Below are 144179 nucleotides of genomic sequence, written 5' to 3' on the forward strand. Positions count from 1 at the left end.
ATGACCCTCATCGAGGAGTGGCCCCCACTCCTTCCAAAACAACTTTGAGCATATCAAATATGATCATGGAAAACCTATGATAATCCACGAAAACCATACTTTGCAAGGTGCCAAAGTAGTTAGTATCTCTCATTGGCAAAGACAATGGTGATGAAAGAGCACACTTACCTTGGGCTACATCCCTTAGAGAACTCCCACTCCTCTTTTGTGAGCACCTCACTTTCATATGGTACTTTTGTTAATGCTTCATGAAACCATATTAAAGACACAAATCATGCCAGTTTCTCTAGGCCCTCAAGGTATCCGACATGTCATTGATGCGTTTTATGTTGGAGTTCTGACCTTGCTGCCTCTTGTTCAATTCTGGCAACCTCGCATCTAGAAAGAACCTTCTTCATGGATGCATGATGCAAAATGTAAAATTATTTACATTTTTCCCCATGATTTCATCCATCCTCTTTTCTATACCATTTCTAATTGCCACATCCCCACATAGTTGATCATCTTCCTTAAGATTCCATGGCATAAGCCGCTTGGAAAATGTGTACAATACTCTAACGCTATTTTTGCAATACTTGCCTTGCATGATCACGAGACTTAGGCATTGAAATTCTAGTAGGCAATATGTGGCAACTCAATGTTTTGAAAACTCCAAAAGTATTAGAAAACATTACTATACATTATCTAGTATTCTTCCAAAGTAGCAAGGTAAATGTTTTGTGTACCTAAATAGCTCTGTTACACTTGCACCACTCCATTTATACTTTGCATGAATACTCAAGAGTGCAACAAGTGTCTTTAAAAGAGACACTCAATACCTATCATGTAATGGTATGGAGAACCTCTCTTTCAATAAGTTTGAAGATAAATCATCCATGGGTAACAATGCCTCGATGGACTACTTGGTTGCTCCTTGTATGGTACATCAACAAACTCTTCTCACTAGACTTAGTAGATCTATTGGTTGCAGTGTATTATCATCATCCTACATAAATTTATAAAGATAAACAATACATTGGAAGAATGAAATTATTATGCACATTGAAAGCAATGACTATCTTTGATGTTCATTGCATGCAAGACATAAACTTTACTCACTACTAGTGTGTAGTCTATGATTGCTTTATCAATAATTTCTAGTTGAAATCCTTGTAGCATCGCACATGCTCTATGGACAAATGATGCTTTTAATGAATCACTCACTTACATTGAGTGGATGGACATGGGACATGATATGTCTCTCATTCCCCAATATGTTAGTCTTCATTGCTACCTATTTTTGCTAAATTGCAGGTAAGGTCAAAAGTTTCATTACTCTTTCTCTCTCTCTCTCTCTCTCTCTCTCAAAATCATTTTTTAATAAAATGTAATTTTAAATCACTTTACTTTTTAAAATAAAGATAATAGTTTGAAATTGTTTATTTTTCTATCTCTTATACACACTTAAAATTTATAAATTAGCACAATTTTACACTTGTGAATTTTCGTCATAAATATATATATATATATATATATATATATATATATATATATATATCTCTCTCTCTCTCTCTCTCTCTCTCTCTCTCTCTCTCTCTCTCTCTCTCTCAATGTACAAAAATCAGTGTTTTTGTGGCCTAGTGTATCACTCATTAGAGATGCTTTTTATGGCATTGCCATAATCATAATTAATTAGCAACTCTAATATCGCTGTCAAATGAAAGTGGGGCTAGTTGACCATCAATATGCCCACGTGTTCACACACACAGAGGGAGGGAGAGAGAGGGAGGGGGAGAGAGAGAGAGAGAGAGAGAGAGAGAGAGAGAGAGAGAGAGAGAGAGAGAGAGAGAGAGAGAGAGAGAGAGAGGGGGAGGGAGGGGGAGGGAGGGAGGGAGAGAGAGAGAGAGAGAGAGAGAGAGAGAGAGAGAGAGAGAGAGAGAGAGAGAGAGAGAGAGAGAGAGAGAGAGAGAGAGAGGTTGTTCATGCTTTGAGTGGCTCTGTGCCTCCCATGATAGGAAAGGATGTTATTGAAGTCCTACTTGAAGTGGAATGAAAAGTAATTAATTCATACATCTCAAGTCATACAATGAAATGGAAATGGAAGTAATTTATATTTTCTTAATAGATGTACACCAAATGTTTTCTTCTTCTCTTTGCTAATAGGTTGGCAACCACTACTTGTTCAAAAAATTTAGGTTTATTCAAAAAAATGTGCAAAATTATTCGTGTCACATGCATATAACAAAATTTCCACAATAAAGGAAACAATACTATCTTTTACACTTAAAATTGTTTGCAATCCTTTGTCATATTCCAACACTTATACTTGACCCTTTTACAAAATGTTTATTGACATGTGGCAACCATGAAATCATTAACTTGATGCAATGGCATACATGTCCAAAACTTGCGATGAAGTTATTGCAACAGGTGGTGAATAGTGTGGATGGTGTCGTACCGCTACATGGACACTATGCGAAAAACCTTGGAGTGCATCATCATCCGACTTTCTTATTGATCTAAAGAGTCAATGCCATATTAGTCATTAGTATGGATGGTTCGAAAATGCAGGATCTTTGGATAATTTTAGCCTATTTTTTATATTTTGGATATTATTTATTGTAAATATCCAAAAAAGGTGTAGAAAACTTCTAGAATAGATTGACATGCAAAAACAAGTTGCTTTTTAGCTAGTTTTGGAAAAGCTCATAAAGAAAAAAGAACTTGCGAAATCGCACAACATGATATCGCAATTAATAGGCAGCAAACATCAAGAAGGAGTGATTTGGGAGAATTCTAAGCAGGTGTCCTGTGGTTTTACCCCCCGTTTAGAGCCAACAAAGCCATCAGATTTGCGATCGGAGCATTAGAGAAGAAGTTAATGTTTGGTGCACGTTGTTTGGTCTACTAGGAGCTCCAGGAGATCTAATGCTTGGAGATTGCTTCCAAGTAGTCCCACACAAGGATTTTGTTTATCTTCTCAAGTTCTATCAATACATAGGGCTTTGATTCATTGTGCTTTGTCTTTATCTTTGTGTACATCTTGTCTATTCTTTTTCTTCTATTCTATCTCCTATTCTCTACTTCCTTCTCTCTCTCATCCCCAAGTGGGATACGACCTTTCAACTAAAACCCCTCCGACAATGGGTGATGCAGATTGCTATAATCTCTTTATTCAAAGGTCTGGATATCACTTGGGAGCATCAATGTAGTCACCCCTTTGCAAACTTTGCCACGTACAACTACTAACATGTACTTGTAGTTTGTCTCCAAGAAAGTGAAATCTAAGTCTAAACATCTAGGTAAAAATCTAGTTGTAACTTGCTTCTCTATGAACCAACATACTTAGTCTAATAGAAGATTAGATGTGTAGATGCAAGACACTTCTAAGTGAGTTGGCATATGCAATCTAATAAAGCATTATCTCAAAACATATCAAATACACCTTTAATGGAAGGATTATCTTATATGCACACTTGGACATGATTTTATAATTATCAATTAGTGATGCATCAGTGCACTAATCCAAGATTGATAAGAAAATCCTCTAAACAAAGAATATCAACTATGGCTCCAAAGAAAGAGTGAGTACTATCAATGGGGAAGAAAATTCTATTTTCAAAGGTTGCCTAATTGGCACAAATACTTGTTGTACTAACCATACATTCATTAACATAAGTATGAACATAACATAGAACTATAGATGTGTCATGTCTATCTAAGGTTCAAGAAAACATACTTTTAAGGTCCTAGCAAACATTGTAAATTGCATATGTGTCATGTCTATCTAAGGTACATTCACATGTGTGCACATCTATGTACATGCACATTTGTATATGTGTCTCCAAGAAAGTAAAATCTTAGATGTTCAAGCTTAGATATCGCTTTCTTAGAGCTACCATGTGCTCGTAGTTTATCTAAGTGGATGCAATTGTAGTTGATAAGTATCAAAGCAGGTTTGTCATGCACATGTAGCCACAATTGCATCACCTTCCAACTCCACATTCATCACCTTGCAAGCCTATCATGTGCACTTTCGTATTTAGCACTCTGCGGCTTACCACATGCACCACCTAACATGTACATGAAGCAACTACATGCCTTGCTACTAGAGGAAGATGTAGGAGAAGCAATAGCCATGAGTTGGTAACAATGCATAGGCAATGTGGTACGGAGTTGAAGGTTAAAGTGAGCATCTCTCTCTCTCTCTCTCTCTCTCTCTCTATATATATATATATATATATATATCCATTGAAAGGTGAAGTGGAGGTGGAAGCACAAGTGAAAGCAAGAAGAAAGCGATAGCTATGGAGGTTCAAGCAAGAAGAGAGAGACTAGCTTGTGGGAATTTCAATAGTCGGCATGCGTAACTTGTTTTTCCTTATTCTATTGCCACTAGCAGAATAAAGAATATAGTGATAGTGATGGACACCTACCACTTGTAATGTACAAGTGTATAGATATAGTGTATAAGTAAATGTAGGTAGCTAGGCATCCTTTAACCCCCAACAACCTTCCACTTAAAGGTGAATGTGCCTAAGTGTGGATAAAACAAGAAAATAATGACAATGTACAAAGTGTATATAGGATTGCAACATGACAAGGGAGAGACATTATCTCATCCTATGCCCATTATCTTCCTAAGTAAGGCATAACATTCCATTGGGAGGCTATTAGTGAGTAGATTTATAGGATTCATATCTATAGAGATATTGACCAGCTCAATGGACTTGTCTTCTACCACCTGTCTAGTGAAGTGATAGCGCACCTCAATGTGCATTGTCTTCGCATGGAAGACTAGATTACAAGCCAACTGAATGGCACTCATTAAATTTGAATGTGGTGTGTAGGAGTCATAGTCATAGCAATATTTGCAACCACATGGCCTAACCATAGGGCCTCCTTGTAAGCCTTTGTGGCTACAATGTGTTTAGCCTCGGTAGCAAACAAGGCCATGCATTTTTGCACCTTGGCCATCCAAGAGATAGCACATCTAGCAAAGGTAAAGACATAACTAGAGGTGGACTTCCTACTATCTATACTTTGAGTTAGTGTAATCCACGACTCTTGTGTCTCGGCTACTATAACAAATGCACATATACGTAGTACCTAGGTATCTCATGATACCCTTCACGACATCCCAATGTCACTTACCAAGGGTGTAGGCGTAGACATATAACATGCCACAACTCCAACTGATATGCTATGTCAAGTCAAGTGACTATCATGGCATAAATCAAACTGCCCATTGCGGATGCATATGGGACCTTGGCCATCTTGATCTTATAATTAGCTGACTGGAGACAATTTTCCTAACCAACAACTAATAAGCTTACCATTATACATATGGAATCGCTTTAGTACTTTGTGAATGTGCTCCTTTTGGGACAAATAAAGAAGTTCCTTAAAGCAATTATGCATGCCACATATGTGTGAGGCCTGTCCCATGTCCTTCAGCACCAAGATAATAAGACTACCATGATGAGCCTTTTTCTATATAGACATGGATCTATATCACTGTAGGAATATCCTTGTGAATGCATGAAGCATCAAACTTATGGTACCATTCCCTAGGTGCTTTCTTAAGCCTACAAAGACTCTTCTTCAATTTGCACACCAGATAGTCCATACCTTTTTTCACAAAGACCTTAGGCTACTGCTTATAAATATCATTGTGGATGTCCCCATGAAAAAAGGCCATCTTAACATCCATCCAAGAATATTCCAGTCCAATTGAGCAACCAAGGCTAATATCAAGCATAGGGTAGTTATATTGACCACATGGACGAATATCTCATTAAATCAACTCCCCTTTCCCACTTAAAACTTTTAATAACTAATCTATCTTTATATATGGGCTTGGAGCAACTAAGGGTACTCTTCAACTTGTATACCCACTTGCATGCAATGCACACTTTCCATCAGGCAAGGAAACTAAGTCTCATGTACAATTTTTCTGTAGCAAATCAAACTCAAATTGTATGGCCCTCTCCCAATAATAATAATCATAGCATCTCAAGACTAGTTTGGGGCATGTACAGTCTATTCTCTCTATCCAACATCATGATCCTGCACAACAACCAAGGATCTTTGGCTACTACATCATTAGCAACAACATCACGCTGTCTCATAGGGACTGGCTATACATTGACAGGAGGCTCCTTCTTAAAGATCACCCTACATACCTCAATCCTATGCTTTTGTCTCATATGTATCGTTTTCTCATTAAGTATAACATCATACCTATAGATAACCTTTCAAGCCTATAGATCCCAAAGGCGATATCCCATCTCATGTACATCGCCATATCTAATAAAGATGCATTTGAGGGACTTAGGATCGAACTTATTGCGCTTGTCTTTGGGATATGGTAGATAGGCTCACATCTAAAGACTCACAAGTATGCATATGATGGAGATTTACCAAAACATACCTCCTCTACAACTCTATCTCCAAGAGCTATGCATGGGGATCTATTAATGAGATGTATAATAATAGTAACTACCGCAACCTATAAATGTTGCAGTAAGGCTATCTAACTAAGCATACTATAGATTCTTTCTTAAATAGTCCTATTTATGCACTCTACAAAACCATTATAGGGTGGAGTGTATGGGACAGTCTATCCACACTTAATACCCCTCTCATCACAAAGCTACTTGAAATCCTTAGTGGCATATTTACCCCCATTATCGAATCATAGGCATTTTAGTCTATATCTAGACTAGTTCCCAATTATAGCAAGAAAGCATTGAAGCATAGGCAAAATGTTTAGTTTGTGCTTAATAGGATAGGCTTAACCCTTATATGAATAATCATCTATGACTATAACAAAGTACTTTGCACCACCCAATGACTGACAAGGCATGGGGCCACAAACATTTGAATGCACAAAAGCCAAAGAATATAACAAAGTACTTTGTACCACCCATTGACTAACAAGGAATGGGGCCACAAACATCTGAATACACAAGAGCCAAAGGCTCACCCATGTGCATAGAGCCAGACTTTTTATGAGAGCTACATATCTGCTTGCCATAAAGATAATGATTGCATGAGTAATCAAGAAGCAAAAAATACTACAAAAAATGGGCAAGTACTTTCATTCCTTTCAAAGGCATGTGCCCAAGGCGACGATGCCATAAAGATATTAAAAGATTGATCACAACCAAACATAGTCAAGAAACGTAGAGACAAGCAAGGGATAGAGGTTGCCAACCTTGGCACCTCTAGCAACAAAAATAAGACTACCACAAGTGATCTTACATGCAAACAACATCATGAAGCACACAAGAAGCACCAGTACCAAATTACAGTCTAACATCACCTATGCTAATGATATACAATGCAATGCTATCTCCCAATCTAACAGTATAGTAGCTATGAAACCAATGATGATGTGAGGTAACATGGAAAGAAGCCTTTAAATCAAGAAGCCAACATTGAGAGTAAGAAGATGGAGCATTGGTCAACTGAGTAGCATCAAGTGATGAAGGAATAAGTATGTAATCACGAGCTTCTTCAACCAAGAGATGCAAGACTATGCTTGTCAAAAAGATCATGTCTTCTTCCATAAATCATATGCACCACCATTAGTCAAAATAACATTGAAATTTACCTGTTTAGACAAAGACAATATAATAGAGGACTTGCATAACTCATCGAGCTCATCCCAATCATCTCTATCCCAATTTTTTGGCTTTATGCCCTTGGCTTTCAATGGGCTAACCTACTTCTTTTGCACCAATACTTGCCATATTTGTGTCTTCTAATATTGAAAGTTGTTACCATCCAACTTCTCGATGTTGAAAATAGCACTTTCATTCGATGCATTGAAAGAATCTACCAGTATGTTTGTAGAAAATGACCATACATATGTAGGTAAATGACCAAAGGAGCGAGCTTCCAATGTTAGGAACATCCAAGTAGCAACCAGGATATATAAAATGCAACTAGTGACATAGCAACCAAGTACAAAGAAATGCCAAAACATATAGGGCATTAGATACATAAATGCATATAAAAATGCATATCAATCATGTATCCACCATTAACAACCAACTCACAATGATAAGTATAAGGTATCTAAGTACTCAGAAGGAAAATCAACCCATAAGAGTCAATAATTAGCAAAAACAATGTATGTGTAGATCAAGTGAGCATGTACATAAGCAAGAGACTCCCACTATCTCTAAAGAACAAAACTCTACAAAGAAAGTACAAGTGCCTCCCACTAGAAGCAAATCCAAAATGTAAAGTGAGCAAACAAAGCTCAAGACATAAGTGCCATAGTATCTAGGAAGCCCAAGTACATCATAAATACATTCGAGAGCATATACATCCAATATGTCTTCAGTTGACAAGTGAAGAATCATTAAAGCAAATGTTTAATGCCCAAATACACCCAATAAAGCTCAAATATGAAGCTCAAAACACATCATTAGCATATCTGGACAGAGACATTAATGCCAAGCATCCATATAAGCATGTAACATCCCTAATGTCTTGTAGGCATTCAAAGCATAAAGCTCCACTATTGCATGCCTGTTGTCCAAACTATATTACGGTAATAAATCTGCTAAAACACTCATCATAAAGAAAAACACAACAAATGGCATGACCATAATAACCATCAAAACTATAAATTATTAAGAAAATCACAAAAAAACATGTGTGCATAATGGCCACCACATAAAAGATACCCAACAGAACCAAATGAATGGTCATAAACTTCATATTTCTAAGAAATTGACTCGGATGACTTGAAATGGTGCCTAATTTGATCACAATCTACATCCTTTAGAAATATATATCATTAGTCCAACAACAAGATTTACAAAATTGTATCTCATAAATGCACTTATTCTATGAATTGCATTACCTAGCAAACATGACTAATTGTGATTTTTTAGATTTAAACCAACTAGTTATAAAATGGTTCAGTCATCCATACTAAGATGAGGTGTTGTAATGGTATGTGTGATTTGCTAGAAGTTGGCAACATTATATGATTGCAACCATGGCTTTGTGATGCATGTCCCTCATTAGGCTAATACTACCAATGGTGAAACGATGGCATAACAATGATAGAACAATGAGTAGAGTATGATAATGTTGAGTAGTAGATCTTCAGGTGCAAATGGTGGTTGCAACTAGGGCATTGGAGGTAGAAGAGGCATGTTGCCTTCAATGAACAAGAATGAGGGATCCATGTTTGATTGCTTGAGGCCTCAATTCACAAATTCCAAAAATGAAAAGTCACTAATTTGATTGAAATTTCTTTATTTAAGATGTCTAATGCTTTAAAAGTTGGCTTAATTTGTAGGCATATTCTAAAAATTGTCTAGGTTTGATTGAATGGTTTAATGCGTTGCATGTTCCAAACACAACTCTACGGTCCCTTCAAGGTTAAGATTGCTTGAAATTTTCTTTTGATTAAACTTTTTGGAATAGAATTCAATTTGTGAGGAATAATTTGAGGAATTTGTAGGTAGATTGGATGGCTTCTATTTGCTCTAGAAGCAACTTTGGTTCTTTTTATCTAAAACACGCATACACACAAATACACATGTACACACGCACATAAATGTTTTAAAACAAAAAGATTTGATATCTAGGGTAAAGGGACCAATAACGTGATAGACCCAAAAAAACAAAACTCACCCCACCCCAATCAAGTGACACATTTGCATATAAGATGTGCCTATTTCAACTTAAAGCTATGATGCAAATTTTTATATATTATACATAAGCTTAATAGGAGACATATGCCATTAAGAGACTATCATCCAATAAGGTGATAACATGAAGGTGACTCCACATTTATGCTCTCCTAAGACACTACGTGGTGTCTAGCCATGCATGCAGATAGTTTTGGGAAAACAATAATGAACTAATGAAATTAATCAAGATAATCAAAAGCCTCTATGTCACTACAAGTACGTGCTAAATGCTATTGATCAAACATGGCAGAGGTGGATTGATCCCTTAAAAATGATAAATGGATGCACTATCATTCAACAAAATCAAGCATCAATATGCCAACCTGCTATTTGCAAGTGTCTACCTATACTTTGTGGGGAACCCACCTCTAGAAGAAGAGTTAAGTCATCGTTGGTTTGATGGCACTTGTCAAGGAAAGGCTACCTTAATGAATAAAAATTCATAGGTAAGGGATTATTTTTATTCTTGATTGGCCCCAAAGCCGAAAGGGATTGGGTTCTTGCTTCTAGTGTTGCATTTCATGGTAACCTTGTGTATGCATTGCCATGGTGTTCTTTTTTCTCCTTGAATGGAGTCCTGCTAAAAGAGAGCCAAGTTTGGATCACTCTATTTGACTTGCCTCCTTGGATGGATGATGAGGTTGCTAGCATTGTAGCCATGCTTAGGAATGTCCTCTATGTGCCCTTCGTGTCACCTCCATGGGGGTTACTCAAGAACTAGTGTCAGGCTTGTATACTTTTGGACTAATGGAATGAACCCCCTAAGGCCTTGCACCACAACAACCCTAAGGGTTCTGAGCTCCTTTTCTCAGTACACTTCTTGCCATTCCCAAACTCTTACTACCATTGTTGTGGTAATGGCCACTTTGCCCATGCTTGTCCCAATCCCCCGATGACCGCCCCAATAAGAGGACAAACAAGAACAAATCAACACCCCAGAGTGCAATCTCTATGTAAGCACACCTTCTCCTAGGATCTCCCTCAAAGAGCTAGAAAGAACTCCTCTACTTGATAGAAATTACTTTGCCCCTATTGAAGGCTATGAACTACTAGATGAGCCAATTAAACTACTACGAAAGGGCCAAGCTATTGGCCAAGTTTAACTTCCTATCATGATGAAATGTAAGAGGAATGGTCTCTAACCTCAGAAAACAATTGTGCTATGGTTTAATTAACAAGTGCAAGTGCCATGTCATTGGTCTACAAGAGATGAAGCTTGATGGGGCTAATTGTGACAAGCTAGTCATTCTAGATTATGTATACCTCTATGATGTTGTCAATAGAGGTTGTGGAGGTACACTGCTACTAGTCAAAGAGTCACTTAAGCTAGCCTTTCTTTTTGAGAGTGGGTGATGGAAGCTGCATCTCTATGTCAATTCAACTAGGAGGTGAGGATATCACTGTTATTTCAATCTACTCTTCTAATGTTTCGGTGAGGAAAAAACAAAGGGAGGCCATGAGGATGCACTTAGGTGGTAGATTAGTCATGCTCATTGGTGAGACTGGAACATGACATGCTCTCTTGATGTCTATTCTCATGGAGGCTCATGCATGCTTACAGAGGAAAGACAAGCTTGGGATGACCTGGTCTAGTTGTGTGAGTTGAGGGATGTTGCCATCCTTGACTGTGATCACTTCTATAAGTTCTTTACGTGGCACAATAGACACAATGGTCCCACATTGTAGTTAGTAGGTTGGACATGTGCTACTTATCATGGGGTGTATGGTGGATAGGCGAATCAAGATGACTACCCTATGCATGGTACTAGCATTGTTGCTCAATTAGAACTGGACCTTTATTAGATGGTTGTTAAGACAACTTTCTTACATGGGGACTTGTATGAGGAGATTTATACGTAGCAGCTTAAGGGCTTTGAGGAAAAAGGCAAGGAACATCTAGTGTGCACATTGAGAAAGAGCCTTTATGGCCTTAAGCACGCACCTAGTGAATGGTACCACAATTTTGATGCTTTTATGCATTCACAGGGCTATACATGTAGTGACATGGATATGTGTTTATACATGAATAAGTCTTGTGATAGCATCCTTTTGATTTTGGTACTCTATGTGGATGACATGTTGATTGATGGGAGAGCTCCTAATGAGCTAGATGCTCTAAAAAATCAACTCAACAAGAGCTTTGAAATGAAAGACATGGGACAGGCCTCACATATTCTTGGGATACGCATTACCCATGACTGCTCTTAGGGGCTTCTTTACTTGTCACAAAAGAAGTATATCCAGAAAGTCCTTGAGTGGTTTCATAGGTAGGATGTTAAGCCTATTGGCTATCCTTTGCCTTCTCATGTAAAGATGAGCCATGCCAATCGTCCACTGTTTGATGAGTAGAAGATCGAGACGACCAAGATCCCTTATGCATCCATGGTGGGCAGTTTGATGTATGCCATGATAGCCACTCGTCTTGACATAGCTTTTGCAGTGGGAGCTGTGGCATACTATATGGCTACACCTAGCAGAGGCAGCATTGGGATGCCATCAAGGGTATCATGAGGTACCTAAATGGCATAATAGATATGTGCATATGTTATGGTGGTCAAGATACAAGAGTCATGTTGTACACCAACTCTGATTATACAGGACATACAAATAGTAGAAAATCCACCTTTGGCTATGTGTTTATATTTGTTGGGGGTATTGTTTCTTGGATGTCCAGGGTGCAAAAATGCATGGCACTCTCTACTATAGAGGCCGAGTATGTTGCAACCACCACTAAGGCTTGCAAGGAGGCTCCCTAGTTAGACCGTTTGCTAGTAGCAAACCTTGGTATAAGTGATGTGGTTTCTACACTGCATTTGAATTCTATGAGTGCTATCCAATTAGCCAAGAATCAGGTCTTCCATGCGAAGATGAAGCACATTGAGGTATGGTACCACTTTATCAGAGAGGTGGTTGAGGAAAAGTCTCTTGACCTTGTCAAGATCTCAACTGACCAAAATCCTGTAGATCTACTCGTGAAAAGTCTCTCAACAGGGATTTTTCATTTCTTAGGAAGTTGATGGGCGTTGGATGAGATGACCTCTATTCCTCATCTTGTTGTACTCTATGTACACATTGTACCTTGTCATTTTTTTTCTTATTCCCTCTTCACTCAAGGCACATTCACCTTTAAGTAGGAGACTGTTGGGGGTAAAGGTGCATGTGCCTAGCCGCTTGTGTATTACTACACTGACAATACTTGTACTTGCACATTGCAGGCGATGGCCGCCCATCATTGTCACTTCGTTCTTTCTTCTTTTAATGACATTTGAATAAAGGGAAGGCTAGTCACACATTGTGATTGTCAGAGTTCCCACAACTTGAGTCTCTCTCTCTTGCTCTGTTGCTCCATCTGCAATAGCTCACACCTCTCTTGCTTCCACTTGCTCATGCTTCTACTTGGGCTTCTCCCTTCAGCACTCTCATAACTAATTTGATTCTATGCAATATTGATAAGAAGATTCAATCTACTCCAATTAAAGGTCTTTCCCTACCAAACAATGATGCAATGTCCACATAGTTCTTTGCAGATGACAATGCTTCTTTGGTGGCTGTAGCAATAGACTTTGTTGATGAACTCTTCGAGATCTACAATAGGTTTTTGTGCTCTCTAATTCAATGATTAAAGCTTCTAAGGTGGAGCTTCTCTTCCTCTCATGGGGAGACCCAAAATAGTGGGTTATCATACTCAGGGAGATTATTAGATATCTAGGGATAAGGTCAGTAAACTAGTTTTTAACTTCTATCTCACTAGCTTGCAGAGCTATTATGACAAATTGCAAATTAACCTCTCACATTATATGCATTATTCTTATTTCCTTTCTCAAAGTAATCATGGCTTCAACTTCAGGAATTTCATTTGGTCTAATAGGGACACTAGATAGCCTACCCAGATAGGTTGGGATATCCTCATATCTCACAATAATGAGGGTGGAGCAAGCCTTGAGTCGCTGGAAGATAAAGCCAAAAGGCTGTCTTTTGGCCTTCTTTAAAAAAAACATTAGAATCAACCATAGACCATATTTCTCAAACACTGGTGGCTGAAAGGAAAGTGGAACCCAGGAGGAAGAAGCTTGGCGGTGAGAGCTATGGCGGATGGAGAGCAAGAGCCAAGAGAGAGAGAGAGAGAGAGACTCAAAAGTGGGAACTCCAACAACCACAATGTGTGGCCAGGCCTTCCTTTATTCAAACTGTCACTAAAAGAATAAAGAATAAGTGACTGTGACGACAGGCGCTCGCCACCTGTAGTGTGCAGTGGTGGGTACTGTCAGTGTAATAATACACGGGAGGCTAGGCAGAGGCGCCTTTACCCCCAACAACCTCCCACTTAAAGGCGAATCTACCCCAGTGAGAGAGAAAAAAGAAAAGACAGTACAACATGTACACATGTACAACAGGATGAGGAAAAAGACATCATCTCATCCGATGCCCATCAATCTCCCAAGGAAGGCAAAGCACTTGGTAGTGAGGCTCTTTGTGAGCAAGTCTGCAGGATTATGCTTAGTCGAAATCTTGACAAGGTCAACAGACCTATCCTCAACGACCTCGCGAATGCAGTGATAGCTCACCTCAATATGTTTCGTCTTCGCATGGAAGACTGGATTCTTGGCCAAATGAATGGCACTCATAGAATCCAAATACAGTGTAGGCATATCAGCTGTCATACCAAGGTCAGCAATCAAAGGGCCTAACCAGATAGTATGCTAACCAAATATGGCATGAAGAACAATTCATATATATGACAAACTAGTAACACTGCATGGTTAGCAATAACTACATCTCTGTAGAAAAAGCAATGCACATCACTACACCTTTTCAAGTACATCCTTATATTCAAATTTTGTGGTGATAATTCCATTCTTTTAACCCAACATGACTTTCATACCATGCAAAGATTTTACCCTTAAAAATTCAACATACAATTGACCATGTGTAAATACTGGCACTTTTAGATAAAGCCCAACAATGGATAGAGTCTTTCCCTACAACTTATTGATTGTCATAGTGAATGCCAATCAGATGGAAAACTGCATCATGTATATAGCACTAAAATACGCATCGCAGTCAGCATCATAGGATTTTGATAAAGTACTATCTTGATGTGATTGCATCTGTTCGTTGTACTTGATACATGCGACTTGCATATACTCTCATGAAGTGACAAGTGGATGTAGGACGACGCATGTCTTCGTGCAAACGTATTCAATGCCCAAGTCACCGCAAAACCACCAACCTCACAAAGAGCCGCGACAAAGCCACACTACCAAAAGCAAAAATCACCCTTGCAAGCGCCCACGTCGCACGGCCCAAAGCATGATCTTAACCACTTCCTCTTTTTGGCTTACACTCTACGCCGAGCACTCATGGCAGCTATTACCTCAATTGTACCAACATTGCACATTCCAAAGAGGGTTGCAAAATCTCAAGTGTATCTCCCCATCTCAACAACTGCTTCTCTAACAATGAGGCTAGGGCACAATCATCACTGTAATATCCATTTCTTGAGCCTTCGAAGATCGACATCTATTGTAAGCCTATATGGCTGCAATATACTCGGCCTCTGTAGTAGAAAGGGCCGTACACTTCTGCGCCCTGGATATCCAAGAGATAGCCCCTCCAGCATAAGTGAAAACATAGCCAAAAGTGGACTTCTTACTATCTGCATGTCCTGCATAATTAGAGCCAGTGTACCCCACGACTCCTATATGCTGGCTGCCATAACAAAGACGCATATCTGCTATGCCCTTCAGGTACCTCACGATACCCTTCACGACATCCCAATGTTTCTTGCCAGGTGTAGCCATATAATGTGCCACAACCCCAACTGCAAAAGCAATATCTTGATGGCTAGCTATCATGGCATACATAAGACTGCCCACGGCTGATGCATGGAAAATCTTGGCCATCTCGGCCCTTTGCTCATCTATCTGCGAATAATTGGCCTATGAAACCTTCACATGAGAAGGTAATGGATAGCCAATAGGCTTAACATCCTGTATGCGAAAGCACTCAAGGACTTTATGAATGTACTCCCTCTATGACATATAGAGTAGTCCCTGAGATCTATCGCGTGTAATGCGCATACCAAGTCTATGAGAGGCATGTCCCAGATCTTTCATCTCAAAGCTCTTCTTGAGCTGAGCTTTAAGAGCATCTAGCTCCTCGTGAGCTGTCCTTGCTAAAAGTATGTCATCCACATAGAGTACCAAAATCAGTAAAGAACCGTTACACACTTTCTTCGTGTACAAGCATGGATCCATAGCACTGCGGCTGTAGCCCTATGATTGCATGAATGCATCAAATTTATGGTACCATTCCCTAGGTGCCTGCTTCAAGCCATATAGACTCTTCTTTAGCTTGCACACTAGGTGTTCCTTGCCAAGGTTTGCAAATCCCTTAGGCTGCTCCATGTAAATCTCATCATGCAAGTCTCCATGTAAAAAAGTCGTCTTGACATCCATACATCTAGTACAAGTCCAGGTCAAGCTGTGCAACCAAGGCCAAGACTAGTTGTAGGGTGGTCATCTTAACCACATGAGAAAAGACTTAATCAAAGTCAACACCATGCTCCTGCTTAAAACCCTTAGCAACGAATCAAGCCTTGTATGCCGGCTTGGGGTGTCCAGGGGTACTTTTTAGCATGTACACCCACTTGCATGGCAAAGCCTTCTTACCCTAAGGCAAGGAAACCAAATCCCAAGTCTGATTCTTATGTAATGAGTCAAGCTCAGACTGCATAGCCCTCTCCCAAGAGTGACAATCACCTCTGTGCATAGCCTCATCATAAGGGAGAGACTCTCCTACATCTGTAACTAGTACATAATCCATAGAGGGCACAAAACGGTCAAGGGGTCATCTATCTCTAGTAGAATGCCTCAAGTCAGGCTTTGTTGCCTAACGGACATCCTGTCTAACATCAGCATGTCTAGCATCTAGGCCATGAGCATCAAGTGATGTTGCATGCTATCTAGTTGGCCTTGGAGCTGGCTGAACGGGAGCAGGTGGCTCCTCCTAAAAGATAACTCTGTGTACCTCAACCACTTTCTCAGGCTGCATATGCATTTTGTTCTCATGAAAGATGACATCATGGCTACGTATCACTTTTTGCACCTACAGATCCTATAGACGGTAATCCATCTCTCCTGCATCTCCGTAGCCAATGAAAATGCATTTGACACTTTTAGGATCCAGCTTATTGTGTTTGCCCTTGGGCACATGGCAGAATGCCTCACATCCAAAGACGCGCAAATGATCATAAGAGGGGGGCTTGCCTACCCATACCTCCTCTGCAACCTAAAAGTCAATGCCACTGCTAGGTGACCTGTTAATGAGATACACTGCAGTAGTAACTGCCTCAGCATCCAAAAGTGTTGCGGTAAGCCAACCTAGCTAAGCATGCTACGGACCCTTTCCTGAATGGTCCTATTCATGCGTTCAGCGATACCATTCTGGGGAGGGGTGTAAGGGGCGGTCAACTAACGCTTAATACCCCGCTCATCACAAAACTGCTCAAAAGCACATGATACATACTCACCCCCATTATCTTACCTTAGGCATTTTAGCCTTTTCCTAGACTAGTTCTCTGCCAATGCAAGCCAACGCTGAAATGTGTCTAAGATATCAGATTTTCTCTTTATGGGATAAGCCCAAACCTTACGTGAGTAATCATCTATGAAAGTAACAAAGTATTTTGCCCCACCGAGTGATGGACAGGGCATGTGTAATGAAAGAGACCTAGCTGTCCTAACTAAGGGAGGGAAGAGAGAGACGGACTGTAGGAGAAGAACATGGTATGGGAACATACCAGTCACATTAACGGTATATAAGGTGTAAGAGGGTATTTTGAGGCATCACAGAAATGATCAAGAATCTCCCTTTTCACCTTCACAAGCTTTCATGGCTTCTTCTTCCTCCCTTTCGTCTCTTTCTCTCTCTTCTCCATGTCTTTCTCTCTCCTCTTCCCAGACAGCATACTAGTAACTCTTGGACAGCCCTCTATTTTGCAACAGTTTTGGTCTTGACCTAATTGTAGCCCCACCTCACCCACATGGGCTGAAAGTACATCTCGTGGGCTCCATAACGACACCTCAATTGTCCCATTCGGAGTTTCTCATACAAAGTTATGGCTGATTCCCTACAACACACCCTTACGGGACATGACAACATCCCTTGTTTTTTAGGACAAAAACTTTATGAGACGGGATGGTTTGTAATGAGTGGGTTAGGACCAAAACTGGTGCAAAACAATTGGTTGTCAAGACGCAAACTACAGCCCAAAACAGGTGTCATGGTTAAGTTCCAGCCAATACAGCCTCCTTGAGGTGTGAAAATTCATCCAAGATAGATGCCGGGCGCCAAGAAGCTTCCTTTGTTAGTAGGCCTTGCCATTTGATCAGGTATTCATGGATGGAACATGTGCAGAGTTGCTTTTCACGCTGCCCAATGACGCTTCAGGAATATACTGGATAAGGCCCTCCTCATCTATGAGGGGTAGCTCCTCTACATGATCTTTGGGAGTGCCAATGAAAGGTTTCAATTGGCTCACATGGAAGACATTATGGATCTTAGTAGTGGGAGGGAGTTGGAGGCGGTAAGCCGATTCCCCGACCTTCTTAATGATTGTGTAGGGCCCATAGTAACGATGTGCCAAGAACCGTCCTTTAGTGTAGCATAACGAGACTTGGGGACCTTGAGGAGCACCAATTCACCCTCTTGAAAGTCAAGGGGTCTTCTTTTTGCATCAGCATGGAGCTTCATGTGCTCTTGAGCCCTTTTGAGGTTTGCCTTGCATTGTTGAAGTAAAGCTTGCATACGGTCCAACTCTTCTTTTCCAAGGGGGTTGAGCTTTTCATTGAAGATCACAGTAGAAAGGGGCACCTGATAACCATACAATGATTCGAAGGGAAAGACTCCAATGCTCAAATGAGTGGAATTGTTGTAAGAAAATTCAGCCAAGTGCAGCCATACATCCCAAGAATTATGCACATCATGACAAAAATGTCACAAATAAGTTTCAAGCCACTTGTTGACTCGCTCGGTTTGCCTATCCGTTTGGGGATGATAGGCTGTAGAGACAGAGCCAATTTAGTCCCATGGAGCTGAAAATTGTCTGCCAAAATTGACTCATAAATTTGGTGTCCCGGTCATATACTATGACGTGGGGTAAGCCATGCAACTTAAAAACATGCTCCATAAACTGAGTGGCAACTTGAGATGTTGTAAACTGAGATTTTGTAGGGATGAAATTAGCTACTTTAGTGAGTCGGTCAACTACTACATAGATGCTATCCCAACTCTTCTTGGTTGTAGGTAAACCAGTGATGAAATCCATGGTAATGTGGGTCCGTTTTCCTTTGGGGATAGGTAAGGGCTGCAACAATCCACCCGGTTTAAGAGTGTTATCTTTATTTTGCTGACAAGGCACACATCTAGACACAAAGTCTTTAACATCCTGCCATAGGCCTTTCCAATGGAAGCTTTTTGAAACGCGGTCATATGTTTTGAAGACACCTAAGTGGCCAGCAATCGGTGAAGAACGCATCTCTTCAAGGATCCTTTGGGTGAAAGGAGAGGCATGGGGAATCACAATACGTCCATGGATCCAAATGAGGCCGTTGTGGAGCTGATGTTGAGAGTTGTCATCCATGATACCTTGTTGTAATTTTTGAAAAAGAGGGCTGAATTCAGCATCAAGCAAGTATGCCTCTTGGAGCTCTTCAATCCAATCATGGTGGAGTTCAGTGATGGATGAAACCTTGCATGCCCACATGCGAGAGAGTGCATCAGCCACTACATTGTCCTTGCCACGGGTGTGGGTAATCTCAAAGTCATAGTTTTGTAGGGTAGCAACCTATCTACATTGTTTAGGAGTGAGGTTGGGCTGAGTCAAGAAGTATTTGAGCACACGGTGGTCACTTTTCACCTTAAATCTACTGCCATACAAGTAGTGGTGCCACTTTTTAATAGCATGAATGGCTGCCAACATCTCCTGATCATAAACATGCAACTCTCTCTCTTTATCGTCTAATTTCTGGCTCTCAAATGCTATTACCCTGTGTTCTTGCAGCAAGACTACACCAATACCTCGTCCACTAGCATCACACTGGATTGTAAAATCCTTTGAAAAGTCGGGGCATACGAGGATGGGGGTTGAAGTGAGCAAGTCTTTCAGCTACTGAAAACTGCAATAAGCCAAATCATCCCATAAGAAAGCCTCTTTTTTTAGCCTATCGGTTAATGGTGTTGCAATTGTGGCATAGTGGCGAATAAATCTCTGATAAAAAGAGAAGAGGCCAAGAAAACCACGCAAGGAGGTAGTGGTAGTGGGGATGGGCCAATCCCGGACACATTGCACTTTCTTAGGATTAGCTTGGATGCCTTTTTCACTAACAATGTGTCCCAAGTACTCAACTTCTGTTTGCATGAAGACACACTTGTTTTCCTTGGAAAATAATCTATGCTCTCTTAGTACATCAAAAATTTGTCTGACATGCTTCAAATACTCATGCAGTGACTTGCTGTAAATGAGTATATCATCAAAGAATACCAACACAAACTGGAAAAGCCATGGCTGCAATATTTTGTTCATTAAGCTCTGAAACATGGCGGGAGCATTAGTGAGTCCAAATGGCATGACAAAAAAATGGTACAAGCCACGATCAGTCCGAAAAGCTGTTTTAACTTCATCACCCACCCTCATTCTGATTTGGTGGTAACCGGATCACAAATCAATCTTGGTGAAGTAGCGTGCTCCCTTGAGTTCATCAAGCAAGTCATCAATTCGAGGGATGGGGTATCTATTTTTTATGATGATCTTATTGAGATCACGGTAGTCAATGCACAACCGGAAGGATCCATCCTTTTTCTTAACCAATAGAACCGGGGAGGCATAAGGGGAAGAGCTAGGCTCCATGAATCCCATTTCAGTGAGCTCCTTGACTTGCTTAGCTACTTTCTCTCTCTCACATTTAGAGAGCCGATATGGGGGTTTATTGATGGGCTTGGCATGGGGCTCCAAGTCAATCAGGTGATCCACCGATCTCTGAGGAGGGAGAGTGGTAGGGGGCTAAAGTAGGTCCTCATATTCAGCCAAAAGTGCTTTTAGTGCTGTATTTTGCTTCCCCAAAGTGTGCTGGTCATCATTATCCTTATGCAAATGCAAGACAAAGATCTGGGAGCATTTCTTGAATTCCTTTTTGAGTTGTCTTGCTGTTATAAGCTGAAAATCTGCAATTTCTTTGATTCCCTCCAAATGTACAAGCTGCCCATGCGTTACAAACTCCATATACACCTGAGAGAAGTCTGTAGAGATCTTTCCCAACTGCTAAAGCCAATCACATCCCAAAACATCCACGGGGCCCATATCAAGGGTAATTAAGTCCACCTTTGCTGTATAATTTTCCGCCAGCATAAGAGACACTTGTGTGCATACGTGGGAGCTCACTTCCTCATTTCCATTGGCCACTTGAACCCTAAGAGGTTGCTGTAATTCAGTAGAAGCACATGTCAAACGGCCAAGAGTCGATTTATTCACAAAACTGTGTGTGCTACCACTATCTATGAGAATGTATACACTCTTGCCATCAATGTTACCATGTACTCATAGGGTGTTCGGGCTCTTAGAGCCAGTCCATGCATCCATGGAGATCAAGCAAGCTGATATAGTGGTAAATGTGGGGTGCAAAGGGCCATTCCCAAGCATGTCATCGATGGGGCAGCCACCGGGGTCAAAAGGGAACCCATCCGGTGAGTCATAAAACTGATTGGTGTCAAGATCATCTTCATATTCAGCATTTTCAGTAAGTGTCATCATGGGAGAGTTGTCATGAAAGTCCTCTTCCAACTTGTCACTATCTTCTAACACATACATGCTATTAAACTTGACAATGGCGTTCTTAAAGGGGCATTTGGATGCATGATCAGTCGTGTACTTATCCCCACATTCAAAGCACAAGCCTTTAGCCTTGTGATCCTTGACAACTTTAGGAGGAATGAATTTTTGACTGTTAGGACTGAAGCCATTCCGTGTCTGATTTTCAGCATACTTTGGGTCACTTTTGGAGGGGGTGCTATCCCAAAACTGCCATATTTCCTTTCAGCATTAAAAGTGGGGTAAGTGGGAAATTTGGGGTTGCCATTCCCTGCATTGTTGCTGTGATAATTACTAGCATATGGGGGTTGTCTAATAGGATATATTTGTTGTCCTGCAGTGGGCTACATGCCCTCATTGCGACGATATTTTCGACCATATCGTTTAGCCAATTCTATGGCTGCAAACAAGGTGGATGGCTTTTGAGCCATCACATCAGCTGAAAGATGTGCATCTAGCCCATAAATGTATTTATGCAATTTGGCCTCATCACTGACTGCCTCAACATGCATGGATAGGTTCATAAACTGGTTGGTATACTCCCTCATGGTGAGATTTCACTGATCAAACTGATACCATTGCCTAGCCAAGTGTTCTTTTTCTATCGGGAAGACAAAAACTTGGATGTATACATCTTGAACTCTTTCCAATCACGAAACTGCTGATTTTCTCTTTGAAGAAATCTCCACTATGTGTGGGCAAAACCTTCCAAATGAAGGGAGACAAAAATAATATTCGCCTCATCGGTACAGGGGTAAATGAGAAAATAGGCTTCCAATTTAGAGGTCCATTCCTCTAATTCAGCTCTGGGGATGAGGACTGCCCATTAAATTTAGTAAATATAATCTTGTCACGCAACTCATTTGGGCCTTGCTATCCATGAATGCCATGTGCTACATGCTGCCCATACATGCCTTGCTGTCCAAACCTTGGCTGTCCAAAAATTCCATGGGGGCCATGCTGTCCATGCATTACATGAGGATCAAATTGCACATTAGGACCTTATTGTCCAAAATGGCCATGCTGCCCAAAACTGCCATGTGCATGTTGCCCATTGCCATATGCATGCTGCCCATTGCTATGTGCATGCTGCCCATTGCCATGTACATGTTGCCCATGTATCCCTTGCATTCCATGCTGCCCAAGATTTGCATTAGGCCCTTGCTGGCCATTCCCATGAGTGTGCATATAGCTTCCGCTACGAGGAAGTTGTGGTGCCAAGGATGGGCTTGAAGGATTCGTAATGGGCGAGGGAAGGAGGGGTTCATCATGTCGGGTGGAAGGCTCACATGTCTCATAAGTGCTATGGGGAACGCCATGGGTACCACCAAGACCTTGTGGGCTACGCCCGTTCTCCAAGGGGAGAGGGCGGTTAGCCTCACGAGGAGGGACATACTCCTTGGGTCGATCCGAGGGGGGTGCAATGGCAGGGATGAGGGCGCCCATGCGCTCTATGAGTAAGTCCATCTTGGCCATCATCTCGGAATGACGACGATCTTGGTGGGTTTCTATCTCCCTATGGCGTTGTTCCATCTCTCGATGTCGTTCAGCATGATGGGTCTCATGTTGGCATAGAGTTTGGTTGAGCATAGATAAGCGGTCTATCTCGAGGGCACCCTCTTCAAACATGTCTTCACGATCCTCTTGGGCTGAGCTAGGATCATTCATTGAGGCACAGGAGTCCCTTATTTTATGGTGGAAGTCCTCCTGGGCCTTTGCTCTACCCTTGTGGCCTGCCATCCCAAGTGTAGTCTACTAGACCCCTTGTTAAAGAAATGGCAATATCTTGAGCTAGGAAGCTCCGATCGCCAAAACTTTTGATTAAAACTAAAGATCTCGATCCCCTCTGCGAGGCTATGTAAAAATATCTATGATAGTAAATGATCAGGGCTTTGCTCTAATCACTTTTTGTGGACTAACTGTGTAGGACTGCTGCTTGTCCCACAGTACCTCTGAGGACAAAATTGAGCTTATCTCCCAAACTGTAGGGCGGAATGGAAAGATTTTTGGTTCAAATCGAAGGGGGGGATGCCCTCTTCGAATCAAGCTATAGGGCCTGTGCTCAATTACACAAGAAGGCTTTGCTATAATCGACTTTGGCAGGCTGACTATGTGGGACTGACTGTCTGCAATACCCTACAAAGATTTCCTCAAGGAGCATACCTTCCAATGGTGAGGTGCTTATTCCAAGACATCCAGGGCCTCAACGATGGTTCTCAATGCCACATAGAGCCATACATCCTTTGCATCCATAGTTCTATTACTGAGACCATTTCCATGACTGCATACACTGCCCTTCTTGCATGCATCCACCATACATTTCCAAGTGATACATGACATTACCAATGCATGTAGAGGGCTATAGACTCAAATGACTAGGGCTCGGGCTATTCCATCAAATGTACCTGCACCTGCAAGGATCTTTGGGCTCTGGATCACCGAGAGGTGGGCAAAGTTCCCCCCAGGCCGGGTTGTGCACCCCTTCAGGGTCTTTGATGGCAAGGGGGGGTCACCCCTCTTTTGTCTTGCCACCTTGCCTGGCATCGGGCTTTTCCTCACCCGGAATATACATGGCAGACGTTTATTATTAAGCAACCAACATGATATGCATTTACAAATTGAGGATTGGGCCTTTCATGATATGCATGATCAATAAGGAAATGGGATGGGGAAGGGGTTACCTCTGCAATTCAGTGAGTCAGCATGACTTACCCTTCTTACAAATTTTTTTTATCAATCGGAATCAAACAAGAGTACGGTTAAGGATTAGAGTAAAATCTTGATCAATGGGAAAGAAATTGAAAGATTATCCAGCTATGCATGCATTCCTAGGGTGTGGGCTGAGGGTGGGAATCCCATTGGCAATCTCAACCTAAGCATTTCTTCCATCTCTCTCATCAAGTGGCTGAGTTCAACAATTGGATGTAAAAGAGAGAGGAAGAACTGATTGACATACCTTGTTCAAGCCTGGGGAAGAGTTATTGGTAGCCTCCTTCAAGAGCTTTGTGGTTGCCCATCTTCTTACTGCCTGTGGTTGTATGGGGGCCTTCAATGTCATATATATTCACTTGTTGAAGCTTGTGGCTACTCCCAAGGCTCCTGAGGTGAGAAAATTGAAGGGAATTTAGTGTGGCATGAGCTGGGCTGAAGGTTTCATGGCTGCCATGGCTGCTGCCCATAGTAGAATTTAAGGTGTTGTCAAGAATTGATGGGGGGGTCAATACCCATGCTCAAGCTTGCCCAGGGGCATGCCAAAGCTGAGGGATGAAGCAAGGAGGGCTGGGACTGAGCTGTGGAGCAGGAGGAGTGAGCCAGGAAGCTCAGCGCAAAATGCGCTGCATTTTTTGGGCTGCTCCTTGGAGGCTCCAGACAATGCAAGCAGGGCTCAATGCTGCTCTAGATGCTGAGCAAGATGAGGGGGAAGCTCTAGGACAAGCCATTCCTGCTAAGGAAGAGGAGGGAGCAAGATCTCTGAGGTTCTTGAGGCTGAAGGTTCCATGGCAGCTTGAAGGAAGAAGAAGAGAGAAGGTCCTCTTGAAAAGTAACTGAGCTTTTGGTCTTCTCTAACTCTACTACACTCCTTTTTTCCCAAAACCCTCAAGAAACTTACATGAAAATTAGTGACGACCCATCAAATTTTTCTGCCCGCCTCCAGATGTGTCCATGGTTCTTGGGAAAGCTCCAAGAAAGGCTGCCATAGTCCTCAAGAGGGCTGACAGCCTACCTGAGTACTCCTGTGTACCTGTGAGAGAGATGTAACTGGGGTTTTCTAACTGTGGAAAAACTGTGAGAACCCTAAATCTATGGGAAAGGAAAAGGATCAAGGACAAAGCTCTGATACCACTTGTAATGAAAGAGACCTAGTTGTCCTAACTAAGGGAGGGAAGAGAGAGAGGGACTGCATGCGAAGGGGAAGAGGAGAGAGAAAGACAGGGAGAAGAGAGAGAAAGAGAGGAAAGGGAGGAAGAAGAAGAAGAGAAAGAAGAAGCCATGAAAGCTTGTGAAGGTGAAAAGGGAGATTCTTGATAATTTCTGTGATGCCTCAAAATACCCTCTTACACCTTATATACCATCAGTGTGACTGGTATGTTCCCATGCCATGTTCCCGTGATCCTTGCTCATTACAGCATAGGCCCACATACATCTAAGTACACAAGAGCCAAGGGCTCACCCATGCGTTTCTTACCAAACTTTTTATGCATATTTCTAGTTTGCTTGCCATACCAACAATGATCACAAGAATCAAAATGTGAAGAGTCAAGAGGCAGAAGATACTGCAAAGCACGGAGCATTTTCATTCCTTTAAGAGACATATACCCCAAACGAGTATGCCAAAGGGATACATGGGGAATAGAATCCACAGACAAAACATGATCCAATGTAGCTCTAGATACAAGTAAGGGATAGAGGCTGCCAGACTTGGCACCTCTTGCAAGCACAAGCCTGCCACGAGTAATCTTCCATGCAGAGTCTCCAAAAGACACAAAATACCCTACATCATCAAGCTGTCCAACTGACATAAGGCTGCGATTCAACCCATGTACATGGTGTATATCATGCAAAACAAAAGAACAGCCAGAAGGAAACTGCAACCTAACATCTCCAATGCCCACAATGTCAAGAGACCTATCATCACCAAGACGCACAGAACCAGACATGGTACGATAGGTATGAAACCAATCTCTACAGGGTGTCACATGAAAGGACGCACTCGAATCCAAGAGCCAACACTGCGCATACATAGAATGTATCTCAAAAGACTGTAAGGCATCACATGAAGAAGCTACAAGTATGTAATCATCATCTGAATCAGTGGCATGTATAATTAACCTATTCTATCTTCACACTGAACTTTGCAAGCACAATACTACGCTTAGAAGACTTTTCATGCACTTTTTCTTTTCCCTTTTCCTCACGCTTATCATCGCATATTTTATGATACTACAGCCTAATATGTCCTACTTTCCCACAATAATGACAAGTAAGATCGGACTTCCGTCCACGGGACTTACTGCAACCACGTGACTTGGACCTAGACTTCTGAGAGTCCCTGCCTTTATGATCATTATCATGCCTGCCATGTCTGCCACCTCTAACGGTCAATGCATGTGAAGAGCGGGAAGCATCATTGTTTCTCCTATTGATTTCCTCAGTCAATAAAGCACTCTCAACATCTTTAATTTTCAGCCCATCAAGCTTGTTCGTGCATATGGCAGTACGGAAGACATCCCATGATTCAGGCAAGGTGCCAAGCAGAAACAATGGGTGCAAGTTGTCTTTGAACTCAATACCGTGTGACAACAGATTCTTCATGATAGCATGAAACTGACTAAAATGAGATGATAGGGATGTCCCCTCCTTCATGAGAAGGTCCATTAACTACTTCAGCCAATACATCTATGACGCAGGACTCTGCTGTGCATAAAGCTCCCGAATCTTCTCCCATAAATCCCATGCACTCTAATTCTCATATTCAACAACATTATGATGGACCTCTTCTGAGAGTGACAAAATAATGGTAGACTTGTATAGCTCATCAACTTCCATTCAAACATCATCATCCATATCCTCGGGTTTAATGCCCTTGAAACGCAAGGATTTGATCTGCAACTTCTGCACCAAAACCTGCCATATTTGGGACTTCCAATACCCATAGTTGGTAGCATCCAACTTGTCAATGTTAAAGAGAGTTGTATCTTTCAAATGACCATACTGTCCCAGATCAAAGCAAAAAAGCAAAATTGCATATTGTTGTATTAGCAGAAAATGCACTAAAACCATGGCTAAAACTGGTTGAAAGAGTGGATATCACCAAGAGAACCACATATCCACCAAATATGACCAAGATAACATCAAATGGTAAGCATTACCCTCATAAAAGTGCTCAAAATCTGCAAATTTCAGCTTGCTATAATAAATAACAGCAGTATGTAAAACTATCCCAAAATGAAGCAATCACTGATACATATGTCACTGTAACTGCCAGGTAGCAAGATACATCCAACAGTGAGTGTCGAGGGGCAAGAAGGTACTAATAACTGTCAAACCAATCACCTGTCAGGCAAGAGACATCTCATAGGTCTAGAAGTCATGCATGTAAGGGGTCTCGGGGTAAGAGAAGAGACCAAGCACAAGCACAACTGATAGAGCAAGAAGCTTAATACATAACCATCCAAGATGCATACAAAATTGACAAACCTGTGAGACAGAGATAGATGCTGGTTCCAATAGGCGTATCAAATCAACCCACTACAGACTAATTGTAGACATAAAGCTCTCAAGAGAGCAAATACATGTAACTATTCCACAAGCTCAAGCTCAAGTACAAATAAGACTTTGTGTGTACATCCGAATATGCTAAAAGGCTCCCACTGGAAGTAAAGTTAGATGCAAAGAGAGCAAGCAACACTCTAATACATCAAATACATAGCATCAAACATGCCAAATCCCAGTAGGGTACATCCAGAGCATAAATCCCAAGCTATCTCAGACCTGTAAAGCATAAGTCTGAAAGCATTCAAAGAGCATGTAACTGACACTAAATGTAATGCCTGGTAGGTCCAAAATGCTCAAATACGTTTGAAGATGAAGCTCCAAGTAACTGTCAAGCATGGGCAAACCAAGTGGCATCCATAGCTGACTAAAGCATAAATACAAGAAGCCTAAATGTTAAGCAGTGACAATAGGCATAGACCGGCCCAAAGCATGCCAATTGAAGCCAAATGCCAGTGAAGAATGACCAAGTCAGAGCCTAATCCAAGCTCAAAAGCATTTTGGAACCAAGAATAAGCATTTGACAACTCCAAATACATCGATATGATAATTCAAACCTCCAGTAAGCACCCCGTATCCATGAACCAATGCATACACCAAGTAAATGAGCTTTAGCCCACTGTATTACAACAAGCAATTTACTGTTAAATGAAGCTCAAACGGTGCTCAAATCTACTCCAAATCAGTCCCAAAGCATAGACATAGCATCCCATAATAGTCGGGCATCACTGGGCATCAATAGGTATCAAACGGGCAATGCCAAGAAGCAACAGTAAATGTCAAGTGCTACCCTGTTTTGACAGTCCTGGGACTGTGTATACAGCAAGAGCTGAAGAGCGAAGTACTCGAATCGATCATTGGGAGCCAAGCACTAATGTTGGGGAGTCCAACAATGATTGGGAAGGTTGCCAAGAGTGCTGGGAAGCCAAGGAAGAGCAGGGAAATGCTAGGAGCAAGTAAGCCTAGACCCCTAAAAATGCGTCGAAATTTGCACTGGCTGTTCCTGGGGATTAGGGATCTTCAACAGTCCTTAGGGGCACCTGCCAATGTCAAGGGGGCTCCAATGCAGCCTGGGAAGAAGTCAATGAAGGTCCGGAAGCTGGGGGAGGAGGCGGGATATCAAAACATACCTGCAAATGAAGGTGCTATGGCTGCCATTGAAGCTCGGGTTGAAGCTCTTCAAATATGGGTCGAAGAGAATGCCGGGCAAGCTCCAATGCCTTTGCTCTAATACCAGTTGAAAGGGAAGTGGAACCCATGAGGAAGAAGCTTGGCGGTGAGAGCTGTGGCAGATGGAGAGCAAGAGCCAAGAGAGAGAGAGACTCAAAAGTGGGAATTCCAACAACCACAATATGTGGCCGTGCCTTTCTTTATTCAAACTGTCACTAAAAGAATAAAGAATAAGTGACTCTGATGGGCACTCGCCACCTGCAATGTGCAGTGGCGGGTACTGTTAGTGTAGTAATACACGGGCAGTTAGGCGGAGGCGCCTTTACCCCCAACACTGGCTACAGACTATGCCAATTTATGGCCATACTTGGCTCGATGTGGACTAGTATGATGTTATTGGTTGTGTGAAACTTTGCATTAAAATCCCCCAATTGGATGCTGCTTGAGGTCTAGCTAGATCACGGCAATGGATTCTCTCATAGGCAAGTTGTGCATCTCCTAATAGTAGGGATGGGGACTTCTCACTCAAGTGTAGCATATGGCTATGCCCACATGCATTTGATCTGGCTATGGCACTAGTACACTGATATCCAAAAGTGGCCAAGTCACTTCACCTTCTTGGCATTAAGGAACCTCAAAAGGAGTTATGTAATCCATGAAGGATGAATGGTCCATTGCAATTGCCTGCAAGCCTCTCCCTCTCATCAATGCATTAAAAAGCATTGGAGGTAAGATCTTAGTTGAATGCACCAACTCTAAGGACCTCAAGAGTCTCAATCCAATCATTTCAATGAACCTATGTGAGAAGTGGAAGAAGGATTGCCCAAGAGCAAGGTCATCTACTTGGAAAAGGAGATCGAAAAAATTTGGAGGTTGACGCTATCCCACAAGCTAAAATTCTTCCAATGGAGGCTTGCAATTAGGAAGCTCCCTCTAAGGGCCTCGGTGGCATCAAGAGAATGCCAATCTCACCTTTATGCCCATTTTGCAACAGAAGTGAAGAAATTGAAAGACATCTATTTTGGGACTACATTCATGTTGCCCCCTTATGGAGAGTGCTCAAGAGATGGCTTGACAAGGAAGACCAAAAAACCTCTTTTGGATTTAATAGAGTTTTTTTTGTGATAAGGGAACACTTGATGTGGCCAATTGGAAACTCATTAGCTTGGTTAGCAAGATGCTTCTCAAACTAATCTAGAATAAGAGGAACGAAGCTGTTTTCAAGAGAGGATCTTGTTAGTTTGGTTCTCGGATTTGTAATGCTATGAAGCATGAACTCTTAGCTATCGTTTATGGTGTTAAAGCTAAACACTGGTAGGTCTATTAGTTATTTTTGAAAAAAATGTTGAACATGGCTTAGTTGTGATACATCTATAAATGATGTAAATCTCCTTTGTATCACCTTAATCTAAATTATACTATTAAAAAACTAATTGACTCATGTAAAATTTTTTATATTTTGGATTTTGTAAAGCCTTAAAATAATATATCCTTGAGCCTTACTTTATTGACCACTCATTGTGTCACTCTTTTGTGAACCTTTCGTCTGCAATTAAATCTATTTGATAAAAATATCAAGATACCCCAAGTTCTTTTATTTGAGTACCATATAAAATATATAGTTCAACTATTAAAGGGTTTAAAAGTAACACTTAAAAAAAGATTTAGGGGGACTACTAGATGACTCTATCGGCCGCATTAGGTTATGCGCAATGCGTTTAGGGCAGAACCCGAAGATTGATAATTCTTTGGGGCCTCTCCATCGTAGCAGTAGAAAGAGACGGATCTTCTTCTTTTAAGGTTCTTTTGCGATCTTGCGGAGACCTTGGTTGGAGAGCAATGCAACGCGATCGGGCAGCAGAAATGATTCCTCAACCGGTCACCTACACAATGGAGCAGCTGGTTGCTTTGAACCCTTACAATCCCGATATACTTCCGGACCTGGAGAACTACGTGCACGAGCAGGTGCACTTCTCACCGCTTCTTCTTGTTTGAGAGAGAGAGAGAGAGAGAGAGAGAGAGAGAGAGAGAGAGAGAGAGAGAGAGAGATACCATCCGAGAATAGGTAGAGAAGGTGCTGAACACACTAGCCTGCTTAATCCATCAGCGATCATTGAAATATGCAGCTAATCCTCAACTTTTTAACTGAGAAGGATCTACTCTTTGTTCTATCGTGCATCAGAATATGCAATGTTGTCTCCGCGAAAGGTCTTAGAATGACGTGTAATCTATTCATTGTGTCACTTAGACGCATTTTTCTATGGTCAATTCTAACGTCTTAGTCCACAAGTCTGTTACAGTTCAATACAAGCACAAGAGACTAATATGATAAGTCAAACATGCATAATGCATAGGAGTTACTTCATATTCGGATCGTTTTTTTTTCAAAGGATCACTTTCCTTTGCTTCTAGTTGGACATTTAGAGGTGTTTCGGAGGTCTAATTGAATGGCTTCGTTTTCTATTGAAGAATGTGTGCAAGATTGTGAGCAATATTGGGTCAAAGATTTAGACACATTGTTGGAGGCAAGGTTAGAGTTTGTTTGAAGGAGCAAAGCTAGCTTGCCGTGAATACTCCCATCATGGGCTTGAAGGCACACCAACTCCATGATTTTAAAGTTGTTAGATAAGTGATTCACATAGAATGCCAATAGACTCTTGCATGATGTAGTGACTAGTCGCTCTTTGGCTTGAGAACATACAAGGGGTGACAACTCACTAGCTGAAAGGCAAATTCCATGTTCATAGTACCCTTAGCTATCTTGTTAGAGTCGAAGTTAGAGTTGGATGAGGATCAAAAGTCGGAGGCATGTTTGCCCTTTGCCTTCATCTCTTTTTCTTTTCTCTCACTTTTTTTTTGGAGGGGGTTTGCTAATTTCTACTATCGAAACAAGATTTTTTCCATCTCTCTACTTGCAAGTGTTATTAAATAGCCACTTCTTGTATAAGAAAATGGTCACCCTTGTAACTTTAAAGTGGACTCATACTCTAGCAACATGAATGTCATGTACCAGAAGTTGATTGGCTTAGCTAAGATACAAGCCTTCAAGGCATTTGTAGCACCATCATACTTGGGAGGAAGCTTGTAGAGAATAATCCCCCCCAACCAGACGAGCTTTACTTGGCATGTTTCAAAGATGATTTTGTAAAGTCATTGCTTGTAGTGAGAAGGCTTATATATAGATTTTCCCCACCTTGATGTGAAGCATTTGAAGTGGATTGAAGAGTGTGACAACCCACATGGTTGATGGAGAATTGTATATGAGTTGAATCTTGGCCCATACCTTGGGAGATATCCCACAAGAAGTAATAGCTAGTACAAGTTCTTGGCGATGTACCAAAGAAGCATTGCATTTGCATGAGCACTGTGTTGGTTTCAAAGTTGGACTTTCTTGTGAGAGTTACCTTCATAAGAGTCGGTTGGTGCAAGGATAACCACTCAGGTTAGGGAGTTGTATCAAAGATGACATAGCAGTCTACAGAGTCCAAACATTCTTTTGCACAAACCAAGCTTCCATCACAACACTCCAAGTATGATAGATAGGACTTTGGAGCTTATCCTCTTTGAAACTACACGAAGGTGCCATTGTGCAAAGTTCCTTCATCTCCGTGTATAAAGTTATACGGGTGTGAACACACTTTATTGTACCCTAACATATAAATACATTTTTTATTCTTTGTGTACCATCACAATTTGGTACACCTATCTATGCGTTCACTCCCTCTTACTCAAAACACTACTGCTTGCACTTCTAACTCGCACTTCCATTGCGCACTCTCCCCTTCAAATTAGTATCAAAGTTGTGGCTAAGGTATGCGTGCTTCCCGAGGTCCTTGTGGGTCAGTTTTAGCTCGCATATGCAAAGAGAACAGTAGGTCACTTTTGCAAGCAGGCAATAGTAGGCGGCAACCGACGACAAGTCACAAGTGGCAATTTTAGGTTAGCGTGGACCAGGTGATACTTCATGATAGATGGCAGCAATCATGTTATAGCTCATGACAGGTCATGTTGGTTGTTGTAGGTCACATTGGTGAGTCACAGACAACGCAAGCCAAATTCATCATTTTTTAAATATTTTAGCAAGTAGGCCCCTACTCATTGACAGGGTTCACGCATGTAAGCATAGTTCATAGATTTGTGCTTGAAAATTTGGGGCTTTTCTCGGATTTGGTGCTATTTATGTATAACAGTAACATTTGACTCAGAAATTGCAAAAATTGTGCACATTGGCTTTGAAATATTTGGGGGACTTTTCATGTATCATTGAAATGACGTTTTGCTCAGCCAAGCCGAATTTCCTAATATTGGTGCACATTTGGACCCTAGAAATTTAGGGCTTTTGCGAAATTTTGTGAAATTTTATTGAATTCGCCAGCTCTACACTCTCAAGAATATGTATTAATGCAATTGTGGCAGATTCGTTAGTGAAAATATGGGACGTTTGCTGGAATTTGTGAATTTTGCAAAATTGATGTGTGAAATGCACTTTGGGGACATTGCTGAAGCAATCTTGGTACTGTAAGCAGTGTGATTCGAGTTTATTTTCTCCCACTTGTGAGATTTTGAGAAATTGCAAAGAATTTTGGCAGTTTTTTGTGTATTAGAAGTGCTTTTGGGCACATATGTATGTAGTACACATGTTAGGGAGCTCCTATTGAGTTCATGTATTGCTGAATATTCATAGTATAGTAGTCTTAGTGATCATTTGCAGATTTTTGTAGATGTATTTTTGGTGATATTGCTGAAGCAAGAGTCACCTTGTAGTGATGTATGCATGGAATGTACGCTGAAATTTTAGTGATATTGATAAAAGTCATCCTTTCTACTGCTGTACATGTATTTGGATCAAATATTGCTCTTATTTCTTGAGATTTCGGGCTGAAATTAGCTGAATATTCAGCCTGTTATTTGTTGTCATAAAATACAGCATTGGTACTTGGCACTTTGCTGAAAAATGGCCACTAATGTTTCTAGCAGTAGTGACACTAAATCCCTCCTTGAAATCAAGAGGTTTGATGGTATCGGCTTTGATCTATGGAAGAACGGGATGCAAGGCATTTTGTTTCTCAAGGATCGTGATGATCCTCTTTTGGAAACTAAGCCTGTAGCCATGATAGATGAGGATTGGACTAGATTCAACAAGACGGCAATTGCATACAATAAAATGGTAGTATCTGATGACGTGCTTACAAACATTAAGCGTCTTGATTCAGCTTATGCAATATGGAAAAAGTTAATGGATACTCATGAGAATATAACTTTAGTAAATCAAGTGTATCTGATGTGCAGGCTTGTGAACATGGAGTTGGATGATCTAAGCCAACATTTGAGCATTTGAGTGCTTTCACAAGGATTTTGAGTCAATTGCAAGACTCTAGTTTGCAATCCTTCAATGATAAATGGAAGGCTATTTTCTTGTTGATGACTTTGCTTGATAGCTGGGAGTCTTTGGTTGTTTCACTTAGCAACAACCTTGCTTTAACTTTTGATAGTGTTATGGGCTTTATCCCCAATGAGGAGATTAGAAGAAAGTCTTGTGGAGAAAGTAGTGATTCAACATATTATCTTAGAGGCAGGTCAAAGAAGAGGGGTAATGTAGGCATAAAGGGTAGAAAAAGCCCGATTGCTAGTACTCCAAGAAAGAGCAAGAAAGAAAGAAACAACAAGGAAAGAAAAAGAAAGAAGGATGATAGCTCTCTCTCAAAAGAAGTCTCAAAGGCAAATGTTGCATCTAGTGTGGTCATTGAAGAGCTCTTTGACACTGGAGAGATACTTGCTGTAGCCTCATGCAATGATGTAGATATTATGGCAGTAATAGGTGATTTGTACATCACCACAAAGGAGATAATTGATGCTTTACTTTTAGCTCATGATGGGCTGTCCCAATCATGGATAGTGGACAGCGGTGCCTCTTTTCATGTTACTCCCTCTTTGGAGTCATTATCAGGATACATTGCAGGTTGTCTAGGCAAGGTGTACTTGGGCAACAACTATGTATGTGAGATAGGGTGTAGGTACCATTTACTTGGCCCTTAAAAACGGCCAAGAGTTGATTTTATGGATGTTAGATATATACCTGGCATAAAGAAAAGTCTATTGTTAGTTGGGCAGCTTGATGCAAGAGGATATTTTACTACCTTTGGTAATGGATCTTGGGAGGTCCACAATGGCTCTATACTGATTGTTAAAGGTAGCAAAAATGGGACTTTGTACTATTTGAATTATAAAGCATTACCTTGCAAGTTCTTGGGTGTGGCTGAAGTTCATTCATAGATGAAACTTTGGCACAAAAGACTTGGCCATATGAGCGAGAAAACCCTTCAGGTTCTCTCCTCTTTAGGGAGATTTGATGTAAAAGGCTTAGGTCTCGAATTTTGTAATGATTACATATATGGAAAACATGTGAAGTCTTCTTATTACTCTAGTGTTGTTAAGAAGTCGAATGCTCATGATTTAGTACACTTTAATGTGTGTATTGTGCCTGCTATTTCACATGGAGGTGCACGATACTTTGTTACTTTTATTGATGATTTTAGTAGAAAGTCATGGATGTATGTGTCAAAGAGCAAAAAGGAAGTGTTGGATGCTTTTAAAAGGTTTCATGATTTTGTTACCACACAGAAAGGGCTTAAGTTAAAAGCTATAAGAACATATAATGGGGGTGAGTATGTTTCTAATGAGTTAAAAAAGTTTTGTGAGATGCATGGCATTAAGAGGGAGTTAATAGTTGCTTATAATCTTGCACTAAATGGCATGACTGAAAGATATAATCGCACACTTTGTGAGAGAGTCAGATGCATGCTGTGACCTGTCCAGAGCTAATCTAAGGTAACAGTTCTAGGGAGAGGCTCTTGAAACTGTAGTTCATGTATGCAATTGCTCTCCCAATTGTGCGTTGGAAAATGACATTCTTGAAGAGGTTTGGTCTAGCAAACTTGCTTCATATGACCATTTGTGTGTCTTTGGTTGTGATGCCTTTGTGTATGTTCCTGTAGATCAGAGAACTAAACTAGACACGAAATCTATCAAGGGCATCTTCATGGGATATGGAGATGAGGGAGAGATGGGTTATAAAGTTTGGCTATTTGAGGGTAGGACGATAGTACGCAGCCGAGATGTAGTATTTAATGAGGCAAAGTTGTTGAAAAATGTTACACATGGTGACCGTGATAAGATGAAGGTCAAATTTCAAAATGAATAACTAGCCATTCAGTAACCATTAGCTGAAGATTTTGTCCCTTTGGATGATGAAAATGAGCAGTAGCCTATTGTGCTATAGCTAGAAGATAATGGACAGCAAGTTAATGCACGTGATGGAATAAGACAGCAAGAAAAACATGCTAAAAACAGGTTACAGCAGTAAGGAAATGTTGAAAATTAGCCACGTGGTGATGGTGTGAACATACTTGAGGATGTAGGCCCATTACTTGACAATATAGATCATTGGGTAAGAACATCTACATGTGTCAAAAGGCAACCACATAGGTTTCAGCCATCTTTGGATTGCATTTTGTTGACTAAGAGGGTGAGCCTTTGACATTTAGAGAGGCACAGTCATGTGAAAACAAGAGAGAGTGGAAGCTTGCTATATAGAAAGAGATGAAGTCTTTGTATGCAAATAACATATTGGAGCTTGTACCTTTGCCCAAGGATAGGAAAGCTATCCCTAATAAATGGGTTTACAAAGTAAACCTTTGCCCAAGGATAGGAAAGCTATCCCTAATAAATGGGTTTACAAAGTAAAATATATTGATGGAAAGCCCAAGTGCAAGGCATGTCTGGTTGGTAAGGGCTATACACATAAGGAAGGCATAGACTTCTAGGAGGTCTTTTAACCAGTGGTGAAGATAACTACGCTCCGTGTTTTGTTTGTTCCCACTGCATCCTTGGATTTAGAGTTGGATCAGAAGGATGTGAAGACTGCTTTTCTTCATGGTGTCTTGGATGAAGAGTTGTATATGAAACAACTAGATGGTTCTAGGTAAAGAGCATTTGGTTTGTAAGCTAAAATGCAGCTTATATGGGTTGAAACAAGCCCTTAGAGAGTGGTACAAAAAGTTTGATACCTTCATGCTTAGCCATGGATTTAAATACAGTCATGCAAATTACTGCTCATACACTAAAAAGGTTGATGATAGAAGCCTTATTGTGTTGGCCTTATATATGGATGACATGCTGATTGTAGGAAAGCATAAGAGTACTTTGAATACTCTTAAAAGGTAGCTGAGTTCAGCCTTCTCAATGAAAGATTTGGGGGCAGGTGAACACATTTGGGCATGCACACTAAAAGAGATAGAGAGCAGCATTTGTTTCTCTCATAAGACAAGTACATTAGCAAAGTACTTGATAGGTTTAATATGGTTGATGCTAAGTCTCTTGGTGTGCCTTTTTTGCCACATACAAAGCTTAGTAAAGCTGATTACCCAAAGGATAATGCAGTTGCTAGCCCTATGAAGGGCATACCTTATGCATTAGCTTGTGGATCTTTGATGTATGCCATGGTTGCAACTTGCCGTGACATTAATCATGTAGTGGGAGTTGCTTGTAGATTCATGTCTAACCTTGGCAAGTCACATTGGAAAGCGGTAAAATGTATCTTCAGATACTTAAAAGGTACACAAGAGAAGTCTATATGCTATGGAAAGGGTACACTGGAGCAAGGATTTTGTGATTCGGACATGGCAAGAGATCTTGACACTAGGAAATCTACGAGTGGGTATGTCTTTACTTTGGTTGGTGGGGCTATCTCTTGGTGTTCAAGGTTATAGAAAATTGTGGCATTGAGTACTACAGAGGCTGAATATATTTCAGCCATAGAAGCTTCTAAGGAAGCTATTTGGGTTGGCCGTTTGGTCAAGGATTTTGGTCTCTCTTCAGTACTCTAGTGCTTGGTTGTGATAGCCAAAGTGTCGTATGTCTGGCTAAGAATGCCATGTTCTATGCATATATCAAACACATAGATGTTCGGTATCGCTTCATTCGACAGGCCTTGGATGATGGTCTTGTCACATTGACTAAGGTTAAAACCTAAGGTAACCTTGTAGATGTTCTCATTAGGAGTCTTGCAAAGGCTTAGCATGAGCATTGCATCTGATTAGTGGGAGTTGGTTAGCTTAAAGGTATCACTTTGGGTCTTTAAGTGGGAGGTTGTTATGTAAAGTCCCTTCGTCTCCGTGTATAAAGTTATACGGTTGTGAACACACCATTATTGTACCCTAAGATATAAATACATTCTTTATTCTTTGTGTATCATCACAATTTGGTACACCTATCTATGCATTCACTCTCTCATACTCAAAACACTATTGCTTGCACTTTTGACTCACACTTCCATTGTGCACTCTCCCCTTCAGCCCTTAGGAAAATATTGAAGAAAGGAATGAGGGAATAGGGGAAAGGGGAGGTTTTGGAGCCATTGAGGTCAAGAACCCACAACAAAAGATTGAACAATCAACATTTCATAGTTCATGGAGGAAACATTGCACATATGAACCAATGAGAGCGAGTGGAACACTGAACGAGGCACATTGTATAAACTTTAAATTAACATTGAATAACCCTCTTTGAAGGTTTAAAATGCAGGTTGGGTGTAAAAGGTGACAACACGATGAGATACACAAAGGTAGCATACAACGACAGCTTAAGAATTGAGATAGCAATGGAAGAGTGTCCATGTAGCCAACAAAATACACGGTAGGACCTCAAAATAGGCCATCCTTAATAGAAACAAGCTGTAGGGGCAATGTAACATGACCAGTAGTCAACTAAATCACAGTATGCAAAAGTGGCACCATTTGAAATAGCCAAATGGAGGCACAAATCACCGAGGTTTAGCAAAGACTACAATGTACATCAATGTTACCATGTGAGAGTACACAATGGCATCCATCACAAAGTGCAATACGAAAGGGTACAGAGCTCAAGGTGACTAGCAATAGCGCTCCCAAGCTCTCTCCCAATCTGCATAGTGCTCCCAAACCCTCTCCCAATCTTGGGGAAGAGACAATGAATGAGGAGGGGAGACTATAGGCAATGTCAATAGCTAGTAGATAAAGCAATAAATGAGCAACTTGGACATCAAATTGGTCCAACCTAAATTAGGTCAGCTCAAAATACATGTGTCGATCAGCTGGCCAATCACCTAGCCACATAGCTTGCCTCTCATGCACACAACCTATTTGCCAGGATAGGCACTTGGCTGAAAAAAACAAAAACAAAAACAAAGAAATTGCTTACAGAAACAAGTGAGTTATGTGATAGTGAAGCACATGGAGTGAAGATGGAGGAGACCATTGTGGAAGCAATTGAAACCAAGGTGAAAGCTTGTTGTGGAAGCCATTTATTGGTTGCCATATTAGCAACTTAAAGATAGTGCATACGGGTTAGTAGAACTCAGAGAGGTGGTGTGGGCTGTTTGGTGCTGATATAGTCTTGAAGATGTTGCGAATAGAGTGTGAAAACACTAATATAGATCCATGAAGTGAGTTGTGCGGAATTGTGAGGTTGGGTTCCAATGAAAAAGGAAAAACGTTTGCTTGGGTGCAAGACCAATTCGGGAGCAGCATAGTCAGATTTGGTGGTGCAAAGACAAGTTTTTCACCTAGAGAATGCTACAAGGTGGGCGACACTAGCAATGTAAACAGTTTGGGCAGCTAATGAGGTGGCATCACCATTGAATGGCAGCAAATACTTGTGTTTTGGGCTGAAGCAGAAGTGCAGGAAGTTTGACCAGTAGTGAAAGCAAGGGAGAAGCATTAGATGTTACTGCTAGGTAGCAAAGCACCCTTTAGGACTGATGAAGTTGGTGTGGAGCCTACACGTTGTAGGTCGAAGAGGATGTTGGTGACAAAGCTTCAATAGTGTGGTAGAAAAGTGGCTATCCTGTGAGGCCTTGCTTCATACATTGTTTTGGGCATTTGCCCTGCTGTAAACTCTCAACCCTTTTTGGAGCTGTTCTAATGAGATGAAATTGGCTATAAATTTGCAAATAATACACAGTAATTTGGCCTAACTGAGCATTGCTTAGCATATGTAGACAAAGTCCAAAGGTTGCATAATGTAGTGGTTTAAAAAAGGGGTGAGATTGTAGGTATGTAGGCGTGTGTGCCAAGACAATGAGGCACTAGGCCAACATTCAAGGCGATGAGTTGATGTGTAGGTGGAGATGATAGCTATGCATAGTGAGGCACAAATGCCCTCATGTAGGTTATGATTATGGTTGCAATAAAAAGGGGTGGAGAGTATGTTTATCCTTTGCTATGCATCCAAGTATTTTTTCTATTTTTTCTTGCACTCTTCAAGTGGAGCTGAGGAACGTATGACAGGTGCTCAAATTTTTTACTGTATCTCTCACCTCCATTGCAAATACACTTTTTTACTTCTCGAAATTCTACTTCTCTTTTGTCTTCGCTCTCTCTCATTGCCATAGCTTTTTAAGTCTCATCTTTGCTTGAGATGGTGTCCGTAGCATGCAATTGACTAGTGGAGGATCTCCATATGACAACTTGTGATTTTGTACAAAGTCATTGATACATTCCGAAGCCTCTAACCATCCACATATTCGTTTGATGGTGTATTTTCCCCTTGCACCCTCTATTTAAGCTCAACTAGAAGAAAAGCAAAGGTAGCTTGAGAAGCTTCGCTCTCTTGATTTACCACTTGTGACCACAACCATGGGCATGTTGGCTCTTCAACTCCATCAAGATCCCTTCAAAAGCAAAAAAGGAGGAATGTGAAAGACCAACATTGACTCATGACTAGCCAAGTGGATGACTTCTTTTGACTTATATAAAATTAGTGGCAGACAATACATTTGACAAGTACAGATCATGTGGCAAGAGAAGGCCTATGCATGATGCGAATCAAGTTGCTATTCACTTCCTATGTCACAAGACTATGGCTTGTTAGTTGTTTTTTTGAGCATATTGTGTAACTTGATATGTTTGCCCAACCACTGTTTCAACAACCTGACCAAAAGTGTGCATGTCTACCAATTTTTAACATAACATGGTTACATGCCTTGTCTCAGTTAGATGTAACTAGTGAGACCTTAACAACTGTATCATTCATTGCATTGCCAGTCATCTCTAACTCGTAACATGTGTTGGTTGCCAACATGTGCACTAATGTGTCAATCATGCCTCAAACCCATGCACACATTTTGAGTTTCTTGTGCCACCAAATTGGCATTTGCCACATCATTTCAACCTAATTTTGTCATCCAGGAAAGTATGTTTGCTCTTTAGGAGAAGAGGGCTTGAGCCTTGCAGATAGTTCACATGGCTGCATCTCATGGACCTTTGGTTGAAAATATCGTGAAGGAAGAAGCAAAAAGAATTGCACCTGTGCCTGAGAAGTCATTTTTGCTCTGCACTGGGTATCATGTGTCTGGGAATTCTTTTCTCCTGCAACAAGCCAAGAAATGTCTTTAATAGTGCTAATAATAACAAATAAACTGCTAGTGACCAGAACTGCATAGTGGTGCTGCTACTGGAGCCTTGATCTGACTTCCTGTGCAGTGGTATCAGGAGTCTAATGTCATTGTTGATACACACTGCATTGTCTCTTCCTCTGACTTCTGAGAAGAACTACAAGGCAGGAGAAATTAACCATTTTGTTCCAGCCTCTCATTACTTTACTGGAGGATGAAGGAAGTTACATGTTGTGTTATTTGTTACTCAAAAGTTATGATGCAAATTTATGTCCATGGTAATGTTGCAAAATTTTAACCTAAAAACTCTTAGATGGCCTAATGGAGAAAAAGTCCATTACCATTTCTAAATGTGGAAGTGGCCTGAGTCTCGTCTATGTCTGGTAAATTTTGATGTCAAAAGCTTAAATGGACATTATTGTGATAGTCTCTGTCTCTGACAAGTTAGGTCTACTTGCATCTGTTCTTAATTGGTGTAAATCTTAGATGCATGTTCTTTCAGTGTCTATACTTGGTTATCACCGTGTCAAAATCTTCTAGCAGGTTATACACCAGACATACAGCTTGGATGCAAATTTATGCCTCCTTCGGTTGTACCAGGTGTGTTATCATTTACTTGCGGGTTGTTCATGAAATTATTTTGTGTCAGCTTCTGCTCTTCTATTAACATGTTCTCTTGTGATTTATCATAAGATTGGGTTCCTATGATTAGCTTGGTTTAATCCCGGCATCACAACTTGTTACTGTTGTAAATGTGGTAATAGACTTACTTTTATGCATGCACATTTTAGCTGACAAGGTTACCTTTTGTTAAAAATTGGCAGTTTGAGCCCTCTCGAATGAATATTTCAATAGTTGCGAAGATTCTTGTTAAGGTGAGCTACTCTAATGCTGAGCTTATGATGAATCTGTAAAAGATTTTCCCATTGACACTGGGGAGCCTTTATACCTATGTTTATGTTGTTCGACAAACTCTTTCCTTCAATTACTCTGCTTTATTGTTTTGATAACAGGCGTTGATGGCACTTCCAGCACCAGACTTTAATCTTTGCATGTTCTTGATCCCTGAGAAACTTGTATCCTTTTTGTATGCATTATGATAGTGTATGTAATAAGGCATGTTGATTAAAATGATGATACCAAATTTCTTAACTCAAGGTAGCAAATGGAGGGTCCATTTTTGACGCTTATCACCCTTGCCCATTTTCTGGAGGTATGCATTTTGGTTAATAAGTTTCTGCATTGATGCTATGTTCTTGAGACTCAGCTTGTCTTGTAACTCAGGATCAAATTTAGTTAAGGTTGGATGTATTGACCAGGCTTTGCACTTTTGGAAAAAATCAGTGTCAATACAGTGACAGAGAAAGGGAGGAGCGAGGGAGGAGCTTTGAACTATGCATGCACTTTTCAAAGAACAAATTGGCACAAAGGGAACGGTTTGAATTTGGGGTAAAATAGATATTACATGGGTGCGCTTTAGAGCCTTAAAATGAACAGTCTTCTACATACAAGTAAGAGAAATGGCACAAGTATATGTTTGAAACCAGTAACACAAGATACAAGGTCATTCCACCCTACAGCCGTTGAAAGTAATTTCTAGTGTAAAAACAATCTCACAATTTTATACAATACTTGAAGCCCACCAAAAAAAAAGACTCCCACCCACCCTTAGCTCCATGATAGTGAAGCCAAACGTGAATGTTGTTTTTTTACTCCAAGAGTTAATGATGTATTGTATTCCTTTCCTTTTTGAGCCTCTCTTTTACCGTGAGTACTGTAGTGCATGGATTGCCACTTAGGGACTTTAGTTGGACCAATCTTTGTGTAGGCTATGATCTTTTTGTAAAGGCTGTAGCCATTGAACCATCAAACAAGAAGTCTAATAGCGCCCTTAGCCTTTGTGTCAACAAGGTTGCTTGAACATCAACAAAAAGGTTGAGGGTGCCATGCCTTACGTTGTTTACACTTTCTCTAGCTTTCATGATCTTTGATGGAAATACACTCCAAGACTTTCACGGTGATAACTTGGCTACTTTCAATACAGTAGGTGAAAGTGGTTCAAGAATTAATCTCAGTTTGTGAGTAGCCCCTTTTTATTCGTTGGTCTAACATTGTAGAACTAATCTTGGATTGAAAATGAAAAACATACTACAAGTTTGATTGAGCCATGAAAATGTATCCAAAGTTGTGAGGAATTGCAATGGATTTGAAGGTACAAGATTCGTAGAGTTCAATTGACAATGGAGGTTCCCCTGTAACTAAAAGATCTATCAATCTGCCTACTCATAGACTCACCACACAATTGCTCGGTGTGTTTTGTGTATGAAACTATTCCTATGACTTGCAATTGCTTTTTCTCTTTAGAGATGAGGCGGCAGTCTTGGGTCCCAAGCACAAAGAGCTTAACCTTCAGATCCACTTATTTTACTTGAGACTTTGGGCTCCTATGCTCATAGTCCAAATGCCCCTTCAATTGTTTCATGAATGGACAACAGATTTGTCTCAAGAGTTCTAGGCAAATGGAGTGGAATTTCCACAAAATATAGCTCTCTCTAAGTTGCTTGAGAAACTCTTTAGTACTTGTTAGCAAACTCAAGAAAGAGTTAGAGAGTTGTAGTAGGCCAACACATATAAGAAATGCGAATTGTACGGATGGCAATTTACCAAATTGTGCTTTCTTGAATTCTGCAATGTATAGAAGTCATGTTGGGCATTCTAGTTGCATTGGTTACATGGGGTAGAAGTCAGTAATATTGATTGATGGTCACATTTGGCTTCTTGATTCTGGTTACAATACTTAAATGTTGAGAAAATCTCATGGAACTTTATCAACACAACTTGTGAATTACCAAATGGAAGTTTTGGAAAATGCAATTTGCATTGCATCTATTGACAGAACTTAGAGGAAAAGAATTATCTGAATTTTCAAATCTGCTTGCAGCCACAAGGCCTCTTATGACGCGATGATCAAAGTTTGCTTCTTGATACCTTTTGTAACATGTTGCCTACCTAGCAAGGGCCAACAATGTAGGCTATAACTCATCACTCTTAAATCATTGAAACGAGTTTTGTGAGCCATTTTATTGTGTATGTTTGGAACTTGTTAAACAAGAAAAATGTGGAGTAATGGAAGCAAGACTGCAACGAACACAAAGAACAAAAAAGAGGACAGCTAGGATATAAGAATTCAAAGAGAATAGGCTCAAGAAATGATATCCATGTACCAAGACTCAAGAATAGTACAATGGTACATGCAATGAGTCATCGGTAATTTGCACTCTTTCCAATTGGAAGTGGTCGTGTTGTAAGACAAGTATCTAAGTGGTAAACAAAGGAGGGAGATTGTCTATAAATAGGTAGAAAATGATGCCCATAAATGATCGATTGGCCAGCATAAAAGTGTCGGCAAAAAATAGATTGTCCAACAATAAAATGCCTCAAACATAAAAATTGAAATGCTTACACATAGACTTTGACACCTTACGAAATGTACTCTGCTAATACCCTCTTAAATCATGGGTGATCAATACAATAAAATATACAATGATAATGACTCATCATAGTACATACAACAATGACCATCGGATAGGACCATGGATACCCAAGCAATGGGTGATCAAGCCACCACCGAGTTTCCTTATAAAGACATTAATGTCAATGTTGATCATACCAATTCCTGACCACAAAAAGTACTTGAAACCAACCTTCTTTCTCAGCAAGGTTGTTAATGGCCCAATTTAAGGCTAATTATAGTAGGCATAAAATTTATATAAATTTAATTGCTAATGTCAGCACTTAATTGGACATTGGACAATTGATTGGCCCCAAAATTGGTGCCCCTTTGGTATCTCTTTACCTTCTATTGCCCCAAATTATTCTAGACCAAAATCTAACATTAGGCACCACCTTGTACTTGTCCTCTATAACTTATTACAACTTTTGCCTTTGACATTCATTGACACCTTAAGGTTCTTGGCCCCATCATTGTGACAATGTGACTAATTTGATTTTCACATCACACGTGTACATGTCATTAATGCCTAAGTCAAAATGCTAAGGATAATATTAAAATCTCACGTTTTTGTGATATTAGTCATAGTTGAAACTTGATGCTTGTTACTAATTAGCTTTGCATAGAGCACACAATGACCATGTATTCCTTGCCTTTGGACAAACTACCAAAGTGTCCCCCCATGTGAGCTCAAACTAGGAGCAAAGACTACTATCACAAAAACAACACATCATGAACCTAGAAGTCAATTTTGCTTTAGGAGTTTGAAGCTTGCCAAACTTTAGTAATGCATGTAGGAAGCCATTCTCCATGTGCATTGTAGTTGCATATGGATGAGGCTAAGATGCCCCACCACCACCCTCTCACACTCTTCTTTTGGTAGTTGAGAGTCATGAGGGATGTCAGCATACCAGGGTTAGGAGGAGGAAGAAAAAGCCTTCATGGTCTTCGCGTTCACTGTAGAAGAGGAGCCCTTCGTAGCCTTGGTCTTGGTCTTCACTGTGCCCAAGTCAGAGTTTGAATTTGAAAATGGTGAGGATGATGATGTGCGAGAAGAGTCTTGTTAGAAGTGGATGTAGTGTTGGAAGTGTGGAAAACTATCGTAATAGATTGCTGAACACAAGAGACAAAGGAAAGAGAAAGATTGAAAAAGAAAATAACACATCATAAGGAACTTAAAAGCAAGGAGATGTTGGTAAAATGGAATCCATATATCAAGATATGAGACAGTATAGAACCAATGTGAGTCACCGGTTGTGAAGGCATTGGTACTTGGTCCTCACTCTACTAGAACCTTTTAGATGATGAATGTGATGGATTGCGGAGGAGTATAGTATGGGGGAGTTTCGGAAGCAAGGGAAACATAAATGAAAAAAACTGGAGTTTTGGAGTTTGGACCAAATTTTAGAAATGAAGAAATTGCGTTTCGGATTGTACAATAAAATAAATACAGTATTATGTGGACATGCAAATATTTAAATGCCTACAACAACATGTATTTAAATTTCATACAAAACTTTGAGTCTTCATATCATATGATTGAAATCATGATTCATTACACATGTCCCGACTCATAAGTGAGGATTGATTAGTCAAGACTCAATGGTTAAAACTTAAGATAACTTAACACAATTAAGACTCAATTTTTAAAACTTAAGGCAACAAAATGAATTATAATTTATGACTCATGAATCATCTATGATATAAAGAGCAGTGAAGATTGACATCAAGAACAGTGGAGACTGACATCAAGAACAATGGAACAAGAATCAAAATGTATAATAAGTGAGATCAAGATATAATAATACATGTAACTATGCCATGTGAATAATCTATCAAAACTCCAAAGTCCAGTAAGCACTGAGCGATATAGTATATACTAGTCTCTAGACTCTAGTAACCACTGGGTAATAAGTATCAATATCAAAGAACAACTGGCAACTGTGGTTTGGACTGTGCAATGCTAAATTCACTCTTGTATATCACGAGTCATGACTCATCCGGACTTTGAGGATCTGTGTATCATCTCCTTGTCCGACTCTGAGGATCCTGATTGAGAAGTTGATGAAGTAGCCTTAGCTTCAGCCTCAGACTCTGCATGTGATGCACGACCATGTGTGGCTCTCGCTCTAACCCTCCTCTATGCACGAGTCTCATGCATTGGTGCTGATAGCTCCTCATAGAGCATGGAGTACATATTCCGCTCCTCCTATGGTATTTGTGGGATGTCACATATCTTCTCTATATCAATCTTGTCAACATTCACCTGTAAATGTGAACGAGACAAAGTTATATCATATGAGAGAAGATTCAACATGTTCAATGTTTATGCATATCTCAATTTACAATTCAACTTCAAAGCAATGTCAAATGTCAAGGTTAAAAAGTTAATTATATATAATTCTAGTCATCATCAATTTACCTGTGAAGGCTCAGGGGACAGAGTGGTCCTCTCAAGAAGCTAGAGATTGCAATGGCAAAACACATAATGCTTCAATTTGGTAGTTGTAAGCTTGTTTTTCTTTTTGGTGTGGAAGAGGATCTATATGCTCCAGTTTCTCTTAGTAGGCCTTGAACTACAATCTTGCGAGAGGACCCGAATGGCCATGCGTTTCCATTGAAATTTAAGAGATTGAGGTTAAGTAATTGTCAATTGCTAATATGCAAGCCACAAAATCAACATTTGAGTGGGCAATAGATTATAGAACCTGTTATCTAGGTTGCATAATGTGTTAGATAATTAAGATTCAAAATATAAAGGTCACCAATCACATACCAAAGTAGGAGAAAAATTGCTGTATTTCTCCCACCAAAGAGATAGATTGAAACTCTCTTTCTTAAAGCCTAGCTGTGGGTTGGCCGAAATGAAGAGAATGATTGCGGAATGCTAGCAAATCATCCTTCATTCTCCTCATCATATCTATATCATTCCTTGCGAGACGTCTCATGTACTCCATGAAGCTCTCTTCTAACTCCTCGTTAGTGTACTGCTCTTCATTGCGTCAAAGGAGATGTAAGATATGTGCGACAGTATGGATTGGTTTATAAAACCAATTCCATCGTGTATTCCACACTGCACGAATTTTATCAATCCTTTAGAGCAAAGAATGATGGATCATAGATAAAATAAGTTAAAAACTTAGAAGTTAGAATAATGATTAATCATCAAGGAGTTGTTAACACCAAATAATTACATATGTAAAAGTCAAATAAGAATTTACTTGTTTTGAGACAAAAAGCTATTGCGAAGCAAGGCCTTACCAATTTTATCCATATACTCATATAGAAGGCCCAAAGTACTCTATATCTGTCATAAGATCCGAGATACACGCTCAATCTTCTTATATATATAAAAGATATATGGTGAATATTATGCTAGTGTAGAGAGAGAACAGATGAGAGAAAATAAAGATGTAGAGAGAAACAGAGAGAGTGAGATAGAGAGATTAACAACACACTAGGGACTGGAAGATGGGTTAGTTCCCCCTCCCCCCCCTTTTCCCTTGTGGAGTTATATTATTGACAAGGAGCAAGCTCCTCCGATACACATAAACCAGTTCCTAACTTATAGATCTTGGGAACAAGATCATGGTTCCTTGCAAGGTATACAACTGGCTAACACTTGCACAACTTGGAAGTTGGTACCTTTTGATCCTTCTTCAGTCTTTCCTTCTCTCCTACACAATATGTGTAGGGCTCTCTTCTTGGTGCTTGATTTCAACAGAGCTTCCGTAATAGTTGCATCATGGCCATGCTAGATCATCATCAACACTTAAAGAAAAGTGAGTCATTAATTTATTGTCATAAATTTACTAAATAGAGAATGCGTAATAAGCAATTAATTTAGTAACAATATCAGTGATGCGCAATGCAGTGTAAATAAGAGTTAGGCTTTTCACCAATGCCTTTGCCTCAATCCACCAACTCTCATTTAAAATATTACGCCTAAAAGCAAGAGCCTTTGAAGACTCTCTCTCACTCCATGTGAGCCATTCCTGGCGTGCAATGGTGCGTATAAAATTTGGACGGACATGTATTAACCTCTCCAATACAATAAATATATAAGCAAATCTAGTGGTAGAGGGCTTCAATAGCTCAAGTGTGCTATTGGCTTGAAACATGCTTGTGACGGATGGCCTCTTTTTTACAAATCTTACCATGCTTGTTGTCGTCTTGAAAATGTCATCCACCCAAGATATTTATCCAACATCTTCAATAAGCAAGTCAAGGCAATGGGATACACATGCAGTCCATACTATGCTAGAAAACTCCTTCTTAAGCATACGTCCCATAAACACACAATTGCTTCCATTATTTGTTACCACTTGCACCACATTTTGGACTTCTATGTCCATGATGACCTGTCGCATGTGCTTCCAAATGAAAGCTTCTATGATGGTAAGATCCAACGCAGAGGCATCGATAGCCTTAATGAACATGGTGCCTTTACGTGAAGACACCAAAACATTGTAAATATTCCTTCGGTGCATATCTGACCATTTATCGCATAATGTTGTGCATCCATATTTCACAAAAGGAGAAATTAGTGCATGTGTGAACATGAGAATAGACATGCTCAAAGGCATATGGAGCTATTATGTAGAGTGGAACAGATGCTATGGTCTACTAATCAAACAAGAAGGTGGTGGATTCCACTACCCAAACGAAGGCTTTAATTGACAAATTAGTAGAATCCAATGCTTAAATAATGGTTCAATTCTCTCAATGGATGCAAATGCAAATGGGAAACAAGGAAGCTAAAGAGAAAACTCATTCGAATAGTGAACATTCAGTCCCACTTCAGCCACCTAACCAAAATGGCCAAGGTCATAATATCATTGGACTGAGGGGCATTCCCAATAGTCAATATGAGATAGGTGAGACTTCACAAAGGCATGATTACCGTTTAGGCAATTTGAATGGTGCTAATTTCCAAGCTTATGGATTGAATTCCCATCCTCCAAGAGGTTCTATATCATTGGGAAGGTTTCACAATAGTTCTCAGCCACCTATTGGAAGAGTATCATCTTATTTTGAAGGTTCAATGCCTAATAACCATGAGTAGTCTATTTCGGGACAACAACCCTTTCATGAAAGAGAGTTGAAGGATAAGATCATTTTGACAAACATAGTTCCAAATGGAGGATCCTTTCCCATGCATCGTATTGAACATCTCTTTCACTTGTATTTTCCTTGCACTGGTAGTAGTACCATAATATCTCATCAACATATTCCATGCATCTTACGGTGTCTTGCAATTCGTAATCTGCATTACCATGGGATTTGGAATACACAACAAGACCCAATGCATGACTCTACAAGCAAGGTTAAAATAGGGTGCAGGCCCGAACAGTTCAGCTTGAGAGATTGAATTGCAGAATTTTCTGTCCTAAACCTGTTACGACATACTATAGCTCATCTTGAAGAGGGCATTGTTGGCTCCAATTTGAATCAAAAAGTTTGGAAATTGGAGTTTTCAAGCTCAAGTTGTAGCTGATTTTTTGACAGGGGATATTGCATAATTGCACTACTATAGCAGGTCATAAGGGAAAGAGTAAGGCCTAGGATGAGTAAGGGCTCCAATTGAGCCTCTATGGACGCTTTCTTCTTTCAAAGCTCCCGTATGCGTAATGCATTCACGGATGGGTCTTTCCACTCACACCCTATGCAGCTCACTGCCTTGATTGTCTTTTCCATTGATGTGTAGTGGCCATATTGAAAGGGATAGCACACCGAATAAATAAGCGTGTGAGTTCCCTAGTTACCTTCACAATTGCTTGCCTATGAAGTTCTACATGGACACTTGCACCATGCAAGGAGTCCTTTTGTCCACCACCACTAGAGGATGGCAACGGGGTTCTTTTTGCACTTGGACCTGATACGGATATGGATGCACTTCTTTTTGATGGGCCATTGGCACCTCCAATTTGGCTAATGCCACTAGGCCCACTAGCGTCTCCTTGCTCCACTTGTGCTTCATTAGCCTAATGTGGTGTTGGATGAGAGGATTCATGCTTTTCTAGCTCAATACCCATACGGTTTCAGCGCCAAAGATGGAGACTTATAGTTATTTCTATTGGCATATTTGCGCAAGGCTTGATGTCTTTGTTGAGAATGTATGTCAAGTGGTCTTTCACATGCGTTACACTCTCCGATTTCTCCAATCCACAATAGTTGCACTACCACTTCTTTGATTTTCGGAAGTCATCGTATCCCTTGATTGGAGTTATGTGCCTTTAATATGGATCCGACGCCATGATATCGTAATTAGTCTTTAGATAATGGATTATGGGAAGAAGAGAAAGAAGAAGGAGAAGCAGAAGTAGGAGAAATAAGAAGGAAGGAGGAGGAAGAGAGAAGGAGAAGGAGAAGGAGAACTAGAAGGAAATGCCTTGCTGTTTAACATGAAAGGTTTGGATTCTAGGAAAATGCATTTTAGTTCTTGTGACCATATCCTAGGAAAATACATTTACAAGACTTTGGCTCAAGTTTGCTGCTTCTTCTTTATGAATGTGCACAAAAAGCCTTGCAGCCAAACACTTTCAGGTGAACATATGAAGGTGGCTTGTAGGCCTGTAGGGATCCCCCCCCCCCCCCCCTTTGGATTCTAGGAAAATGCATTTTAGTTCTTGTGACCATATCCTAGGAAAATGCATTTACAGGACTTTGGCTCAAGTTTGCTGCGTTCTTCTTTACGAATGTGCACAAAAGCCTTGCAGTCAAACACTTTCAGGTGAGTATATGAAGGTGGCCTGTAGGGATCTCCTCACACCCCCCCCCCCCCCCCCCCCCCTCAAGACTTGTTCGGTGATCGATTAATCAAGTGAAGAGTTGTCATAATAGCCTCTGCCCAAAAGCCAGTGCGTAATGCAGTATGAGACAGCGTACGGATTTTATCCTGTATGGTCCGATTTATACGCTCTGCAAATCCATTTTGGGGTGGATTATGAGGGACAGTGAGCTTCCTCTTTATCCCTTTGCTGTCACAAAATGCCTGAAAGGCCTTGGATACATATTCTCCACCATTGTTAGAGCGAAGACACTTAACTGTCTTATCAGTCTGATTTTCAACCAATGCCAATAATTTTTGAAACTTGTCAAAGCACTTCATCCTTGCTACGAATAGGGTAAACCCATACCTTCCGTATAGCATCATCGATAAAGGTGACAAAGTATTTCTTTCCTCCTAAAGATAACCCTCACATATGACATACATCGAAATGTACTAACTCTAGAGGAGAATATTTCAACGAAAGAGACTTCTTATGAGACGTTTGTGTATGTTTAACATAAATACAATGATCACAATGCTCAAAATCAGCATAACGAAGACAAGGCAAGTAACCCAAACAAGAAAACACTTTTATTCCAGTTTGACTCATGTGTCCCAACCGGCCATGCCACAAAGAAACACCTGGCTGCTCGGTCACGGCAACAACATGGTCATGTACACTAGATATATGGAGAGGATAGAAGGTATCACTTTTGTAACCTTTGGCAATCACTCTAGATCCCTTAAGTTTGCCAAAATCTTGCAAAAGCCCCAAAAGTTCTCAGGTGAATTGTGCACCAATGTCAACAAATTTAACTCTGCTAAGCAAAATTTCATTGATTTGAGAAAAGCCTCAAAATTCTAGGGACCAATATGTGCAATTTCTGCAAATTTCTGGTCAGATTGTCTTGTTATATATTACCAGAATTAGATTTGGAAAAACCCCCAAATTTTTGGGTATAAAAATGCACTGGTTTGAAGATTGTGCTCGTACACGCAAACCAAGGCTTAAAATAAGCCAACCAAAAAATAAAAAATTATTTGTTTGTTGTTGCCTCTCTGGTCAGGTTGAGCTGACACGTGATGTCGATGACTTTGGTTGGCCCCGCCTTGATTTTGTTTGACGTTGAAACGTCAAAATTGATCGCCCGTTGGCGCGCGTTAGTCTGGTCATGCTTGCTGGTACTTTGGTCGCACGCTCGCTGGTGCCCGCTGGTCCTCTTGTCACCCTCTCGCTTGCGCCCGCTGATGCTCTTCGCTTCTACTCAACTTGTGCTGCACATGTCATTTTTTCTTCAGGTCAACCTGTGTTGGTCATTTTTCCTTGAGCTTGACTTGTTTTGGTCGCTCTTTTTTGAGCTCGACTTGCTGCACAGTATCCTAATCTGCCACACGTGTTCTGTTCCGTGACCTGTGACACTCTTGGAAAGCGTAAATGCTGTAACCAAGAGCTCTGAGACTAGTTTGAAGTGTGCGATGTGTAATGGCAATGCAGCGATGAAAATGTCAGGTAGAGAGCAAAATGTGAGTAAGAGTAGAGAGCGAGAGTTAGAGAGAGATGCACATGTTCTTGGGTACAATTTTTGTGTGTACCTCTTTAGGTTTTAGATAGATATATATGAAAGTACAAATGTGCTAAGGGTGTGTTCACACCCGTGTACATATAAAAGGCACGATGGCCCTTTATTCCCAATGTAAATAATCTAGGAAATAGATTGGTTCCTAGCCAATTGAATCACATGCACAAACACACTCTCTTAGATCAAGGTTGATTTAATACAATACTATATACAATGATCATGTCCCGTCATAATGCATACAACAAGGACTACTAAAGTAGAACTATGGATAGCCAAGTAGTGGGTATGCAAGCCATGACCAAGGTGCCTTGGAGAGATGATGATGTCGTCGTTGATCGTATCGGCTTGTGAAAATAGACAAGCTTGTCAAAAAGTACTCCCAAGATATATCAACGATGTCTCGTAGTAGCATACAAGATATATCTCTTCTGCATACAAGATATATCTCTTCTTCTCTCCTACACAATATGTGTCGGGCTCTCTTCTTGGTGTTTGATTTCAGCAGAGCTTCCGCAGCACTTTGTCAGACTCGAATCGCCTTCTTTCGTCCTTGTGCAAGCATGCAAAGTGATACTTCCTTCCTCTCCTCCACACCCAAGGAGAGCCTTTTTTTTATAGGCTCCAAGAGCTTCTCTTCTTGGAGAGAGACTTAAGTGCCAAGATTGGAAAGGTTGATTTTCATGCAAGATGTGGCTGTTCCAGGACCTACTCTACAACACCTATTTTGGAATATCTCTCTGTGCTTTGCTTGGATGGAAAACACCCAACACAATAGTTGTAGATCTCGTTGTTTCTGATAGCCCATGCGGGCCGTTTTTAGAGTTCGGCTTTCTATCGCGAGATATTTTAAAAATGGATTCACCATGTTCATTTTAGGAAAAGTAGCTTTTTAAACTCTTTTTTTATTTTATGGTCCATGTAACCACCTTGAGCCATAGATAAGTAGAGTTCATTAGATTGCGTTGGGCCTCAACCTTAAGATTGACTTCCACATAAAAACTTGTGTCATCTTAGACCTTAGAAAGAGAAAATCACTTCTCTCTTCACTTCCAAAGGATCAGATCTCTCGTTTTTCTTAGTGAGAGAATTACCTTTCTCATCTTTCTCAGTGAAAGGATTATTTTTCTCCTTAATTCATTAAGAGATAAAAGACCTTAAACCTTGATTTGTAAGGGAGAGGATGATCCTAGATGAATGCAATGCTCATTACACACAAGTAAATGTTCATAGGCATCTTAGGATGCACACATAAATACATATACATAATGCTAATGCACATCCTCTTCTTAGAACTCAATCCATCTTCATTTATATACAACTTCTTGGTTCTTGTGTACACTCTTACACTTGGCAGACACTTCCTCATAACTTGTATTGCCTGTACAAGATAACCCCGTCACAATGCTCTGATCACCCCATTAAGTGATACACTAGGAATACTGGTCTCTAACTAGTCTCATGGCTATGCTAGATTATCGTCAACACTTAAAGAAAAATGAGTCATTAATTTATTGACATAAATTTACTAAATAGAGAATGCGTAATAAGCAATCAATTTAGTAACAATATCAATGATGTGCAATGCAGTGTAAATAAGAGTTAGACTTTTTATCAATGCCTTTGCCTCAATCCACCAACTCTCATTTAAAATATTGCGCCTAAAAGCAAGAGTCTCTTTGAAGACTCTCTCTCACTCCATGTGAGCCATTTCTAGCGTGCAATGGTGCGTATAAAATTTGGACGGACCTGTATTAACCTCTCCAATATAATAAACATATAAACAAATCTAGTGGTAGAGGGCTTCAATAGCTTAAGTGTGCTATTGGCTCGAAACATGCTTGTGATGGATGGCCTCTTTTTTACAAATCTTACCATGCTTCTTGTTGTCTTGAAAATGTCATCCACCCAAGATATTTGTCCAACATCTTCAATAAGCAAGTCAAGGCAATGGGATCCACACATGGAGTCCATACTATGCTAGAAAACTCCTCCTCAAGAATACGTCCCATAGACACACAATTGCTTCCATTATTTGTTACCACCTGCACCACATTTTGGACTTCTATGTCCATGATGACCTGTCGCATGTGCTTCCAAATGAAAGCTTCTATGATGGTAAGATCTGCGGCAGAGGCATCGATGGCCTTAATGAACATGGTGCCTTTACGTGAAGACACCAAAACATTGTAAATATTCCTTCGGTGTATATCTGACCATTTATCGCATAATGTTGTGCATCCATATTTCACAAAAGGAGAAATTAGTGCACTCAATAATACCATGTGTGAACATGAGAATAGACATGCTCAAAGGCATATGGAGCTATTATGTAGAGTGGAACAGATGCTATGGTCTACTAATCAAACAAAAAGGTGGTGGATTCCACTACCCAAATGAAGGCCTCAATTGACATGTCACCCCTCATCGTGAGTGGTTTTTTGACAATATAGGGGGCCGACATGGTGTTGTCCATCTCGAGGACAACTATGCATGTGACATTGCAGGTATTGACAGTGTGCAGTTGCAATTTCAGCATGGGTTTGTCTTCACACTTCAGCATGTGTGGCATGTAGCTCAGCTCAAGAAGAGCTTGATTAGCACAAGGCAGCTAGATGGCGATGGATTTCATACCATCTTTGGTGATGGAAAATGGAAGATATATAAGGAATATAGAGTGATTGCCAGAGGTTGTAAAAGTGATACCTTGTATCCTCTTTACCTAGTGCGCGTGACTATATTGTTGCCGTGGCCGCGCAACCAAGTGTTTCTTTGTGGTATGGTTGGTTGGGACACTTGAGTCAAACTGGAATGAAAGTGCTTTCTCGTTTGGGTTACTTGCCTTGTCTTGGTTATGCTGATTTTGAGCATTGTGATCATTGTGTTTATGTTAAACATGCACAGCATCTTATAAGAAGTCTCCTTCGTTGAAATCTTCTCCTCTAGAGTTAGTAAATTTCGATGTATGTCAGATGCGAGGGTTATCTTTAGGGGGAAAGAAATACTTTGTCACCTTTGTCGATGATGCTATACGGAAGGCATGGGTTTACCCTATTTGTAGCAAGGACGAAGTGCTTGACAAGTTTTAAAAATTATTGGCATTGGTTGAAAATCAGATTGATAAGATAGTTAAGTGTCTTCGCTTTGAAAATGGTGGGGAATATGTGTCCAAGACCTTTCAACCATTTTGTGATAGCAAAGGGATAAAGAGGGAGCTCACAGCCCCTCATAATCCAGCCCAAAATGGAGTTGCAGAGCGTATGAATGGGACCATACAAGATAAAATCCGTACTATGTTGTCTCATACTGCATTATCCCTTGGCTTTTGGGCAGAGGCTGTTATGACAGTTGTTCACTTGATTAATCAGTCACCAAACAGGTCTTTGGCGGCGGGGGCCGGGGGGGGGGGGGGGGGCAATCCCTCAGGAAGCGGGGTCGGGCAAGCCACCTTCATATGCTCACCTGAAAGTGTTTGGGTTTGAGGCTTTTGTGCAGATTCGTAAAGAAGAACGCAACAAACTTGAGCCAAAGTCTTATAAATGCATTTTCCTAGGATAAGGTGATGAGAACTAAAATGCATTTTGCTAGAATCCAAACCTTCAATGTTAAACAACATGGTATTAGAAAGTGATAGCTCAATGGTTGAGTATGCAAGCTCATTTAACTCATCCCAGTCTTCTTGTTCCACATCTGCGGACTTTACCCCTTTGGTCTTAATCGGCCTTGCCTGCTTCTTCTTCAACAGGATATTATAGCACTGTTTGTGCTAGACTACAAAGTTATGCGCTCCTTCAAGCTTCTTAATGTGCATGAGATGGCTGCTGTCATTGCTGCCAATCATGATTTTCAGCCCAAATGTGACCAAAAAATTCAGCAAATGCAGGCCCAAACTATCACACAAGTGACCAAGGTACAAACAAGTACCAACCATATCTGCAACTGCCACACAAGTGACCAAGGTACAAACAAGTATCAACCATATCTGCAAATACATTTTCAGAAGCACTAAACCTTGTGCTACAGCAGTCCACAAGTGATTACAGTTGTTCCAAGGACAAATACATCACATTACATGAGAAGTCCCAAATTTTAGCTGCAATTTCTACTGTACATGCACCCACGGGCACAAAATTTGACATGCATAGTTAAAAGTTCCAAAATTTTTACCCTGAAAGCATCAACCATACATCTGCGCTGTCTTTGACATGCATATAATAGGACAGTTTTGCAAAAATAGAGCAATTTCAGCAAAACCCCCAAAATTTTACTGACAAATCTGCATCGATTGCATTAATACATAAACCTAACACCATAAAACCAGCAAAATTGGCAAAGTTTACCAAAATCTTGCAAAAGCCCCAAAAGTTCTCAGGTCAATTGTGCACCAATGTTAACAAATTTGACTCTGCTAAGCAAAATTTCATTGATTTAAGAAAAGCCCCAAATTTTTAGAGACCAATGCGTGCAATTTTTGCAAATTTTTGGTCAGATTGTCTTGTTATATATTACAAGCATTAGATTTGGGAAAACCCCCAAATTTTCGGGTATAAGAATGCACTGGTCTGAAGATTGTGCTTATACACGCAAACTAGGGTTTAAAATAAGCCACTTTACAACCAAAAAATAAAAAATTATCTTTTTGTCGTCGCTCGTCTGGTCAAGTTGAGCTGACACATGATGTCGATGACTTTGGTTGGCCCCGTCTTGATTTCGTTTGACGTTGAAACGTCTAAACTGGTCGCCCGTATGCGTGCTTTAGTCTGGTCGTGCCTGCTGGTACTTTGGTCACACGCTCGCTAGCACCCGCTGGTCCTCTAGTTACCTGCTCGCTCTCGCTCGCTGATATTCTTCGCTTCTACTCGACTTGTGTTGCACATGTCATTTTTTCTTCAGGTCAACCTGTGTTGGTCATTTTTCCTTGAGCTCAACTTGTGTTGGTCGCTCTTTCTTGGGCTTGACTTGCTATACACTATCCTAATCTGCCACACGCGTTCTGTCTCGCGACCTGTGACACTCTTGGAAAGCGCAAATGTTGTAACCAAGAGCTTTGATACTAGTTTGAAGTGTGCGATGCGTAGTGGCAATGCAGCGATGAAAATGTCAGGCAGAGAGCAAAATGTGAGCAAGAGTAGAGAGTGAGAGTGAGAGAGAGATGCACGATGTTCTTGGGTACAATTTTTGTGTGTACCTCTTTAGGTTTTAGATAGATATATATGAAAGTACAAATGTGCTAAGGGTGTGTTCACATCTATGCACATATAAAAGGCACGATGGCCCTTTATTCCCAACATAAATAATCTAGGAAATAGATTGGTTCCCTAGCCAATTGAATCACATGCACAGACACTCTCTCTTAGATCAAGGTTGATTTAATACAATACTAATGTTTATGTCCCATCATAGTACATACAACAAGGACTACTAGAGTAAAACTATGGATACCCAGGTAGTGGGTGTGCAAGCCATGACCAAGGTACCTTGGAGAGACGATAATGTCGTCGTTGATCGTACTTGATAGATAACGGAGAGTCAGATCAGAAAAAACGATGAAAAAGCACGAGTGATTCTTCTCCTCCCAACCACGTCTAGATAAGTGCTGGCCCTCTCCACGGATTCCTTTTGCCAGCCGTTAACTTCCTGGAGTCCTACTATTCCTGGACTCTCTTACTCTCTAGGCTCCTCTTAATCCCGTTCGGGCGCCCAAGAGCCCGGACGGTCATTCTCGTGCATGTTCCCCTAGATTTACCTTAATGTGACATTAAATGTCACTTTTAATGTCACATTCCATATTTATGACCTTAATGTGACATTAAACATCACTTTTAATGTCACATTAATGTCACATTTCCTTCCCCTTAAGAATCGGTTTCGTCCTCGAAAACGATACTTGGAAGGTCTAACTGTAAATCGGGAAACCTTTTCTTTAAAGTACTTACTCGCTCCCATGTTGAGCTTTCTTCTGAACAATCTTTCCACTTAACCAAACATTCTTGATAAATAGTATTCCTCGTTCGTCTATTACGAACATTTAATATTTTTTCTGGTTCATGTGGATTAGATTGGTCATAGAATAACTCCTCAATATCGTCATTTAAGATTAGATTATCCAAATCACCCAGCTTCTTCCTTAATTTACTTACATGAAAAACTTGATGTATTTTACTACCAGCAGGTAGTTGGAGCTTGTAAGCCAATTCTCCCACCCTTTTAAGTATTATGAAAGGACCACAATACCTTGATGAAAGCTTTGGACATTGTCCCTTTTTCATAATTTTGGTTTGTTCAGGCACCTTAAGATAGACCAATTCTCCTTCTTTAAAGGAGATGTCTCTTCGGTGAGGATCTGCATATGCTCTAGCTCGATTTTGAGCTTTTTTAATATTTTCTTGAGTAAATTTTAACATATTATTCATATCCTCCAAAAAGTCTTTAGCTGCTTGAACCTTTTCCTTATGCAGTCCTACTGCAAAAGGAGCTCTGGGCTGAAACCCATACATTAACATAAATGGACTATATCCAGTGGAAGAGTGCTTGGCACTGTTATATGCAAACTCTGCTATCGGTAAATACTCTTCCCAATTAGTTTGCCTTTTACTTACATATGCCCTAAGCATATCTTCAATAATTTGGTTAACCCTTTCAGTTTGCCCATCTGTTTGCGGGTGATCCGCCGTACTCATGCTAAGTTTAGTATCCAATTTTCTAAATACCGCACGCCAAAAATGGCTATCAAGTTTTCTATCCCGATCAGAAACTATATTTGCCGGAAGGCCATACAATTGGTATATGTTCTCTACGAACAATCTAGCCAATTTTGGTGTTTTAACATCAGTTGAAGTTGGAATAAACCTAGCCATTTTGGTTAACCTATCCACAATCACCCACACAGAGTCATGCCCCCTCTGTGTTCTAGGTAAAGCAACAATAAAGTCCATGGAGATACTCTCCCATTTCCCCGAAGGAATTTCTAATGGATGGAGAAGTCCTCCCATTTTTAATCTTTTAGCTTTATTAACCTGACATTTATTACATTTGACCACATAGTCAAGCACGTCCTTATTCATTCCAGGCCAATAGAACTGCCTTTTAATAAGACTATAAGTCTTATTAACTCCTGGATGTCCCGCACTAGGGGTATCATGACACTCAAAGAGTATCTGGCGCCTTATTTCTATATCTTTCGGGACACATACCCTACCCTTGTAGAGTAAATAACCATTATCAATGGTAAAATTCTTCCACTTGAATCCAGTTTGAGCAACCCTTGATGCTCCATTTCCTTGTTGAACATCCTCAGACATTCCTTTCTCAGTAGAAGCACTTTCAGTTGGATCCCCATTTTTTATTGCTTCCCATATTTTGGAATATGCCGGATCAACTTGGCATTTCCCTTTTAAAGATTCAAGCAAGTTGGAAGTGAACCGAGTAAAACTCAATTCATTAATGATGGGCATTCTGCTGAGTGCATCAGCTACTATATTATACTTTCCTTTTCTATATCTTATCTCATAGTCGAACTCTTGGAGGAGTTCGGCCTATCTGGCTTTACGCCCGTGTAAATCTGGTTGATCATTAAGCCACTTAATCCTTCATGATCCGATAAAATCAAAAGTTTGGCACCATACAAATAGTGGCTCCATTTCTTCATTGTATGTACTATTGCATACAACTCCCTCTCATAAACAGAATAATTCAGTTTTGCACGATCTAATTTCTTGCTTTCAAAAGCAACTGGTCGACCTTCTTGTAATAAGACCGCGCCTATTGCCTTATCACTGGCATCAGCTTCAACCACAAATGGTTTATTGGGATCCACTATTAATAATACTGGAGCTGTAGCAATAGCTACCTTAAGTTTTTGAAAACTTTCATTTTGGTCTGTTCCCCAATTAAAACTTTTCCCTTTTCCTTTAAGTTGGTTTGTCATTGGAACAACTATTTTGGCATTATCTCGAATGAATCTACGATAAAATCCAGATAAACCTAGGAAGATCTGCAGCTCTTCCAGGTTCCTTGGAGGTGACCATTCAATAATTGCCCTTACTTTTTCTGGATCCATGTTGATTCCCTCTTTCGAGATAATATGCCCCAGATATTTGACCTCTTGTGCAAAGAATTCACATTTAGTTTTCTTCGCATAAAGGGAATGTGTTTTTAACAGTTGGAATACTAATTGTAAGTGTTCCAAATGTTCTTCTCTTGATTTACTAAAGATCAAGATATCATCCAAAAAGACTACTACAAAATGTTCTAGATAGGGCCGTAAAACACTATTCATTAGCTTCATAAAGGTAGCTGGTGCATTAGTGAGGCCAAAAGGCATCACCAAAAAATCATAATGCCCGTATCTAGTACGAAATGCCATCTTAGAAACATCTTGTGCCTTAATTCTTATTTGGTGATAACCTGATCTTAAATCTATCTTTGTGAAGAATTTTGCCCCTTGCAATTGATCAAAAAGATCTTCCATTCTAGGCATAGGAAATTTATTCTTTACCGTTATTTTATTAAGTGCTCTATAGTCAACACAAAGTCGCATAGAACCATCTTTTTTCTTGACCAATAAAATTGGTGAAGCCCAAGGTGAATTACTGGGTTGAATAAACCCTTTATCCAGGTAATCCTTAATTTGTCTTTCAACTTCTTGATGCTGTGTTTCACTTAACCTATACGGTGGTTTTGAAATTGGGTGTGTATCCTTATTTATATCAATTGGGTGATTTATATCACCCCTATCTGGTGGAAGGCCACTTGGTAAATCAGAAGGAAACACATCTTTAAAATCATCTAACAAACTATTCAATTCATTATTAACATTCAACTCACAAACATAAGAAAATTGTTGCTTTATATTACAGAAAGTAAAAGTATTCTGTACAGGAAGAGACCATAGCATATATACCTCACAAACTTCCTTCTTTATCAGCTTCTGAACTTCAGTAGAACACAACAAAGGATTATCAGATACTTCATGTTCACCTTGAATGACAAAAGTCTTACCATCCCTTTCAAATTCCAGTGTATTATGGTGATAGCTACGTTTTAAGGATGGTTCCAATCCCCATAGCCACTCCCTCCCTAGAGCAATATCAGCTCTTTCCATATTCATTATTTGGAAATCAAGCTTATCTTTATATCCTTGAATCTCAATTTTCAAATTGGATACCATTGTATTCCATATTTTATTGTCTTGACCTTGCATCATACGAACAACATATTGATGCTCACTGTTTTGTTGGGGAAGTTTCAATTTTTTGACGAGTGCATAATTTATAAAATTATGTATGGCAGAGTCATCAATCATGACTCTAACCCTTTTTCCAGCTATCAATCCATGTATTCTAAGTAAATCATGTGGCCCAAAAGTAGGTTGCCATATAGAAGTTGACATACAACACTTATGTTGTACATCCATGTGCAAGACCTCTAAAGATTTATACTTTTCATGGCCCTTTAATTCAAAGGTCTGCACTACATGGATTTGTTTTTCTTTTCCCTTGCCCTTGTCCTTATCCTTTCCTTTGTCTTTCCCCTTTTTCTTTTGAGGACAATTCCAAGCAGCATGGTTAGGGGATAGGCAATTGAAACACAATTTTTATTTTTTGGCCTTATCAAAGTCATCAGGACTTAACTTTGGCCTCATATATGGTTTCTTTTCAAAAGGTTGTTTTTTACCCTTGAAAAATGGCATTTTCCTTTTAAATTTGCCCACAAATTTTGAGGTTTCCAATTCCTTAGACTTGGGCTTCGTATCAGTGAGACTAGTGAGTGTACCTGGACGCGTACTATCTTCATAAATTAATGCAAATTTAATTGCCTCTTCCAGCGTCTTAGGTAAACTCTGTTTTACTTCCTTTTTACAGGCTTTATCCAGTCCCCTAATGAATCCTCTTGTTTTTTGGAATTCATCAATTCCTTCCAGTTTGAGGATTATCTCACGATATTCCTCCAGATATGTGAGTAGGGGTCGTCCCTTTTGTCTGACATAATCCCAATCTTCCCAATTTCTTTCCATTTCATTTTCAGGAAGAAATTCTTTCAAAAAGACAGATTCAAATTGAGCCCAAGTTTCAGGTATTTTATTCGCCTCCTTTAAAGTTCGCCACCACTTATATGCTTTGGGCCCCAAAGTTAAACTAGCCTCCAGTGCTTGGAGATGTGGTGGGGTATTTTTAAATTTATGTAAATCTTCCCATTTTTGGAGGAAATTTAATATTGTGTCTAAATTAAATATTGTGTCTTTATTCCTATCTTTTTCCTCCCCGTAAAATTGAGGTGGTTTCATATCCTTTAGAACTGGATTATCCCTCAATTTATGGTAAGTTTGGGGTTCCTTAGGATCTCGCATAGTCACATCTAAATCTTTCGATGAAGATGGGACATCTGAGATTTCTATCTTATTTTTATCTCTTTCCAACAATAAAGTTAACTGAGATTTTATTTCAGTAAGTGTTTGAGTTAAAAATTCCATTTGAACCCCCTGAGTTTGCACACGAGCAGTAAGATCATCGAATTGCTCTCGCGTAGCAAAAAATTCTTCCCATTGTTCTTCTTGTATTTCTGGTTCATGGGGATCTACCATAGGTTGATCCCCGGAACTAGAACTTTCCATTACCCTTTCTTTCCCTTTTTCTGCCATTAATACACTGGAATTGGAAAGCAAAAATAAGAAATTTGCATACAAGATAAAGTACTTCCCTGATTTTTAATGGCAGGCTGTGGTTGCTGGTTTGGAAAGAAATCCGAAGATTAAGGAATAAATTTTATCGCCTGAAGAAAGTCGATCGCGCAGGAAATGGAGCTTCTTTGCAGAATGACTAGTATTCAGCCCCCTTCTTTAATAATCACGCTAGTCATTAATGTCGCTTTCCTGAATTTGTCGCTTTCTTGAATTTGCTTCCTGCTGAACCTGTACTTATGATATAAATACAGTCGAGGCTGAAATTGCGTGTCTTGTTGGTGTGTTCATGGAGAAGCATTCACAGTCAGGCATGGGCAAGATTCGATGGCCCACGATCAGTTAAAAAAAAAAAAAAACGTAAAACAGAATGGCTGCCCCTTTCAATATGGTCCGTGGCCAGAATTACACGTCACATTAACTTTCATGACGTGTCACGTCACTTCTAACTAGTGACTTACAGGTCGTTACAGGTCTGTCGATTGTTGTCGACGTCTCGTATGACCAGCGACTCCAGCGACTTCTTTTCGTGACGTGTCACGTCACGTCTGACCAATGAATTCACGGTCCATCGAACTTTCAACTGAACAGATTGCGGGCAAATTCGTCACTGCCCTTCCGTTGAAGACCTCCAGGAATCCTCACGGCTCTGATACCAATGATAGATGACGGAGAGTCAGATCAGAAAAAACGATGAAAAAGCACGAGTGATTCTTCTCCTCCCAACCACGCCTAGATAAGTGCTGGCCCTCTCCACGGATTCCTTTTGCCAGCCGTCAACTTCCTGGAGTCCTACTATTCCTGGACTCTCTTACTCTCTAGGCTCCCCTTAACCCCGTTCGGGCGCCCAAGAGCCCGGACGGTCATTCTCGTGCATGTTCCCCTAGATTTACCTTAATGTGACATTAAATGTCACTTTTAATGTCACATTCCATATTTATGACCTTAATGTGACATTAAATATCACTTTTAATGTCACAGTACCGGCTCCTGAAAATAAATAAGCTTGTCAAAAGATATACCAACGATGTCTCATAGTAGCATACAAGATATATCAACAATGTCTCGTAGTAGTACACAAGACGAGCTTGCCAAAAATGCTCCCAAGATATATCAACAATGTCTCGTAGTAGCATACAAGATATATCAACAATGTCTCATAGTAGCTCCAAAGATATATCAACAATGTCTTGTAGTAGCATACAAGACGAGCTTGTTAAAAAATGCATTTGAACATATGTGACCATGGATTCCGTGCCTTTGGCCGGACGGCTAAAGTGTCCCCTCATGTGAGCTCAAACTAGGAGCAAAACTTGCTCTTTGTCAAAGGAATAGCTCATCATGAATTTGGATGTCAATCCCAGCTCCATGATTTGAACCTGCTAGACTTTGGTGGATGCGTTAGGGAAATTCCTCTTAGGAACCTGTGCACCTGTATACCTATATAGATGAGGTGCAGTTGCCCCATCTCATCACCCTCTCACACTCCCTCTTTAGCATGAGAGTGTTGTGAGGGATGACCACATAATCTGTACTAGCAACTTGGAAGGGAGGCCCCTATAGCCATCGCTAGGCCACATGGTTGGAGCCTAAACCTGGACTTGGAGATGAGGGAGACTCTCTAAGAGAGTCATTACCCTTTGTCACTGTCCGCACCTGTTGCTTTTGTAAAGCTGCTAATGTCATGCAGGCCTTCCAAAGGTGTTTTTTCTTGCCACAATAATACCACTGAGACGTCTTTTTCTTCTGCCATATGGCACCCCTCTTTGAAACTGGAACATTTTAAGCACCAAGAGATAGCTTCCTCATAGAAACCTGAAGTTGAACACAAGTCTCTGACATAACACTTGTAGATGAGTAAATTATGTTTGCATGTTGACCATCAAGAGAAGATGCTAGAGGAGCTATGATGAGGGAGATACTGAGATGTAGAAAAACAAGGGATCTTTAGAGAGAAAAGTATGCCAAAAATACAGTCACAAGGATTGTATGAGTTCAAAGCAGTAAATAAAGCATATAGAGAAAAAATCCACAGTAACTAGAGTATGGTGATGAGAACACAACAACTAGAGGCACATGAACCCTCTCTAAAGCTGAGTAGTGTATCACAAAAGGAATATACGGACCAAACACAGCCAAAAAACAGCACGAAACCTGTCTCCCAGCTCTGCACAAAAGCGAAAGAGCAAAACGCAGATGCTGATTAGTAAGACGTAGGCACCTGACACCAAAACGCTGATGTAGAAGGGTCAAAAACAGGTCCACAGCCCTGAAACAGCCCCAGAAAACAGTAAGTGCAAATGGTAGACTGCAAAACGTTGAGAAAATAGCAGAAGAACAAAGCCAAAAATTAGTAGAGGTAGGTCGTCTAGACTGTAAATCAGTCGCAGCCGTCAGAAACAGGTCCAATCAGCAGAAAAAAAGTCAAAACTCAGGCCTGAGACTGTCAAACAGCAGCATAATGATCCTGCAATGTGATACCATGTCGGAAGTGAATGTAGTGATGGAAGCGTGGAAAAGTGCTGTAATAGACTGGTGAACACAGGAGACAAAGGAAAGACAAACATTGCAAAAAACTGCACAAATAACTCAGAAGCAAAGAGATGCTTGGGAAATGTAATCCGTATACTAAGATATGAGATAGTACAAAGCCAATGCGAGTCATCAGTTGTGAAGGCACTGGCACTTGCTCCTCTCCCTCCACTAGGAACCTGTTAGATGATGAATATGATGATTGTGGAGCAGTGTTTGAAATAAAGAGGCAAAAGTAATGCTATAAATGGCAAAAGGTCAGCCAACATTTAATATTGGTCAGCCAGCATAAAATGCTAAAATAGCTATCATAAAATGCCTAAATAATCTAGGAAATAGACTGGTGCCCTAGCGAATCAAATCACATGCACAAACTCAACCATGAATTGACATATCCACTAACAAGTCCCACCCTTCCCATCTTTGGCAATTGTAGTTAGCTTTGCTGTGGAACCAGTGGCAAGCCCTAAAAACATAGCAGCAATACGGCCATTGATTTGACCTTGAACCAAGGAGCAACCCCTTTGAAAACCCGTCCAACATTGTCTTCTTGACTGTGCTTTGGGATACTTACAATGTAGGTACTTTTATGCGTTGAAACTATCTATAAACTTCATAGATGAATAGGAATATCAGCCTTTCATTGATTGAAATAGCCCAATGAGCATGGGTGAAGAAGAAACACAACCTCTACCATAAAATACAGTAGCACATGGTGGTTTTCAATACTTAATGGCTGTCTCACTGATTGTAATTGCTCCAGCCATTGGTACTTATTGCTGTCCATGCATTGTTCATAGCATTGCGTGGTGGATCGCTGCTTAGCTGTGCACGTGCACACTGATAATGAACAATGAACAACAAGAAAGAGATTGTTAGAATGTCACATCCACTATATGAGAATGATAGAATGAAATAACAACTGTAAGGTTAAAATAGTACCACACCTTAGAGGTTGTTTACTTAGGAAAAGAGCCCTCCTCCAGTAAGAAGATAAAAAGTGCATGTGTGGAAAAGGAGTGTTCACACCAAACACTTATCATGTTCCTCAGATTGTTTTGGTGTGAACACTCCCTTTGCACACAATCACTTTTTTTACCTTGTTAGGGAAGGGTTTCTTTCTCATGTGAACACTCTTTAGGGTGTGGTACTATAGTACCTTAGTGTTGTATTTTCATCCTATAATTCTCACATCAATGGATGTGACATTCTTGTATGGGAGTGAAGCAATAGTGATATTAGTGCCATCATTGCTATTTGAGTTCTCACCTTGACCTATTAATGTCTACCAAAGTAGATTGGCATGATGATGATGTGCTATGAATGTGATGGATCCAAGTTGATTACTCCTTTGATAAGGTAAATGCGGAGCATGTGTATAGTGCAAGGAGTTTTTATCGTTGGATGGGTGCTTGTGTACATAGTTCAAGGAGTTTTCATTGTTGGATGGGTTAATGGAAAGTGTTATACTCAAACAAAATGCTATGTACAATGTTGTGGTACTAATTCAGCAGTGCCCTCATAGGGGAATTGTGTACTTACCCAAGCACCCTTTTACAAGCATAATCATTGAGATGGAAATGGATTATGATACAAAAGCATGAATAAATCAATACATTAACCAAGTTCCTTTAATCACTAAGAGAATGCTACCACTCTCTCTCATTGTGGGGTGGGTGGAGGAACCTAGAATAGTGGGTTTGGAGAGATTCCTTTTTAGAGACACTCATAGATCTTTTTTTCCATTGTACCACCAGATTAGGGGGCAGGATCTACATTAGTAGGATTTGAATGGTGTTGACTACTATTCAACTTTCGATCGGATAGGGTATCTTGTCAACATTCGTTGTTGACTCACGAAGGAGGTTAGATGATACGATAGCTTTGGATTGAGGAATACCTCACTTCCTCTATGGTTGATAACACACAAGAGCTTAGGAATTGTGAGTTTGCTTGGCTATGGCAGGTTTCGAATAGTTTGTGCTAGATATGGAGAGCCAAAAGAGATGCAAAGGCAATGTTTATGGGTGGCCAAGGCTCAAGATGTATGAGGGCCCCCTTACAGTAATTTTTAGTTGTAGAAGAAAGACAACACAATGATATGGGGAATAGTAGCTTGGGTCAAAAATAGAGGTGAGGCCCTGCTTGTGATTATGAAGATGTTTAGGGGAGTGAATTTTGTTTCATTTTTGGTCGACTCTTGTATAGGATAGTCATGCCAGACTTTTCATAGAGTGAACCAAGGGACAGTTTCACAAGTAGGAACTAATAGCTAATATAATTGCTTGGTTCATTTGGACAGCTAGATATTACCCAAGCTTTAGATTTACATGATATATCATGTGTAGAGACTCTCTCCCTAATGTGGACAAAGATTCTCCACATTCTTTGTAGCAAATGAGCAAGGTGATTGGAAGAGTATGAGATGGTTTTGTAGGACATCAGATTTTAGCATTTTCTTTCATTTTGAGTCACATGGTTTGGCATTATGGACCTCTTGATTGGTTATTCATTTGGCCATGTACCAGACTTTCTTTTTGTTTTCGATTTGCTATTTATCGGAAGCACTCTACGAGGCTAATGTGTAGCTTGGGATACCTTGTTTTGAGGGGACTTTGAAATAGAATCCTCTGTTTGAGAATATTTTACTGTATGTGAAAAGTCATCATACTTACTATTATAGAAGTTCACATTTTGAAAAGGATTGAAAGCTATGTTTCAAAAAGATATGTATGATTCAAGGAATGATGCATGATTCCATCTAAGTAATGATGATAGACTCCTGTAATGCCTTGGAGTGAGGACTAGATTAGGTAGAAGAAATAGTTATGATTGATAAGATGGCATGATCTTGAAAAGTTTTTCCAATGTGAGTATGTAGGGTGAAAGTTCAGAGTGCATATGTTGTACAGCAAAAGAGCTATACATTGATGACATGCTTCACTACATTCTAGGAAGGCTCATTAAAATACCGTTATTTTAGGAGTCTTAGTATAAATTCATCCTAAAAAGTAGGGACTACTTTTGCATACCTTTTCGAGGTCTATAAAGTGTGAGGGGAAGAAATCTATTCCATTATTTGGGGGAGCACGTGCCCCTGTTCAATCATCACTTCAATAGAATAAGAGAAAATGTGTGATCTGAGGGGATAAAGTACTTAGCAATCTAATAATTTGTTTTCTGCTGTTTGTTGTATAAATTTATATGTGAAACATTTTTACATCTTTGGGTGTGCGAGTTTCAAACTTATCGGTGGATTTGTTACTTTGTTTAGTCTTCCTATAACGTATGTGAAGAGAAAATCCAGTAGCAATAGGCTCTGATCTATATATTAATTCTTGTTTTGCAGACAGCCAGGTTTAGAGAGTTCTGGGATGATGCTGCAAAAAATCGTGACCTGTTGGAAGCTGTTCCAGGTAACGCCAAGATATATATTTTTTGTTTTTTGGCCTTGTGGGGGGGGGGGGTGTGACCAATCTCTCCTTTGTGTTAATTTTTTCCTTGTTAGGAGTGTTGTAGGGACTGCTTTCAATCATTTTCCCTTGTTATTCAATGCCAGGATTTGAGCAAGCAATTCAAGGATATGCTCTTCATGTGCTCTCACTTACTTATCAAAGGTTGCCAAGGCCTGTACTTGCTGAGGTGATCTTTCTAATGCCTTAATACCCATCATTATTTGCGAAAACTATATTGTGAAGTGGTCGATGAGATGGTTATTTGTGATTCAACTGTCACTTGAAGTGCAAGTTTCTTGGACCATATGCCTTATTGCTGTTGTATGGAATCATGCATTAGTGGCCTAGAAGAGTAACCATTTAGCAGATTGCCTATTCTCTGTTCAGTCAAGCAGATTGCTCAGTATTCTTTTAACGGGTGTGAGGGGTCTACGTATCGTATCTCTCTTTGCAAATTCTATTTTCCCTGGTTATAACAACTTTGAATTCTCTATTAGTATAGTTACCTCGGCAATGCTTTTGTAGACTCTCTATCAAAATGTTGATTTATTAAAACCACGAAGAAAGCTGCAGCATCTTGAGAGCTTGTGTGTGTATGCTAGCATTGTGTCTTTCCTGTACCAGCTTCTCCCATTGTCCAGTTAACCCTTGAATTTGTCATATGGTCATCTTTCGGTTGGATGGGGCAATACCTTTCAAAAGAGGTTTTATTAATTTCTTAGTTTCCTTTACTCATATGGGTACACCAGAAATTCGTAACTTCTTAGGGTACCTATAATTTCTAGGAATTGGTAAGTTTCCAATTGCAGCAATGTGTGATGTGATGTGTAACTTAATCATCTTCAACTAACTGCCAGGGAACATGAATGGTTACAGGCTATCAATGTTGAAGGCTTGTCACTTGACAAATTCTTAGAGCAGCAAGTTGCTCATAATGGTTGGTTGGTTGAAAAAGGACGTACTGGTGGGCAGGTAGTCTTCACTCTGAGCATTTGTGCTTTTGAATGTGTCATCCCTAATCTTATGTGCTCAATTTGATTACTGGTAACACTTGGGTAGTTTGCTATATGGTGGTCTGTAAGCTTGCTTGTTTTCCTGAGTGTGTAGGATGGCATCATCCATATTACTGGTTACCATATGCATGCCTGTAAATTTACTGTCCTTGTATTCTCTTCCTTCGGAATCTAGATCCTTTATCCACTCAAGCTTTTCAGAACTTGGGAGTGGCAAATTGAACCGTTTTGTGTTGAATTGTGATCAAATTAATAGTAGGCATTAAAAGGTGCTTTAAAGTGGCCTCAATCAAGAGAGTGTGTAAAGCAGACTTTTGAAGAGGTTAGGAACATCCCCAAAGGAACCATGACCAACAATATCTGTATATGTGTTGGCTGTAATTTGAGGGAGGGAGCATGGGAGGGACTACTAAATAATGGAACTTGCAGATTATCACCCTACCTGCAAATGAGCATAACCACCCAGAGATGAAGAAGAACCTTGCGGATAGCATTCCTTTGGAGCATGTAGCAAGGCTTTTTCCAGTCTTGACATGATGCAGCCTTTTGTCGACAAGTTTTGTGCAATATTTTCTGTTTGGCATACTGAGCTCAATGCATCGCCCTACCTGTCAAATGAAGAAGTCTTCAGGTTGTGATATTCCTCTGGTGGTTGACGAACTTGGTTTCAGCAAAGCTATTTGTCTTCCTACCATACAAGCTGGCTTGCAGGTTACAACGAGTTGAGTTGGTTGATCACATATTATGGTGACCAAAAGTCTGATAAGAAAAATTTAAGCCAATCGCAGTTATGTGGCTTGCACATACTTGTGTGTGCATGTGTGGTCCTCAGTTTCAGTATTGACAATGTGTTGCTATCTTCAGTTCGCATGCACATTTTCATTGTTTGTCACAACAATCCATTCAAACCTCTGTAGGAGCAGACAAACTTCATTGAGACGCTGCTGACTCAAACATGCTTTGCGAATGTCTTTGTGTAGATTCAGTCATTGCTTACACTAGTGACTGCTTTTGAATGAGAGCTGTACGTTGTCAGGTGACACAATTCAGTACAAATGAAGCATTTGCCATTGAGAAGATAATTGCTTGATGAGAGTTGCAATTTGAGTCATGAATGGTCATCACCTCTTGCATGACTCAAACATGCTTTGTGTAGATTCAGTGACTGCTTTTGAACGAGAGCTGTACGTTGTTAGGTGAGGCAATTCAGTCAATGAAACCTTTGCCATTGAGAAAATTGCTTGATGAGAGTTGCAATTTGAGTCATGAATGGTCATCACCTCTTGCATGGCTAGAATTGTAAGGGTTTCCCCTCTCTTATTCTCCTTACAAATCTATGCTGCTGAGGGTTAAGATGGCATGTGTGCATCCTTCGTTATTAGTAGTCAAACAGCTCTCTTTCTTCATGGAAAGTGTAGGTCTCTTTTTATTTGTCTGCAGTTACAAAGTTTGAATGACTCCACAAACATGGAAGGAAAAATTATATTGCATGTGACTATTCCTGGTCTTTGGGCATCCTAATCATTGATTCTTACAAGTTTTGCACTTGGGAGGGAGGGGTGCTGTAACATGGATACTTTTGGTGGTGCATATGCCTGTCTTTCTAGTGTCAGAGGTGCCTTGGTTGTGTTATGCCAAGCTATGCTGCAGTTGACCGTGGCACCTAAACTAGTGCTGGGAAATATGTATACGTGATATTGCATGCTACAATCTTGTGACTTGCAGACCATTAGTAGCAGTACTCGAGTTGACTAAGCCTTCTGATTTGTTATAAGAAATGCTTTGATTGCTGACAATTGTATGTAAATCAGTGTGGAGAGGGTAATGCACAATTGCATACCAACATGTTACGGAAACAGTGTCTCCGTTGCAAATCCCACTGCTTATCCTATACATTAGCCACTCCTAAGGGAAATCTTTGCGATGGTAATTCTATTGGTATCTCACGTATGTGGTTCGGAAGGTGATAAATATTTTCACGGTGGGTGAGATTCTTGATTGTAAGAATCTTACTCTTGCATATCAACATGTCAAGGAAAGGAAGTTTATCCATTGCATATGTAATTCCTTCGACTTAGTAGCTAATTTGCACGGATTAAACTCTTTTGAGATTGCAAAATATAAATAAAGGTTACCTAGCTTGTATCATGTTCATTAGCGAAATGGACACGCACAATTGCTAACATATGCCTAGCATTCATCGTCCTTTGTATCCTCATGTATTTTGAGAACAAGTTAATAATTTCAATGTGGGTGTAATCTCGAAATTGCTTTTAACTTCTAAATTTGGGATGTCATTTGCTTAGTAGTTTGTGAAGTAAGAAGCCAAGATCTATAGTGGTAAGATCACATTCGCATGTACTAAGCCATAGGATGATTTTTTCACCCTTGAATAAAATGAAAGTGGATTACAATTTTTTTTAAAAAATTAACTCAATTAAACTAGGAATACCTTTATTAGTAAGGCTCATGGAGTTGGGGGAAAGAGATCCATCTCCTTGGCTATAGATGTGTAGCATTGATTTGGAATCCCACACACATGTAGAATATCCTTGCGTTTTCAAGTCTTTCATGTATTATTATTTTTTGCCCTCCCTCCATTTTCCTTGGGGTTTATTTGTAATGCAAGGCTAAATTGTTATTGAAGCTTTCTTGTCATCTTTCTTTGCGATGCAAGAGCACCGTAAGGATGAGGGTTTGTCTTGAGCTCTTACCATAATGTGGGATGCTCCCAAAGACTATATCATCTACATTGGCATCACTATCCAGATCACCTAGGGGTGAGAGTTTGTCTTGAGCTCTTACCTTAGTGTGCGGTGTACCCAAAGACTATAATATTTGTCTTGGCATCACTATTCAAGTTAAATTGAAAACCAAGCCCATGGGAAGAATACATACATAAGCAAGTGTGCAACTTGGAAGTAGAGTAGTTGTTTTGAATGACTCGTATGTTAGAGTGCTTGCAAAATTGGCATAGCTAGAGGGAGAGTTGGCAATATTGGTTGCTATAGTTAAATTGAAGATGAAGTCCAATCAAAGTGCAAGTTGAGGTACAAAAGAAAATCGAAATAGGAAAATTGTACTCTATGCACATTTAGAAGGCCTTGATGAATGGCATGCACAAACACACGAGGAACTAGATGAAGATCGCTAAGAATATTTATAGTCATGCTTCTTAGAGATCAAACCAAAGTCAATTTTGGAAGAAAGAGTTCAAATGGATAATACAATGGAAAAGCATTAAGCAAGAAAATATGGAAGATTATGTAGAAGTATTACAGAAGGAAACCAAAATGAAGATCACAAATGACTTGCATTAATACCATTCAAAGCATGACCAAATGAAAATGCCAAGTTGAAAGTAGTGAGAAGGAAGGGCTAATGGGGAGTTTATTGAGGTGGCAAAGCCATTATAGAGGAGTGTAGAAAGCCTAAGCACTGAGGTGCTTTAGAGAAGCACAATGAAGTGGAATCACCAAGATGAAAGGAAGTGAACAAGTAGATGCACAATGTATTGAGGTGTCAAAGTTGTCATATAGGAGTTAAAAATGTTAGAAAGATTAAGCATTTAGTTGCTTTTGGGTGAAATTTAATTGCGAATGTTTGTAGTTTCCTTAGTTGGTTTTCTTTTTATGTCAAAAGCACCTAGGTTTTCTTTTTGTGCTAATGGAAACCCAAAGTGGATTGTAAATGTAATCTATTTGAGCATCTAAAAGAATGTTAATAATTATACATGTACGTGCGTCTCTCAAAGTGCTAATTAGATTTTTGCAATAGTGTATGCTTAGAATTTCCAAAACTAAAATTGTGCTAGAAAAGTTATGTGGAGAGGTCTAACAATTATGCATGTTGAGGATGCTCATAAGGGTCTTGGCAATGAGAAAGCTAATGGAATTTTAAATCCATAATTCATGGACCTATATCCAAAATAAAGGAGCTTTTTGAGGAAAAAATTATACCTTTAGATTTCTTCATCTCTTTTATCTTATCAACCTTGAAAACTTGGCCTTCAAATATATTGGAGATAATTGTCTTTGGCTTATTTACACCTTATGAAACATTATTCTTTTGCTAGTTTGTGACTATAAATCCCCAATAAGAATCCCCCCTCCCCCCAACACACACACACACACACACACACACACACACAAAATACACATACACACATAAACACAAATAAACAAGTAGTAATTACATTATTGCAAAAGTAAATGCTTACCATTTCCAAAATTAGAGTCGTCTTAAAGAAGTGCCTTGGAGAGGCTCTAGCGATTATGCATGTTGAGGATGCTCACAAGGCATAGGCGATGACAAAGTCAATGGAATTTTAATCCGATGATCCATGGACCTATATAAATGAACTTTTTCTTAAAAACAAATTGTACATTTATGTTTCTTCCTCACACCTTGTGAAGTTTTATTCCTTTGTTAGCTTGTGATAATAAGTCCCTAATAAGAATGCACACAAAGTGAATATCATTATAAGGGGGAAGGAGGGGGTGTGTACGCATGCATGTGCACACATGCACATGCTTGAGGGGTGCTCCTTTCAATAATTTGATGTTGGTTGACAAATGTAAGTCATATTCGATTGACCTTAAAGTTCTAACATCTCACTTTGTAGCAAAGCCATACAAGTTGATGCTCTTAAAGTAGTGTGCACAATTCGTGTCTTCTAATTTTTAAAATAAACATTTAGAAAGTAAATGTAAATGAAAGACTTTAATCTTCTTAATATCCATGCAATTGATATTGGTGATCTAACATCTCCTTTTGTGGCAAAATTGTACAAATTGATATTTGTGAAGGCATATATACAAATTATGAATTCTATTTTCAAGAATGATGTTTTTGGAAGTATTAAGAGAGAGCTTTGTGCACATTTCGTGCCTAATGATCAGTCATAAATGCATCCAAGCACATGGTCAATGGTTTGCTAATGGGTGTTATTGCTTTTATAACCATGGGATTGATATTGAACAAGAAAAATGAAGATTAATGCTATAAAAAAATTGAATCAATAGTTTCTTTGTTGTCCTGGGCATAATTGGGCATTTGTTGCAAGCATATAATCTAACTCATAAGTTTAAAAGATAATGGCTCCAGACTTAGTGGCTTGTCCACATTGAGAAGACATGAGGTCATAAATACACATAAATTGAACTATGAAGACAAATGCAAAATTTGAAAGATGTGTAGTGAGTTTAATCACAAGGAAAGAAAAGTTTTTAACAAAAGGCAAGCCCATAAGAGTTATATAGCAAGTCTGTAGCATTTATTGGTGTTTATATAAGCAACGTAGTATTTATACAAGCAAGTCCTTGGCATTCATATAGGAAAGTCCATGAAGTTTGTCTAGACAAGTCCTTATAGTTTTTAATTTTTCTTAAATGTAACCCATTTCTAAGGTTTTTGTAGAGTGTCTGTTTTTGTCTTGTTCCTCCTATAAATCATGCATCTCTCTCTCTCTCTCTCTCTCTCTCTCTCTCTCTCTCTCTCTCTCTCTCTCTCCCCTCATCTTCTAATTCTTACTCTTAGTCACTTTTTGTGCCAACTATTAACCTTAAACTTTTAGATATCATTGGCATGTAATTCCCCATAATGTATTTTATCTTCATTGTCTTCCCTTTTCAATTAACAATATTGAAAGCAAACATATTTGTAGGGTTGTACTTAGAATCATATTTACTTTTTGATACAAAAACATAGAGATAGGGTTAGGTTATCTTTCTTAGAACCTTAGATAAACCTCTTTCCCCAACTTTTCCCAATGAAATTACTAACTTTAGTCTAACTTCCTAGGTAGCCTAAAATGTGAAGGCTTTGATACTTTTCTCACCCTATTGCTTATTCTTATTGAGAGTCTTCAAGCCTCCAAATATTTAGTATTCTCCACGATGCAACTTTTGACCATTACCCACGATGCAAAAGATAATGTCTTCTCCATTTGTTTCCCAAGGAGGTCTACAAACTTTAGATAATCCCCTATTGCTTTAACTTTCTAAAAAGATGTTATGCCTTTATCTAACTTGATCCTTTGGGGAAAATTTTCAAGATTCAATAAGGCTACAAATGATCCCTTGCATTCTAATTTCTCCAATTGCTTGAGTTATGCTAAAATCCAGCTTTGTGGTAGGTAAGGTACACAAGCATTTGGTCCCAAGTCTCCTCTTGCATCCAACATCTCTTTTACAATTTAGCTCTCAACTCAAAATGCTCATCCTTATGTTGAGCAACTGAAGGCCTCCCTTTCCTTATTCAAAGGCTTCATCAAGTAGGGACAAGATAATTACTTATGCACATAAGTATACTTATTAAAGAATTGTACTCCTTTTGTAAGCTTAAGTTTCAATTAATAAAAAGGAAGATGAAACAACTTGGTGAAGTATATAAAGTTTTCTTAATGTGCAATGGTCGAATTGAGTGCTCTAATAGCTAGGTTTTCTCATGATCCTTTCCAACATCCATTTTTTTCTATTCAATTCCCTCACATTAATGCCCTAAGGGAATACCTAGTATCTATAGAACTATGCTTTGTTAGTGACTTTCCCCTCCCATTGTAGCTTTGACAAGTTACCTTTTATAACATTGATCAATGAAGACTTTACTCTTGAATTCAATAGCTCCACTACAAAAATCCATAGATTTTTTTGTCAAATTTTAGCATAATAAGGTCTCTTGCAATCGCTACTTCATTGGTTGTTTGCCTTTGTATGGAACACCCTCTTACTCTGGGTGGCTACTATCCCTTCCATAATCCAGAATAGGGGATGGGTTGCCATGAAAAGAAATCAAAGGCTCATTGAACACCCTTGTCTAACCCCCACTTATCCTAATGGGGCTAGTCAATGAACCATTCTAAGAAATACAAGCTTGTGTTCATGTAGCTAGAAGATACCGGAGGTTACTATTTTCTCATGAATCCTATTTTTCGCATCATTTGCTTTAGATATTCTGATCGGGGGAAGATAAATTTTTTTACTAGTGGTATTGGTGAACTTCAAGGCTATTAAAACATTCATCACATTATGGAGAAGAGTCCCATCTCAAATGAATCCAATTCGATGCATGTTTATGAACCTTTAAATTGTTGGTGTCAATTGATTGTTATGGCCTTGATCACAAATTTATGAAGCGTTCCCATTAATGAGATGGGTTTCCAATGGTTGAGATTAAAACGTTGCTTTTTCTTAGGAATTAGACAAATAGTGCTCCTTGTCCAAGACGACAATGACATCTCTTTTTCCCAACACATGTTCACCATCAATACCACCTACTCTTGCCAATCAAACCAATATCTTCTAATCATTTCAATTGGGATAACATATTCAATGAGCTCCTCCAATGTGAAAGACATCATTAAAGTTACACTTTCTTACTCAAAAACATACTTTTGTACGAGGTTGAGTAGTTGACTTAATTCACGATAGTTTAGAGGTTTCTTGTCTTCAAATAAAGGCTCATAACATTTTCTACATTGAATAATGAGCATTTTTAATCCAAGCTCCATCTTTTTCCAATGCCACCAAAATTTCCTACTTTTTTTTTTGCATTCCAAGCTTTTGATGAACTTAGGTGAGATGTAAGGTAAGTCAACAACAATTCTCTTGTTGAAAAATAGACTAAGCTTTTCAAGCTCCCTAATCGGAGTGGCATTATTAATAATATGGGTCTCATGTAGAAATACAATTCCCGGTCTTGAACTTTCTTACCTTTGCTGCACTCTACTAGGGTCTTTAGAACTTCGTGAACCTAGACTATATCTTTTCTCTCCTTCTTGCACATCTAGGGTCCTTTCAAGATAATGTAGTGTTGTAGTGTGTGTATGAAACCTTGCCAAATATCTTTCACACCCCCACTTAAATCTTGATTAGAAGGTTTTACTATAGCTAGAGACTAATGTCCTTCATTGGTACAATACCATCTTATCCCATATTGCCAAAAATGAGTAGCTTGGGTAGCTTAGAGTGTCAAAGTAAGAGGTGAATCATTAGTCGACACATACTCCTTCGTATCCACCAATCCGGTTGTTGTTGCTCAACCATATGCCAAGTTTCAGGCTCTTCATCCTGCAAAGAGAGAAGCTAGAATAGAGGCATTCAATTGGTTAAGAACTATATTACAATCCAGTCCTAAGAGCCCTTTGTCAGAATGAACATTTATGATGACTAGCTTAATTTGACCTTGAATCATTCTTTTTTTGTTATTCAATGTTTTGCAACCTTCAAATCCTCTATCCCCACCTCCCAATGCTCCTCCTTTGCCATAATTAATTTGAGTAGCAAATTAGTCGTGATTCCTAGGGACGAATTGATTAGCTCCTTTCATATTTGTGGCCATTTGTATCTTGGCATCCATGCCATGATACTCCATGTCAAGATGATCAAGCAACACTTTGTTGAGTAAAGATATTAGCCTTCCTTTTGTTGCCTTTAGGAGTATTAAAAATTTTCCAAAAATTCTTGACTCAAGGGGTTCTAAACATAGCTTTTTGGTACAACTATCTTTTGCTTTGAAAGCATGTTTTCCCTTTTTTTCCATTGACCAAATGTTGTTTAGGTCATCTTTCTCATTCGCTCAAGAAACTATATCATTTCCTTTGGATCTTGTCTATCGATTGGTTTTAACTACATTCAACCAAGATAGTCCATTTGCATAATGTTTTGTATTGTCTTCATCATGTATTATAGCAGACATTCCTTGTAATAATACCTACACATGCCACAATTGAAGCATGCACCTTAGTTTAAGCTCACTGGCATATAAAACATCCATATCCAAGATTTTAGGTTTTACTTTCCTTGGTAACCTAGAGTCAAGAAAGTCCATTCTTGAATGGCTTTACCAAAGTGGAGGAAGTACAAGAGCTTTCCCAGCCCTTTTACGAAGTCAAGAAAGAGATTCTAGATAGATTGGAAGTTCATGAATGTCCACATAGCTTATGCATTCTCTTCTTCTAATACTATCTTTTCTAGTTTCAATGAGTTGCATGGCATGACATAGACCAAATCGAGACCCCAACAATTAATCACTTGTGCAAGGATCTTCTAAGCTACTTCCTTTTGATCAAAGACAACCTCACATAATCCTTCACCTCAATAATACATCTAGTTTGGCAAACTCTATTTGAGGATGGTACTAAACGAAGTGGCAATGCACCATCCCCTTTAGTGGCTTCCTTATAAAGAAGACCAGAATAGGCCTAGTGTTGAGACTGAGTATGTTGTTGCATACCTTATTAGTGTTGAGGAAACCATTTGGATAGTCCAACTTTATCTTCCATGTTCTTTTTTATGTATGCTGCCAAAAGTTTAGAAACTAGCTATGAGTCTATTTCAAGCCAGAGCTTATTGTCCTCTTCACTGTTATTGGAGATGCATTCTTAGTTTGAACCTTTGCCAATGGCATAATGGAATTTGTACTCTCAACACTATCAACCTCGTCTTCATTCATCTTCCTCTTGCACAAGTTCACCATGATATTTGTGCTTTATTCAACTACTCCACTCTCACCAATGCTCTTGCTTTCCATATCTACATCTATGTCTAGCAAGGGGCTGCTCAAAATTCTTGGAGCTAGGCCCCATTAGAGAACTATATGTAGGGGATAGCTTTCTCAACGTGGTGTGTATCTAGGATAATTGCTAATAAATGATCTCTTAGCAATGAAAATTTCGACTTAACCTAATCCTCCACCCTCCTCGCCTCACTACATATCGGGTTTCATACAGAGTTTTGATAGGGAAACCAATGAATTTCTTTCTTTTTTTTCGATTGCCATTTCTTGAAAGATTTGCAACAACTTCCACGACCCTTTTTTGCAAGATTGATAATAATCCATGTTGCAAGCAACACATATGAAATTGATGATGAGTGCATGTAAGAGACATCATTACTACTAGTAGTAGCAAATAGAGACACTGTTAGGGCAAAAACAATTGAGGTGGCTAGCAAAGCACAAGGGATGAGTTTGCCATTTTGGAACTTGATAGAGAGTGGCAACTACAATAGAAATCTTAGATAGATTTGCTGACGGATGAGTGGCCTCTTATCAGACAAGAGTAGCAAAGAGGAAGCCAAGATCTTGATCAAAAAATTCCTAGATGGGTTGGAAACCAAACATTAATCCAATTTCTTGCAACCAATACAAATTATGGCAAGATATAGAGGAAGGGGCGCTAAAGCAATATCTGCAAATTCAATCATGCAGTTCAAAGACTAGTTTGTTAGATCTATTCTCTATGGTCTTTGTGCATCTTGAGTGGATATGTAGCATCGTGACGATATCTTCAACCAATGATGATACACTACATTAGTGTGCATGCTACCAAGAAACAAAGTCATCTGTGCAATGCATGGAAAGCAAGCATAGCAACTCATTCCACACCATCAAAGTGTGCCAACATTATACTTCATGAGATATGTTGGTTATCCATTCCATGGGGCTAATATGGTTAGATGCTCTACTTTTACAAGGTTTAGATCATTACCAACCATTTCTTTGCAACAATGACTTTAAAGTTTAGTTCCATTATCAATTTAGCCTTAATTGTTGTCCAGTTGGATTTTTTCTAAAGTATTTAGCTCAATATTGCTAATTTTGTTGGAGAAGGATGGTCTCATCAGATAAGGAGATGCATTGCTAAATTCTTTATGATGCACTCAAACCATCCCTCTAGACTAAGAGTAGAATGACTAGTATGGGTATACCATCTAGCCACCATGAGAGAGCCGTATTGAGAAGAAGCTACATAGCATATCAAGAATGCAAGATTGATGGTGAATATAGTCCAATTGTGGCATATGATGCCCTTAGAGGGGAAAAAGGGTTGAGTGTTGCATCAAGGGAGGGTTAGTAGTCAACTCAATGCCTTGCTAGTTGCCTAAGATGAGGTGCTTATGGGTTTCCTAATAATTGAGGAGAAATTATTTTGCCCAACAAAATTAATTGTGTAATGAACCTTGTGTAACACATTAATTAAGGAAGAAGTTTGTATATATCAAAACCTTGTGGTCATATAAACTACTTAGATAACTAAGACTTGTTAGGTGAGTGGGTGGATGAAGGTCCTGACAAACCCATCCTATGGATAGGTGGATCTAATTAGTAGAGTGCCTATTCACATTAAGTTTGTAGAGCCTACATTAGGATTTAGAACCTGAGATAATCCCCTTTGAGGGAAATGATATATGAATATGCTACATCAGAGCAGTTGACCTTTCTCCCCCTCATTTCATAGTCTCTATGAACTAAGTGTGGGATTAATTTGTCAATTGAGGCAACAGATGGGTGGTCCTAAATGGTAACATGTGACTCTCTTGAACAAATACGATCAAGTTTGTGTGTACTAGTTTCCACAAAAAAAAAGAATTTTAATAGAATGAACATATTATGCATTCCCAATTCGTGATTAATTTGGTATTATGGATATACATAATCAATTTTAGGTTGGTAAAATGACAGTATATACAAATAAGTTGAGACTTACACTAAACAACAATGTGAGAATTTAGTGGATGGAACACCTTAAAGTTGTTTAGCTATTCATCTTTGGAGAATCCAGATTAAACCCTACCATCCACATAGGTAGACAACAAATTCGATAGAACTAGTACATTTATGAGGAAGTGGTTCAAGTCATTTTGGTTGAGTGCATCACTATTTTAAGCCATTCTTGTTGCCACAACTATTGTAAAGAAGGTTACCCATACCTTCCTTTTAAGTACAAAATGCTAGATATTTTTGCAAAGCCTCTAGTTCATAAAACTATTGATACATTCAATTTTCTTAGATAAGCCTTGTAAAAGAATGCACAAGAGCTAAAGGCTCACCCACATGCATAGAGATAGACTTCTTATGGGAGTTACGAGTCTGCCTACCATACAAAAAATGATCACATGAATCAAAACAATAATAATCCAAGGGTGGAAGAAATTGCAAACGGGTCAACACTTTCATTTGTTTCAAAGACATGCGCTCAAGATAACAATGCAATAAAAATACATATGGAGGATTAGTCAATGCTAAAACATGGTCAACAGAGCCAAAGACAAGCAAAGGGTACCAACCTTGGCACATCTAAAAAAGACTTTCGATCAAAGCCATGATATGGCGTACATCATGAAGCACAAAAGGAGCACCAATACCAAATTGGAATCTAATATCATCGATATGAATGATATCCAATGCATTGTCATCTTCCATTCTAATAAAACCTGTAATAGTACAGTAGCTATGAAACCAATGATGATGCAAGGTAATATGAAATGAAGCCCCCAAATCAAGAAACCAACACTAAGAGTAAGAAGGTGGAGCATTGGTCAATTGAGTAGCATCAAGTGATGAAGTTATAAGAATGTAATCATCGGAATTGTACTCCAAGGCATTTATTTTCGCTATCTTCACACACTCGATTAGATACAATCTCAATGGACTTTGCACTTTCTTGCACTTTCCCCTTGCCTTTCTCATTGCACGTACCATTGCATATTTTATGGCATTGTAACCTAATGTGATGCTACCACTCACACTAATGACATGTCAAAGAGGACTTACAATTACCGAACTTACTATGGGATTGCCCACGAGATTGAGACTTGCCTCTATTCGGCTGTGAGTCTCTACCATGATTATAATTACCATTTCCACCATTTTTACCTCTAGCCGTAGTACATGAGAAGTGCATGCTATATGAATATTCTTCCTATTTACTTCTTATGTAAGTAAAGTACTCTCTACATCACTACATTTAAAACCCTCTTCAGGGAGATTAGCACTCATAGTAGTACAAAATGTTTCCCATGACTTTGAAGTGTGACGAATAAGAACAAATACATTATCTTATCCTCAAATCTAATGCCCTGCAAGATAAGTTGGCTGAAAATAGAGTGGAACTCATTTAAATAAGTAGACATATGGGTGCTCTCCTGCATGTGAAGGTCCACAATATTATTCAAACAATATAACTAAGATGCAAAGCTCTACTTGTTATGAAGATCACATATCTTCTTCCATAAATGATATGCACCATCAATAGTCAAAATAATGTTGAAATACACCTACTAGCAAACATGAACTATCAAAACATATAGGGTGTTAAATACATAGATGCACACAACCAATACATATCAAGCATCCACCACTAACAACCCACTAACAATAATGGGGACAAGGTATTGAAGTGCTCAAAAGAAAATCAGCCTACAAGAGTCAATATCTACAAAAACAATGTATGCATAGATCAACTGAGCATGTACATAAGCAAGAGACTCCCACTGTCTCTAAAGAACCAAGCTATGCAAAGAAAGTACAAGTTACTATCATTGCAAGTGAATCCAAAATGTAGCTACTAGTATATTTTTACTTGTTGTTATCAATCATATTATAACTTGTAGCTAACAAGTATAGCTGCATGTTATAGTGACAGGTACCAATTACTTATATTAGATAGCTATCAATTTTACTATAACAGGTAGCTATCAATTGTATTGAGAGCTACTAGTATACTTGTACTTGTTGTTATCGCTTGTATTATAATTGGCAGCTACTAGTATAACCACCAATATAAGTGCCATCTACTACCAATTACTACCAAGTAGCTACCAATTATTTGACAGTTATCAATATACTTATTGTACTTATGGCTATTAATTTTACTATGGTTGGGTTACCAAATAGCTGCCAATTAAGCTAACAAACGTCCAATATACTTGTACTTGTAGCTATAAATCATATTATAACTAGTAGCTTCTAGATAGTTACTAGTTGAATTAAAAGCTCCCAATACACTTGTACTTATAGCTATCAATCGTACTAACAATGATAGCTACCATGTAGCTACTAGTTGTACTAATAGCTAAAAGTACACATATGCTTGTAGCTATCAATTATAATGTTAGCTCTAATTATACTAGCACCCACCACATATTGTACATTTGTGATAGCAATCCATTTTGGAAATAGTACCACTATGGCCATACATGCATTACTAGTACCAATGCACTCTAATAGTACCAGTTAGTTACCATATAATAACTAGTTACCAAATCTACCTGCTATAATGAAAATAATGTCAAGACTATCTTAGATGAATCTTACCAGTCAATATCATTTCTACAACAATAAGCCAAGGCAACAATACAAATTTTAATATGTACATCTCTTAATACACTCATCTAATGATGCAAAACTATCAAACAACATCAACGACTTAATGTGATGAGAGGTGCCTTAGTTGCATATGGGTCCCATGCACTTGCTCATGATCCAAACAAGATGATCAAAACAATGCAGGTGATGTGCATGCTTTAACAGTAGCATGAACATACCTAGGGTCTCATAATCAAGCATTGCCGGCCCATAGGTGGCCCATAGGTAGCACAAGTCATTGGTAAAGTCTCCATCTCTAGTCGAGAACTTTAGAAGTCAAACTTTCAACAACACATATCATTTTCTACCTTGCATATGTTTAACAAGTTCCACCTAGGAACCTTTGATATTTGCATATGTTTAACAAGTTCCACCTAGGAACCTTTGATATTTGCATGTAACTATTTCCTATTAAACTCTCATTAAATAACAATCAAATCATCAGCACAACCTGTATATTGAAATTTAGCTTGAACAATTTCAATGTTGTGCTAAAAGTATAGTCACTTTACTCCTCGGTTCTTGGAACTTTGTAGTATTAGAGGACCTTTCCATTTTGAGTTGTCATTAATGATTTTTGGCATCTTGGAGCTATCTTGTCAAACTTCCAATTATGCCCATGGAAGGCATATTATGATGAACTTTAGCTTTTTGCCCATCTAGCCACTTTATGACCCTCATAAGTTCTAGCAAAGCCATCTAATGATTGCTTTCCACCACCTCCAAAAGACTGTCCGATGAGCAAGTGGGGGTGGACCAAAATGCATTCATACCAATGGACTCAAAATAGGATCCTTGCTTCTATCAAATTATTTGACTTCTAACATCATCAACCATTAAGGACTATGAGGTGCAATAGTTTAATGGAATGTTATCCATCTCTGTTTTTTTTAAAGGAGCTCCTCTGACTTCATGTTGGCTACAATGCTCTCTATTGATTTATGCCTAGTTATCTAGGATGTAAGATGCTCACAAAGGAATTATCTACCAAAGGCCTTTGTTTCCTTTAAGTCATAATTCCCAAGAGGCTCCTACATGGACAATGTGTAGAATTTTGGCCATAATTCCTTATTTACTAAACTAACATTGCACTTTGCTACCTTTACTAGGTATCTCAATAAAGGTGGTCATCTAATCATCACTAAAATCATCCTTATTAAGTGACTTGGGATCTCTACTAGTGTTGTTGAGTTGTAGACCTCATGGGCTTGCTCGTTTGTCATGGAAAAAACACTCCTTCTCTCAAAGGCTACATGTGGAGGTTTCCATCTACATATCCTCTTCATGGAAGTTGGCGTGGTCTCTTGAGATTGCAGGACTAATACAAAAGGAATCAAATCTTTGAAATGTGACTAGCTTACAAACCAAACCCTATAGCTTCCAAGGGTATGTCTACCAACTTGCCCTTGCCTTTTTTTGAGACTAAACTCTATTTCCATGTCTAGCTTTATCACCTACCCAATGTGTTTTTGATAGAATCATATTGCTTGAAGGTCTTTTTCTCTTTCTAATCTCCATGATGATGGGAGAAAAATGCTAGTAATCTAACAATGCAAAACTAAAAGAAACAAGGACATATTCCCCTATGGCATGCAATAATGTAATAAAAAAATAGAATTTAAAATTAATAGATCAAGAATTTTACATGCAAAATATTTATTTCCCACCACTTGGAACATCAATTAGATTTGATACCTTCCACCCAAAAACTTGGTAACTAGTGTGACACATTATCATGAATATACCCTTAAATATTACTAAGGGGCAAAGAAGACCATGGTGATCCATGATTTGGTATTCAAGGGGTGGCCATCTATAGTGTAAGTAAAGAAAATCCCTTTCAATTTATCATGCAATCAACTACGAACCCATCCCAAGAGCTATCTCTACTTTAAAGGAGGAGAAACCATTGTCTTTCTCCCATTCATAGTTTGTTGCCCATTTTTGAATACTAATTTTTTTTCTTTCCTCTTAGCTACTTCCCTTCTTTAATCTCTGTTTGCATCTTGGTAGGAAAATCTTGAAGGCATGTCCTCCTCCTTCAAACACTCTACGTGTATTTTGTTAGTCCTTCAACTTCATTCTGCTATTGTTGAGTCCCATCCTTTTATGATTTTAAGCATCTCACAATGGAGAAAGTAGCTCTATTATCACAATAATACAATGTATTTTTCTCTAGGGGAAAAGGAAATTGGATCAATGTGCACTTAGATAATAAAGAAACAAAGAAAGGCAATTACGCAACATGACCTTGAATAGCTAATATTATGTTAGAGAGATAAATAAAGCTAGCTAGTTTGGAAGCACTTCTAGATTCAACATCGAAAGTGGCCATTCAAGCTCATTATGATTGCATAATGAGAAATGACACATGGGAGCTCATGGATCAACCGAGGAGAAAGTTTAGTGGTATCACATCGGGGTAAAAGGTAAAGTACAAGGTTGATGGGACCTTAGAGACGTACAATGTCACATTCGTTGCCAAAAGGATTTCAATTGGTTGAAAGGTTTTATTTTTGTGAGTCCTTTGCTTTGATAGGAGGAATGACTACTATTCGTATAATACTAGTAGCAATTACTCAAAATAAGTTGTTGCCTACTAAATGAAGCATCGAGTCAATGTTCTTTAGAACCATGGATACTATCAAGGATCCCATATTCTATTGTGCTAGTCCTAGACTAGCACAACATCATTACAATGTATATTGGGGATCCTTGATCTGGTCCTTGACCAAAATACATGATAAGGAGTCAGCAATACTATTAGGAATCCCATATCATATTATGCTAGTGTGAGACTAGCAGATCATGATATGGAGCCCCCTTCATTGTGTTAGACTTGATGAACACAACATGATTAGGTCATCATCAGTATAGAAAATGGCCCAATGTTGCATTGTATGGGCCCTTTAAAAAAAAGGAACGGGTAAGTTAAAATAACACTCGCATGAAGGCAACACGACATGTAAGAGCACATCCAAAACTCTTCCAAGAATCTCTTACCCCATTCTGTTGGCTTCATATAAAGGACATCTAAGAGGCTCATCATTTTGTAATCAATTAGCTTGGATGATAAAATCCATAGAAATTCAGGGAAAGCTCAAAGGTGAATGCATTTTGTTGACATTGTGAGATGAAATCTTCCACTTTTAGCATGTAGCTATAAAGAACCCTTGTTAACTCTTGGAAGACCAAGAAGGAAAATCCAAAAAATTAGAAGCAGAAGATAGTTCCAAGGCAAGAGGAAGATGAGAGACAAAGGTGCACTAAGGAAAATTTGAAGACACAAAGTGCAGGAAAAAATTCTAAATATAAAAGGGAGGTGCATAAGAATAAGCGCACCTTAATATTTTTGCAAAAAGAGCACCATGCACATTGTACTTTATTTTGTAAAAGAGCATCGAGCTCTCTCCTGTGCAAGTTGTAAAAAATAAGAGGCGCTAAGGCCATTCTAATAGAAAAGGAGGAGGAAAAAGAGTGGAGGAATGGACAAAGACCGGACCAAAAAGGGGATGGCCACCCAAGGAGGAGGCAGGGTATGTATAAAAGTCAAAAGTGAATAAAGAAGCTCATTCATGGTATGTGGCCAAACTTGCTCTTTTCTTGTTTCTTGCTTCTTGCTTTATTCTTGTGTATGAGAGAGAGAGAGAGAGAGAGAGAGAGAGAGAGAGAGAGAGAGAGAGAGAGAGAGAGAGAGAGAGAGAGAGAGAGAGAGAGAGAGAGAGAGAGAGAGAGAGAGAGAGAGAGAGAGAGAGAGAGAGAGAGAGAGGAAAGTGTGTGTGTGTGTGTGTGTGTGTGAGCGGGGGACTGTGGAGAAGCTCTTCTTCTCCTCTCTTCATCTTCTCCTTTTTCTCTTCTATTTTCTCGTGTGTGTGGCTATGGAGCTTGAAGCTTGGAGCTTGGAGATGGAGTTTGCTTGAAAGTGCATCTTCGATCGTGGAGCTATCAATGGATTTGTGGGAGGAGGCAACTTGATTGGATTCAAAGATAAGCTCTCGACTTGAAAAACTTGATTGGGAAGAGTGCACACGGCTATGTAAGAGGTAGCCATAGCTCTCGACTTGAAACACTTGAAGCAATAAGTAGTTCGTGGGTCTTGGCGGTGTGCTTGTGAGAGTGCCGACATTTTGGTTCCATTGTTGTTGAGACAAATTGATTCAAGCTTGAGTACTTGTGCACTCTAAATTGAGCCACGGAGTAGTAGTTCGTCTTTGAAACAATGCTTGGTTTAGGTAGGAAGCGAGGGAGTCATAGAGTGTTCAATTTCCTTTCCTTGATAGTTGAGGTGTTGGAAGATTTAGGAACATTAGTTAAATTAGTGGTGTGTGGTTTTACATTAGAAGGATGCATTAAGGTTTGGGAAATAAGGAGAAAATATAACTCTATGTAATAACAAGGAAACATGGGAATAGAGAAAGAAATAAAAAATGATTTTGAATACATGCGAAGGAAAATAGATAGTAAGGGAAGAAGGAGAGAAACAAAAGGTGAGAAAGGGGAAAGAGAGAGCTCATTTGGACACTGGGAGATTGGGAGAGAGAGCTATTGATAGAAGAGAGAGAGCCACATGTTAAGAGGATAGCATCAGCAACAATCCGTGGTGTCATCGCATTCATGTGTTTTAGGTATGCTATGAGTCTTTCTTAATGATTATTGAATGAAGCAAGAACCCTAGGTGCAACAATAAGTGGTGCATGTAATTGTTTCAATTAATTTTTTGTCATTTGGTGTGTTTTGTCCACCAATTGGATGGTGTCCCCAGGACTTGAATGATCGAATCCTCCCCAGCACTTAGAAATTTGAGTAACTTAAGTCCACTCAGACACTCATGACCTTGGAGGATGGTAGACTCAGATACTCAGATGGGCACCCTTGTCCAAGTTTGAGTTTGACCACTTGGATAGTCATGGAGCCCACTCGGATGATCGAGTCTGGGACTTCAACGGGTTCTCCAGAACATAAATTTTGACAATTTTGGCCACTCTAGGACCTAGTAAGGCCAACATCTAGTTGCCCAACAATCCAGCTTGGAACTCAGATGTGCAGATGAGACCATTGAGCTGATTGTCACCAGAACTTTAACCTAATAGTCCAAGAGTGTCTGACATTACCGACCACCGATCGCTTACCCCCTGGTAGAGACTCAATTTGAGTGCTTGGGCTTATCACGCATCATACCACCTATCAAAACCCATAAGGGACCCAAAATCTATTGTTTAGAGTAATCACGATTCATGCAAAAGAGCTACAACTATATGAAAGTGATTGGTAAAAGTCTGGATGTGATTGATTTCATCAAAGGTTGCACCCTGCATCATAGACACTTGAGTGCATATAAAAATTGGAAAGCTTGATTTCACACAACTCACATTGAGTCGCACCACTCAAGCATGTAAGTGTGTGGACACTTGTAGATTGATTGGATTAACAAGGAACACACTAAAGGGGATTAAGCTAAGAAAATAAACCCACCATTAGAAGTGCAACCCCAAAAATCAAACGAGTGGTCCAAGATACCAAAGACAAAGGGAAGACAAAACCATTAGACCGTTGAGGGAAGGAAGGACTACCCAAGATTAGAGACACATCTTTAGCTGGCCTAGTCAACCTCATAGAAATAGTAGTGGGTCAAGAGATAACCACCATGACAAGTACTTGTTTGAATGAGAATGACCTTGAACTTGACCTTGACCTTAACATAGTAAGGTACATGGGTGACATTCGATGACTTATCACATAGTATGACCAATAGAAAAGGATAATACATCATGGAGGACCTGCAACCTTGATATCATAGCCAATCTTGGGGAGGAGAAGAGGCTAGGAAGGATCACACTATAGTACATATAGCGAGCTATAACCAGGAACAATGGTCTCAAAGGTCATGCTAGGAGAGAGAGCTCAATGAGGGTGACAGGATCCTAGCCATCTCAGGTAGAAACAAAGCCAGAGGAAATGCCAATAGGGAGAGAACCTTAGAAGTAGATCTTATAGTGAGCAAGCTACTCACAAAGCGATTTCTAGACAACACCAGCGTTGAGCAATGTGGAGCAACCTTGGCAGCATCATTGCTAGCTGGATTGGGAGTCACCCCAAATACTAAGAGCCAAACAAAGATACCCATAGTTGTCAAGAAACTCAACAAATATGGAGTAGGAAATGTTTGTGAGGCTAACAATCTCATGGACCTTGCTCACAATAGGCACATGCATTCAATCATCATTGCTTAGGAGACAAGGGATTCTCGAAGGCAGGATACTTCGAAAACCTCATTGTTAAGTTGATGAACGTCAACCAAAAAGATAAAAAGGACATACAAGACTATGCCACTCACCTAAGGAGTCTTTACAAGAGGATACCTACAACTGAGTGACCCAGTGAGAGAGCAGTCTCCACAGTATTCATCAACAAGATCCGCAACTAAGAACTCTATAATGGCTTAGCTAGCAACTCAAACTTGCAAATGGATGTGCTGACAAGAGCCTTTGAGGAGGCTATAGGAGTGGATGAATTTCTCAGAGAAAGAAGCTCTAGGGCTATATAGCAAGAGAACAATACGTTTAGAAATGCCGAGAGAACTGCAACACTTAGCGAATGATCAGCCCCTAGCGAGCAAGATAAAGGAAAGAATGTTGACTAGACCCAAGTGATAACTCATCTAAAGTCAGAGTTGATTAGACTATAGGCTCATTGCGAAGGTTAGTGCAACCTCACATGCAATGTGTGCATTGTGGAGCGAACCACCTGCCATGTAACTTTCCCGAATCTAGGTCATCTCGGCCTTGTGCCAATTGTGCTAGATTTGGGCATGATGCTATGGGCACTGCTGATTGCCAAGATGGTTGCCATACTGGAAACCCTATGCTCAACCATACTATCTAGGAGTTAGGCAATCTAACTTTGAAATAGGAGCCCCTTTGGTTCTATCCGCACCTAACATTTTGAAGCCAACCACTCCAAGGATCCAACATGAATCCTTAGACCACCAAGACCTATAGTGACTCATCCACCAATTCATGCTCCAATTCACTTTGTAGAGGAACCACTAGAGAAAGACTCTTACGTGAACCCCTATGTCTCTTATGATGAGGAGGGTAATCCCATATTGATGGACTTTAGGCATGTGCTGGTCATGGCTTTAGGCACAGGGAGAAATAGAGGCTTAGGAAGGAGGTTAGAACCATGAGTCCATAGCATGATGGACATGTAGCCATCCAGGGCATATCTCATCCCACTACCCTAAAAAGAAGCAAGCAAATAGAGAGAAGTCCGACTTGAGGTGTCTTGAATGCAGATTCACATACCTATTTTTTGATTGCCCTAGGAAAAAACCCTCTACTATTTTGGAAATTGTGTCATTTGTGTTGCTCGGACTCTTTTGTGTGGAGTCACCTAACAACAATGACACACCCATCCCCATAAATGTCACGACACGAGCTCAAATGAGGCAGGCTGGTATTTCATTACCTAGATCTAGCAACCTAGACGAAGCCTCTATAGGAAAGAAGAGACGACGAAGGAGAATAAAGAGGATTGATGCAAAAATAACACTAAAAAAAAAGAGCACAACCACCTTAACAAAGTGAAAGAAGGTTGCTGATGCAAAAGTAGAAACATTTGCTCCTAAGATGAGGGAGAAGGGAAGTGCTAAGGTTAGAGAGTACGTTGACCCCAACCAGAAACTAAAGACTGTGGATAAGGTCAAAGAGTGGATAAAATAAGCACAAGCTCACTTGCAAGATGCCAAGCCTATCATAGAGGATGAGATGAATGAACTCGCAACCATGAGCCCACCAATCTCTCCCATGTACTTGAGAGCAAGAGAGGCAACGTCACCACATGCACAACCACATAGGCAGAACATGCATGCCATGAATAGATGAATTGTCCAAGAGCATTGGCAAGAAGCCCTTGAAGTTGAGGAGGAAAAGATGGCTGGAAATTTTCTCATCACACTTATATAAACTCTTATAACATTGACACTGGGAGAATTGCTTAGGCAAATCCCTAGACTGTGGCAAGTATTGAAGTAATGGGTATAATGAATCGATAGACATGAATTGCAAGACTTGCCTAACCATGATGTTGTGATGCACATACCAAGCCTAATGTTGAATCCAATGTTTAAGTCCCCACAAGTGAATGCCTTTTGGGAAGGTGCTGAGATGCACACAGTCTTACATGTCATTGGCCTAGGAGATACAATACAAAAGGGGATATTAGACACATAAGTAGGAGTTAGTTTACTTAGCCATACAGTCTTGCAAGCTTGGGAAAACCCATCGGTAGAAACTACATGGTTCAATGTCACTCTAATGAATGGGATGAAGGTTAGACTCTTCGAAAACTGAAGGATTGGCCTTTAAATATAGCAAAAATTCAATTCTTCATGAACTTCATAGTCATGAAGAGAGTCGATTATGATAACTTGCTGGACAGACCTTGGATGAGGAATGCTCGGGTGTGATAGAGAAGTGGGGTAATGGCTAGATATTCTTAGGCAATAGATCAAAAGCACTCCGAGTGACACTTGGAAAATGGCACCAATGGACCTAGATGCCATCTCTGTAATGTTGAAGGGCGACTCAAAGGCTAGAAGCAATTTTGGACCTCTAACTAACCGCATTCCTTGTCTTGAGGATGAGTACGACTAGATGCATGTGTTGGCAACCATTGATCTATCATTCTCAGATGATGAGGATGAATACAAGTAAGCTATAGACTTAGCTAGCAAATCCAACAAAGCCACAACTTCTAACCTACCCACAGTGCCCCTATGCATGATGGTCAAGAGTTCTATCAACTAACTTACACCAATCACCTATCATGTCCCAACTAATAAATTGGAACTCCATAGAATCCTTGAGTACTTGTCAAATGAGCTAGCTAGAAACCCAGTTGCAAACCTAAAGCCCCTCAAGGATCTCGTGGAGAATAAAGAGTAGCAATGGACTAAGGTGCATGACTTAAACCTTTTATAAAACTGGGCTCTCATTACAAGTGAGAAAAAACTTGAGGACAAGAACCCTAAAAATAATACACAGTTTGAGTATGAGGATTCCAATGATGAGAATGAAGACTACTATTCCATCAGTGAGGAAAGTGAAAAGGAAGTGGAGACCACAGAATATGACATGGATGGAAGAGTGATTGAGAAATACAAAGTAGACTCTAAATCCCAAGAGGTCAATGCTTTTAAAGTGAATGAAGGAGTTATCAAGGTAGATTGTGATCAAACTTGGCCAGAATACCTAGAGATAGTAGATTATGAGTAAGCACGATTAGTCTAGCTTGGCACCACATTACTATTTAGAGTGGAGACAACCTTAGAGTTATGACCATCAGGGGAGACAGCCACTTCTAGTGAGGATTGTGAGTACAACTTCGAATCAGAGGTAAGATCTAATAGCGATCTTGAAATGCCTTGACCACCTAGGACCAAATGCACCAACAAGGGGGACCTCCTAGTCCACCTAAGGCACAAGAGGCTAAAGGAAGAGAAAAGGACACAACTGAAGTCTTTAGAAGCTGACCGATAAAATAAACCCTAGGATTTTTCCACTTCACGAAGTTTAAGAAGGGTGATCAAATAGTGGTGTTAGTAGGAGCCAAGTAGAAAGGGAAGGTGAGTGAACCCATTGAAGAACCAGCCAAAGTTAAGGAAGTTAACTTGGCAGGGAAGGGGACAAGCCTTGATTGTGTACATAGCAGACGACCTAACTAAGGAGGAAGAGACTAATCTCATAAATATCTTAAGGGAGTTCTCTGACATGTTCGCATGTGAGCTGAAAGGGATAGATCTAAGTATCATGACTCATAATATTCCCATGACCCCCGATGTAGTACTAGTTAAGCAACAGCCATACACAATGAATCCTAAGCATGCACATGTAGTGAAGAAAGATATTGATACGCTACTGAATGTAGGATTCATTTACGAGATAGAGCACATAGATTGGGTATCATCCATAGTGATAGTCATGAAAAAGAATGGAAACATTCGAGTGTGCGTGAACTATAAAAAGATCAATGCAGCTACAAAGAGAGACAACTATCCATTACCATACATTGAGCACATGCTAGAGAGAGTGGCAAGAAAGAAGTCTATAGTTTCCTGGATGGCTTCTCAGGCTATAACCAAGTGTAGGTCCATCCAGATGATGGACACAAGATGTTATTTGCCACTGATACCCTTGCTACACAATCATGTCATTTGGACTGATCAATACCCTTGCTACCTTCTAATGCCTCATATGTGTGTCATCTTGAAGGACATGCTTAGAAAATGATTGGATTTATTCATAGATGACGTGTATCCACACCAATTGGGAAGAGCACTTAGAAAAGCTACGAATAGTCTTTGAACGGTGTAGGAAATTGGATATCTCACTGAATCCCTTAAAGTGCTGGTTTCGGGTGAAGCATGATTGTATTTTAGGGCACTTTGTGTCGAAGATTGGGATAGACACAGACTCCCCGAAAGTTAGGTTGATTGTAGACCTTCCCCCTACAACAAACTTCAAGGAAGTTCAATGTTTCTTAGGCCACATAGGGTACTATCGATGGTTTGTGCTAAACTATGCATATATTGCTAGACCTTTGTACAAGCTATTGATAGTATTTGAGTGGACTAAAGAATTCTAGCAAGCCTATGAAAGGCTTAAAAACGATCTAATTTCAACTCCTATCTTAAGAGCCCCAAATTGATCCATTACCTTCCCTGTGTACATTGATGTATCAAAGTTTGCCGTGGGGGTAGTGTTGTGCCTACTTGGTGAGCATAACCTTGATTATCCATTTAGCTTTGCTAGCAGACAACTCATTGGTATGGAAATGAACTATTCCACAACATAGAGGGAAGGGTTAGTCATGGTGTTTGTTGTAAAGAAGTTTAGACATTATTCTTTTAGCGATACCCTTTACCTTCTTCGTGGATCATCCAAGCATTGCTTTATCTTGAGAACAAACCCTATGCAACAGGATGCATTGCTTGATGGTTACTTCTGCTTTTGGAATTTGACTTCTCTATGGTAGTATGCAAAGGCAAACGACACTATATGGTAGATCAGATGTCCCGCATATCCACAGGTGAAGTGGTTGGACAGGGCATCATCGATGATCTATTTGATGCACATCTTTTTAGAATGTCCAGTGAATGAGACTTGTCTAGAGCATGCCTCAGACTGTATTGGGTGAATGATATAGTCCACATTCTAACAAATGGATTGCCTAAATGGCCTATAGAAAAAGCTAGGTTAAAGAGACTAATTTTGAAGATCCAACCTTATTAGTTGATTGCTAGTCAATTAGACATGATAGACTTTTAAGGATATGCGTCTACAAATACGAAATGCACGATGTGCTCATGAAAGCACATGGTAGGATTGCTAGAGGATATTTTAGTGGAGACATCACAGCATGCAAGGTGCTCCAGTCTCAATTGTGGTGGCCTACACTATTTCATGATGAAGCTAAGTTTGTGAAGCACTGTGATGAGTGCCAGTGGACCAAAGTCTCCATTCATAAGGACAAAATGGAGTTGACCCTAGTGATCGCATGGCAACCATTTGAGAAATGGGAAATTGAATTCATTGGTCCAATCAGCCCTACGCCACAATACTCACAAGCCAAGTACATCATTGTTGCCCATAAACTATCTCACCAAGTGGGCAGAAGCTCAAGCAACTCACAAAAATGACATTAGGACCACAACTCACTTGTTATCCACCTTCTTGATAATTCACAGAAAATCCTCATCGTATTATCCTCAATCTGATGGTCAAGTTGAATCCATGAACAAGATATCAGTGAATGCCCCAACAAAGGTAGTGTTTGCTTCACACAATGATTGGGACAACAAGCTCATGGTGGCAGCTTTATGGACATATAGGATGGCCTACAAAATGGCCATAGGACAGACCCTGTTCAAATTGACCCACGGAACCGAAGCAATCTTACTAGTGGAATTCTTTGTTTCAAGCTTGAGAATAGTAGTCCAAGAGAGATGGGAGAGCAAAGAAGCATGGAAAAATCATTGGTGGAGCTAGAACATTTATCCGAGGCTCATCTCAATGCAACCCATGTCCTAATCTGTGAGAAGGTGTGGTTTGATAAGCATGCCAAACAATGAGACTTTGAGCAAGGAGACCTTATTCTTGCTATAGTTTGTTAAGAGATACAAGCAAAATTGGGACCTTTAAAGGTTTGCTACATCAATAGAACATGCAATGTAGAACTTAAAACCTTAGAGGGGGAGGACATAGACTTTTTTAATGGAAGTTACATAAAAAATTATTACCCTCTGTCACATCCACTCCATGAACCTCCAATGATAGAACCACCAATGAATGTGAGAGTTGCAACTATCATTGAAATAGAGGATGAGGATGAGAAATTAGTAGCACCACCCTACCTAGGTATAACACTGACCACTCAAAAGGCATACATATTTGAAGTGCTAATTGACGAGGGAGCTGACTATAACATCTTAATAACATATGATCACTGGACCACTATGGGTCAACACTAATTGCAATCAACTGATGCAAAACTCAATCCATTTTGGGGGGCAATCCTATCCACTCTTGGGGAAGTGCAAACTAATGGTTTCTATCGAGACTAAGAGCCTACACATCATCTTTTATGTGCTACCTAACAAACAAAGTGTTGGCAAGGAATCATTGTTGGGTCTCGTGTTCAAAAAACAAGTTCATTGTAATGTTGACTATGACTCGTAGCACATCCACGTTACTATAGGAAATGTTAAAATAGTAATGGCCTTGAATAAGGACACTGCAACCATCCAAAAGCATGTAGTGCCAATGGTATTTAACCCTAGTGTCAACTCTATTAAGGAGGGGGATAGTGCACCACAATGTCCACCCATTGTGATGTCCTATCAGCATCTAGAAACCACACCCAAAGCTATGGATCAAATAATCAAGTGGATCCCCAAGCGTAAACCACAACCTCACAAAAGCTAATCATTAGGAACTCATAGTTTTCATGCCTCCCACTCTAGACCTAAATAGAGGAGTTGGCACCCCTATGGTACATATGTGACTAGGTTGTGCTGGGTCCCAAAAGCCATATTGCATGCCCAAGGTTACTACGAAGATAATACCTTAGTATGGCTACCCAAACTCACAAGTGGTATGTATGCTTCTCAATCCCAGGCTCCAAAAAGCAATGCCTCAAAATGTAAATCAAAATAGGGTAAGAGAAAAGCCAAGAGGAAGGGTGCTCAATCCATGAGTGTTCCAATGATCTATCGACCAAAATCTCAACCAATCATCAATGAGAAATGGATCATCAATGAGCTCCCACCTAATAACTCTAATTTAATCACCATTACAAATTTTGATGACAAAGCATTAATCAAAATTCAAACCTAATCAACTTCTCTAACCATGTTCACCAAATCGATGAGAATTCCAAAGTAGAAACACCATGTACAAACCTGTCCGGTCCAATTAAACCAAAGCCATCAGTAGGCCTTAAGTTGTTGTAGCAATGGTGATCCATTTTTGAATTGGCTTTCAACATGGCCATGGACACTGGAGATGACTTAGTAATGAGCATCCGACAATTGGACTCAACTTTCACATTGTTTGCTAGAAGTTACGACCACTTGGACCTAGGCCTACTTGACAAACACATAGCAAATGAGGTAAGTTCCTTGTCGTGTTTTTGGGAAGAATACAAATTCATCTTCACAAAGGTATCGACCATTGCAAAAGAGTTGATTGCCAATGAAATTTCAAGAGAACAGGTCTTAAGACAATGCTTAAAAACATCCTTCAAGAAGAGCAAAATTCCCATGCCACCATAGGAACTTGTTGAGCGCCAACAATTAGTTGAATCAAAGTCCAATTTCTCATGCAAGTGGTATACTCTGCACATTCAATGGGAACAAGAGGGTTATCAAATCATGACCAATGCAAAGCAATGATGTGCCATCAAGACTTTTGAGTATGACCAAACATTTGTGGCCCCAACTTCATTTAGGGTATTAGCAATGACAAGAAATCGAGAATTAGAAGATGATATCATGCTACATTTATACTTGGATAGGATCCTAACATAGGAGGAACTTCACATATTGCAAGCCGAATTAACTCAGGTGACCGCTTGACCAACATATTGACTTATATCACATAGGTGGTCATTCATCCATAGGATATGGATGGTCATGCAATATTAGAGTATAGCCCAACCTTTTACGACTCGGTTTTGAAATAGTGAAGCAACCAAGGATGCACCGAAGGCCCTTACACCTTTACTTCCACAATCCGAGGAAGGATTTTCATAATTTTCAAGGGGGAGGGGGTAAATCACTTGGCTAATATTCTGGAGTCCCCCATTAGACTACAAGCGAAGATGGTCCCTTCTTGAGTCAAAGATGTAATGCCCTTATGAATAGAACATGAGTGCCCTTACTTGAAAGCCTTGCAGCAAATGCACTAGATGAGGTAAATTGAAATGCTTACATCCCGAAAAAATTCAAGAATTGGCAAAGATGCTAGCAATAGCTCCAAGGGCAACATGAGGAGGGTCTATGGCTACAACATTGGAGCCAGAGAGGAAAAAACTAGCATCCAAGGCATTGATCATAGGGTTCAGAGGGGTGCTTGTTGACATCCATAATACAAGAAGCTATGGGGGAGATAAAAAGAGAATAAGTGGTGGAGGAGGCCCCTAAATGATCACTGATCCAAGAAGAGCATCACTCTTCCACTCTAGTGAGCCCTCTCACTTCATTCTCAACAAGGAATTTAGGAAAAAAAGAATTCAATATAGGATGAGGCAAAACAAACTGCTAAGAAGAGAGAAGCCAAACGCCCAACTCAACAACAAGAAAATTCAAGTAAGAGGACGATTAGTTAACACAGGAGTATGGTTCTAGGCCATCAAGCCAAGGAGAAAGAAGAAGAATCATGTTGAAAATCCTAAGCAGAAAGATTGGAGCCATAGCAGATTGTGACATAGACCTAGAAGCCACCCAAGCAAAATCAAGGAGGCTGGAAGAAGAATGTAGAAAGAAATGGGAGGAAAAAGATGAGCAATTGCGAAGAGTGGAAGAGGAGTCAAACAGATTTGAAGGAGAACATGAAAAGAAACAGGAGGAAGAGGAAGAGAGACTAAGATGAGAGGAGGATAAGCAGATAACTCTTGCCATTAGAACATCAATAGAGCAATCCTGTCGATCTCAGATACTAGACATGATGAGCCTCACATGTGAGGATGTGCCTAGCACAAGTGCTGCTAGTGCAGAGGAGGCTAAGCAAAGACTGGTGGTGGAAGAGAAGGGAAAGGCCCCCATGCATGCAATCACACTAGTCATCGCCCCGATAATCATCCCAATGCAAGGAACCATAGAAGAGGCAGTCAATGAGAGTAATGTCATGGCTTGGGTGTAGTATCTCATAAGCAAAGTGCAAGAGCTTGCACCTGCACCAAGCGAAGGATCTCCACTTGTAGGAACCGAAAGGCTAGAAGCTAGCTGATACGGAATCATGACAAGGGTGAAGGTACCCCACCTTGAAGTATCTACTACTTCGATGCCCTCAGCAATGCACAACATAGAAAAGTATGACGAGCTGGTGAAAGAACTTTAGAGTCAACATGACAAGATGAATGAAGAAAAAAAGTCCACACTTGGTGAGATAGATGAATAAAGGAATGCCTTTGCAACCTACCAGCGAGATTAGAAAAAATGAGACAGATGACCAAAACAATTAGAGAGGTGATGGCATCAAAAGAGGCCTTTAAGGAAGGCAAGGCAAAGAAAGTCTAAAAGACTTGTATGATGAAGAAAGGGAGAGCCGCATTGCTTGAGAGACATAATGCACTCTCATATCTTAGGATAGAAGATGCTTTGAGGAAGAGGTCAATAACTTGAAGCAACAAAGAGAACAACTATCCAATGAACTATAAGAACCAAAGGCACAAGGTGAGCAAGAAGCAAGGAGAAAGATGGCAGAGTTGCATAATTGACTTCATGCAACTCTCCATGAGCAAGCCATCCTAAGGGAATAGGTAGAACGCTAGAACCGAGAAAAAAAAACAAACGAGTGCATTACGGCAAGAGCAAGAGCAAGTAATCGCTATCCTCACACAGTACCAGAACCAAGGATTGGAGCAAATGAAAGGAAAGGTGGAAGAATGAGCAACTAAAAATGATGACAAGATTAAAGAATTAGCTTACCGCCTGGCACATTGAGAGAGAGAATGCATTATTGTGGAAAGCAAAGCTAAAGTTGCGGAGACAGGGATGCTTGAGCAGCAAAAAGCCTTGTTGAATATTTTACTGAATGCCACCCAAACAAGAGAGAGAGGGAGACGATTGATGAACTCAAAAGGAAATTAGAGTTGGCAATAAAATCATTTAAACATGGACTCCATGCTAAGGTGCCCAAATCTAGCACCAGCTTAGGTGTGGAGGAACAAAGAGCTCATTTGATCACGGTTGGATTATCCATGCAAGAACTTGAATTGCTAGGGTTTGGAAAGTAAGAGGAGCAGCAAGCACAACCTCCCCTTGTTGAGGTGCCAAGAAAGCCAATACATGAAGAGGGGATGGACTCTGAGTAAGACCATGATGAAGAAGAGCAACTGCATGAACCAAGCTCCCCACCGCAAACACAAGTACAAATAGAAGAGCAAGGTGAGGAAACCATACCCACTGAGAGAATGGTGGAAATGAGGCACAAGTAGAGAGAAGAGGTAAAGCTAGCACAATGAAAACTCCAAGCCAAGCCACACAAGTTCCTAATGTGGCCATTCCTTAAGGAGAGGAGTGCTATCCTGTGAACTGGAACCAGGAACTTGTAGTATGGGAGTAGTGGGAGAATCACAGTCGACCCTTTTGAATTCACATTTACCTTTTCTCGAACATTGGATAGAGTATTATCTCCAAGGGTAGTGAAGGAAGTAATAAAGCTCTTGGCAAGGCTGGGGAAGCAATGGTTGGAGGAGAGAATTAGGACATCCCACAAAGTGGCAACGGGAACCTATAGACTATTGGGAAGACAAGGTGATGGAGGTGCCCAAGAAAGTGGAGGGGTGTGAAGCACAACCAATTGGAAGCAGAAGACAGTCCTAAGGCAAGAGGAAGACAAGAAACAAAGGCGCACAAAGGAAAACTTGAAAACACAAAGCCCACTAAAAAATTCTAAATGTAAAAGGGCGATACACAAGAATAAGCACTCCTTAATATTTTTGCAAAAAGAGTGCCAAGTGCATTGCAATTTATTTTGTAAAAGAGCACTAAGCTCTCTCCTTTGCAAGTTATAAAGAATAAGAGACATGGGTTAAGGCCATGCTAATAGCAAAGGAGAAGGAAAAAGAGTAGAGGAATAGACAAAGGCTAGACCAAAAAGGGGACGCCTGCCCAAGGATGAGGCAGGGCATGTATAAAAGTCAAAAAGTAAATAAAGAAGCTCATTCTTCTGGTGAATGGCCAAACTTCCTTTCTTCTTGTTTCTTGTTTCTTGCTTTATTCTTATGTATGAGAGAGGGTGAGAGGGAGTGTGTGTGTGTGTGACCATGGAGAAGCTCTTCTTCTCCTCTCTTCATCTTCTTCTTCTTCTCTTCTCTTTTCTCACGTGTGTGGCTATGGAGCTTGAAGCTTGGAGCTTGGAGATGGAGCTTGCTTGAAAGTGCATCTTGGATCGTGGAGCTACCGGTGGATTTGTGGGAGGAGGCAACTTGGTAAAATTCAAAGGTAAGCTCACTACACTTGTGTGTGTGAGAGTACGCACGGTTATCATAGCTCTCGGGTTGAAACACTTGATTTAATAAGCAGTTAGTGGATCTTGGTGGTATGCTCGCAAGAATGTTGCGACAGCCCTTAAATATGTTGATATTAGCAACACTGCATCACCTCGTTTACACCATATTCATTCACACATGTGATCTTTACTTTAGACATGTCTATCATATGTGCATACCAAGCTTATGAATTCATTTTTTAATGCCACACACACACACACACACACACACACACACACACACACACACACACACACACACACACACACACACACACACACGTGCTCTCTCTCTCTCTCTCTCTCTCTCTCTCTCTCCACCTTTGTGTTTCCTCAATTGCATCAAGTGCTTGATGGTGTTTGTGTGCTTGATCTTATGGGGAGAGCATAGAAGAATGTAACTCCTTTGTCATTAGAGATCAACAAATCTAGCATTGAAACAAGAGTAGTGACTTGGTTATCTTTGATAAAAATCAAAAGGTTTGTCTCAAACATATTCATTTGGACAACATATGAGAATGAGAACTTTCCTATAATTAACTATTTCAATAATTGACTATCTTTCTCCCCCATAAATAGATATATAGGCTCCACAATCATGGTTGGTGACTAGAATATACAATCATTGTTGCTAATAAGGACAAGTCTAATGCCTCTAAAACTCTTTTTCTTATGAGTATCAATTGTGGGAGAGATGTTACACCACATGATTTGATTGAGGTTTGCTGCTTTAAATAGCTTGAAAGGTCTTGAAAGATTCACTCGGCAAAACAAGCATTCAAACTCTTCTTGGTGGGCTGCTCAACTAGATAGTGTTCATGCATCTAATGGAGAATGGTAGACTGACCTTCAAATAGATGTTGGAGCACTCAAAAACAATAACATTTGAGAATTTTTGGAAGTTCTGTGGAAGCTAATGTTGAGATGTATTGGGATAAGAAGATTAAAAAAGTAATAAGGATGCAAGGAATTACGATCTCCATTAAAGAAGATCTGCAATCACTTTCGAGATATGGCTCTCGGGATGATCTGTTTTGTGATGCTTGGCAATCTATGGCCAAATTTTTCTCTCTTTCCATGTACACCACACTACCAACTATAATCACATAAGCTTCATGATGGATAGCTCAGTATGATGACATCGAGATTAATCGTAACAAACCTTCCACTCTGAACTTTGTGCCAGATACATCATAGATTGCTTGGAAATCTCCAGCACAAAACAAGTGAAAAAACGCATGAACGGCTGTTACAAGAAGATTCACATGAATTAAGGTTGAATGATACTAAATGCACAATCAATCTATCCGAGAATTAAGAGAGTGTGATATCAGAACACGATGATGCGGACTAATTGAGAGATGAAAGCATATAGACCCACTGCTCACTAGGCAAGCTTGACAACACGCACAACAACCTGGTACGCATGCAGAACTCAACAATGCAACACCTATCTCAACATTCATTACTACATACTTACAAACATTTACAATAATATTGCATGTTTCAAATTGTCTAACATGAAGAGGGAGGCTCATCAAGCCACGTCTTGGATTGGTTGATGTGCTACATGGTTTTTCTTGAATTGTATAGTACATGTTGCTTCTTGTTTGATATGAATTTTCAAGAACCTTCCTAGCTTTAGCCATCTAGTATCATACATGTTGAGATTGCTTGGTACTATTTTTTGAGGGAGAATCTTACTTTGTCATGCCAAGAGGAACAATCTATATGTTTGCCCTTATAGGGAGAAGTGGATATCAAATATCTCAAGAGTGTAGCCCATGGTTGATGGGAACCCAAGTCTCTAAACCACTTTAAACTAAATTGCAAAGCTCTTTCAAAAATGTTAGTTAATCTAAGACCACCATCTTACATCTTAGTTGTTATTTGATTCCAATTGATACCCTACAAAATATGATCATTCCATAGAAAATCCCTAAAAAGGTTTTCAACAATAGTCCACGATGCCTTCTTTTAACATTTTGGAAAAAGAAACGACAGAAGCAATAAAGACAGACTATCATGCACTACGACACATGCTTGGCACTGACTACCTTGCCACTTCATAAGTTTAGCTATGAAATTTTCCAAAAGCTAAACAAACCTTTGTTTTATTGTAAAGCCCCAAATCGATCTTATCACTATTCCTAGACCCACATCCTTCAAATGAAACTTCACAAAATATTTGGTTCCTTGAAATGTAGGTGGAGTGTTTATATTTTATTTATACTTGCATGCAAACCAAATATTATTGAGAACTTGTCATAAAGCACCTAAAGTACTAAGCGTTTTGAGTTTCCAAAAACACAAGCATGCATGTCTACTACCTTACCTTTTCCTCATCATGGACAACACCTTATACTCTCCTTCATCTTCAATAAGATCAAATCACTCAAACCTTGGAAAATTAATAATAGCGAAGTTTTAAGGATATATGAATAGAAAGTGTCTAGTAAGTCCACATTGAAGTCTTAAATAACGACCTTGCTATCAAGCCTTATCTTCTACATCTTCAAAGATGGAATGCTACTATTGTTGCCCTAGCAATCAAGCCTACTACCCCGTCACATCCTTCCGATTCTCTAAATTAAAAGCTCTCTATTAGGTTCAACAAGAACAATCTTAAAACTTGGAAGGGTAAGTGGGACCTAGATCATTTGGATTGGCTAGATGATGCAAATAGCTATACCTAGATTCTATTGATATATGGTGATGAATATGAGGTTCTTGGCCAAACTACATTTAGTGATTATGAAGGTTGATCCACCCCTTATAGGAGTACATCAAGATCCATACTCACCTTTATAAAATGTAATGCAATACCTATAATCGAAGAAGGCAATTGCATTTACTCATGCCACATACTTTGTCAAACTAAACACTCTTGCATTGCTCAAGACAAGTTTATGCATGCTAGCAAAATGCAACACAATTGGTTTGAGAATTTGGAAGCATACTCCTTTTACCAAGTTAGGCATGTTGGTGTGGAGTGCTTCTATACAAAATATCTAACTCAAGATCTTTAACTTGGAAGGATATTGCAAAAAATTGCCCACTCTATGTAGAACTCGGGATGGATATGTTTATTGCCTCTTCTACCAATGTGTCAAGATGTAGGAGTTGTGTGTCAAGGTGGTCTAAAGTGTAATCCTTTTCGTTTGATGAAATAAACATCAATACTTCAATTAAGCTGTGGAATTATCAAATCATATCCAAAAGGGTAGAGGGTAGCTCGCAACACCTTTTTGGTACATCCTAGAAAGTATGATACAAATGCACTTGTGGAAGGAGGAGTAAAGCCATTTTTTGGCTCTCTTCCATGAATCATGTGCAAATCCTTTTGATCAATTATAGTCGAAAGGTTAAGTACTGGAACCTTTGGGCCATGATGCTTTGCATATAGTTTCTAGAGGTTCTCTCACTTTGCTTGGAAACTCTTCATGAGTTGCCAACTATTTTGAGGGATGCATATATCTACTTCAAATTTTTCTTCTTCTATGAACAATCACTTGTGTAGAGAGATGTAGACAACAATAGATCATAGAGAGGCATAATATTAAAGAAACTGTAAAGATAACAATGCAAAGCATCATAATTACCTCTATATCTACTACATGCATGGAATTTTGGAAAACACCAAGACAAATGCAATGGCCTAGTCTATAAATGACATTTTAGACTGCCCTTCACATTTAGATAATGTCCATCATCCAAAAGAGCAAACAAGAAGCAGCACTGCACACACACCTTTTAGCCAACAATGCATAATCAAAGCTGGATGAATGCAATGGACTAGCCTTTGGCAGGCCAAAAAGGGAAAAGAGCACTCTAAAATCATGCTTTGAAATGAGAGTATAGGCTACCCTTAACACACAATTCACAAACAACTGTCACCACAGCCACACACGAGAAGCAGAGTTGTCACAGTTCCATGCAATCCCCAACAACACTGCTCCCATACATCTTTTTGGAATCAGCAGCAACAATGCTCTGAAATTACTATCACTCACTTGCAACCAAAACAGTGAAGAAAACATCAAGATCTTTCATTCAACTCAGCCACCTGGAATTGCCAAACACAAGAGACACTGGCTGCTTGGAGTTTAAGTGCTGACAAACAGCAAATATCTTCAAAATGCCTTGAATCAAAAAACCTAGAAGACTAAAGTACAAAGTCAGCTTGAAGAGCAACCTCTGATCAAATCAGCCGGCAACTCAAACTTTTGGAGAGGTTGATTGTTGATAATACGTCTTGTTTTGACTTTGTGTGCAGCCCAGTGAGCATACCATCCACTCCAAACCTGCAGTAAAACATGAACTCTTGACAGGGCAGGAGAATGCAAGCTGCTGAGAAGCCCGATAAATTTCCTGCCTCGTAGCAAATACATTACCAGCTACAACTTGCAGTTAATTATTATGTTAACAAACCTTAAGACCACAATTTCACCAAGATGATGTCAAAGCACGCTGCCTGGTCTCCCCAAACCACATTGAAATGTTCATTCAAAGATGCGGTGAGAAGATCAAGTCCCTTGTATAATACTACGGCAGAAGATGCATGTAGGCAATATGACTCAAGGTCGTGAAATTGAACATGATGTTAGAGTTCCTACTCGGCACGAATCAATGTTCATTCAGAATACTCTTTATGGAGGGAGATTGAGGAACCACAGATGCAGCTGCACAACCAGACTTTCTCAAATGACTCGTGGATTCAGAACTGCAACATTATAATGGAAGTCCCCAAATGCATTGCAAGCTTGACAAAGCAAAATTTCTAAGAATTACAGTCACCCTTATATGATGTCAAACCAGCCTGCAATCAACATTCATTAACAAGTCCTCGTGTGATAAACAGATGACCATTAACTTCAGCTGCTAGAATGTACAATTAGTAGGAAAGCACTCAAGTGCTATATCTTTTGAATCACATTAACCCCACCCATAACAGAGATTCATAGAAGGTTTTGTGCTCAACATGATCTAATCTATAATTAGAAGGGCAGCCAGGAAGAAGGGCCCATGACAAGTCGTTTATATCATATGCCAACATGTAGGGACTGCCTTTCAAGAGTAAGTATAAATGACTGCTCCCATTACTACCAAGTGCAAAATCAGTGCCATCAGAGCCTTTGATAACTTGCTCAAGCAGGTGAATTGGTGTTTTTGTAATAAACTCCCATTTATCAGAATCAGGTTGCATGACCCAAATGCCAACACAGCTGTGCAGCACAATGGGAAGCAGCCCAAATTTACAGTTAAGTGTCTTTTCTCCCAAACACCTGGCAGCAAGAAACAATCTGTCATTGCAGCATGCTATTAGAGGTAGGTGCTGCCATGACTTGACTAGGTCATAATCATCAGTGACAAAAGAATCCAGAAGCCTAAGCTCCCTCAAACTAGTAAAATTGTCATCAATATTGTAGAGCAGAATATTCCTTCCTGTAGTATCGACACAAAGTAGAGTATTGGGTGGCTTGAGGATAGTGTGAGATGTTGCAAACAGATGATTGACGTGCACAACACTCTGTGCCTTCCAAAATCCGACAGAAGAATCATACTGGAATGGTAAATATGCATCACTGGCATCCTCATCCCAGAATCCGAACAATGTTAATACTTTATAGGAATGCGAAACAATATCAGCAGTCAACATCAGAAGTTGTGGTCCATGGGCCATGATGTGCAGAGGTATTGCAGGCAAATGTTTCCAGTGTTGTGTGATAGGATTGCCCACAGCAATGGAAGGAGGACAGCCATCCTTGGTCACAAAGCAAAACAAACCATTGGATGCGGCAACAAGACGCCCAGAGCAGGGTGTTGGTATGATAGACCAACGGCCCAGCTGAGAATGATAAGCTGCAAGACTGGAGCCTGAATGCCCCATGATAAGCCTGGGATGGTAGCAATCCGGGTTGGCAAGAGACCAATCTAGCCATGATGGTGACAAGATGGCATCTCTCCAAGCCCTACACACACAACGTGCTCGGACCTGGTCCAGAAGTGGCAACCATGCAGAGACAATATTGCAAATTGTGAGGGCATGAGGCAAAAATTCATGTTCTGGCATCTGATACACCATGGTGGTTTTTTTCTTATTGCAGTTGATGCACACATTTTCCTGACGATCAGGCCAACTAGCATCAATGCTCCTCTTGGCTTCCTCGATGTGTATCTTTCGCCTTTTTCTTGATCTACATTGATCTGCTTCACGCTGGCACTGAAGATCATCTTCACACTGGCAATATCCTGAAGCAGCTTCAAAGGCCTCATCACTGCCAGATCGCCGCACTGCGACTCCATTTAGAGGTTTGGCTTCAGGTCCTGCTTCCTCCTCCTCCTCCTCCTCCTCCTCCTCCTCCTCCTCCGAGTCGGGTTTGTTGATTCTTTCAGGTTGTTGTTGACCTGACGTACTTAAGGAGGAGGACGAATTAGAGGGGGATGGGAACCGAGAAGTAGTACCGGGTTGTGGTTGTTGTGAGTCGCCGTCGATTGATAGTAGGTAGCGCTGGCGTCGATGAAGGACGAGAGGTGAAGAAGCCAAGGAAGAGATGCGCTGGCCGATGTTCTGATCAAGGAAGCCGAAGAAGCTCGCTTCTGCTGAGGTTCCTCCATCCATGTTTTACCTACTATTGAGATGGATCCGGCCCCGGGTTTCGCTCTCTCTCGTTCAGCAGACTGCATAACAAGAGTGCACGTGCTTACAACATTTGGTTTGCTGTGCTACTGAGAGTGATGCCTGCCACACGCAGACCAACAGGACATCGGCCTAGTCTTGCTGGTCAAAGTCTTCATGTGTGGCAGCAGTTTCGACAAGCGAGGAAAGACTTTCCTCTTTGGCACATGCACCATCAAATCAGCTTTGGCTTTGGAGTACCCTAAGAGCGTAGGTAATCTCTCTCTCTCTCTCTCTCTCTCTCTCTCACGTGCAAATGTATGCAGGCCACACTTGTACAATAGGGGCTTGAAGTTCCCTGGTGTATCTTTTGTCAGGGCCCTACTCCCTTTCGGCATATTCATCTTTCTTTGCAACTTGTGACCATATCTGCCCTGTGTTGTGATTGGCAGACCCTGTCGCCATACATCTCTCTTGCTCACACTCGTTTTTATAGTTGCAAGTTGCATTTGGAACAAAAAAATCTCGTTGTGTGTCCTCATTATTCAAGTCACGGTACTCTGTGTGTGTGTGTGTGTAGTGGGCCACACCAACAAACACATGGACATTCAAGACATGAGAAATGTGAACACTCTTTGAAAGGGGTAGTTGGCTTCCAATGGAGCCCCCATTGAGATGAAGATATTTCAATATGGATAGGCAACTTCTAAAATGATCATTGTCATTCCTCACATTGTTTGGAAGGGATGCAAGCTGCCCGCACTTTTGGCACTTGCAGTGATCATAGGTACATGCTTTTATGGACATGGAAAGGGGCCACTTCAACGTTGTGAGAGACTTCATGCATCAAAGTAGATCCAAGGAAGGATTCCCATCTTTCGTGTGACTCATTACATTCCTCTTTAGAGTTATCTTGATGCTTCTATGCTTGAACAACAATGTGAAATGGTTACCAGGATTTAAAGTGTAGCTGTTGTTGTGGCATGACCTTTTTGCTTTGTGCACAGAAAGATGTACTGCACAATTTTTAAAATTTGAAAGTCAGGGCAGCATGTTTGCAATGCATGAGCGTTGATGTCTCCTTGGGCAGTATTTTGGGAGAAATGTTGGTGGCTCTGTTTTGCAGAAGGACTAAACTGCTAGATTGGTTGTTGTATGTAGCATGCCATCTTGAAGTGCATTGTTTGCAGGTTATGCTGAACACAGGATATATGCGATAGTGTTGAATTGCAAAAAACAAATGCTCATTGCATTAGACAATTGTGTTTGATAAGATGATTTTTCCTTAGGCTTACATTGATAGACATTTATGTGAAATGATTCGGTCATGGAAGAACAAATTGTATAGGATTGACTATCACTTTAAGGTGCACTATCTTGGATTGCATTGTGTACAATATGTACAATCTAGGTTTGAAGAGATAGCGCTGAGCTGTTTCAAATATATGCAACCTTGTATGACAAATATATGGTCTTAATGGATTAATAACCAGACAATGAAAACAGAACGATGAACATTTGCATGAACAAACACATGAAACATTATTCCATTAGAGAATTTGATGGAGCAAAGTTTCATTTTCAAAGCTTCATCTTAATCTTCATTTGGACAATAACATGTGTGTGACCAACAATTTGCATTGACCTTCACTGATGCTTGTTGCTATTCAACAGATCATGTCTTTCTTCATGCCGTCAGTTGTTGGATGTCGCTTTCCTTCCATTCCTCCGACTCCTTCAATATATCAAAGAAGTATGTGGTTGCAACCACAAGTGGACTTGAATGTCTAGCTGGATGCGAATGAAGTGGAGAGCAAGCATGCTTGAAATGGACAAGAATGTGGCCTAGTTATCAACAAATTGGTGGTTGGGAGCGACATATTCCAAGTGGGAAAAGTAGTCGCTTCTCCATGACTACAACGGAGCGGAAGCAAGTAAAATGTAGGTCTCTCACTTTTGAACGTGAGGTCTATGATGTGCTACATCAGCATTTTGGGAGAGAGCGTTGTGTGAATCCTATGGTAGAGGTGGTTGACTCATGCGACCCAACCCCTTCATGTACTTAAGCATCTAAATTTTAGATTGTGCCTTCCTATGTGCATATGGCATTTTGTTTTTTTGCTTTTGCAATATGCATATCTTTCCAATAAGCTACTATTTGTTTTCATAGTAGGCACCCAAGCTAGTGGGGGGGGGGGGGGGTCCTCTTGGCACCCTTCAATCCAAATACATCAAGGGAGACTCTTGTGACATCCTCAATAGGTGTTCCAAGGAAGACCAAGAAAAAGGTGTATGAGGTAGATGTGGGCCTAAAACTAGCCAGTGTTGATCTTCTTAAAGGAATGGAGCTAGCAAAAGGTGGATATGCCCAACATCATTGTGAGAACACTCTATTATAGCGAGAGTTACAACGAGAGTCGGTCTGCGCAACATTACAAGCTGCAGATACCACTGCTTCATCAATAAAGGATGTGGCAAGTGCCACTAACTAGCTTGTAGATAGATTTTAAGGAAATAGATTTGCATTAGTCAATTTTTGTTTCTTTGTTAAGACAACTCTTCATGTTATGTATCCATCTCTATTCTTGCTATGCATTAGATATTGTTATTGGAAACAATGGACCGCTACTTGCTATAATTGATGCTAGAAATAGGAACATAGAAGAGGATCATGTTTCTTGAATTTGAGAAACATCTTGTGTGCAAGTTTCTTAAATCTATGAGCGGAAGAATCACAATAATTGAATATTATTTTGTCCAGCTCATTACAATCATTCCCATTGATTATTGTTAGCATATTGCGAGGTTACATGTTAAGAACAATAGATTGCAAGTTTTATATGTTTGTCCTAGGTTATTGTCCATGTTGTGGTTGCGAAGATCTCTGATTTCCTAGTTCTTGGACAGCTGTGTCTAACGTTTGAGGTACAATGCAAAATGCTACTATGATGCCTACATGCATACCTACGGTACTCCTCACAAGTGCCATCATGTTGTGGCAAACAATATTTATAATTTTGTATTTCGGCCAAGGTTTCATGTTCTTGCCAAAACTATCTAAATGTTTCCAGCTTCAATCCTAAATCTGTGCTTGGTAGAAACATGATTAATTGATTGTGTCTTTTGAGCTCTATTTTGTGAACATGACATTTTGATAGACATAGTGTCTATGTCACTTTGAGAGGAGCATATACTGGCAAGTGCAATGAGGTAATGTTGTAACAACCATGTTGCTAACAATTGTCCTTTTCCTATTTCATTAGTGTGCTTGATTGCAACACATGTGGACTATATTCATATTCATTGTCATGAAAGCCTTATTGAAGCCAATTTTTGTAATTTGCAGGGATTCTTCTGCAAGACTGTGTATATGAAGGGATGACCAGTGTGGTGGTTCCTTGGATAAGTACTAAGGAAAATTTGCACTAGATGGGTTGTTGGATTAGATGTTAGTGTTCCCTTGTAGCATTATCTTTTCCATTGTCAGTGTGATGAAATCAAGATAAAGGTTCATTTCATTGCTTGTTAGATCATATGTATGTTTGGTGGTGTGCAAAACTTGCAACATATGCTTACCACAGTGAAGAAGACCAAAATTGCTCATGTCTCTAGGATCAATGTTTGAATTTGCGTGGATTCTAGATTGCAACTACCTTTGTTTGTATAGCAGTTTTGGTATATATTCGCAATATCAGATTTTGGAGGCTTGTTGGAATCGAAGTATGTTTGTTGGATTGCATTTATAGTGCAGGGTGATGTTTCTCAGCTTCCATCACACTTGTAAAATGATGGTTTATTCCTATATGGGTGAGAGCAGCCTCTATATTCATGCACGTGGAGTGCAGGGTGTAGTGTCTCAGCTTCCCTCACACTTGTAAAAATGATGGTTTATTGCTGCATGGGTGAGAGTAGCCTCTATATTCGTTGGTAGTAGCACAATTATATTCCATAATGAGCATGCAATGGCAGTGGTGTTTACTAGAACAAGCATGCATATGCAAAGATGCACTGCAGAATGTCAAATACAGGTACAATGCACAATGCACCAACATATTCCATCAAACAAAAAAGACCGGCCATGACAATGGAATATATCCTGTTGTTGGTGAAGGAAGATTATATGCATATACACTAGAAAGTCCCGTGTATGGTCTTCCATCATAGATGAACATTTGAGGTTGATAGCTTCGATTTCGATAGCTTCGATTTCCGGTTCTTGACGGTTGATGGTGCAATGCAAAATGCCAAGACTTTATGATTGAGAACAACAGCCTCTGTATTTATTGGCAACAACAAGGAAATATATGAAATTGAAGATGCAGTGGCAATATTTTTTTATGGAAATGAACACGCAGTGGCAATAGCATTTAGTGGAACAAACATGCATATGCCTAAATATGATGTAGTGTTCTAGCACATTTTTGGATTATAGTTGTAGTGTATAATGGACCATCATATCCCATGAAAGAAATAAGGGCTAACATGAGAATGGTTTCCATCTTGTTGCAAAAAGATGATTATATGCATTTGGACAACATGATGTCAGATGTTTGGACTTCAAGCAAACATGCTTTTTTCCCTTTTGCTTGACATTAATTAAACTAACCCATAAATTTCAATGTATGCCTATGATGTTGATAAACTTTTATTCATTCAATATAGCTTACTTTTGTTATGATGTACTGAGGTATTTGCAGTGACTTATATTGGGACAACTTGAGATTGTCTATGAGCAGCTAGTTGATTGCTAAAGTACACTATAAGTGCAGGCAATAGAAGATTGTCATTGTTGCAAGTATCTTTTCCAAGGAGACCTATTGGTTTTTCAAGTAGCCATATCTAGAAACCTTGGGAAACTAGGAAGTAGGAAAAGGGTCAAATAAAATCATATAATCTAGGATAGTTAACTAGAGTGTATAACTATGACATTGATGAACTTGTTTTCATTCAAAACAGCTACTACCAATAATGGTAACCGTTGCATTGTATTGGTAGTAATTTATGATGATATAGCTTGACATAGATTATGAATAGTTGGCTTGTTGCTATAGTCTACTATAATTGCAAGCAGATGTCCACAATTTTTGTTGTATGTAGACTTGTTGTATGATATGATGACATGTTGGGAGACCTCAAAGAAACTATGAAACTACAAAAAGAGTCAAGTAATATGATATCATATAAGATGGTAAACCCTTATTCCTGACATGTTATCGGCCAATGCAGAAATCAGAATGTGTGTCACTCTTGGTATTCAAGTAGTCAATCATGGTGGGCATCATGGTGATGTTCCTAGTGGCATTCGACTTTTGCATGTTCTTCTTCATATGCACACAAGATCAAGGCAAGGTAGAGAGTTTGTGGCTTGATCGAAGTGTGAAGATTGTTTGAGGTAGACTGAGATGGAGCAAAGCGTTATCCTCGATAAGATAGTTAGGACACTTCATGGAATCAAAGTCTTGGACAAAGCTCAAGTTCATGGAGCCAACTTGCAATCTTGTAGTATAATATTAGAGGATCTATACGAAATCACCAAGTATGAATGGAAAATGGAGATATAGACACCATTCCCAAAGGTTGCAGATCTTATGAAGGATGATGAAGAGTTATGATACTAGAAACAAAGCAGCTTTGTGACTGCTGGAGGATATTGAGGCTCAAACACAACACATGATGAACTCTAACTAGTAGTAGCATGGCAGGAGACAATTTTCATACCAATTTTCTCAAGTGTCACATCTTAACTAAACATTTGAAATAATAGGGCTTTACAAGAGCTGTCGGAAATAGTTAGTAATATGAGATTAACTTACACTAAGATCTTAAGTAGCTAAACTAGCATACTCACAAGGATAGCCAGCTAGACACCTAAAAAGGTTAGAAACATAGGTAGTAGGTAGAAAAGTGGCCAAAATGGGCAAGATAGCCTACTTGGAGGCCAACAAGGCATGTACATAGTAGGCAGTTGACAAAAATCGAGGGCCCTTGCCAAGCTTTTCCTGTATGTGTTAAAAGTGCATTGAATCTTGGTCTAGCATAAACAAAAGAGTCAAAGAATTGTATATGTGACAAAGAGCTGGAAACAAGAGAGTACACTTTACTAATATCCCTCCTTTGTAGCTCATGCTTTACTTTATCCTTCGTTCATTAGCCAACTAAATGGAATTACAAGTAACACTTTCCTATCATAAACCAAAAAAAGCTTTTCATATGGCAATGCAGTAGTTGAGAATATGCCCAAATATCAAATGCTTTGGGCAAGTCACATATCTGGCATGCAAAATAGTTTGACCTACCTTACCACTTAGCCATGCCCCACACATACATTTAGAATCTTGCAAATCCTGGTCTACGTCCACTTGGTAAGCTATACTGATACATATTGCCCATCCTCATAAATAACATTTCTTCACAGTTGCTAGGCATAGGAAAGTGTTCATCATCACAAACACACATTGTCATTTGGAATTAGTATAAGCCCATGCATTTTAATTAATGAAATGTAGTTTAGCATATAGTTTAACTGACCATATGTACTGCAACCATGCTAAGTGACTGACTATGTAGCTCCACCTCACAAGCTCTCTATATCATCATGAAACTCTAGTCGACTTACTCTTTTCACTGACCAATTCGACAGGGACCAAGATTAGCAACCTGCTACATTCGAGTCCAAATCACATGCTTTGTTTGATCAACCTACTTTGATTGACAATATTAGTGCACAACTAGTATTTGTTTCTTTTCCACTCGTCTTGGATTTTTTAGTCAATGCCATATATTGCTACTTTCCAACATAGAATAGTCAGCACAAAACCAACACATGCACAAGACCTTCAACCTCTCCGATGTTGTCATTGAGTTGGGTCGCTATGCTACGTTGTCATCGATACATAAACTGCTATGCTGGTAATAAGCTTGCCTTCATTCAATGCATATAGGTTCAATTGTTGTGGCTGTACCATTGTCTGTTTTTACTCATACTTGGTAGCACTAAATTGATAGAAATGCTATAATATTGATAAACCATGATGTATTCAACTATGTATAATCAATAGTGGTACATGTGTTATTGTTGTTGTGAATCATTTTAATAGGTTGGAGGTTGCATAGATATATACATGTTGCATATTGAAGGTGCATGCTATTTATTGCATATTTCAACACATATAGTATACCATGTTGACTTGTTGTACAAGCGGGGGTTCTAGAGATATTATGCAACTAATTTAGGCCACCTTTGTTGGTGGGAAGTATATACCCAAGTTTAATGGATATGCATGACTTACATTGGTGTATTTAGTACACACAAATATGTTGGGCTTACAAACTTGCAAGTTTTATCAATCCAATGGTCATCTTCAAACTCCATTGCTTGGGCATTGCAATCTTCCTGGTCATTGACATCAAATTAACTACTCATGACAAGTATGCCATTTCCAATTATGACATATCAAGTGATGCATGTACTATTGTGTATGACTATGATAATAATCATAATTGTCTCCATTTAAGACAACTGGCTTCAGTTAGAGTAATTGTGGTAGGATATGCCCTGAACCAAAAATAAGTTCTGTTACACATTGATTATGAGCACTTGTTTTTAGGGCAATAGTAAAATGTTATTGTTGCCTGTAGTACACTATTACTATAGCAGTTATGAGCAAGTAACTATGTCTTTGAAAAATATTGATAGATAAACGATTGGTTGTGAAAGTGCTTGTCTACATTCAATAAAATTATGTTCAATTACAAATAGGGCAGATGTGCTCAAGCCCTTGAAGTGGCCAATAATTGGACCCCTCTATATAGTGGTCTTCATGTATGTAGATTGTGATTGCAAAAGTGTATGAGCTAGTGACCAAGGAGAGAACCAAAAAAGTACAATTTTCACACAAGATTTGGGAGTTGTTGATTCAATATGTGGAATAGTTAAGAACTTGCCAAAAGCATGATGCCAATCTCAAAACTTAATCATGACAAGGTGAAAGAAACTTGATACAAAATGCAAATGTCTATGTGATCAAGCATAATATAGATGGTGAATAGTTAGATAGTCCGTAAGAGCTTTGCATATTCGTAAAGCTTCAAGTCGTTGTTGTGGAAAAAGATACAAATCGGCATACTCATGCAGGTCCACAAAAGGATTGTCAACAAGTAGATCATTTAGATTAATACCTCCTCTTTCCTCCTCCTCCTCCTCCTCCTCCTCCTCCTCCTCCTCCTCCTCCTCCTCATCATCATCATCATCATTTTCTAGCAATATACTATGGAGAATGCAACAAGTGTGAATTAACTTTGGCAAAAAATCAATATCAACATTATTGATTTTTTAACCTAGGTACAACCACTTCTTTTTAAATCTACCAAAAACTCTCTGTGCAACTATGCATGTGGAGGATAATCTGAAATTGTAATCATTTCTTTCTAGAAATGTAACCCCGTTTCTTCAAAATAGAATCATAAGCCGTGGGAGAAAAGTGAAGCCTCCATCTCCAACCATGAACTCTCTCATTGAAGTTCACCAAAATGAAAAGGAGGACTTGTCAATCTGCCTTGCCCTTGGCACAGTTGGAAGAACCTTGAGTTGCAAAGCACTCTCACATTGTTTGCAACACATGGCAATCCAATATTCACATTCATGAAGCGCATGTTTGCATCTACAATACCTTGCATGATCATATTGCATTGGCCATATCGATCATACCAATTGGCATTGCTCTCATCCAGGAGGCATTTCAATTTTAAAGTGAGTGCATTCAATCACACCACAACAATTTGGGAATCCTTGCAGAGCACAAAAAATTTTCTTCATCCCATTCAATTCCCCTTCTATGATAGGTCAATGAAGGAAATGGGAAGCATTCTTGCAATTGGAGATCACAAAATCTTGCACTATTTTGCTCACTGTGGAGCGACCACAACCAAAGTGCTCTGAAACATCTAGTAGCCGCATCCTAGAGGCTAGAATTAATATTGCAATTGTGTCTTTTCTTTCAATAGAAAATTCATGCCCTAGGACCCTTCGAAGTGAGAGTGGGATGTCTCCTTGTTGTGAGTCATTATGAACCAAATCCATCACTTGTTGGAAAAGCTATATGGGCAATTTAAAAAGGTGACAAAAACTTTCATTGGAAATATGAGCATAATGAACATAATGGTTCCCCCAAATTATTGATGACCAAGGCCATACATATGACATGATTGGCTCTATTGGAGAGTAGCTACGAAGTAGTGACCAATGATGTGTAGTGCCAGCTCCAGCCCATAAGAGCAGTTGGAAGGACATGAGAAGCTTTGTTTCATCTTCATCCTCCTCTATGCTTTGCAGAATAGTGCAAGCACATAACTCTTGGATTTTAGTAGCAACTGCAAGTAGGGCAATCAAAGATTGCAACAGGAGGGAGAAGAGTAGACTCTTAATGAGTGATGCACACAGGAGGAGTATCCTCATTGTCCATGAGTATGTGGGTTTGGTAGATTGATATCTTGTATTTGATTGTATGGTAGCTAATGTGAGATGCTTAAAAACATAAAAGGATGGGACTCAACAACAACAGAATGAAGTTGAAGGACTGTCAAAATACAAGTAGAGTGTTTGAAGGAGAAGGAGATGCCTTCAAGAATTTCCCCCCAAGATGCCAACAGAGATTGAAGAAGGGAAGTAGCTAAGAGGAAATGAAACAAATTAGTATTCAAAAATGGGCAACAAACTATGCATGGGACAGAATAGAGAATGCGATGTTTTACGTTGGTGATTTTCTTGGTATTTTTGGGTAATAAATACCATTGCGTGCACATGAGCTTCTTTATCGGCAGTAGTGTGTGCCTTTGCAAAGTCATAGAGTGTGTGACGTCCTAGAAAAAAAGGTATTGCTAGTCAAAGTTACCCTCATGTGGCTTCACTCTGATAGTCACAAGTTGTGACAACATAGCATTCGTGAGACTTCATTTCAACTAGGCGGTGGTGCTTAGGGGGAGTTTAGGCATGTCCAGATGTGCACTTCGTGTAGGAGCGTATTAGACGTGGCAAAAGGAGAGTGCCTTTATGGAAAGTGAACAAACATAGAATTTTTTTGCCATTCATAGGGCCGGACATTGATTAGAGCACATGAAATGTGTGTTTAGAGGGCTTGAACACCCCCCATGTGTACAATAACCATTTCACCTTTTTAACTAGCCTACACTTATTAGTTGGCATATAGATGTGCAGACTAAACATTCAATGTTGTTCTATCATGTGTGAATATGTAAGGAGCAGACATTTGATGTTGTCTCGTCATGTGCGAATAATACATAAGGAACAAACATGGATTTTTCACAATTTGTTCGTCTGCCTCCCTATGAAAACCCACCCTCAGTATGAGTCATAGAGCACTTTATAGCTAAGGTACGCTTCATATGGCAAGAGCAACCAAGAGCATTGTTTAAAGACGTATGCGTTTCACACATGGGCTTCTTATTCTATCCATTTTATTACAAAGATAAGTGACACTTTGCACAACATTATTAAATGAGACACATTTCACACTCTAAGTTGTGCTTTGTGCAACAAATACATAGGCTCCCTATTTTATTTTTTGCTACATGACATCATGCTTTACACGTCATAGTATTCAACACCTCAACTAGCACCTCACACTGATGGTCTCTACATGTGTGTGTGTGTGTGTTTTTCTTTTTCTTTTTCTATAAGGAATTCACAAGCAAGCTTATGAAAGAAGTGTTTCTTCCAAAAAATCTCAAATTCATTGTATTGTAGTAAACATAAAGTTGCATCAAACCAAATAGCAATGAATATCACAAATTTTCCAACAAGTAGAGAGAACATAAACAAAGAAGTAAGCTCCAAAGGAAGAGATGCCATCTATTACCTAGTAAAATCGAATAGATTGATTATTAGTAAGGACTAGATAACCAAGCCTACATTGTAGGTGTCAATGGTAGCATCCAATTGCCATCCCGGTCGTCACCCATTAAAATAAGATTTCCTTGTTCATGTCCATGATACTACTTAGTGGTAATGTCCACACAACTTGTAGAATGCAAAGAGGAAGAGCAGTCTTGAATGAGTGGAAGGTTTTAAGGCCAACCTTAGGTTTTAGAGGCCCAAAACTGAGTTGCATAGCTTTACGAGTTTAGGGTTAAGCCTTGATTAAGTGTATGGGAGGAGGGAAAAGGGAAAGCCCTAGGGTTTTGTTGGGGAGACCATAGGGTTTGGTAGCAGAAACCTACATTAGAGTAGGTTATTTTAGAGCTAAGGAGAAGGTTACCTTAAAGTAAAGACTAGGTAGGATTCTAGATAAATTTAACAAGAAGGGCTTGTAGGGATGTGAAGGTAAGTATAGGAGAGAGTGAAGCAAAGTGAAGATCAGAGGATTGGTAAGGTGAGACCTACATCATTGTAGGTTAATTCGTGGTAGGAGAAAATACAAGTTTTAAGATAGATAGGGGCCATATCATGCCCTATGCATTGTAAAAAAAGTTTAAAAAGCTTAATGCAGACAACGTTTTGGGTTGGCTCTTATTACGAGTTTAGAAAGCCATCTGATTATAACTACATAAGTAGGATGATCACAAAGTTATAAGAAATGATAAAAGTTAAAAGCCAAGTTGTGAGATGGGCCATTAGCCCTTACATAGATGGGGAATTTATGATCTATCATGGTTGATCATCTTTACCCAAGAAGGGGTGGGCAAGGGGTACTAAATACAAACTCCAAAAGTAGTAAAAATGAACTTGTTTTTTATCACAAATACACTCAAATAGAAGACATCATTAAAAAAAATAAATAAAGGTAAGAGTTCACATAAGAAAATAGTAGGGTTCTTAAATCTACATCTGCAAAACAAAGCATGTTGTTTACCACATGAGCTAGTTATAATAAAATGTGCATCCGTTGGTACCCAAATGTATGAAAACTTAGCATGTTATTCATGGAAGGGCCCCCAAATTTAAAGTGTGTGTGAAAAGAGAAAATTAACTAGCAAAAGTAGAAATTGATGCCAAGAGGCATATTCTATGGTGGATTCTGTGATTATATTTATTTGCCAGGGCTCGTACACAAGGTGAATTCCTTGTTCGAGAAGTTGACGGGGACACCTATCCTTTTCGGGCATTAGATTAATTGAATGTGCACGTGAATAATTCCACAGTGGGTGATTCCGTAAAATACTTATTAAATTAATAGACGTTTACGAGTTTAGAGTGCACACTTGAATTAAATTAAGGTTAGGACAGAGTTCCAGCCTATTTAATTATTTTATAGCTGAAGACGACTAGGTATTCACTTTTGTTGGGTTTTATTTTATTATTTTCTAAAAATTGTGAATGCTTCAGTTGATGTATAGAGCAGGCGGCAATGGCGTTGGGTAGCACCGGGCGATGACGTGAATCCAAATGCTTAGAAGAATTACCATTTTTGATGGGCATGCGTCTTATCACTAAAGGCGTGGTGCCAATATTTATTTAAGTGCTCTTATTTATTAAAGTGCTTGACATGATATTTATTATATTGTATGCGCATAGGCACTTAATTAAATATTTTATTATTTGACATTTGTATTTGGGCACATCTCGATTTTTGGACGCCCAAACGCCTTACTTTATATTTAGTCACAAGCAAATGAAAAGCAAAAGCATGCTATTTGTAAAGTGGGCTATTTTCGAGCTAAAAGATAAATAAATATATAAATACATGCCTTGTGAAGCGCTCACACAAGGCATGGGAGGAGATTGCAGCCAATTTGTCTTTTTGGTCTCATGTCGTACAAATTCCCTTTTGCTTTTATGAAGGTTTGTAGAGTTCTTTGTTCTTGGGGACCTTCTGGCATTCTCTATGTACACATACATCATCCGATCTGTGCACCAGTGGTATCAGAGCAAAGCTGAGATCAAGAGCTTCCAATCGCTTACCATCTTGTGCGAAGGCAAAGCTCCTGGAACGAACAGGCTCTATAGGCTGTCTCGCAATGAACTGATTACATAGGCGTGATCCTAGCAATGAAGAGCCCCCTGCTTTACCCTTTGATCATGAAGGACCTCTCCTAGGAGGCAGAGGACCACATGAAATTCTTTAACACACAAGGAGTTTTATGAAGTTTGAGGTTAGAAGCTTAAAGGGAGCTTAAGCTCACCACAATTTCACGATTTGTGTCGGAAGCATGCACTCACGGCCGTTGATTCCATCAAGAATGTGTCGCCCTCCTACGTCGAATTCTTAAAATCATTAAGCTTTTTAAAAAACGATCTCTAAAAATGGACCACGTGGGTTATTGGAAACAACGAGGTCTACAAGTTTTGTGTGGGACGTTTTTTCATCCGAATAACGCACAGAAAGTATCTCAAAATTAGTGCTCCAAAGTAGGTCCTAGAACAACCACATCTTGCATGAAGATCAACTCAAGTCTCTCTCCAAGAAGAGAAGCTCTTGAAAGCCTATAAAAGAGGAGGCTCTCCTTGGGTGTGGGGGAGGTAAAGGAAGCATCACTTTGCATGCATCCAAGAGGACAAGAGAAGGTGCAAGTGCTGCGGAAGCTCTGTTGAAATCAAGTTCCAAGAGGAGAAGAGAAGGTGCAAGTGCTGCGGAAGCTCTGCTGAAATCAAGTGCCAAGAGGAGAGCCCTACACATATTGTGTAGGAGAGAAGGAGACTCAAGAAGGATCAAAACGTGCCAACTTCTAAGTTGTGCAAGTGTTAGACAGTTATATACCGTGCAAGGAACCGTGATCTTGTTTCCAAGATCTACAAGTAAGAATTGGCTTATGTGTAATGGAGGAGCTTGCTCCTTGTCAATAATATAACTCCACAAGGGGGGGGACTAGCCCATCTTCCAGTCGCTAGTGTGTTGCCAATTTCTCTACCTCTCTCTCTCTCTCTCTCTCTCTCTCTACATCTTTCTTTTCTCTTATCCATTCTCCCTTTGTGCCAACATAATATATGGCATATATATTTTAAGTATATAAGAAAGTCAAGCGTGTATCTCGGATCTTATAACATCGTGCAACAAAGAGATCGTGAATCCATTCCACAATACACTGAGCGTTTTTGGAGTGCCTTACTTCAACTTCGAACGCTTGAAGATGTTCTTGAGGTGACCCACAAGCACAAGTATATGTCCGATTTGCTTGGTCACTTCTATGCGGAAGTGAATATATTTAAGCCAAAGACTTTGGAGGATGCGATTTCTCTAGCGCATGATGCGAAGGATTAAATTCGTGGATGAGAAAAACGACCGCAACAATTTTCGATTAATGGTAACTTTGGTACAAAGAAATTCAATTCTAACTTCCGAAGATTCAATCAAAATCTCTTTGCTCCTTCTTCTTTTCGTAAACCCTTGACTTGACCTTCTACTTTACCATCAAATACAAATTTAAACCCTAAGCCTTCCCTCCAGCCAAATCCCAATATATCCAAATTTCCAACCATTACCAACAATGTCTCCAAAGTAAAGCCTATGGTTTGCTACAAGTGTCATCAACCTGGACACTTAGCAACAAACTCTCAGTCCAAGATGCAAGCTATTCAAATCAATCACTTAGGAGTGACTAATGACAAGGACCATGAAGATATGCCAGAATTCACTGAAGATGATGATGATATCAGTGATGCTTCAGATACTTTACCAGGTATGCCAAATCCTCATTCGTTATTAAAATGAAATGTTTTGTGCATGGTCAAGAAAAGATTGTTTTACATGATGATGGAAGCACACATGATTTTATTTTCGCAAAGTTGGTAAAAGAATTGAATTTATCTACTGTTCCAACTCATTATCACATAAAGGCTGCATTCTTAGGCACTAGATACAATAATGGTATACAAGAAGTGTATGATTTAGAGATTAAAATCGGTGATTACGTTGAGCGTAGAAATTTCTTGGTTGTGCCTTTGCAAGTTAGTGATATTATTTTAGGAATGCCTTGGTGTCACAAATATAACCCTGACATAGATTATTCCACACATTCCATGTAAATTTATCTTAACCGAAACCAAATCACATTACATGGATCTCACACCTTTGATAATTTTCCATTGCTTAGTCACACATAGGCTAAACATGCATTGAGAAAATGTAGTAAATCATATTTAGTATGGGTGAATAAAATTGAGGCCAAGGAAAATTAGATGCATCCTAGGCATGCAAAAGTTCTTTCACAATTTAAAGATTGTTTTGCTACTCATTTACCACATGGTTTATCATCTACACGTCATCCTGAAGACCATAAAATAGGCTTAATCCCATGTTCTCAACCACCATATAAAGCACCGTATAGACATAATTAGATTGAACAAAAAGAAATCCAAACACAAGTTGAGGAACTGTTGAATCTAATTATCACTATTCTTAAGTTATTAAGCTTAATCTAAAGCTTCAAGTCTAATTATCAATATTCTACATAGGGGATGTTTACACTTTGGTATTCCCGAATCAATTTCGAAGTTCTAGCAAGCCCTTGTTCCCACCTGCAACTTGACTGAGCAGATTCACAGCAAGCAGGCTGTCACATGTACTCTATGCATAAGACTATTTTGTTTGGAAGAAGATCGTTATCAATTACCGCACTCGAGAAAAGAAAAATCGTAAAAGCAAGGCATCCTAATAACCAAAGCAAGTTTGTGGTGAGCTTCTTCACACATGACTAGAAGACAAGCGTCGAATCTTCAAACAAATCTAGGATGTTGGATCGTAATATGGACGATTTTATGGGCGAAGGCGATTTGCCAGAGCCGACTATGGAGTAGAAATTGGATCTAATCATGATGAAACTTCAAGAAGAGCGAAGGCCACGTCAAAACTTGCAAGCACAATTGGCTACACTTCAACAATCCACTATTGATCAAGACGGAGTGCAACCTGAAGACGTTATTCGACGTACTATTGATGTGACACTTGATGCACAAGCTCTTAGGAAAGAGGCCAATATAAGTAAAAGAAATTTTAAATTCCGCACTTTTAATGGCAATGTGATGGCAAAATTGTTCTTGCTTTCATTAGTCAGTTTGACGACTATTTTCATGAAGAGCAATATGCTGAAAAAGATAAACTTAAATGCGTCACTAACCATCTAGCAGACACAGCATCATTATGGTGGACTGTTGTCCGTAAGAGTGTTGATTGTCCCTCTACTTGGAAAGCCTTTCAAAAGAAAATTTTCCAAAATTTCCTTCGACCTCAATTCCATGAGAAAGCTATCGAACAGTGGGATCTCCTGTGTCACTAAATTGATTGCTTATTACGCATTCTCTATTTAATAAATTCATGTCAATAAATTAATGACTCACTTTTCTTTAAGTGTTGATGATGATCTAGCATAGCCATGAGACCATTTAGAGACCAATATTCCTAGTGCATCACTTAATGGGGTGATCAAATCACTGTGATGAGGATATCTGGTACAGGTAGTACAAGTTATGAAGGGGAAAAGAAGTGTCTGCCAAGTGTAAGAGTGTACACAAGAACCAAGGAGTTACACATAAATGAAGATGGATTAAGTTCTAAAAAGAGGAAGTGCATTAGCATTGTGTATATATATTTATGTGTGCATCCGGGGATGCCTGGGAGCGTTTACTTGTGTGTAATGAGCATTGCATTCATTTGGGGTCATCCTCTCCCTTACAAGTCAAGGTTTAAGGTCTTTTCTTTCATTAAGAAAGACAAGAGAGGTAATTCTCTCACTAAGAAAGACAAGAGACGTGATCCTCTGGAAGTGAGAAGAGAAGTGATTTTCTCTTTCTAAGGTCTAAAAAGACATAAGCTTTTGTGTGGAATTCAATCTTAAAGTTGAGGCCCAAGGCAATTTAATGAACTCTCCTTAAGGTGGTTGCATGGACCACAAGTTAAGAGTACAGTTTGAGAATCTGTTCTTTTTAAAAAAGACATGGTGAATCCAATTTTAAAATATCTCGCGATAGAAAGACGATCTCTAAAAACGGGCCGCATAGGTTATAAAAAACAACGAGATCTACAAGTTTTGTATTGGACGTTTTTCATCCAAACAACGCACAGAGAGATATCTCAAAATTAGTACTCCAGAGTAGGTCCTGGAACAACCACATCTTGTATGAAGATCAACTCAAGTCTCTCTCCAAGAAGAGAAGCTCTTGAAAGCCTATAAAAGAGGAGGCTCTCCTTGGGTGTGGGGGAGGCAAAGGAAGCATCACTTTGCATGCATCCAATAGGAGAAGAGAAGGTGCAAGTGATGTGGGAAGCTCTGCTGAAATCAAGTGCTATGGAAGCTTTGCTAAAATTAAGTTCCAAGAGGAGAAGAGAAGGTGCAAGTGCTGCGGAAGCTCTACTGAAATCAAGTTCTAAGAGGAGAAGACAAGGTGCAAGTGCTGCGGAAGCTCTGCTGAAATCAAGCGCCAAGAGGAGAGCCCTACACATATTGTGTAGGAGAGAAGAAGACTCAAGAAGGATCAAAAGGTGCCAACTTCCAAGTTGTGCAAGTGTTAGCCGGTTGTATGCCGTGCAAGGAACCATGATCTTGTTTCCAAGATCTACAAGTAAGAACTGGCTTATGTATAATGGAGGAGCTTGCTCCTTGTCAATAATATAACTCCACAAGGGGGAAGACTGGCCCATCTTCCAGTCCCTAGTGTATTGCTAATTTCTCTACCTCTCTCTCTCTCTCTCTCTCTCTCTCTCTCTCTCTACATCTTTCTTTTCTCTCATCTATTCTCACTTTGTGCCAGCATAATATTTGCCATATATTTTTTAAGTATATAAGAAAGTCAAGCGTGTATCTCGGATCTTATAACAGTGGTATCAGAGCAGGTCTCTTTACTTTTCTCAAAGTAAAGGCAATCCTTTCAAGAAGAAGGTAAAGATGGAAACTGATGAAGTGCTTACAAGTGAGCAATTAGAGGCTCAATTGACAGAGTATCGTAGCTTGTTGGGAATTCCCAAAGTACGTCAATTGATTGACAACTTAAGGGCAAGGGAAGAAGCTACTTATGAAGAACCGAATCCTCCAAAAGAGGGTGATACTTGAAGAAACACCATTGCACCAATTGATGGTGAAGGTGCAAAGCATCCAATTGTTGAGAAGCTTCCTAGAAGGAAGAACAACTCTCAGGTCAAGAAGAGTAAAAAGACCTCACCTCGAGTGAGGCGAATAAGGATGGAGTCATCTCCCTCGGCAACCAGCTACTCCCCTGATTACTCAAGTTCCTTCTCCTCCTCATCAACTTCTAGTTCCTACTCTCTTGGTTCTAAGTCTCGTACAATGTGCAAACGGACAAAGAGGGACCATAACAAGAGCAAGCTTAAGAAAACTAAGACTTTCAAGTTTGGGGATAAGGACATAAAGTTTGACTCTTACTACGGTAAGAGAGATCTTGTAAGGCGTTAGCCTTTGTCAAGCAATTTGAAGTTACTTTTTCTGATGGTAATTTCTTAGAAAAGTCCAAGCTAAGGCATGTAGGCATGCACTTGAAAGACACCGCTAGAAATTGGTGGTTGACTCTCATTTTGGAGGGAAGGGAACCCACGACTAGGGAAAAGTTCAAGAAGAAGTTTTATACTCAGGTCTTGCCTCCTGATTTTGAGAATGATGTCAAGAAGGAGTGGGATTGGCTAGGCCAGAAAGAGCATGAGAAGGTCACTAATTATATGGACAAGTTTTGGCCTACTCTTCTCAAGGTTACTCCTTTCATGGAGATCAGCAAAATGAAGAGAAGAAAATGAAGTTTGAAGCTGGCCTACTCCCTCATTTACACAGAACCATGAAGATGTATCCACATGAAACGTTATCTCGCATGATGGAGTCGGCCATCATAGCTGAAAGTCTGCATACACCTGGTACATCTCAAAAGTAGGAGATGAGTATTTATAGAGCTAGACAAGAGCAGCTCTATGATCAACCAAGAGATAGGACTATATGAAGAAGACCTACCTTTACCCATGACCAATATTCAAAGCCAGAGGGTAACAAGAAGAAGCATAAGTATCTCTCACCCTCTGAGATACAAAAATACAAAGAGGAAGGAAGGTGCTTTCTTTGTGGTGAGTTAGGGCATATGAAGGCTGATTGTCATCACAAAAGGAAGGAAGCAAATGTGGTTAAAGATTCTTCTCCGCCATCCTCAAACTCTATTCCGGATGTGCAAGCTAACACTCATTTAAGAAGAAAAGACAACTCTTAAAGGGTTGGGGGACCCTCAACAATCAACGAGTTTTGATACTCTTTAATCTAGGTTCCACAGATAAATTTGTGTCAACGGATATTGTTGAAGGGCTACAAATTCCACCGGATCGATTGGGAACACCAGTTGGATTAGGTTCAACATTTCAAGGACTTACAACCAATTCTACTCCTATCCAAGGAAAGTTAACTTTTAGAATTGGAGATTATTACGACCAAGAATCTTTCCTACTGCTTTGGCATTACAAGATTAGACCTCTTTTCGATTTTGTAAAGAATACCCTTGCATTTCAATTCAAGGGTCGGAACATAGTATGCATTGCTGATGCTAGAGATTGGCGTGTGCCAATGGTTAGTCATGTTAGCATTTCTAAAGAAATGAAGAAAGCTATTTCTGCGTACATGGTTTTTGTGAGAGAGTCAAAATAAGCTAATGATTCAAGGGCACATGATGCCTCTAATGAACACACAATACCAACTAATGCTTCTAAGTTTTAGACTTTAAAAGAACACCTCTCTTTAATTGATCAAGCAAGATATGATTTTGTTAAACAATATGAATATTATTTTAGTGATTCACTCCCAGGAAAGTTACCTCCTAAGCGCTCGGAAGATCACGCAATTGATCTTATCCCAGGCAGTTCACCACCTAACCAACTGCCTTACTGAGTAAGTGCAAGTCAGCGAGGAGATCCTAAAACAAGTAAATGAACTATTGGAGAAAGAGTTAGCTCAACCTAGCTCTTCTCCATACTGCTCTCCAGTCTTACATGTTCAAAAGAAAGATGAATCTTTCTATATGTGTATAAACTATAGATCTTTGAACAAGATCACAATCAAGAATTGTTTTCCTATCCCAAGGATAGATGATATCTTGGATAAGTTGCAAGGGGTTAGTATCTTTAGTCGCATTGATCTCAAGAGCGGCTATTACCGGATACAGATAGCACATGAAGATGTTCATAAGACAGCTTTTCGTACAACATTTGGACTATACGAGTTTCGAGTTATGCCATTTGGTTTGACTAATGCACTCGCCACATTCAATTGAATGATGGAGAGAATTTTTAGACCTCACTCAAAGTTCACAGGTGTCTTCTTTGATGACATTCTAATATTTTCACGGTCTGAAGAAGAGCATAGAAAACATCTATCTACAATTTTTCAAGAGCTTCGCAAGCATAGACTACAAGTCAATGCTAAGAAGAGTGAATTCTTCCTTTTGGAAATTCATTACTTGGGCCATATTGTTTCTCACAATTTGGTGAGAATGGATCATGAGAAGATTCGAGCCATTATTGAATGGCCTACACTTACTTCTGTACATGAAGTTAGAAGTTTCTTGGGCCTATGTTCATACTACAGGAGGTTCATACGAGATTTTGTGTATGTTGCATCTCCTCTACATGACCTTACTAAGAAGCGAATGCCTTTTCGCTAGGGATCGAGGCAACTACAAGCCTTTGAGAGAATTAAGTTTCTTGTGACTCAAGAACCAGTTCTCATAGTTCCGGATCTTCAAAAACCTTTTGAAGTTCACTGGGATGCTTCTGGGGATTGCATTGGAGCTGTGCTTAACCAAGAGCATCATGCAGTAGCATTTGAGAGCCGATGCGTCAAGGATCATGATCTACATGGTCCAGTATATGAGAAAGAGCTTATGGTAGTGGTACATGCTCTTCAAGTATGGAAACACTACTTAGTGCAGATTTTGTTATTAAAACAGATCACCAAAGTCTAAGATACTTCCTTACTCAGAAGAAGCTCTCAGAGAAACATATGCACTGGGCAAATTTGTTGTCTATGTTTCATTTTCAAATCCTTCATACATCTGGAACTAAGAATGTGGTAGCAGATGCTCTCTCACGGTGACCTCAAGTGAATGCAATCATAATTGTTTACCATAACGAGTTCATGGATTTACCCAAAATGTATGCAATTGATTTTGACTTCTCAACCATATGGGATCAGCTTAATTCAGGTTAGTCAATTACACCTTACTTAATTCAAGATGGTTATTTGTATCATCATCAAGCAATTTGTATAGCATTACCATTGCGACACAAGGTAATGGATGAAGCACATGCATCTCCATATGCTAGACATAGGGGTATTCTACCCGCTACACAAGCATTGGAAAGATATTTCTTTTAGCCCACTCTTAGAGATGACATTGAAAGATATTTCCACGAGTGCAAGATATGCCAAAAAGTAAAGTATGATAGGCATAAACCACCTGGTCTACTGAAGCCATTACCTATTTCCAATGAGCCTTGGGAAAGTATAGCCATGGACTTTATCATGGAGATTCCTCACACACAAGCAGGCAACGATGCAATCTGGACTATCATTGATAGATTCAGTAAGCAAGCTCACTTTATACCTGTGCAAAAGACAATCAAAATTGATCATATGGCTAAGCTATTCATTGCTCATATTTTCAAACATCATGCCATGCCTAAGTCTATTATAAGTGATCGAGATTCCCCCATGGCCAGCCTCTTTCGGCAAGTTCTCTTCGAGAACCTCGGGACAAAGTTAAAGTTTTCATTCTCTTATCTTTCTCAAACGGATGGGCAGAGTGAAAGTGTTAATTCTACTGTTCTAGACATTTTGAAATCCTATGTCTCTGATAATCAAAGAGAATGGGAAAAGTATTTGCCTTTAGTAGAGTTTGCATACAATAATACAGTACACTCTAGTGGTGCACTCTAGTATTGGTAAGGCACCCTTTGAGATCATCTATGGTAAGCCTCATTTACCACCTATCCTTCTGACAAAGGATAAGATCTTTGCAGCAAATGAGTTTGTTAGAGATATTGATACATCTTTCACTCAAGTAAAAGCTGCTATCCAAAAAACAGAAGATAAGCAGAAGTGCAAAGCTGATAAGCATCGTCGTAAGTTAGATCTTAATTTGGGACAACATGTTCTTCTTAAATTTGAGAAGGCTCTCTTAAAGAAGCAGAAATGTCAAAAGGGTAAAGTGGTTAAACTTTCTAATAACTATTATGGCCCTTTCAAGATCATAGATAAGATAAACGCTGTGACTTTTTGTTTGGATCTACCAAGTCATTGGAACATTCATAATGCTTTCCATATAAGTTTGCTACGTCCCTATTTTGGAGAACCTCCAATGGAACCAATCAAGGAAGATTTACCTGACATAGAAGAAAAAGAAGAGTTCCTTGTGCCTGAAAGAATATTACACCATCAGGACAATACTCTAAGGTCAGGTAAGGTATGACGAAAGTATCTGGTTAAGTTTAAGAATTATCCCCCATTGGATGCTCAGTTTATGACTGAGAGAGAACTACAAGACTTTCCAGATCTTCTTAAGGACTATGTATCCCGTGTACAGTTGAGGTCAACTATTTAGAAGCCAAAGGGATGTCTCTAAATTGATTGCTTATTACGCATTCTCTATTTAATAAATTCATGTCAATAAATTAATGACTCACTTTTCTTTAAGTGTTGATGATGATCTAGCATGACCATGAGGCCATTTAGAGACCAATATTCCTAGTGCATCACGTAATGGGGTGATCAAAGCACTGTGACATGGATATCTGGTATAGGTAGTACAAGTTATGAAGGGGGAAAGAAGTGTCTGCTAAGTGTAAGAGTGTACACAAGAACCAAGGAGTTACACATATATGCAGATGGATTAAGTTCTAAAAAGAGAAAGTGCATTAGCATTGTGTATATGTATTTATGTGTGCATCCGGGGACGCCTGAGAGTGTTTACTTGTGTGTAATGAGCATTGCATTCATTTGGGGTCATCCTCTCCCTTACAAGTCAAGGTTTAAGGTCTTTTCTTTCATTAAGAAAGACAAGAGAGGTAATTCTCTCACTAAGAAAGAAAAGGAACGTGATCCTCTGGAAGTGAGGAGAGAAGTGATTTTCTCTTTCTAAGGTCTAAAAAGACACAAGCTTTTGTGTGGAAGTCAATCTTAAGGTTGAGGCCCAAGGCAATTTAATGAACTCTTCTTAAGGTGCTTGCATGGACCACATTGTTTTTTCTGATGGTATTCGCGTTGATCCTAAAAAGATAGAGGCAATTTTGAGTTGGCCAATCCCTAAAAATGTGCATGGGTTACGTTCTTTCTTAGGCCTTGCCATCTTTTATAGAAAATTTGTGAGAAATTTTTGAATTCTTGCATTGCCTTTGATGAAATTGTTAAAGAAAGGTGTTGTGTATCATTGGTCTAATAACCAGCAAAAGTCTTTTGATTTGTTGAAACATGCTTTAACACATGCACCTGTCTTGCAATTACCTGATTTTAATCGTTCATTCTTCCTAGCAGTCATTGATGCTAGCGGATCAAGAATAGGAGCTGTCCTCATGCAAGAAACATCCCATAGCCTATTCTAGTTGCAAACTTAAACCTTATGAGTTGAAATATTCCACCTATGATAAAGAATTGTTAGTTGTAGTTCAAGCCTTACGGCAATGGAAACACTATTTGATGGGATCCAAATTTATGATTAAAATTGACCAGCAAAGTATCAAACATCTCCTTAGTCAGCCACAAATTTTTGACTGTCATATTAAATGGGCTGCTTTCATTCAGAGTTTTCATCCACTTATCTAATATCAATCAAGAAGACAAAATGTTGTTGTATCTTTTGGTTCCCTTACTCTTATGAAGGATACCTATGACCATGACTCCAGTTTTCAAGCTGATTGGAACAAATTAGTCGCTAATAATTGGATTCTAATTGATTCTTTGTCTTATTCTTTGTGTTGCACGAAATTCATTGTGCTCCATATCAAGGTCATAGAGATATTATTTCCACTTTAAGAACATTGGTTGAAGATTTTTACTGGCCACAAATGGAATCTGATATTTTTAACTTTGTTTTTGAGTGTTTAATTTGCCAAAGAGTCAAGCGACACCATGGTAAGCAATATGGTTTATTAATGCCTTTACCAATTCTTGACCATCCATGGGAACATATTTCAATGGATTTTATTACTGGTTTGCCTAATACACAAGCTAATCATGATATGATTTGGACTATAGTAGATCGATTGAGTAAACAAGCATAATTTCTACCATGCAAGAAAACATTAATTGCATCTCAAGCTGCATAATTGTTTTGAAGATTTTTTTCACTAATCATGGTTTGCCAAAAGTTATTATTTCTGGTCGTGGTTCTAGATTTTGTAATAATTTTTGGACTACTTTGTTTACTAATTTGGGTATTAAGATTGATTTCTCATCTGCATTCCATCTTGAAACCAATGGGCAAACAGAAGCTACTAATAGTACAATTCTAGATCTTTTGCATGCATACACAATTTTAAAACCACAAACATGGGACACACATTTGCATCTACCACAATTTTCATACAATAACACACCACACATAGCTACACATAAAGCACCTTTTAAAATCATTTATGGACATAGATTGCCTACACCTATCACATCATTATCGAATAAAGTTAAAGCTGTTGATGATATTGCCAATACGTATGCTACTATTTTTTCTCAAGTTAAAGATATGATTGTGAGAGCCTAGCAATCATACACTAAACAAGCTAATAAGAAAAAACAAGCCATGAGTTTCAATGTTGATGATTATGTATGGCTACACATTGAAAAGAGAAGATTGCAAAGTGTTGAGAAACACCCTGTTGTTGATGATTATGTATGGCTACACATTGAAAAGAGAAGATTGCAAAGTGTTGAGAAACACCCTGTTGTTAAATTAGCACCTAGGTTTTATGGACCTTTCAAAATAATTCACAAGATCAATGACAATGCATTTAAATTACAACTATCCATCCATTGGAAGATCCATAATACTTTTCATATCAGTTTGCTACGACCTTTTAGAGGCCAATTACCTATCCACCTTGTCTATGAAAACCCTCCTTTGTTAGAAGAAGAAATTGAAATTCTTAAACTTGAAACTATTCTAGACACTAACTTTATGACCACTAGAACTAGCCATAGATATTCTAGATATTTGGTTAAGTTTAAAAATCATATTGTTGAAGAGGCCCAATGGATGCATGCCTGCGACCTAAATGCTTACCCCTCACTGCTCGCTCCACATTGAGCTAATAGCAATTGAGGACAATTGCTATCCCATCTCGGGGATATGATGCCAAGAGGCATATTCCACGGTGGATTCCGTGATTATATTTATTTTTCGGGGCTCGTACACAAGGTGGATTCCTTGTGCGAGAAGTTGACAGGGACACCTGTCCTTTTCAGGCATCAGATTAATTGAATGTGCATGTGGGTGATTCCATACTAGGTGATTCTGTAAAATACATATCAAATTAATAGACGTTTACAAGTTTAGAGTGTGTACTCGAATTAAATTAAGGTTAGGATAGAGTTTCAACCTATTTAATTATTTTGTAGTTAAAGACTGCTAGGTATTTACTTTTGTTGGGTTTTATTTTATTATTTTCTAACAATTGTGAATGCTTCAGTTGATATGTAGAGCAGGCGACAGTGGCATTGGGTAGCATCGAGAAATGATGTGAATCCAAATGCCTAGAAGAATTACCATTTTTGATGGGCTCACACCTTATCACTAAAGGCGTGGTGCCAATATTTATTTAAGCACGCTTATTTATTAAATCACTTGGAAAATATTTATTATCTTGTATACACATAGGCGCTTAGTTAAATATTTCATTATTTGACATTTGTATTTGGACATAGCCCGATTTTTGGACACCCAAACGCCTTACTTTATATTTGGGCAAAAGCAAATGCATGCTATTTGTAAAGTGGGCTATTTTTGAGCTAAAAGATAAATAAATCTATAAATACATGTCTTGTGAAGCACTCACACAAGGCATGGGGGAAGATTGCACCCAATTTGTCTTTTTGGTCTCATGTCGTGCAAATTTCCTTTTACTTTTATGAAGGTTTATAGAGTTCTTGTTCTTGGGGACCTTTCGACATTCGCTACGCACACGTACAACATCCGATCTGTGCACCAAATGTAGAGGTTATTGCTACAAAGAATTATAGTTAATGAACTACATAAGTTAATTTAATCAAACTATACACAATTAGATTATGGGCCCTCAAGGTTAAGAGTGCAATTTAGGATACAACATAAACATAGAGAATATCATATTATTAGCATAAAGTATTACAACAAGATTGAGTGAATATATAAGATGAACCAACAATAGATGCTTTGAGTAATGAGAACTAGAATTAAAAGCATAATCATACATCACTAGTAAAAATCAATTGACTGGCATTCATCCAAGTAAAAACCGAAAGTATAATTGTACATGACAAGTAGAAACCAATTGGATTGTATTCATGCTTTGGGTATTATATTGCACAAAGCTAAAAATTACATCCATATCCAAGAGGGCCCATTAAGTGGGGATCATGAGATACCATGACTAAATCACCATTGTTGCAAAAGGAAGATAGCATATAAAAAGATATGTAGAGATTGTGCCTGGTATCTATAAGTTGGCCAAGAAGAAGATTAGCGATGACTAATGCAAGTTGTCATGTGTTGGTGGTGAAGGAAGCACAATCTGATTGCCATCCCTTTTACCATATCTAATTAGTTACCTTGTTCATGTTGCAAAGAAGATGATACATAGCCATGTCAATCGTAAGACCTTTCTACAATAACTTTTACAAAGAGAAGGGTGTCTTTGTGGTATCAAAGTGATATTTCTTGCCATACAAGTTGTTGTAGCATGTGAAATTCTGAATTGCATGTGATTGGTTTTCCTTTGTGAGCCAAGCATTGGATACCCCATGTGAATGTTCCACGATGATGTGCCCAAAGAAGGCAATGCCAAGTATATTAGGTTGCTAGATAAGGTGTTACATGGCAACTCATAGCTAAATGAGTATGGTTTATCATACTAGAATGCAGCTCAAGCATCAAATCAAAAAGCATTTAGCATCAATGCCTGCTTCATTATACCATGGTGAAAACTTTGTACTCATTGGATATTACCATTGAAGGAGGCATAGGCATCAATTCTCAACATTAAAAGAGCCATTGAATTATTAGGGTCTTGATGAATGCCCTTCTAGGTTGAGGTGCCTTCGAGAAGCTATGGGTCTACATGATTACAAGGGTCATCCGAAAGTGCCTATTAGGCAATGTTGGTGCTTGTAAAGGAAATCCACTTACCAAAGGAGTTTAAAGGATGAGGCAATAGGAAAGGGTCGGTTGTTTGGGGAAGCCTATTTTGTTGCAAGCTTTGACCTTAGCTTCTTGGTAAGCAAGCCATGTAAATAGGGTTGGATGAGGCACTCATCATCCCCCATTGAGTAGCATGGTGCACTATTTCTGTAGTTCTTGTTGTGGAGTTGTTTAATCCATCCAACATTTTTCTTTATTATTAATATTGATGCCATTATTGGAATACTGGCATATGGTTAAAGATTCCTAGCATGATAAGGATTTTTTGCAAGGTATAAGTAGGCTAATAAATAAAAGTGTATTAATGAAAGAGGCAAACAAGTATTGGGGTACATCATAGGGGGTAATAATGAAAGAGGTAGCAACAATTGGGGCACACCATAGAGGAATATAAGTAGGCTAATAAATAAAGGTGTAGTAATGAAAGAGGTAGTAGGTATTGGGGTACACCATAGGGGGGTATAAGCAAGCTAATAAATAAAGGTGTATTGATGAAAGAGGCAATGGGTATTGGGGTACGCCATAGGAGGGATATAAGTATGCTAATAAATAAAAGTGCATCAATAAAAGAGGTAGTAGGTATTGGGGGTGCCCATAAGGGGGGTTTTACATAGGCTAACAAATAAGGGTGTACTAATGAAAGAAGGAACTTGTATGCTCTACTAAATAAAGGTGTATTAATGAAAGAGTTAGCATGTATTGGGGGTACCCATAAGGGGGGGGGGGGGGGGGGGTTCTAAGTAGGCTAATGAATAAAGTTGTATTAATGAAATAAGTAAAGTGTATGCCATAGGAGATATTAAATGAAAGAGAAAGTGGGTATTGGGGTACGGTGATAGGGGGTATAAGTAGGCTAATAAATAAAAGGTGTATCAATAAAAGAGGCAGTGGTGGGTGTCGGGATATGCCATAAGGGATGTACATATTAGTCCCTCTTGGCCTAGTTATGGACTCATGCATTGCACTTTTAGGGCATATCAGACACTATAATAGTGTGGAGATAAGGGAGTTAGCATGCTAGGAACATGTCAGTGATTCTGGCATAGAACCCATGGTAATTACAATGTGGACATTCTAAATATGTCCAAAAAGAAGTTTTACATGGTAAATTAGTGTATGACAACAAACACCTTTGTATGCAATAGTGTGTGTGTTACCAATGAGCTTACCACATAAAAAACTCATTGCTGATTTTCAAATATAATGAAGAGTTTTTGAATAATCATTGTTACATTTCTCAAATGAGGACATATGTGGGGATAGTGAACCATCATCAATAAAAGGAATATACATTGGAGTCTAAGTTGAAGCATGATGAAAAATGTTTTATACCAATTTTTTCTATTAAAAACATTGAAGATTGCATTTTAAAAACCTGGTAATCAATACATGGTGAAGAGGTAATCCTGTTACCTACAAAACCAACTAGATACACTAGTTAGTGATGATGAGAACTAAGGAGTATCAATGAGTTGCAAGTCTTTGAGGACTATGTTGGTTGTGGATAATACCTAGTTTGAAGCAAGAGAATACATAATTGTTTGTGGTACACAATATTTTCCTTTTGTCTCAAAATATGTATTGATTTGATTACCTTTGTAAATAAGCATGTAGTATAGGAGTTACCATAGCTTGTGAGAAAAATGTCATGTGGATGTATACTATAAGAGTTTTTTAGATCACTTAGAACCCTCAAGACTACATAGAAACCTTGAGATTTCTTAGAATTGATACTTTTACACATTTAGTTCTATTTAATAATCCAAGAAGAAAAAGACTACTACGAGCATTGATTAAGTGCGTTGATGGGTTAGAGTGATGAATTAGTAGGAGAGTTAGCATGTTTGTATGTTGATGTATGAGCTAGTGGTGTAATAGATCATTAATGTTTACTAATTTGGGGCATATATTTTAAGACAGGTAGTATTATAAATAGAGATTTTCCAAGAAAGTGAACAAGTATTATATTACATGTGTGTTTGTGTCCCAATTATAGTGTGTTAGAGATTAAACCCATTTTTTGATAATTATTATTTGGGAGAAGTCTTTTAAGTGATGGAAGCTTGTTGGAGAGTGGTTATGGTCTATGGCTTACAAAAAGAGTTTTGGGAAGGATTAAGTCCAAATGAGAGAGGAAAGGATGTATGTAGGGAGAGAGAAGTAGAGATTCAGGGGAAGAGAGTGAGTATAGGGAGAGAGAAGTAAGGATTGAGGGGAAAAGAGAGTGTGTAAGGTACTATGAATAAACTTGATCCAATTACCTTGTTCCAGAAAGGAAATGAAGATGGTTCAGTGCCACTACGACCAAGAGAGCATGAATAGTCCTTGTTGTGTTTAGCTGAGGCTCGTTACACACTGCCATTGCCTGCCCAATCTACGCCCAGTTGTGGTGGGCATAGGAAAAGTTGACTTGGATGGACTTGTCCACCACCTATTTACACATTGGGGAACTAACACTTTTCGTGGTCGATAAGTGTACGTCCATTTTTTGTCCGCAATCATTTACACACCAGCCATTATCTATGCATCGGACACTTCTCAAATCATGTGTGAATGAAGAGATGATATGGCTATTGATTGTTATTGACATAATAATTATTATTTGAATACCTGATTAAACACAATCATTGATCCTAGATTTTAAAAAAATGACTAATAAAATTTAAAAAAAGTGACTGATAAAACTAAAAGCATTACAAAACTTTAAAAAAGTGACTGATAAAACTAAAAGCATTACAAAATTTAAAAAAGTGATTGATAAAACTAAAATCATTACAAGACTTTAAAAAAGTGACTAATAGAACTAAAAGCATTACAAAACTTTAAAAAAAAAGGCTAATAACACTAACACAAATTAGTAATGAAAAAGAGAGCAGGGGAGTTGAACCCCTTCACCATATTGTTGAGGCATGGCTCTACCCAGCTCTCTACAGAAAGGTGGAAAGAGGGAAAATTTTTTAGCACACCACCCCTCTTTTCACCTTTCCACCTACACTGCAGATGTAATGCTACACAAGTTTACTCACCGTTGTCTTCATCATCGATTTCCTCCGCAGAGTTAGAATCACCAAAGACTGTTCTCACATTTGTATTCTCCCTCTCTTAAAACATGGCTCGAGCAATGTTGTCTCTTTGAGATGCCCCCCCAGGATGACTTGCCTTTGGTGTTGGCTCCATTGCTTGAGCTCTTTGTATTGCTTGCGTGGTACCTATATTAGTTAGCATAGCAACCTCTACTAATCCATTCCTCAAACTATTTTGCTTGTCCATGTCTTGACAAGGTGCATTACTTTCTCTCTCAAGTTCCACTGTTGCTTCATGTATCCATGTATCATCAAAACTATCTCCATGCACAATGCATATATTATGTAGAACAAGGCATGCTACCACTATCTTTGGGACATTTTGTAAAAGCATGCCACATCGCTTCAACAATATACATAATTACGCTTTCAGGATGCCAAATGCCCTTTCAACTAGCATATGAGTACTTGATTATATGTAATTCCAATAATAATGTTTTGGAGATAGTGCATCCTTACCACCCTTGAAAGGAGGAAGCATCCAAAAGCGTGTAGGATATGCACAATCACCTAGTAGATAGTATTGTCCCAAAGCTTTGTTTATCGAAAAACATTCCAGTCATGCATAGAACCTGCCTAGCCAATGTCATAGTCCCAAACAACACAATTGGCTACCACACTTACTTGTAGAATAATTGAGCGGAAGCCCTTCCTATTAAAATAATCTTTGTGGTTCTCTCTTAGGAAACTGATGGGAATATGACTAACATCTATTGCACCAACAACATACGGTATACCTTGAAGGGCCTGAAATGCACTTGCATTTTTTTTGCATTTGTTGTGATGTTGGCCACTTTATGTACATACCATGCAATACAAATGCAGCCAATGCATCGCAAAAGTCCAGAACATCCAACTGTGTAAACGAAGTTGAGACTCCATACACATCATCTATGAGTCCCAAATTTGAGCCGCTCACCAAGCAATGCAAAGCCATACAGACCCACTTCTCCATAAGTATTGCTCTTCTATAGTTTGTGTTCTAGCGGCGCATTTGTGGAGATATTCAAATATACTCTTGCTAACTCGTAACTTGCTTTTGAACATTCAGTTTGAATAACTCCCCAGAAGCCCTTGCTCCATAAAAGTTTGTGGTCTTGGATAGGCCCAACATGATTGTCGATCATGCCTTCACTGACCTATCCTAGCTTGACGTGCAACGTAACCTCGAGCCATGCACTCCATCAAAGTATACAATTGCATATTGTCATTGTCCTCGTCATCAAAATCACTTAACAATAGCTAAAACATTGCCATGATAGCAACTACAACATCGATGACACACATTATTAAAAGACTTTAGTCATCCATTCACTTGTCAAAAGATTTTACGAAACTTTATGAGACAATTGAAGAGAGATGTATAGGTAGACTAAAAAATAAAAATTTTAAAAAAGTTTCAAATTCATAGGTAGAATAAAAAATAAAATTTTTAAAAAAGTTTCAAATTCATCCACAGTTCAAACCATCTTTCCTTTTTAATACTTTTGATTGCATCTAACAGACCAGATACAGAGGAGGCAAGTGTATCCACGATAATGAGCTTGTGCTCTTCAAATGCTTTCTTTTCCTCTAGGTTTGATTTTTGGTTGGCTAAACATAGATCTGGTGGTGCTAGCCATGTCACTGAGAGACTCCTCTGTCTTTCTACCCTTCTTATTGTGTGTTCCTGGGCTAGTTGTTTGATCTTGCCAGATCTTCAAAGGCTCATTGGATCCAATGTCTTCTTGGGTGTGGTCACCTGGATCACTGGAGACTAATGTACTGTTGTCTTTTGGAGAAGACAACCCACCAACAGACAAGGCACGTGCATTGCTGACAACATTGGCATGATTCCACATATATTCATCCACAAGATCATACCATTGACAAATGATCCTGTGATCATTCCCTGATATGGCATTGTGGGCCTTATCCTTTCTATATGACTCATAAACGCATCCCTAGCATTTTCTGCATGCCTCACCATCTTTGTCGAACTTTGAAAATAGTGATGCTAGTTGTGTGGCTACCTTGGACCATATATCCACTCCTTGCTTTGATGGCTTTGAGAACTTCGCACTCATGGATCCTCGGATGTGAATGAGCTGTACTGTCCATGCATCCTTCCATTGCACAAATGGGTTTTTTGTGATTGTTGAATGATCTTGTGTCTCAGGTCCGTCATCCTGATTCTTTCCTTTCCATGCCCTCTTTGGTTTAGAAGGTTTTGGCGCATCAGACTTTGATGAGGTTCGATGTGGATGTTGCTTGTTGGCATTTTTGGAAGATGGAACCATTGGTTCCTGAGTCTGAACTAGGTCAACCTCTTCACATGTATCTTGGATTACATCACAAGAACTTATTGCTTGTGGTTCTTGTTGTGGTGGTGCCGAGGGGCCATGTTGAGGACTATGTGTAATTGGATGAAGAATTACATTATTGTGTATTGTTGTGAGTCCCTCTATACCTGATTGTCTTGGTCGTTGGAACGGTGCGAATTGAGGAGGACGAGGATTGATCAAAGGAGGGCGGTTTGGAAACACATTTACAGAAATACTACCAACCACACTATGGCTTGGAATGTGGCTTGGAACACCCAAAATTTGGCTCGAAAAGTACATAAAGTCATTATTGCATATTGCATCATGGCTCATTTGAGACACGAACTAATGAAACTCCTCCATGGGAGTGCTCTCTTGAGAATCCATTGAGCTCCACCTTATGCATGAAAATTATCCATAATTTACAATACGTGAATGGACAAACAGGTTTATTGTTCAATAACTTTATTCTATCCATAACTATGAACTATAAGTTAAAATAGCTTTAATGAAAACTAACTACAATATGTCAAAACTTATCAAGCAACTAGAATGTACTTAGGTTTTACAAAAACATAATTTACTTTGCAAATATGTAATATGAGATTGGCTATACCATGATGCCACCTATCTAATATTCTTGCATAACTTTACAAGACACATATCCTTGAGAATGTTGTTAGCACTGCTTATGTACACATGCCTAAAGTTTCATCTATTGTCACTTAAAGTCATCATTCCAAAAGGTTTGTCATGGGTACCATTTTCCTAGAACCCATTGTTTCCACCAAGGTTGCACCTCATGTGTGCTCACACACAAACACATGCTAAAATCACTTGGGTTACAACAATATGTGTATCTTCATAGGATCCCCTTCAAATGCAAGTTTTGATTTCTACTATCACTAGTAGAGTCTACAACAATATTTAATGCATGCATGTGCACGCACTTAATGATTTAGATTTAGATTCCTAAGGGACACAATAACACCTCTTTGCTTGACATATATGCCATGTTGTTCAATGCCTTCTAAAACATCTTTTATATATAAAAGATAAGATTATCTATATTGCTTGACCTCAATTTAGAGCACTTACATAATAGCTAATGTTTTGAAATGTCAATTTTGCCTAGTTTAGATTTCTAATATCACTAGCAGAGTCTACAACAATCTTTAATGCATGCATGTGCATGCACTTAACGATTGAGATTTTGATTCCTATGGAACACAATAGCACCTCTTTGCTTGATATATATGTCGTGCTGTTCAATGCCTTCTAAAACATCTTTTATGTATAAAAGATTAGATTATCTACACTGTTTGACCTCAATTTAGAGCACTTACGCTATTTTGAAACGTCAATTTTTGCCTAGTTTAAATTCAAAACAAGAGCCAATGCGTAATCCTACAAAAATATGTTATTGTGATTGCCAATGTGTACCAACAAATTTAATTGTAAGTGATAATAAGTTCTATTGTGAACTTCATGCACCAAATAATCATACATGGCTTAATGGGCTAACAACATTCTCATAAAAACCTTTTAAATATGTTGAAGTTATGGAGTGGCATTGTATCGAGATCCGAAAACCCTAGACTGGTTACATTCCATTGATGAATGATGCATGATGCATTGCTCTCTTGTGTAGAAAAGAGAGAGCATGATGCATATTTCATGATTATGGCACGAGCAATACATGTTTAATGATTCTAAAAATTCAAATGATCATCATTCCATAAATTCAAAACATGATGCATCATTTCAAAAATACAATTATGGCACGATTATTATGATGCAGGTTTAATTAAATCAGAAATTCAGAGTTTACAGGCTACAAACATTCAGAACATCATGATCCTTTTAATGATGCATCATGGTGCATGTTTATAGGTTGCAGAAATTCATTCAGATTTGTAGGTTACATTCCATTGATGATTGATACATGATGCATTGCTCTCTTGTGC

General features: G+C 39.3%; 2 protein-coding genes across 2 annotated transcripts; one reads left to right on the top strand and one right to left on the bottom strand.

The window, feature by feature from the left end:
• Nucleotides 1-30724: 30724 nt before the first annotated feature.
• On the top strand, nt 30725-72034 carry EIF3K (eukaryotic translation initiation factor 3K). Its single transcript, XM_087685417.1, has 9 exons — nt 30725-30975; nt 41984-42040; nt 42265-42315; nt 42454-42516; nt 42603-42653; nt 69860-69926; nt 70070-70152; nt 70842-70937; nt 71408-72034. The coding sequence occupies exons 1-9, from the start codon at nt 30850-30852 to the stop codon at nt 71513-71515; spliced, it is 702 nt and encodes a 233-aa protein (XP_087541543.1). The 5' UTR covers nt 30725-30849; the 3' UTR covers nt 71516-72034.
• A 35179-nt stretch (nt 72035-107213) lies between these two features.
• LOC148031763 (F-box only protein 6-like) lies at nt 107214-109778 on the bottom strand. The gene has a single exon (XM_087685418.1). The coding sequence runs from the start codon at nt 109517-109519 to the stop codon at nt 107828-107830; it is 1692 nt and encodes a 563-aa protein (XP_087541544.1). The 5' UTR covers nt 109520-109778; the 3' UTR covers nt 107214-107827.
• Between the last annotated feature and the right edge of the window lie 34401 nt (nt 109779-144179).

This window comes from Lygodium microphyllum, chromosome 9 (assembly GCF_053477565.2).
Source record: "Lygodium microphyllum isolate KBCC chromosome 9, Lygodium_microphyllum_v1.1.10, whole genome shotgun sequence".
Lineage (NCBI taxonomy): Eukaryota > Viridiplantae > Streptophyta > Polypodiopsida > Schizaeales > Lygodiaceae > Lygodium > Lygodium microphyllum.

What these genes read in the sequence shown, in the direction of transcription:
- EIF3K (XM_087685417.1), top strand. Translation starts at nt 30,850, where the DNA reads ATGCAACGCGATCGGGCAGCAGAAATGATTCCTCAACCGGTCACCTAC. An exon ending in CAAGGCCTGTACTTGCTGAG is followed by an intron (nt 70,153 to 70,841) that starts GTGATCTTTCTA and finishes GAATGGTTACAG; the next exon opens with GCTATCAATGTTGAAGGCTT. An exon ending in AAGGACGTACTGGTGGGCAG is followed by an intron (nt 70,938 to 71,407) that starts GTAGTCTTCACT and finishes TGGAACTTGCAG; the next exon opens with ATTATCACCCTACCTGCAAA.
- LOC148031763 (XM_087685418.1), bottom strand. Translation starts at nt 109,519, where the DNA reads ATGGATGGAGGAACCTCAGCAGAAGCGAGCTTCTTCGGCTTCCTTGAT.